Source organism: Melospiza melodia, chromosome 20, assembly GCF_035770615.1.
Source record: "Melospiza melodia melodia isolate bMelMel2 chromosome 20, bMelMel2.pri, whole genome shotgun sequence".
Lineage (NCBI taxonomy): Eukaryota > Metazoa > Chordata > Aves > Passeriformes > Passerellidae > Melospiza > Melospiza melodia.
Window position 1 is genome coordinate 6,885,670 of NC_086213.1, and position 143,103 is coordinate 7,028,772.

At 42.6% G+C, this 143,103-nt stretch overlaps 3 protein-coding genes across 3 annotated transcripts; 1 reads left to right on the top strand and 2 right to left on the bottom strand.

Moving 5' to 3' along the window:
• Positions 1-1,916: 1,916 nt before the first annotated feature.
• On the bottom strand, positions 1,917-10,279 carry SNAP29 (synaptosome associated protein 29). The gene is made up of 5 exons (XM_063172781.1): positions 9,979-10,279; positions 8,395-8,591; positions 8,057-8,142; positions 7,018-7,122; positions 1,917-5,977 (listed from the first exon to the last, which is right to left on the bottom strand). The coding sequence occupies exons 1-5, from the start codon at positions 10,186-10,188 to the stop codon at positions 5,820-5,822; spliced, it is 756 nt and encodes a 251-aa protein (XP_063028851.1). The 5' UTR covers positions 10,189-10,279; the 3' UTR covers positions 1,917-5,819.
• Positions 10,280-10,606: 327 nt separating this feature from the next.
• Positions 10,607-64,787, top strand: PI4KA (phosphatidylinositol 4-kinase alpha). Its single transcript, XM_063173435.1, has 55 exons — positions 10,607-10,825; positions 12,953-13,069; positions 14,200-14,293; positions 14,954-15,042; positions 15,521-15,593; positions 15,901-16,160; positions 16,842-16,911; positions 18,841-18,989; positions 19,559-19,624; positions 20,624-20,720; positions 21,103-21,294; positions 21,999-22,099; positions 22,857-22,986; positions 23,701-23,830; positions 24,550-24,645; positions 25,348-25,531; positions 26,275-26,378; positions 27,321-27,489; positions 29,413-29,463; positions 42,204-42,312; positions 42,885-43,021; positions 43,903-44,036; positions 44,206-44,288; positions 44,561-44,631; positions 44,749-44,873; positions 45,311-45,392; positions 45,994-46,077; positions 46,434-46,523; positions 46,997-47,116; positions 47,617-47,709; positions 48,079-48,235; positions 48,510-48,637; positions 49,865-50,023; positions 50,248-50,399; positions 51,150-51,257; positions 51,979-52,106; positions 52,183-52,302; positions 52,942-53,021; positions 53,159-53,352; positions 54,076-54,166; positions 54,944-55,111; positions 55,667-55,720; positions 56,683-56,803; positions 57,104-57,233; positions 57,351-57,421; positions 58,306-58,378; positions 58,515-58,585; positions 59,147-59,256; positions 59,848-59,952; positions 60,436-60,561; positions 60,871-60,991; positions 61,638-61,797; positions 62,632-62,721; positions 62,922-63,005; positions 64,082-64,787. Exons 1-55 carry the CDS (start codon positions 10,607-10,609, stop codon positions 64,131-64,133), a joined length of 6,372 nt encoding a protein of 2,123 aa, XP_063029505.1. The 3' UTR covers positions 64,134-64,787.
• On the bottom strand, positions 32,109-40,868 carry SERPIND1 (serpin family D member 1). The gene is made up of 5 exons (XM_063172997.1): positions 40,711-40,868; positions 37,849-38,717; positions 34,047-34,320; positions 32,992-33,136; positions 32,109-32,608 (listed from the first exon to the last, which is right to left on the bottom strand). Exons 2-5 carry the CDS (start codon positions 38,699-38,701, stop codon positions 32,417-32,419), a joined length of 1,464 nt encoding a protein of 487 aa, XP_063029067.1. The 5' UTR covers positions 38,702-38,717; positions 40,711-40,868; the 3' UTR covers positions 32,109-32,416.
• Positions 64,788-143,103: the final 78,316 nt, after the last annotated feature.

A 143,103-nucleotide genomic window follows, 5' to 3' on the forward strand; every position in this document is an offset into this window, starting at 1 on the left:
CTCAATGCTGCCTTTAATTGCCTCTTTCCAGCAGATTTATGTATTATCCCTCCCGGCTGTTCACACACAGACTTCCCCTTACTTGGCAACCTTCCAGTCATTCCGTACTACAGAGGTACTAAAACAGCAGAGCAGTTGATGAGAGTTAAAATAAAACTGCATTATGTGGTACTACAGGGCCTACAGCTGACTGAGCAATTGGGCAACAGAGCCTCCGAGACTCAGCAGAAGTTCTCTTCCTTCTCTTGATTTCTCATTTTATGCTTTTGGGCAGGTACCAAAAAAAAAGGTGGTAGAAGCTTAACAAATGTATCTTGAAATGTTATCTAATGCCTTTATTTATCACTACTCCAGGGAAGAGTATGTTGGAATTAATGATTCTCTCAAATAACAAACGAAAATTGTTCTCACAGGAATCAGCTCCATAACCCTGACACTTGAGACACGTGGGGAAGCAGAGACATTCCCTGGAGATCTCCTGGGGCCATCAGCACAGCCAGGCTGACTCAGCAGTGCATCTGCATGCGCCCAACTGCAAAGATACAAGGAAGCTTCATGGTTTTAATGTGGTGCTCAACACAAATACACACCTACTTCCTAAATAAGTACATTCCTAATTTAAGGCTCCAGTGTCTTGCTGTTTAATGCACCCAGACCCCACTGCTCTGTGATTCCCAGTAGCTGCTGGTGTCCAGTAACACATGGAAACCAGCAGTGTGGGGCTGTGTCCCACAGAAGAGCTGCTGTGGTTGTGCTCTTCACGCTGCCTCACTTGGGCACAGGAGAAGCCCTCGGGCTCCTGGCAGGCTGCCACTGTAAACCCAGCACAGCTGGCTTGAGTGGAGAGGAAGGCCTCAATATTGCATTTCAAACACTGATTAGTAAAGCAGATGATTGAAAAAAAAGGTGTTTGTTTAGCTTATGGGGATTGGAAAAGAAAACAGCTCCAGGAATCCAAAGCTGGAAATGCTACAGCAGTTGGGTACATGGGATTCCTCTGAACGAGCTTCCCTCCCTCCACCTGGGCTGCAAGGAGGAAAGTCTCTCAGACAAGTGCTCAACAAGCAGCTGAAATCCAGCTCAACAGAAAGCCATTCAAAAGGGTCAAGAGCAAGGATTCATGGAGTAAAATAAATACCTGGAGATGGAAAAATCTTTCTCCGTTTTTCCTCCCACATGTTTTGAAATTATTGTGCCAGGAAATTATTAAATCACACAAGTTTCAGTAATGAATGTATTGCTTGGATGGCATGGAAAATTGCTGAGGGATATGACTTAAGGAAAATAACTTTCCAAAGTTAGTGATGAAAGATCAGAGATGAGCAGGACCACAGCTTATATGGACTTCTGAAAATAGAACTGGTATGGTACTGAATTAGTACTGGTAAAATTAAACTTGACTGCAAAAAATTCAGAAGCCAAGTTCCTCCCTTCACATCCAAGTAAGAACCTACCTGAAGGTCAAGACATTCACAAGTTTTCTACCATCACCAAGTTTGGGACCACACAAATACCACAAGTTTTCAAAAAGGTTTGTATCTTTTTTTGCCTTACTCCTGTTTCACCTGTCCCATGTTTACACATACATCCACTTACTGATATTCCTGATAATACCAAATACTGTTGCAAGGTTACTTTTTAAGCAACATCTGGAATGATTTTATCATCACAAATTCTTTTGCAAAAATAAATGCTTGTTTACATTCCTCTCTCAGGATCTAAGAGAGTCTACTCAAGAACAACATAGAAATGTCATACCCTCTTTTATTCTCAGAAAACAAAATCCACCAGCTGCAAAATTATGTCCATGCTGGTACAAATTTAATAGAGTAGGTCCTGTGTTTTAATAGATATTAAGGGGGAATAGCATCAATGAAGTTGTAATAAAAAAATCTGGGAAATAAATGCAACAACTCTTCATGAACAATAAGCACCTTTATTGACTGTCTTGCCATTCAACACTCATTCCATTCAATCTCTTCAACTGCTGAACTACAGTCCAGTTTAGCATTTAAATAAAAGATAATGCAATTTGACTTGTACAAAAAGTGTTATACCTGGGTGGCACAGAATTAAAGTTCTAGTTAAAAAAGCCATAGACACAAATAATCACTACCTGTGATTTGAAAATTAAGTCCTATGTGTTTCAAAGTAAAAATTAACACATATCCTCCATATGATGTTATGCTTATAAAAATGCCTACAAAAATGTTCGTTTAGAAGGCAGACTGGTTGGAAAGTATTTTCTATTTCACCATTTAACAAACGACATCACTTCACAAGGACTACTAGGCAGCAAAATATTTCAGGTGAATTTCACACATTAGAAGAATCCCTGACATCATCATGTCCCAATGATTTTGGTAGGGCCCATACAGCTCAGCACAGCAAAAAAAAAATATGTGTAGTACAGTCTAAAATTCAGCTACATATCATTTGTTACAAGATTTAATTCAATGCTCAGGAAATTTAAAAATTAAATACACCTAGGAGTCCAGTAATCAAGATACTGGTTATTCCCATTCCTTTTCCTTGCTGCTTTTAGAATTTTATATCTGAGTTATGAAGGGCATATGCTGCTTCCCAGTGTTTTAGATCTCTTCAAAATTAATTAGCAAACTTTTTGAGAAACTGGAAATTTGCTTTTTATAAAGAATACTTAAAATGTTTTGGTTTTTTTGCCATCTTCTTCTGACCTTATTAAACTTCTACCCAAGCCAATAAAATTTACCAGAGCTATTTTGCTGCAAGAACACCAGCTTATATGCCAACATGAATATGCAGGCAAAATAATTTATTTTATCAAAAATTAGCACATGAGTGCAAATAAAACTTCTTCTGAAAGTCCTGGACTCTACACAGTTAAAGTTTTTCAACAGTATCCAAGAAGAAATAAAAGTCCATCTGAGGAAACAGTAAGAAAAGCTACTGAAGTAAATCCTTCACTATACATGCAAAATGGCATTTCCTGGAAAAGCAAAAATCATGTGGTTATTTTCCTTTAAACTTCTTTTTCCTGTAGGATGGAAAATTATTCCAAGAGATAAAAAACATCATCACTATTATAAAATAGTGGTGTCTCCTCATGTCAGTTGGACTTAAGTTTGTTATCAGCAAAAATTAATATGAAAGCAGAGACAAGCAATTCAGTTTGTAGCAGAAATTCTTTTATGTCCGTGCACCATTTTTTCCTCCTGCAAAAGAAACCCAATGTGGGAAATGATTCTTTAAAACAAGGCCATTAAAACCAAACCAAAATAATCAATAGAGCAAGAAAACCTAAGGAAAGGCAGGCATACATTACTGAGCAGTGGATGGGGTTGTTAGGAGGAGTTACACCTCTGTATAGACTCCACATGGCTGAGATCCTGGGTTTCTACTCTGCTGGGATCAGGGCATTCTCAAAGCACAAACAGGTATTTATTTATTTCCCTTCCCTGCCTGTGTTTTTAAAGGCATCAAAGATATCCAGGATGCACTGATTATTTCATAAGGCCAGTACAATTAACATTTGCTCAAAAACTTGAGTTAATTCTGTGAAGTAACTTAGACTAAAAATGGAACAGCTTACATGAGAAAGGCAGCACAGTTCACCCTTAAATCAAAGATTTTTGCTTGGATTCAAGCTCCAGATTTCTCACTACACGTAACACAACCAGATCCTCCAGTGACATTTTTCCTTCATGTGCCATAACTTAGTCAAGAAAGTCTCACTCAGTGTCCACCCTTGTTATCAGAGCAAACACTGAATTGTGACCCAGTTGCTTACAGGTGAAGGCAGATTTCACACTAAAAGGAGTGTTAATTAAACAAATAAACTAAACCAGGTATAATCAAAATTTTGATCTTCCTTCACTGAGGTACTGAACATATGAACACTAGCAACTATATAATTTACAAAATAAATGTATCAGCTATCTTGAGACATCAAATTATATAATTAATAAATATTCTAACAGAGTAAGATAATTAATCATGGTATAAACCCAAACAGTAAAATGATATATTAATATTAATAGGGTATTTATAATTATTTATGTGCATAAATGATACAAACTGAAAAATTAAAAAGCAATTAAAGGTACTCAATTGCTCTTGAAGTTTTATGACCCTCCAAAAGAGATGTTTTGTGGGGGGGACTGAAATAAATGCCATCAGTAACAAAGGGAACAGAGGCTCACCTTAAATCTAATTCACAACTCAACCCTGCCTTTATGCCAGAAATAGTATTTTTCCCATAATACTATGTCCAATAAGTGTAGCTTTTTTAGTGATTTATTTTTCTACCAGTGAACTTTCTGGAGACACAGTAAAACAAGAAAGGCTCAGTTTCTCTTATCTCCTTAACAACTGGATGCACCTTGTGGCAAGTGAGCTCAAGGAAACACATCCCTTGAAAAAGGAATGAGTGGGGTGTGAATGTGATATCTGTGAGGGGGACAAGCTTGACAGCCCTGAACACCAAAATCTTTCTTTAATTCATAAGGCAATGTGGCACTAGTTCAAAAGAAGTAACAATCTCTTACTGGCCACACGCTGTCACCTGTGATGTTCCAATACTGACACAGGTCCCTTGGCCTCTCCAAACAGGAGTTCCTTGCTTGTTTTCAAGGCAGACAGCAAGCTGTCGCTGTCATGTCTTCAGGCTGGAGCTGAATTGTGATTTTGTTCTAAGTGACCCTTACAAAAGGACAAAACAAAGTGAAAGCCCAAATTCTATCTGGAAGACTCAAAAAATGGTTTTGGGTTTTTCTTCATTTGCAGGAATTATTCATACCTGCTGAGCCAATGCAGATGCACGTGAACCATAGTGGAGTTTCTTAACAATCACATTAATTAGCAAAGCCCAGCATCTGCTCCAGCTGTAGTCACAGCTGAAATAAATGCTAAAGAATAGTCTTCTACAATCTGCTTGTGCTATCAGATCAACTCTCCATTTCTGAAATGGAAGCTGATTTTTCAAATAACCACCTAAATGAATAAGGTGAGAAACAGCAGAAAATTAAAAACAGATGGTGACCATTTCTGCAAAAGAATCTTTGAGAGCACACACATTTAAGTCCTGATTTTGTTACCCAAACATTTTGGGTCACTGTCAATGAACATTTCTTGCAGACCAGAAGATACCCTTAGAGATCTTTACTGACAAGACTGTAAAAGCAAAAGCATTTAGTTACCCAAACATAAAAACCACAATTTGTGGATGCACCATTTGGGCAAAATCATCTTAGGAAAGGGAACACACACAGGATATTACCATTGCTGCATGACACCCTTGATATTTTACAACTTCCACAGAACAGTCCATTCCTTAAGCCCCAGAAATGCTGCAGAACAGTCACTTAAAAATCTTTTTGCAGCTGGAAATCAGCATTTTTTTCTGAATTTAACATATCTGTAGGTAAACAGAATTAGCAACATTTCTTCTGAACAAAGCAGCACATTCTGTTTCCCCTGCCCCCCTCCCCAAAACAGAGGCAAAAGTGCAGTTCCTTTTCTCATCACACTCCCAGCCAAGGACACTACAGCTCTGTGGAGTGTGAATCCCTCCACACACACAACGTGGTTACACAACTGAGGGGGCTCCCTGACCCAGTGCTGGGGGATTCCTCTCCACATGCACTTTCCCCATGTAGACTAAGAGGAAATGTAAAGTATTGTGCTGACTTAAGGCTATGTAATTTTAATGACAACAGAACCAGTAACAGAGCAGAAAAAAAGGAGAAACAGATACTGCCCAAGATGATTTTTAAGAGATTGGGTTGAGATGAGGCATTCAGAATGAACCAACACTGAACAAAAGAAATTCTAAAAATCCTTTAAAGCTGTCGGACTTTCCTATCAGTGTTTTTAATGTTGACATCCAGTGTCTCTACTTTCTTTGTGAGTCGATCCAACATATCATCCTGCTCCTCTATCTCAGTCTGCAGGCCGAGAGCAAGGCTCTTCAGGCGACTCAGCCCAGAGGACATCTCATCTGTCAGGGGAGAGAGGGACCATCAGGAATCAAAGTGCTGAAACACAGATTATCTACATGGACACTATCAGCATTCCTTCTTCTCCAAAAGCCTGGGTTAGAAAACGTTAGATACAATTCCTCAAGTGTGAGTGTTCCTCTGAAATAGAGGAAGCACTGGCATGTTCATAGTTGTACTGTTACGACCAGAAATGGCCACTTCCTCCTTTTTTACACTTTACATTTGGTGTTAAGCAAATGCTTAACACCAGACTGGATCTTTATCACATGACATAGCCTGTAATGTAGTTTTTACCTTTTTTAAAACATGTATCTCATAGAAAATTTGGTACATATATTCTCCGCTCAGCATACACAGTATGCTCACTACACCTCAACTGTTTTTCTTTAAACTTCATGCAGAGATGATACCAGTGCACTGAAAATTTAAGCAGCTGTTTATCATAGATGGAAAAACTCCCATTTCTAGATTTTCTAAGTGACCAAAAGGTGACAATTTCATTGCATGATTGATTGGTATAAATACTAATTGAAGTCAATAAGTTTTCAACAGCTTGTGAACATAAGAAATGGGCTTCCACTAGCTCTTATGACCAACTATTTTTCTTTGATTTATTCCTTTCTGATTTTTTCCCAACCTCTTCTTTCTAGGTCAGCTACACAGTGACATGTAAGCAAACAGGCGCTTTGTCTACATGCTACAGAACAAAGGAAGGCAAACTCAGCTGAATGGCTTTGAGAAGTAATAAAAAAATTGCAGCAAATCCACAAATATTTAGTGCCTTTCAATTCTTGGCAACGTTTAACAAAACATGTACTTCAAAAGCTGTGCATTGCTTTAAATTGAGTCTAAGCCGATGTACCATGCAGATAGTTTTGAAATGCAAGTACAAGCAAATGATTTTTTAAATTATCACCAAATTTTACATGTTAACTAAACAAAAAAGTGTTGGCAACATATCACTTATTAATTCTATCTGGCTTAGGAGTCAAAAATTCCCAGCTGTAGGACATCAAACAGCTTCAGTTTCCTCACTCACCTAAGTTGGTATCAATTTTCTGGTGGTAAGCTCGCAGTTGTTGGTTCTTTGGGTAGGCATCACTTTGCACTGAAGAAACTAACTCTGCTTTGTTGAAGTCATTGTCTGTTAAAAGTACAGAGTACAGAATATTATATAATAAAGCATGTGAGAAGAGGTTTTGAAGTTTTAGTAAGGCTGTTAAAAATTAGTTTGCACACAGCTGCCAGGAAATCACATAACCAGAGTACCAGGAGTAGTGTGAGACCATTGTCTGTAGGCCAAGATGAACACTTAAGCTACAATTACTCTCTTTCGGGCTGCCACCTGTAGCTCTGGCAGGGAGTTGGGAGAGAAAAGCAAACCGAGCCCCAGCGCCCACCCGAGCGGGACCAAGGGCTGGGACCGTGACCGGAGCCGCTCTGCCCTCTGCTGGACAGAGCTCGGCACTGCACGGACCCCGAGCTCCCAAAGCCTTCATTCCCTTATTCACACATCATCATCGGTATCCGGCTGCTTTCCCACTCTTACTGTGTGAAATAACCCAGGCTCACTCGATAAACAAGCAGTTATTTAGTAGGGAAAAGCCCTCACAGAAGTTAACAATTTGAGAGGAGGAGGAATGAGGCCAAACTCCACACACCACCCTCTGAGAATCAAGAAATAGCTTCTGCATGAAGGGTTAGAATCCATGTCTGAAATAACAAGGACAACGTATCTGAAAACTGTGACAAATAATGGTTAAAAGGAGAACCTCTGAGCGTGCAAAATTTTGGCAAACTTAGGGAAACCCTGTCTGTACACCCTGTGCATTCTCTGCAAATACAAGCACTGGGTCCTTTTAGTCTCTAGCAGGTATAACATCTTCACTTTGGAGATAAAGATTTTAATGGAAACAATTCCCTACAATTCAAAGCATGAAGGCTGGGATACAATCTCCAGATGTTAGGCAGCAAGGTAAGTCAGCAGCTGGGCAGGCTGAAGGGTCTCTGCCTTTATCACTCTGCAAATTTGCCCCACATAGATGACAGGCATTCAGTGTAAAATAAAGTTAACAAACCTGAATTATCTAGCTTCCTTAAATTTGGATGGCTTTCCTGGTATTTTGACTCTTGTTCTTTACTAGACATCATTGCTTCTTTTAACCTAGTAAAAAAAAAAAAAAAAAGAAAGCATTACTATTGACCTTGGCATTAAAGAAAAAAGGCAGCTAGACCACCTCAGGAAAAAATGGAAACAATTCCCTAGAACTCAAAAGATGAAGGGTGGGATACAAATCTTCAGGAGATTTGTCAGGAGTTTGAAAGAACCACCAGACGTTTTATTTTCTGATTTTCTGGTGACATTTCAGAGATGCTGTGAGAGACAAGTCCCAAATGAAAAGTTTATGTCACTTACCTGCTGTTAGCATAGTATTCAGGGGCTCCATTCTGCTCTGGCTTGCTCTCTGGGGGTTTGGCTTTGAAGTAGTTTACCAAGCCCCCCCAGACACTCTTGATGCTGTTGATGTGCCTTTGACTCGTTTTCAAGTCCTGGTCCATTTTATCCACCATCTGCTCCGTGCGCTTCAGAGCCTCTCCCTGCCGGACGAGCTCCTGGGGGCAGTGACAGAGGGAACAGATTTGACATTGGACATTGACAGAGAAACAGATCATAGAGCCAGGATAAACTGAGACACCAAGCAACAAACACTGAACAAAAATAACAGCATTCCTTCACTTGTGCAGGTTATTTCTGAAGGCAAACAGCTTTTTCCCTCGTTCCCCTTCCTCCAGGGATTTCAATTAACAGTTGCTTGTCAGCCACGGCATTAGGCAGCTGTAAAATCCTCATCCCTGTGACATGCTGACACCTTGGCACCTACCACAAACAATCCAGGAGTTTTCTCTACTAGCCTCTTGTCAAGCTGCCATTTTCATCTGTGGCTGACCACCAGGTGGGTGATGTGGTGAAAATGCACAGGTTGATGGCAGGGGAATGAGCAAGCAGGAAAATTTTTAATGAATGACACCTTAACTGGGAAGGATTGTATTTTCACCTTACTAAGATGTTTCTGATAATTTAGAAATAGAATAACCAAAGGAAATAAACACAAACAGAATTTCTTCGGACTTCAGGAATATTTTAGTTAATTTGAGCAGAGTAGGATTTAGGAATTTTCCTATACAGAACTACATTATTTTCTAATTCAGTAGCACAAGCACTATTCCAAAGTAATCCAAAGATTAATGCTGGCAGAAAAGTTGCCTGCAGCCACCACCAGTGCAAAACAAAGAACTTGTGTTCATATTCTTGCTAAAGTCTGGGAAATTTTAGTTGAATATTCTCTTTTTCCCCCCTCTCAATAAAGCACAAACATAGACTTTAAGTTTTACCACAGGCCCTGTGTCAAGCCTGAATTCTTGATTCCTCACTTGTGATTTCCTGGGCAAACCAATCACGAGTCTGAAAGTTCACAGAAGTCCCACCAAGAGCCCTCTGAGCATAAGGACTGGCTGCAGCTCGGGGATGCTCTGGGGTTAATACAGTCAACCACATCACCCCAGGAACATCCCATTATAGCAGATGACACAATGGACAGGAGCTGAGCCCGAGCATAAAGTGCTGAAACAGGGCCTGAGGAATGAAGGAAATGATTAATCAGGGTGAACTGAAGCACATCACAAACAACTAACAGGGAAGGTCCTTCATCTAACCAAAGGAACTGCTAAAAACTTTTTAGTCAGCTAAAAATCAGTAAGAACTGCTGAAAGCAGCTGAAAACACGGCCCAGTCCCAGGCTCAGCACTGCCCAGACACACCGGCTGTAACCGGGATCTTTCCCTCAAAACCCTGAACACACAGGGACAGGTTGGCTGGAAAACCCCGACTAAAGAGGCATTTCAGGAAACTATCGAGGGGGCAGGGAGAACAAGACTCCCCTCCCGGAGGGGGAGCGCAGGGCAACGCGCGGGCCCCGCGGCTGCTCCCGGCCCGACCCACCTCGGAGGCGGCCACGCCGATGCGCTCGGACTCGTAGAGCAGCGACAGGGAGCGGGTGGTGCTGTCGGCGGTGGCGGCCGTGCGGCGCAGCACCTCCTGCTGCAGGTACCGCTGCCGCTCCGCGCCGCCCGCCCCGCCGGGGCCCGCCGGCGCCACATCCTCCTCCTCGTCCTCCGCGAACGGGTTGTAGCTCCTCGGGAGCGCCGACATGGCGCCGCCGATCGCGAGAGTGTCAGCGGGCAGTGCTCGCCTCTCACGGAACCCCCCGAGCCCCCGCCTCTGGCCGTGGCCGCGCCGCTGCTTCCGCCCACGGCACCGAACGCCGGGCGGAAGCGCTGGGCGCAGCCACCGAGCGCCTTCCCCCCCGCGGGGCGGGGTGAGCGCGCCGCAGCGCCGCTGGTGGACAGGCGGCTGCTGGGCGGAACCACTGCGGCGGGGAGGGGGGAAATATGCGGAGAGATGGCTGCGCAGGGAGGGGTGCGCGCAGGGAGGGCGGGCTACCGGGCGGAAGTGAAGCCGCGCTGGGCGCTGCCATCTTTGTGGCGTGATTGGTGCGCCGTGCTCTCGCGGGAGCCGCTGATGTCGCGGACGGGGCGGAACGAGCTGGCCGGCGCCGTTCCCGCACAACATGGCGGCCGCGGTGGCGGCGGCAGCGGCGGCTGCGGCCACGGCGGCCACGGCGGCGGCGGCCGGGACGGCGGCTGCCACGGCCGGGACCGCCGCGGCTCCCTCCGCGGGGCCTGCGGGGCGCGGGAGCAGCGCGGCCACCGCGCGCGGCTTCTACTTCAATACGGTGCTGTCGCTGGCGCGGTCGCTGGCGGTGCAGAACCCGGCGCCTCTGGAGAAGGTGAGGGGCGTTTGTGGGGAGCGGTCGTCACGCGTGGGGCGCTGCGTTTGTGCCGGCTGCAGGGCTGTCACGCGTGGGAGCCGCGTGTGGCGGGGGGGCCGTGCCGCGGGAGGAGTGGCCCCTGTGTGCACAGGAGTCCCGAGGAGCCCGGCCGGTGCCGTTCGTGGCCCCTTCTGGGCACTGTTCGTGCCGTGAGGGCTGTCCGGCCGCCCCTTGGAGCTGTCACGCGTGGGGAGCGGGCTGGGGGCAGTGTGCGTGCCCGCGGGCCGGGAGATGCTCCGGGGGCTGTGCCCTGCCTGGGCGGGGCTGTCTGTGCGCTCTGGGGGATTCTGTCAGCCCCGCTTCGTCTGTCCCTGCCTTCGGGGCAGCCGGGCCTCAGGGATGCTCCTGTGGGCCAACTTGACCCAAAAATTCGGGTCAGCGGCGCACCCTCGGGGCAAGGAACTGGATCTTGCTGCGTGTCCCCCAAATCTGTAGAATATAGTCTTGTGGGAATAATTAGTCTCAACCTAATTAGAGCTGGCTTTCCTCCACGTATGTGGTTAAATCCAGACGACGCAATCAGTGCCGGGTGAAATGTGGGTGAGATGAAGCTCTGCTGAGGGGAGAACTGTGGGGATCCATCCGTGTGAGGGCAGTGCCCTCCCCGCGAGGGGCTCCCCGCTCCCGGGCAGGGATGCACAGTCTGCTGTGCTGGGTCTGGCACCAAGTGACAGCATGTCCAAATTGCTGTCGTGACAGCACCAATGACAGCATGTCCAAATTGCTGTCGTGACAGCACCAAGTGACAGCATATCCGAATTGCTGTTGTGGCAGCACCAAGTGACAGCCTGTCTGAATTGCTTCAGGCAGCAGTCGTGACTAAATAGCTGAAAAAATCACCGCTCTGTGCTGATGAAAACTATAGTGCTTGTTCTGGGCCAGCTGTTGCAGCCTTCTTATTTCTTGTTTTGGAAATGTTCCACTGGGGTGGCAGCCAATGGTGAATAATTTTTCTGTGCCCTGCTCTTGGTTCACAAATATCCGGGGATTTTATTTTTTTTTCCAATTTGACAATACAGCAGTTCAATTATAGTAACAGCTCATATCTAACCAGAGTGGCTCACTCATGTTAGTGTAAATGTTACCTGATGTGGAACACATGCATCAGCAGTCATCTTCCAAAGTTCATATTTCCTCCACTGTATTTTAAAGTGAGCAAGAGGATTATCTGTGTTGTACTACAGGTTTTGAAATTAGAACGTCTGGCGGTTAAAGGACCAGAACCTTGAATTCCACTGAGCATCCAGTCAATTTTTTCTAATCCTCTAGGGACGTTGTTTCTTGATTTAGAAGTTTTGAGGTGGGATATTCAGAGACTTATCTAAATAGGAAGTGACTTGGCATTCAAACATAGGTGAGTCAATCATATTTATTATGAAGGGCCTTTCTAGATAGCATTTATTAACATTAAGGAATATTAACATCAAGGAAATTTGTAAAAAGACAACATGCTTGTTGCATTCCCATTTGTTAGCAATTCTGTTGAAGAGCAAAGTATTTGCAAGGTTTGATGTATTCCTTAAATGTGTGTTTGTTAAGTATGGAGTAAAGTAATAGGTGAATAGTGTGAAAATATTAATTCTGAATACTTAATCTGTTATGTTGAAAGGATTTGAGCAGGAGTCATACACAGGTTGGTAACAGTTAATTGTTCAGTGGTGTATATGTAGGAGGCATTGTTACAGCTGTAATTAAAGCTCCATCCACTTATTTTTTGTTTACAAGAATTGAGTAAATAGAATAAAATTGCCTGCTGCACATTTCCTGCACATCTGAAAGTGAAGTAGTGGAATGAAGGCTTTATCATTCTCAGTACTTTGCTCAAGTGTTGAAGAAAACCTTTAAATTGACACATGTTATAGTAGAAATGCTTGACATCTATTTGAGATTTTTCTGTATTTTTCTGGTTTCTGTCTTTCCTCACTCTTTCCTGGCCCTTGGATGTTCTCAGTGAGATTGATGACCGAAGGAGGGTAATGTTGCCAAATGTATTCCAGAAGGTGGAGATACTGCTGTGCACTTCAAACAAGCTTCAATTTGGTTTCCAATCTTGTTCCACTGTTCTTTCCCTCTGCTGTTTTTCAGGTACAAAAGCTGCTCTGTATGTGTCCAGTGGATTTCCATGGGATTTTCCAGTTGGATGAACGTCGCAGGGATGCTGTTATTGCTTTAGGAATCTTCCTAGTTGAATCTGACCTTCAGGTATTTTTCCCACTTAGGCTACCTATTTACTTTCAAAGATCCTGGATTAATTCAAATTTAGTTGTTCAATTAATGAAAAGTTGGTATTTGCTCTTCATAAAAGTAGATAAAAAGATAAGAGATAAGAGATGGATGCTGTCAGGAGAGCAAGGCAATACTGGTAGGTGTGATAGGCAGTAGCCATGGCACTGCCACAGCCAGACTGCTGCTGTGTTTTCTGGTCATCATGGGCTAAAGCAGAGAAAGGAAAGAGTATCCAGCAGGATTTACTCAAACCAGGTGTGTCATGGCATGTTCTTCCCCACATGCTCCTGACTGACAGGGATGCACTCCTGCAGGCCAGGTTTGCAATAGGCCCTTTCATGGCAGGATAAACAGACAGACAGACAGGGCACACAGGCTGCATTGTACACAAGCATCCCTTCTGTCTGCCAGCAGGGCCAGCACAAGCTGCTTCTCTTCCCTTTGACTGCTGGGCCTGGTATTGTTCTGTGTAGAGGAGGGGAGGCATTCACAGGTCCAATGCTCTTAGACCTCACTTTAAATTCTTTCATATTGCTAAGGTTTGCATCAGGCCTGAATTGCCTCCTGTTTAGTACCCATGTGCTATGGTACAGCTTGCATGGATATTATTGACCTTGTTCTTTTTTATTTTTGCATTTGGTTGGGTTTTTTTATATAAGGCAGCTGTGCTGTGCTTTGATTTGCAGGTGAGGGAGCTGAAGTGTTACATGGTTGTGTTAAATGACTTGTGTAAGGCCCTGGGATGCATCACATGTACTGAATTGGCACTGGCACTCTGAATTTCTAGCTGTCTTAAATTTAATTTGGGAGCTTACTGTCAGTTAATAAAGTGTTTAGGGTTAGGTACTTTTCTGGAACTTTCTTCTCCAGCTTTGACAGAGAATGAACTGTTGCCTGGAGTGAAAGGCTCGGATTTAAGACACTGAATTGAGTTACTTTCATTTGCTTGCTTTGAAATCAGTTTTGCAATAGTCAAGAAGCCTGTGTAGTAATCATTAGAAGCAAGTTCTGTGTGTGCTAATGAAATTTTACCATATCTCTAAAGTATCTTGACATTATGTGGTTCAGCTGTTTTCCCCTTTTTAAATAGAATATTTTTTCTTTAGCACAAGGATCATGTGGTTCCTTACCTGCTGCGACTCCTGAAGGGCCTTCCCAAGGTGCAGTGGATAGAAGAAAGCAATGGACGGAAAGGCAGAGGTGATGTTTGGAGGTTTTGATCTTTGTCATGGAATGCCAGCCAGGAGATAGACATAGCAAAGGTTGTTCAGGACATGACTCAAGGGGAGGGGAGAAGTCCTGCTATGTTCTTACTTAGCTCCTGGCTTGGCAGCTTTTAATATTGATTTTCTTTAGAAGTCAAAGGAAGTTGAATAGATCCCTGTTTTCCTGCTTTGCTGCTTTTGATGAATTGCAGTTTCCAAATAGTTCTGTGTTCGATTTATTTTGTTACTAAACTGGAGAAGATTGTGCAGTAGCTAGAGTAGGAGAGTGGAACATGAGATTTGTTGCTCTGCTTTTAGCTTTGATGCTTAGTTGCTGTTTAAACCACTTCATTCTTTGCTCCCTTAATGTAAGAATACTTTCATACAGTATTACATAATTAAGGTTTATTTCTGATAAGTTGAAAACCTGGGAAGGTTTTTAATTCTGATTTTTGTTTTAACATTTATGCTGAAATTATGGTGGTTAGAGTGCTTCTAAATTTTGTATGTAATACCATTTTTGTCTACAATCTGCCTCAGAACTTTATGACATGGGAGTCACTTGTGTCTTCTTGCTTTATTATAGTTTTCTCTTTCTATGTTGGTTCTCTCTAACAAGGCTTAAGTGGCTGATTTTCTCTCCATTACTTTGCAGGTTTGCTTCCAGTGGCAGAAAACTTCAGCTTCTGCTTAGTGACCTTGTTATCTGACGTGGCTTACAGGGATGCATCTTTCCGAGAGGAGGTGGGGTTTGAGTTTGTGCTGTTGTATTACCCAGATCTCCAACACTGCAGTCTTGGCAAATGTCTGGAGAAGAGCACAGCTGCTCCCTGTCAGCAAGGGGCTGATTGCTTTAGTGTGTGCACTGATGCTTTAATTTGCTTGTGTTAATAGTCAAGTGCCTAGAGGATATTCATAGGTCTGCAGTTACTTTTGGGTGTCAGTTGCTGAGCCCAGAGTTTTAAAATTCCAGTTTTGATACTGAGGTTGGGAGTGCTGCAGTTCCATTGTGTAGTACTTGCAGCTCACTGCAGACTTTACAGGAGAAACTCTGTGGCCCGAGTGAGGGCAAGGTAATCTTTTAGTAACACAACATTAAGAAATCTTCACAGAGGTGCTTACGTTAATGTTTACAAGTTTCATTTGTTATAATGATCTGGTGTAAGATAATGATATCTCTTTACCCAAAGATATTTTTGTATGTCTGTTTTGGTGACTTTAGGTCGTGGATACAGTCCTACAAGTAATGCAGTTCCTGTTGGGAATGTGCCAGACACCACAAATGCACGATAAAGGTAGTGATAAAATTGTTACTGTATTTGTAACTCCTGTCCTCTGAACTTCTCCTGTGTGTGTTTGCTGGTTATCAGAATCAATCCTGAAAAGTGAGTTTTGTCTTTCAGCTTCCCTTAGCACTTCTCTGTTCTGTTTGTTGCTGACTGGAAAATACAGAAGCAGGATTGTAGTCATTTGTGATGCTTTCATTGTTTTTCCTCTGCTTGTACAAATCAGTAGTTGTAAAACAGTTTAGTGAAGTGGTAGCAAAAGCGTGAAGAGGAAGTTCTACTGTTAATTGCTGTTATATGTGTTTTCCTTTCCCAGAATATTTATGCAAGTATGCAGTGCCCTGCCTGATAGGAATTTCTCGAGCCTTTGGTCGCTACAGCAATTCAGAGGAGGCTCTCCTTTCAAAGCTTTTTCCTAAAATTCCCCCACATTCCCTGAGAGTTCCAGAAGAACTCGAAGGAATTCGCCGTCGATCCTTTAATGATTTCAGATCAATTCTTCCCAGTTCTCTGCTCACTGTTTGCCAGGAAGGAACACTGAAGAAAAAGGCCGGCAGTGTGTGCAGCATCACCCAGGTTTGTATGACTTGCTCTGTGTTGGAGTCAGCACTGAGATGATTTCTTGGGCTCAGTGGAGTTAACACTTAAGCCTGGATGTCCAGAGAGTCTCTTAACACATTGTTTGAGCAGATACAAATGTCTTTATTGTGGTTCTACAGCTAAGTTTCAAAATAGTTTTGTAGTTTCTAGAATTACAGAACAAGCAGTGACAGTTGAAGTAGAAACTGTACTAGTAAATCTTTACATGGAGCATTTGGCAAATGCCATTCCTTGTGTTATTATCATTAAAAGGCATTGTAATGTATATCTGTAAAATTGGGAAGCTGCACTTAATGGCTGAAGCTTTCAAAGAGGGTACAGGAGTTCTTCCTGGTTTCACCAGGAACTGCAGATGCTCATTGTCTTGGGGGAAGACTGAATTCAGATTGTGGTTTGAAACTACAGTTTGTTACTGGCATAGTTTCATACAGTAGAGGAGTCATCACTGATCTCTTCCCTTTAGCCAAAAGCACTGAACTGGCATTTTTTACCTTCCCTTATTTGGCTGGAATTGAGCTGTTAGACCCAGCAATATGTAGTTCCTCTTAGTTTTGCTTGAAGCTGTGTTTCATTTTAAAATGTACAATCTATTCCCTGACAGGTTTTTTAATGTTTTATAAATATTTCCTAAAATACAGCTTTTATGCAATGTTTCAGGTTAGTCCTGAACGTGGGCTTCCCGCTCCCAGCTCTCCTGGAGGACCTGCTGGAATTCATTACTGTGAAGGTAGATTACCTTAAGGAACAGTCTGTGATTTGGGGTTTTTGTTGCTATTTATAGAAAATTTAAAACAAAAAACCTTTTGACCCCTTCCTCTGCCTTTTAGAATTCTTACAGGAATTCAGTGGCATGTGCTGGGTAGGACTTTTTAAAAAATTATGGTTTAAATACAGTAGGAAGTAATTATTACCAGCAGTAATTTCCAGGCTCAGTTGTTTTTCACTTGTTTCTTGATTCCCTTCCTGCTAGGCAGTGCCTAGTACTGAAGAGCTTAATTCAACTAGGCTAGAAAGATTTCAGGAGATTAGGCTGAATAACTTTGAGGAACAAGAGTTAATATTGTGCTGCAGTAGACAACTACATTGTTGATCTAGGGTCTGGAATTTTGAGGCTTGTGGCACATTGTATAAATCCAAACCCACTTCTCCATTTGGAGTGAGTGTGATGTGGGCCATTGTGGAAGACCCAGTCATTTTCTGAAGCCAGAAATAGTAAAGAAGACACTGGAGTGTTCACTGATGTGCATTGGTTACTGTATCATAAAAGGCCAAAACCTGAGAAAGTTTCGTGAATTAACATGCAAACTCTAAACTCCTGAGCTGTGGTAGTGCTCCATCTGTGAGTTCTAAGTCAAAGGAGGGCTTAAAAATAAACTCTCCTTCATGAACCATGTGGAGGACTAGCTCTGCATCTGAGCTGTTTTGTGTCGCTGGTTTTGTCTGACCCTTTCACATTTTTAACAATTTGGGCTTTCTCTGTTTCTGGGCCATTCTCCTCTCTCAAGCCCTGGCTTAAATGAATTTCTTCCACATTGCTTTTCTTTTTTCTTCATATTGCTATTTCTAGAGACATCTCTTCCTCAATCATACAGAGTAATTCTTAAATTGCCAAGTAGGAGCAGACCTGTTTATCTTCTGTCTACTGTGTTGAAGCAATGTATTCTTTAATGTTGTGGTCTGCATGGTTTGAATTAAAAAAAATAAAACCCAAAGGTTGTGGGTTAGAGAGTTACTATTGTAGTAGAACAGAAATAATCTTAAATCTTTAGGTGGACAACTTTGTAAAATCTTTTGGATTATTTTAGTTGTCTCTGGTAGAGTTATGATTATTCCAGGATTATTAGTCAGGATTTTATTCTCAGTACTAACATCTACCAAATATTTCAGCTGCAGTCAGTTCTTGTATTACTTCTGTTGATATAGTTTATGATAGTCTTGCCTTCTGAAGAAGATGAGTAGTGACCTTGGTTTTATTCTGGCCAAGGCTAACAGCTTAAAAAAAAAGAACTGAGGACCTCTTTTTTTGTTGTCAATAAATAGTCTTGCTTAAAAGCCTGTTAATCACAAGAGCATTGCTCTAGCACAGCCAGCTGAGCACTTCAGAAAGGCATGAGATGTAATTTCTCAAGAGGAAACAGAGCCAAGAGCAGTTTGCTGAGCAAGTTGTTTGCTTAATAGAGTACTTGAATCTGAAAAATAATTTGATTCTCTTTTGCTTTCAAATTGCTGTGGTGAACTGGTGCCTAATCTAAGATGAACACTGTGCCATGTGTTCATTTCATCTCATACAAGGGAAAACCTTGCAAGATAGTTTTGATTTAACCTGTTCTTTGCATCTCTGTGCTTCTGATTTAAGGGGCATTTACAAATGTTTTCAGGTAGATGCACATCAATAGTGTGGAAAGGTTTGTCAGAAGTATCACTGACATGGACACAAGTTATTGTAATGAATTCTCTGTTGTGATAGTAAACATCTAATGACAATTGTTTCATAGTTTTCTGTCTTAATTTACCAGTAGATGAGCTGAAATGCACCTCTGGCAAGGTAAAGACTGTGTTAGAAAGAGCTCTTGTAGTGTCTAAATGTTTCCATTAAAGACAGTTAATATCCTTTCTCTCTTAAAACTTGTATTTCCATTATTTTTTTTCTGATCAGGTTCATATCTTCCTGATGGGAGTGCACTGGATCCTGATTATTACTTCTCCAGAGTCAGCTCCAGCTTTTCAGTTTCTCCTCTCTTCAATGGTATTAACAATAAAGAGTTTAGCATCCCACTGGAAATGCTCCGACAGCTGTTGGACATGGTAGGTGGTGGCTCCTTGTGAGGATTGCAGTGACACTGTTCTCTAGATATTTGCTAGAAATAGATGCAGTTTAAGCTTTTAGAATTGCAAGTAAAACAACAGCCTTTGTCTCTCAAGCTTTGTGTAATTTTATTTTTATGACATTTAATGTCATGCTTGAATAGCATTCTGGAAAACTCTCATAATAACCATGCAGAATTTGTAAACTTAAATAAGTTTATGTCAATTTATTCCTGCTTAGTCTTGCAGACCACTGGTTCTGGTGTAACCTGCATACTGCTAGTGGCTGAAATAGAAGATTGGCTTTTGCTGTGAGACTTCCTGAAGGGTTTGCTGGGAATTCACACAAGTGACAGAAGCTGCAGGCCCTGTCTGCTTCTGGCATCAGCTATTCTGGAACAGCAGAGAGGCTCAAACATTCTTGTTGCAGCCTTAATTTCATCAGAGGCTTCATAGTGAAGTGACTTGTTTTCTGTGCATAAGCAAAATTTTATTAAATTATATTCTGCTCCTATCTAGAGTCACTAACAGGAAACATCCTTTTTTAATTTGGTTTTTTCCCTCCCTAGGTAAAGCAGATAGTTGAGGATTCTCTTCTGAAGACCTTAGATGCAGTTCTAGCTGAAGTTGCAGAGGTATGGTTCTACCTTCTTCCTTTAATGACTTTAATACTTCATTTTTTGCCTTATTACTTGCAAAATTAATATTTCACCTATGTAAGGTATGCCTTCTCTTTGCAAAATGGTACTAATTTCCTTTCTGAACAGTTCTTTCAGTGGTTTAAATCTAGCCTTGGACTGTGTAAAAAGGGTGAAGAGTGGTGATATTTTTCACTAACATAGGAGGAAGTAGTTATTTTCCTACATTGGCTCTGTTATCCTAATAAATTACAGCACTGGCTGCCCAAAGCTGGTTTACTGTAGACAAAGGTCTTGCATATTGCAGTGACACAGTCTTTTTCACATCTATGAAATGCATCTTTTATTTTCAGTTTTTGGCTTGGAAATCACTGCTGCTCTGTTAGGTGCCATTTCTATGAGTTTGTCAGTGCTGCAGCTCATGGACTCTCAGAGGTGGCAGATTTGGTTCTTTAGGCCTGTGAGTCCTCATTTCAGAACAAGGATTGTTTCTTCTTCTCCCCTCCCCTGGGTGCAGTTCTGTCACAGCCTCCACACATTTTATGGAGTTTGCCTCATTTCCTCAGAGCATAAAGCTGTGGTGAGAGGGGTGTGTGCTGAAATGTGTGCAGAAATGACTCTGCTTTGCTCTCAGCCTCCCACCAAGCACTGCCCTGTTCAAAACGTAGGCCTGAGTGGAGACAACTTCAGCCTCTCTTTCTTTTTGCCATCTCAGTAAAGTGAGAGCTTTGAGTCCTCCCTTTTCTTTTTTGTTTTTAGCCCCATTGTTACAGAAACAGACACACTCTTCAAATCAAACAGCACCTGAATTTTGTTAAATGCATTGAATGGCTGTACTTTTATTAAAAGTAGAGAGGGGAGAAGCTATGAGGTTATTTCTTTTATATGCTTGTTTTATATGCTTGTTTACTTTGTGGAGGTGGAGTGAGATTTACTTATTTGTATAATGGAAAGGCTTCCTTTTGAATCTGGGAAATTGCTTCTTTTGTCTTTCAGACCTGTTGTAGTTCAGAGCTCTATTACAAAACCTTCAGTGACCCTCTTTACCTTGCTCAGTTTAAAATGCTGAGAGACACACTATACTATATGAAAGGTATAGTATTTATTTATTTTTATTTATCCTTCATTATATTTAGGATCCCAAGCATCATCTGCTTTGTGTTGAGTGCTTGAGCATTGGGTTTGCATTTCCGGGGAACTCTGCTTAGGGTAATAAATTTTGAAATGTTTCCATTTTAAAAAGGTACTATGGAAGTAGAAAAAATATTTTGGCCACCATTAGAAGGATTAATAGGTGGCATTTAAATTGTCTGTTCAGTGGTGGACTTTGTTATGATATTTATCTTTTAGACAGGACATAAACTTGATTAAATAATATAATTTGTAATGTAGCAATGACTGTTATATATGCTGTTATTCTGATAACACTGACTTTCATCCTTCCAGTATAATATTGTTTCCTTTTCTTTTTTTAGACCTTCCCACCTCATTTGTGAAGGAAATCCATGATTTTGTTCTGGAGCAATTCAACAGCAGCCAGTCAGAACTCCAGAAAATCCTCCACGATGTGGATCGACTGCACAACGAGCTGAGCCCGTTAAAACTGCGCTGCCAGGCCAACGCTGCCTGTGTGGATCTCATGGTGTGGGCTGTGAAGGATGAGCAAAGTAAAAAAATGCTCCTTGGTCTCTGCAGTGTCTGTTTGTTGTGTTCTAAGTTGTAGAAATACTTATGGAGTAGATGGTGCTCAGAGAAATATTAAATTTCAGTGAAATACAAGGGTAAAACTTCCATCGAAAGGTTGTCAGATTAGTTGGCTGCGTAGTTAGACCTCTCTTTATAGAAATGAAGCAGAAACTTCTATTACTTATCTCCAGGGGATGCTATAAATGCTTGATTGGATGCAGCTATTTGTTTTCTAGTTTCTGTTTTATTTATTCCTCTTATCCAGTTATGAGTATTTCTCAGTGGTTCTTTTAAAGAAAATGTTTTTTCTTCATTGCTAGCAGGACTGGGAGACTCTTTCTTACTTTTCCTCTATTTTCTTTCTTGTCTAAATCTTATATCTGCTGAATATGTGGAGGATTTTTTCTCTTTGGACATGGCAATATTTGATTTCTGTTCAGTATGAAGTATGCTCAAAATCAGCTTTAAATGCTGTCATTTTTCAGTCACAGTATTTGACAGAGCTGTTTGGTGCAGGTGCTAAGTTTCTAAAACTGTTTTTGCAGAAGCAGCACTAAATCTTACAGTACAAGATTGAAGCTTATAAATCATCTCCATTATTTTAGAAATTCTAGTCAGGCTTGGGTTGTGTGTGGCTTAATAACAAATAAAAAATATTTTTTTCTGTTGGATTTTTTTATTTAAGGTGCAGAAAACCTGTGCATCAAGTTATCAGAGAAGCTGCAGTCAAAAACCTCAAGCAAAGTCATAATTGCTCACTTGCCATTGCTGATTTGCTGTTTGCAGGTCTGTCTTTACAGTATTTGTCATTAATTACTGCAGTTAGTCACTGTGTCAGTGAATGAGAATTGGGGGATTTTTACAGGTTGCTAGAACACTTGATCTGCTCTTTTTATTACTTTCCATCACTGTGTTCTATATTTGGTTTTCAGAGATCTGCTGTGAGAACTAGGAACTGCTTTTAGAATTTTCTTAGCTCAGCTACTTCTTGAAGAAGAATATTCATGAGGGGTTTTTAGCCAGGATTTAATTTTTGAACTATTTAGCGTCTTAGTCCATTACATAAATAATTAAAATACTGGGACTGGCAGAACACTGAGGTTTTAGATTAAGCCTTGGTTATTCTCATTTTTGTCTTCTTATTGGGCACTTATCCAGTCTTAAAAATGTGGTGTTTCTCACCACATAAGTTGTAAGTTATCAGGTTCCTCTAAATGTTGGCACTTTTACAGTACCTTTATTTTTGGAGAATGCAGTTCATTTCATGGAACTCCTGTGAAAATGCCCATGAAGAGAGCAGCAAGGCTTGAGTGGTATATGACACACTGTGGAATAACCCAAAACAGTTAGAGCCTTAAAGTATCTAAATCTTCTGCTAAAAAATGAACCTCTCAAAACTGTGTAGGATTTGTTTTGTTTTCTGTTTGTTTGTATTGAGCTGAAGTTGCAAGCTTGCAGCTGAAATAAAAATAGTGCTGTTTTATTCTAAAGCTATGTTTTGTTGGTTTTGTCTTAGTTTTTGTTTTTCTCTTTCCCCTTTTAGGGTCTGGGTCGTTTGTGTGAAAGGTTCCCTGTTGTGGTTCATTCTGTCAATCCATCACTGAGAGACTTTCTTGTGATACCTTCCCCAGTGCTTGTGAAACTTTACAAATATCACAGCCAGTATCATTCAGGTAAAGGGAAAAAACCTATGTTCCAGAATCATTGTTTTCCAACTTTTGTGGCTTTTTCATACTTTTTGGTATTTTGTGGTGATGCAGCTGGAGGTGGAAATGGAGATGGAATTGTGTAATTTTTTTTGGAGATGAGGAGGAGGGAAACCAATGAAATTCTGGTAGAAGTGTATCTAAGGGTGAGCAGCAGGACTGCTGTGTCTCTTCTGCTGACACTGAGCACTTGTGTCTTGAGTGCATAATTATCCTCATAATGAGGGAGAAGAATCACATACCCAGTTGGAACCTCCCTTGTTTGGAGTTGAGGCTGTTGTGTCCAGTTCTCCTACAAAGGCTGCTTGTCTGCCCTGTAGCCTACTTTGCAACTTGGGAGGCAGCCACTGGCTCTGTCCAAAGCTGCTTCTTCTGCAGAGTGAACAAGGTCACGTTCCTCACACTCCCCATACCCATCCTCTGCTCCAGCCACGTGACTGTCTTGGCATTTGGCAGGTTTTTGTTGTTGTTTTTAGATTTTAATATTGAGTGATGATTTCCTGAAGAAAAATGTTCAATTCAAATCACTTGCTGATGCAAAAGCAGTATTGTAATGCTAGAGCAAAACAGTAAATTAGTAAGTGGCTAAATTTAGGAATAATAATTTAGGAACAGTCAAATGCAATAATGGCTTGTCTAGCTCATCCAGTGGTGTTGATTTCTGTACTCCTGTGTTCTCAGGTGGGAATGACATTAAGATCAGTGTCACCAATGAGCATTCAGAGTCCACTCTAAATGTAATGTCTTGCAAGAAGGGTCAGCCATCCATGTATGAGCAGCTGCGTGACATTGCCATAGACAACATCTGCAGGTAAGAGGGGGCTGGCGCCATGCTGGGCATGTGCTGGTTCCCTGGCACCATGCTGGACATGTGCTGCTTCCCTGGCACCATGCTGGACATGTGCTGGTTCCCTGGCAGAAAAGGCACAGTGTCCATTTAGAAGGTTCTGCTCTGTGCTGCCATGAAGTCTTCGTGCCTTGTTTGGTTGGGACTTTGTTTTCCTTCAGGCATCTCTTGGTTCTGTTTATGTCCTAACTGGAAAATTATTCAGTCTTACTGTTTTGCTTCCCATGTCTGCTAGTCACCATTTTCAGTAGGTAGGTGTTTTTGCAGATATTCAATAGGTTGGTTTTTTTTGTTTTTAGCTTGGGTTGTCGCATTGACTGAGCCTCATGTAACAGAAGGATTGTCTCACACCCGTGTGGGCAGTGATTATTCTTCCCTTTTAGAGAGCTGCAGAGAGCTGGAGGGAAGACATAGTTGGTGACTAGAGACAAGGAATTAAAGTTTCAAACCAGTGGATTCTGAATTTTCCTTATTGTATATTCCCATCATTATTGTTTTTGGAGAAAGCAGAAGTAGAAACTCAGCTCATTTTTCAAAATGTATCTACAGTGTTCCTTGGCAATCAATTCTTATTCTTCAGTATAAACCTGCTTCCCTAATATATAGATAGCATGAGTTCACAGTAGTTGAAAGTGATAGGATTTGTTGATGCATTGTGTTTTTTCTGTCCATTGTTACTGCAGGTGCTTGAAAGCTGGCCTGACCATAGATTCAGTGATTGTTGAGGCCTTTCTTGCCAGTCTGTCCAACCGTCTGTACATCTCTCAGGAGAATGATAAGTAAGTGGTCAGTCAATCATAAAACTAATTTTTCCTTCACTCAGTGAATCTGAGACTTATTCTAAGATACAAGTACTGGCAGCATTATTTTAGAACTAAATGTCTCTGAGATGAATGGGCTTGTGCATGGGGTCAAGATCTTCCCATGCCAAGTCTTTGCAGAGCTGAGCCCATTTTCATACTGAGATGTATGGATTAAGTTTTAGCTGATTGGATCAGCAAGTCTTTGGTGAATGTTAGCCAATTTTGAGTCCTCAGCTGAGTGATGCTTTCTCTTCAGGCTTCAGCTGTCTTCTTTTTGCTAGACACATCTTGTCATTTTGGTATTTTGCTCTGCTTTTAAGAGCCTCACTAACCAAGAAGTCTCATGGGGGAGGTTCTGTAGTAGCTGGTCTGACTGTCTTAGTATTTTGTCCATCATTTTTGCCTTTTATAATGTTGTTTTTAGAACAGCTTGTTCATGTGTTAGTGTGGACTTCCTCAAGAATGAGTTTGGGAGAGGTTATTTTTTATTTTGAAAATCAGCTTGTGCAAGTATATCCTCTAATGTTTTGGATGTATAGAGTGGCAGTATAAAAGCTGCTGGTGATGTTTAAATTTAGTATAGGAACTGTTACTTACCTGAAATGTAACTGAGGTCTTGATAACTTGTTGAACAGTTCCATTTATCAAGTTGGGATTTTTCTTTGTTTTCCTTAACAGGGAAGCTCATTTGATTCCTGACCACACAATTCGTGCTCTAGGGCACATTGCAGTGGCACTGAGGGACACCCCCAAAATGATGGAACCCATCCTGCAGATCTTACAGCAGAAGTTTTGCCAGCCACCTTCTCATCTTGATGTACTCATCATTGATCAACTTGGCTGTTTGGTCATCACTGGAAATGTAAGGAAAGAAAGGGCCAAGAGAATGCCAGTTCATTATTCCTTCCTTTAGTTAAATGGAAATATATTTTAGAGGTGCATTTGCAGTAGGCTTTTAAGGCTTCTTTTTTCTGCACTACAGGTAGACAGACACTTGTACAGACTTTGTGATATTAGACAACAAAAGCTGTGATAATGTGTAAAGTGCTGTCCCTGTAAAGAAGATGAATCCCCGGCAGAAAATAGAGTCTTTAAAAAAAAAAAAATACTATAAAGCCTACCAAGCTCAATGTTTTCAAAAGTTACTAAGTTTTTAAACTTGGCCTATCACAAATAAGTGGAGGGTATTTTCTTTTTGTATCGGTAATTAACTTTCAAAGTCTTGTAGGTTCATACATTTAAAAGAATGGAGGATTGTCTTCTTTAGTCATATAAAGATTAACTGCCTTTTCCCAAATGTTATTTGCGCATCTGAGCAAGAAATTAATTGCCAGAACTCAGAAGCCTGAAAAAATGGTTTCCATCAGGAGGGCAGAATTAAAAAACATCATAAATTTGGTAAAATTTGATCCATTAAATGCATTCACAAAAGCACTTATGCTATTTACTTCATGGAAGCTGAAACCATTGCTCAGGCTGTGGCTGCACATCTATTTGAAGAGCTTGGGAATACTTGGAGTATTTTACAGGGCTGATCTTTAGAGAGATTGTATTCAGTAAGCTTTACTTAGGGATTTTTTATTTTTTTTTTGTTTTGTTTTGCAGCAATACATTTATGGTGAGGTGTGGAATCTATTTCAGCAAATCAGTGTTAAAGCAAGCTCAGTTGTTTACTCTGCCACAAAAGACTATAAGGACCATGGATACAGGTAACACTTAGCTGTGTCCCTTAATGTGTGAAACCTATATCAAATACCCTTTGGGCTGCTTTGGGGTTTTTCACTTTTTCCCATTATCAAGTTTTATTACAAGGTTGGAATTATACTGTTCTTTGATGTTAAAAAGAAATATGTTAATTTAGAAATAATAGCCCTTCAAAATGCAGAGATTCCTGAAAATGCTTTTCACTACAGGTAGCATTGGTAATTTTTACCTCTGTAAGGAGTCAGTGTTTGTGAAAGATAATTGGCATGGATGACTTATGTTATCTGTAATTACAGTAATTAATTACTAAATTACAGTAATTAATTACTACATCTCTTAGCCCAGAAAAGCTGAGAGTGTTGTTTGTTTTGTTTTTAATGTGATGCTATATTTGTTAGGGATTAAATGCAAACCGTTAACAATTTAATTCTTTGTATGTAAGTTATGCATTGTTGTCCCCACTAGAAGTAAAGGTTGTCACTGACTCTGTTGGTATTTGGGGTGGGCTGGATACCTTTCAATGCAGAATGGGAGCAGCTGAGAGGACTGTTCCTGTCAGTGTGTTTTAACAATGCAGTCTCAGCTTCAGCAACCGATCTGAGCTGTGATTCTTCTGCTCAAGAGCTTTCCCAAAACAGAAACACTGTCTTTGGCTGCTTTTTGTCTGCTACAGGAAAGTACTTAAAAGTCCTTTCCTTGTGGCCATGACAGCATCATAAATGGAACATCCTCCAAAGGCACAACTTAAAAATAGTTTTTCACTTAAATACCAATTGCATTTCAATTGTTAGTAAAGTGATGTGCTGCTCATAAAAAAAGCAAGGAAAAAAACTGGGTGGGAATTTGTCAGTAGCCATATTACAACAGTTACTGTCAGTATTATGAAGAAAACACTGCCAATATAAAACCTGAGGGATTGCTTGTTCATAGCTGTTCTTTCTCCCCAGGCACTGCTCATTAGCAGTCATTAACGCCCTGGCCAACATCGCTGCCAACATCCAGGTGGAGCACCTTGTGGATGAGCTGCTGATGAACTTGCTGGAGCTCTTTGTTCAGCTGGGGCTCGAAGGAAAGAGAGCTAGTGAGAGAGCAAGTGAAAAAGGACCAGCACTGAAGGTCAGAAATGCATTGGTTTTTAATTGTGTGCAGCTGTGCTTTGTGTGGGTGGCACTGCTGAACACACCCTTGCTGTGCTAAGCCTGAGAGTGCATTCTGGTGGTGGGGTGTGAGTGCAGGTCTGGGGTGCCTGACTGACTGTGGAGTGTCCCAGATAAAACAGGGAATAGCTGCAGTTCAGCTGAGACTGCCCAGTGTCAGAGCTGCAAAGGGATGCTCTGGAATCAGTGAGAGAGACAAACTGCTGCCCTGACTGAAAGCTGTGCAACTCTGCACATGAAGAAATGACAGAATGCAGATGGATTGAGCTAGGAGGCAGTGTTTCTTTAGTGTGAAGATCCTGAGAGCTGTTCTCACTAGAACATTCCACTCAATGCAGAGTACAAGTTATGAAAGCTTTTCTGAAGACTTCATTTCAAGAAGAGATAAAGAGGGTAAAGCACTGCTCATGCTGTGGTCCCCAAACAAAAGCAAGTTTTTCTTCATTACTTTGCCTATGTCTCTTCTCAACACACTAAAATTTGCTTGATAACCATTAAAATGTTCAGTGACTTTTTTGTTCTATTTTCAACCATTCAAAAGTGATTTCTGTGAGGAGAAGAAAAAATATCTTATTTTTCTTTTGCTATTGCTGATAGTTGACATGGATGTTCTCTGAGTATGCCCAAGAGTGGAAATCAGTCCATCTTTTTCACCCTCAGTGCCATGTATTATCATAAAGAGGCTGATATGCTGATATTTTCATTTATTAAACAAAAAGGGCTACTGGAAAAATGAATTTTCTACAGAAACTGTGTAGTTCTGCTGGGTTCTGGCTATTGCAGTTAGTTTGTGTCTCTGCTCTGACTCTGAGTGTCCTGAGGCAGTGAGTCAGGTGCAGTGGATTGTCCTGAAGTTAACAAAAAACCATGGTGACTTTTCCCAGTTGTCCCTACCCCTTACAGTATCTTCTGTGCTATTATTTTCTTCCCTTCAAAAATATTTTAAGACCAATCTTTTGTTTGTATTATCTTGACTCTCCAGGAAAGATAACTGAAATTTGTTTTAGTTGGGTTGTACCATTAATGTTTCATCTGAAGACTATTTGGCTTTTCTCTATTGCTCTCTTCTTTCCTTCTTTGTTTTTGCTTTTTTAAATTGTTTCCTCTTGGTTTATTCCACTTCATGCAAAGCTGTGCCCTGTTAGCACGTCTTCCCTGCCTCATCCCTGTGGGGCCAGCACTCCCTCTTGTAAGGAGGGAACTGGAGCATTCCCCCTTTCCCAAATCTAGTGTGGAGGGACATGGGAGTGGGAAATACTTCAGAGAGATGTCTCGGTGTGGTGTCTGTGCCACCACTGTTTGCCTGATCAGAAAAGGTGAGAAATGATGTGCTGTGCTCAGTGAATGTTTTCAATTCTTTAATATTCTACTTGCCAAGAGCAAACACACTTGTATAGCTGCAGTTTAAAAAGTCCTAAACAGCCAAAGGAAATAGGTGTTTTCCTTATGCTTCTTATATTTCAATGGAAAAGGCTGCTCCTCCTGCTTAAATAAATTCTTGGAGATTCTGTCTTTTTACAGGCTTGTTATTTTTGGCTTCATTTTGATAGTAAAATGAAACTTCTGGTAAACATTTGATACTTGTTTGTGGCCACCCATTTAATGAGATCATTTTCCTAGCAGTTATTGAATATCTGTAGACTGTGTGCTAACAGGGGAAAAAATCCCTTCAGTAGTGCATGAGAAAAACCTGAAAAGCTTTGTTAAAAGATTCCAGGATGTGTTCAGTCCTGTGGAGAGACATCTCCTCACCACCTGGTGCACATCTCTTTGCAAGATACAGAGTTGTGATTGCAGTGTTTGATGCTTGAAATATGTCTTTTAGCAAATTCTTTAGAAATGCTTTTGTAGATGTTTTGAGCATTTCCTTTTTTCTTCTCAGGCCTCCAGTAGTGCAGGGAACCTGGGTGTGCTCATTCCTGTCATTGCTGTGGTGAGTATCCAATGGATCAGTTGCTGCAAACAATAATTTTTCTTGCATTTATCAAATACTGCTGCTATTTCAAGCAAAATGCTTTGATTGACTGTAGTGCAGAGGTTACCATCCAGGAGAAATGTAGTACTACTGTAAAGTAATACACCTAGCTCTAAGGGAGGGGAGCATTCATTTAATAATGACAAATCTCTTGAAAATGAGAATTGACTGTCAGGCTGAAAGCATTTTAGGAAATGTGCAAGGACACTGATGTCCGTGCCAGACTCATTTATTCTGAAGCATATCTGTGTTCACTCTTGGATGTCATTTTTTTCTGGGGAAAAAAACATTTCTTTTAACAAAGTACAAGTGCTAATTCAGGAAAAAATTGTAGATCTAGATCTCCAGTGGAAAATTCAATATGTCCAAGGCTCATTACCAGGTCAGTAGGTCTATTTGCCTAACTGCTGTAGCTTTTACAAAAAAGAGTCACATCTGAAAGATCCATAGACAAACTTCCTGGAGGACAAAAGGCATCATGCTGCTTGTTTCCCTTCTGAAGCTGAATTATTCTCTGGAACTTTTCCTGCACAGCTGCTGGGACAAAAGGGAAAAACGTATTCCATGCTTGCAGTGGGGATGTCTGCTTGTAGTTTGTTCATACTGCATATCCATTAACAGGCAGGAAAAAAGCATTCATTTTATACTCTGCCCCTCAAACCCCTTCAGTGAAGTTTGTCAGAGATGAGTCTAAAATTAGCACTAGTTAAAGATCAGAGCACTGTTCCTTTCTTTCCCATTCCTCTCCACTGGTTTGTACATCAGCCCTCCCCAGATTCAGCAGTGATCACAAGGACCAGTTCCTAATTTCAAAGAAATGTGTTTATAAATGTCTTGGGTCACTCTTATTCAATAGTTGCTCAGGTTTTGCACAAGCCAGCTGGTCCTGCATTGAGATGTTCTCATGGGTGGCATTTTTCAGCTGTCAGATTTGAGTGCAAGCAGGACCATTCCTTGCATATTGAGAGAAGATTAGTGCTTATTAGAGACTTCATGTATAAGTTATGGAAGTACTTTTCTGTTGCAATTTTTTTATTGATGGTATATTTGTTCTGAATAGCTGTGGGTAACTGCATTTTTCTTTACCAATGTGACCTTTAAATGCAGTCAGAGAGTGCCAGAATCTGAAGCAAGAGTTAATGGTTACATTATGGTTGTTGAAGCAAATATTTGACTTTCTTGCACAATGTATGAAGATCATGAGTTTTGAGCAGTAGCTGATTTGCTTTTCTGCTTCTGACCTCTTTGCCTTGAATAATTGTCTTTACTTAAGTCCCCCAAAACCCATATTGCAGATGCTCCAGCTCATTCAATCATTGAGAGACTAATTAAACCTAGGGCATGAATATTTAAGCTTTTGCATATGCTTTTCTTTTTTGTATATGCTTTCCTTTTTGAATACAGATAAAACAATAGAATGTGTATATGAATGTTAATTTCTGTTGTGCACTTCCAGTGCTGAAAATTGTCTATCACCTGATGGACTTAAAAGACAGGAATAGGGGGAAACATCTGAGTTTCCTGTTCAATGTCAGCTCTTCATCATTCATCATCAGCTCATACCAGTATTTCCCTGGCTGGCAGATTGAAAAGCTTTGTGTATGGAGCATATAACTGGATTAGATGCAAAATTACAAACAGCAGTATATAGTATCAAAATTAAATCAACAAGTTAAACTTAATATTGGAAAAACACCTTTTTAAGAAAATTCATAATTCTTAAAATAATGGTTTGTTTAAAGGTTACTTGTTTGTTTTTGCTAACATAAGACAAACTTATAATGTACTACATAGATTGATACAGTATTTGATACTAGAGAAAGTCATAAAAATACTCTCACTGGATTATGAGGCACATTTTTTTAAAAGGTATGATGTAAAGTAAGGTGAGTATGTTCATTATCTTTAATAATTTGAATGTATGGTGCAGCTCTGTTCCTTGTATTAGGGAGGCAGTGACATTCTACAAAGTGTGGGTAAATCTTCTCATTTTCAAATGTGGCACATTTGAGCAGAATTTGTGTTGTTACCAGAACGATTCAGAAAGTTTGCAGTGACTTGAAAGGTTTCATCCATTGAATCAAGCATGGAGAGTGCCCTGGAATATTAATAGAGTGATTGCTATAAATGACTTTTTTTTTAGAGAGGATTAGGTGACACTGAGCTAGCAAAAAGAGCATTTTGCTGACTGCTGTCGCTCTAAAGGGTATTCTGAGGATATTTATATCATTTACCAGGCTGGCATAATTCTGATACCTCTTGTACCAATGAAGATCAGAGGAAGTATTGAAGTGATACAAGTTAGATCAGGGAGAAGAAGTGAGTCCCTTAGTATTTCATTCCTCCAAGACATTTCTGTCTCCTCATACTCCTCATACTGGTCCATGAGGCTCATTGTGTGCAGTAACACACATTGTGTATTCACTGAACAGTAAATGATGCCAGCAAAAGAAAGAATGGAGACATTTGATCCGTTTCAAGTTAGATTGTGTAAAATGCCCAGGGGAGACTTAGGTGTCTATTGCTGGTCAGGTATTCAGTATTTCCTTACTTCTATTTATTAACAGACACCCTAGCACAAATTTAGGGCTAGATTTCAAGACTCCAGATAGTCTAAATACTTTATTGATTACATTTTACACACTGTTGCAAAACACAAAGTGTAAGGTACTTTGTGATTTTTTTTTTCTAGTAATACACTTGTATCAGTACATGGCACTAATTGCAGACAAATTATCTGCTGCTGTGAGTCCACTCATGAGAAACTACCTGTAGATAATACATTTTCTTTTTATACCAGTGACTTTTGTATTGGCTAATACAACAATAAATTTTCCTTTATGATACTGGTATTTTAACATATAATTACACAGCCCATGTGTAACAGAGTGTTGGAGGGTGTTCTCTGTTTTTAAGATGTGGCTGGGTTGGCCACTCTGCCCATGAAGAGGAGGCAGCTGGTGCGGTGCTCGTAGATCAGGAACAGGAATGGGCGATCCACCACGAAGCGGATCTGCGTGGAGAGAGGCATGAACCCCACCGTGGTTATTGCTGCAGCCTCTGTGCCCTCCTCATTCACTGTGATTGTGCCTTGGTGGTTGAACTGTTCAGACAAACAAAACAGGAAAACAAATCAGAGAAATTGAGGCTCTCCTAAGTAAATGAATGATCTGCTCACAACCTTCCCTGCCCCATATCCCACACCCCTTCTGGTCACCCTACACAGCACCAAAAACCTTTGGGGTTTGTTCTGTGGAGAAGCCTGTTCCTGACTGACCACAACACTCTTAGTGCCTTTGCATCTGATTAAACATGTGCTTCATTATGTAAGGAGGTAAGACAAACCCACAATCCTCCCTCCTATGTCCTCCAGAAAAGATGAGGAAAAAATCTTGTTTTAGCTTACTGTGTACTATTATTACTGAGCTGCCGTGTTTTTGGGTGATAGAGTTTAATCAGAGAGGAGGTGAAATGAGGAGTAAATACCCTGTCAATGGTGATCTTCTCATCTGATATACCAGAGTAGTCTCCGTTTCCATTGAACAGTTCTTCTATTCCCATGGATCTCAGATAATCAATCAAGTTATAAGTCTTCTCCAGCTTAAATTTAGGCAGAACCACTTCTCTTGTTCTTGTAAAAATAAACACAAAAAGGAAAAATCATTGAGCAGATATTTATGTGCATGACTGGTATGACCTGGTATGGTTTGGATTTTTTGCTGTTTTCAGCAAGCAGGACACAGATATACAGGACTGTACTTTTGCTTTGAAAACTTGAGCTTTTAAAACTGTGCTTTAACAAACTAATTCCCCTGTGTAAACTGTTTGTTTGCCAATTTGATACTTCATTTATAATGATTTGCATTATTTATGTGTATAAGGTGTGTGACTTTGAGCAGTTCAGTGCATGCTTGTAACAAGTGTCGAGCTGTCAGATTTTCTGAAGTACTAAACTGGAGATTTGTCACTTACTGTGTACAACAGAAATAGGTTGAATTCCTGGATAGCACATCAAATCATCTCCTTTTATCAAGTCTGAAGACAGATACACCTAAGTTGTCATCTTTCTTAAGGGAGCCTTTATTATTTTTCCTCTCCCATAATTGTGATGTCCTTTGATTATGGAATGTGTTCCTTTACACCCAGCTCTGTTGAAATGCTCAGTACTGAACAGAATGTAGACTGTTGTGACCAAGATTATTGGTGCAGAATAATGTTATTTTCACAGTCTTGTTTTTCCTTCTTATTGTAAACTTTATCAGTAAGAATGTTTTCTTTAAATCTACATCATTAAGTACTCAATAGAAAGAATTTTGAGGCTTTATTACAATTTTCTACCTCAACCACCCTTGATTTCTTGTCAGTATTTAAATTTTGAGAGATCACCAGTCCTGATTTTTAATTCAATAAATCCATTTTTGGAGATTTTTTTCCATATTTTTTACTAAAATATATTATCCTCTGCATGCTTTACTTTCCATCATCAGTCTCATCAAGAAAATACATAAAGACTTTACCAAGATGTGCTTTTCAGCAGGTACCTGTTTGTCATGCTCTTCTGCCACTTTTCCACCACTTGAGGTGTGATCTGCTTCTCGAGGGCTTTCATGCCAGCCAGTTTGTGTGGGAGCACCACGAGCATGCTGATGTTGCCCACGAAGGGCAGCTGGATGATGCTGCAGTCCAGCTCGGGGTCAGCAGCAGCCAGGAAGGTGCCCTTGGTCTGCATCATGGGCACCTTCACCGTCTGCTTCTCGTTCAGCCGGAAACTTCGCTTCGTGGTCATCTCCACTGGAAACTTGTTCTCCCAGGTTCCTGTTCATGCAAGGCACAAGACAGATAAACCCCTCGGTGGCTGTTTAATGAAATGTTCCCAGAATAGGTTTACACCAAGCTTTAAGTCAGCCGGATTGGGATTTATTGTAGGAGATTGTTGATTTTAGTGAAGCCTGAATTAGAAGACAAGTTTTAAAGTGACTTTGAAATTCCTGGCTTTCAACCTACCATTGGTCTGATTTGAGTGTTCTGAATTACAAAAGCAGGTGAACACAAACCAGAAATAAGAATTTGATTGGTGTGTATTATTTTTCCCTGTGAGGAACCTCGAAATTTAAACAGATGGGTTTGCCTCTAGAAGAACAGCTGACCTGATGGTTGAGTTTTCTGAGTTGTCATGCTTGAATCCATTTCTGAAGGCACCTCTTTGGAGAATGTTAGTGGTGTATCAAGCTAAGCAAGGGCTGTATTTGTTTTGCATACAGATGCTATGCTGAGGGCATTATATTACCTTAGTCCAGTGAGAATGGTTCATTTTCTGTCATAACCTGAAGAATTGGGGTGTTGACTGCTTAATTCTGTGGTCCAGTTTGATGGGATAACAGGCTTCTGTAGATGTGCTGAAATCTGACAAGTGTATGCCCAAATAATGCAGTCCAACACATTTTGCAGCCCAGAAAACTTTGCCCTCCGGGTTTGAAGCTTTTTATGTGGTGATACTCTGGATACCAGAAGTATTTATTAACTGTTGGAAAGAAGGTTTTTTAAATGCAATGTTCTATTGGTCTTTTTATAGAACTGTAGCTCTGGAATAAACATAATTTCTTAAAGGGCAGACAAAGCTGGAAGATTATAGTGGAAGTCGGGTTACCAGTATTTCCTATAAAAACTCAGGAATTTATGTCATCATTGGCAAGCAAGTATGTGAGCAATGTGACTGTGACTGTGTGGAGAGCCTAGAATATAACCTTAATTGGTTCCTTAGTCTGACTTTACCAGATTTACTGTGAATAAGAAAAGAAAGGCCTCAAGTCCATCTTTCATTCTAAAAGTTCCTGCACAGGTCAGGCTGATGGGGACCAGTTTGAGAAGTGATCAGACTGTGGTTAGTAGTCTGAAAGGTATGGGGTATAAAATGGATTATGCTATTCCCAAACAAATAGTCTCACTTCCAAGGAATACCCAGTATCTGGCTGTTTTTCAGGGAGCAGAATTTACAGATGCAGGACTTCAGCTGTCCAATGACATGGGGCTGCTGTGGGCCAGGGGAGCTTCAGCAGCTCTGCCATCCACTGAGGGGTGGGAGACATTATCAGCTCTTCCTAGTGAAAGAGAGGAGCTGGGGAACATCTTTCTTAGATTCACTTTTGCAAATGTGTTTTTCTTGGGGTAGAATACTGATCCCCAGCAGGAGCTGTGTGGCCAGCTGAAACCAGCTCGTGCTTTCACTTCTGTGACTTTCTGTTTTGAGTCTTCCCCCAAGATGTCTTTTGGATCCATCTGTGGTGGCAGATGTCTCCATTGAGATGTTGTGTCCATTGTTGTCTCCATTTGTCAGTTACCAGAACTGTCATGGCTAAAATAACCAGATCCTGCTTGGTAGGAAGCTCAAAAATGATTACTCAGAGCTGTGCAGAATGGGGAGTAGGCTGGACATCTGTACAAGATAAAATGTGCTTCTTACCAACATAAATAGTTTCTTGATGGTCTTTAATATAAAAGGAATTTGAAACCTCACAGTGTTTGTCAGGTATCCCATACTCAGTCTCACTTGTACTGAGCATCTCTATATATCTGGAAATGCTTACAGGTTTCTTAGTTCAGAGGGCTTAACAGAGCTTTTCTGCAGTGGCACAAACAGTGCAAATGGAAAGATGGGGACAAAATTTGGCATGTTAGAAGCAGTATTGTGGAAACTAAGAAACCTAGGTGCAGAACTTGCTTTTAAAAAGTTCAGTTCCACTCAAAGCAGAATTCCCAGGTGACTGTCACTGTAAGACAAAAGAATGAGAGCAGTAGAGAATTGATCTCTGTTTTGAGGGTTAGAAATTACAGCCTTCAGCAGATGGCACGAAGATAATTTGGACTAAGAGGACAGAAGAAAAACCCTGAAGTTTTTTTAATCTTGATGGCTCAAGAGTTCCAATACCATATCTGTGTATTTTTGTGGTGGTTTTGTTATTTTGAGATGGCACAAGTATTTAAAAATTTCAGAATTAAACAAAAGGGTATTTCACATTTCACCTAATTATGAAAAAAAAAAGTATCTGTTTCACTTTGTATAGTCCTTTTCTTAGGATGGTTTAACAGGCAGTAAAACCCTGTATTTAATATGATATGATCACCAGGGATGTAGTCAAGTATACAAGTGAGGGCCTGTTGGATGGTACCTGAGAAAAAGAGATTACTGGATTTAATGCTAATGATTGCTTCAGATTCTTTTAGGGGTAAGTGGCATTATTCAAGGATGTAATTCCTTGCAAGTGAGTGGGAAAAGGTACATTTATAGGAGTGTTGCTTCTATAACCTGCTGAGATGGCAGCTGTAAGAGAGGCCTTTGTTTCCTGGAAGCAGAGACATAACTGGGGAAAAATAAACTCCTTTATGAATTTTGGAAAGGAGTGTGTTGTACTTGCAAACACTGTTACCCTTTTGGGCTGATTTTTCTTTCCTTACCTGTGTTTTTAAGTCACTTGATTTTCATCTTAAACAGTCAGAAACAGATTTCCTTTTTCCTCATTTCTTTTTTCATTGGAACCTCCCACCTCTGCTCATTTAATGTAATTTTAAAAACTTGTTCAAAAACTAACAAACTTTCAACCTGAGGCAGATAACTTAGTGTAAATGTAAAGACATTGAAAATAAGTGTTTATAATAACAATATATTGTAGAGTCTTTACTTCAAGCCTCCTTAACTGTTCAGCCTTTACTAATGCATGAGGGAGCCCATATCAGCAGACCATTCATGCTGAATTCACTGTGATATTCCATGTAGTGAATGTGTTTGGTTTTACTTGTAGAAGAGCAGTGTTTTGGTTATTCTCTTAGGTCCCCTATATGGACTTGATGACAAGGATCACACTCTGATCATGTTAAAAAATTTCTTCCTTCAAGCTGAAATTCTTTGCAGTCATTTGTATGAGTCCCAAATACTTCAGAGATGTTAAGTGCGTTAACTGAAATCGGCCTGTAGCATTTTGGTGACACCAAGACTGAATGTGACTAATGACTTGCATGTGCATCTATACCTCCTCATCTGATACTTCTACCAAGCTTATGCTTTCTGGGGCTATTCCACATTCATATGTTGTTTTTCTGTCTCACTGTGAGTCATGAAGGTTTTGGAGGTAGTAAGCATTTGCTCTATGTATGCAATAACTTCAGTGCATTGTTGTGCTACAGAAACAGGCAAAAATGGGCTAATAATACAGATTCCTAATGAGGGAGTCAGTAGTTTTTTTGTAGGGTACATTAGACTTTAATTCTGTCTGGGATTTCTAATGACATATGGCAGTGCACTGCAAACTGAGAAAATCCATCACTAAGATTGAAATAATAGAGTCTTACCTTTAAAGTAAAGACAATTAAGAATCATCATCAGTGTTGTAGGGTTGATATTCACAAGAGCTTCCTTTATTAATCCCTTGGTCAGCTTTAAGATGCGTTCATTGGTTTTGGCTATGAAGCTGGGATCTGAGAAATCAGCTGCTTGGGCATCAGCAAAGTAGTATGTTTTCATGTTGGTTTTGAAATCATTGAGGACAGAAAAGTCTTTATGGATGTAAAGGTCATTGACAGACCTCAGCGTGAAGCCGAAGTTGCGCCTGAAGAGCCGATGGGTGAGCTTGCGGAAGAGGTTGTGGACGGTCATGAGCTCGTATTTGCTGCTGGCATTAATGAAGTCTTCAAAGCCAAGAACTGATAGCACTTCCTGCTGGGTTTGATCCTTCAGACCCAGGGAAATCATAGCCATTGCAGTGGAAATACCAACAGGAGCCATGATAATGTTGTCTGAGGAGCTGGCCTTGTCTGCCACGCTGCGGTAAAGGTTGAAGCCAAAGTTTGCATTGAGGATATTGAGGCGCTGGATTCTGGTTTTGCCTTGGAATAGCTCAAGAATATTTCCTTGTTGAACTTCAGAAACCATGTGTGGGGCAGCATCAATAACATCACTGTAGTCATCTTCACCCAGTATCTTATCAATGTCTAGGTAGTCCTCTTCCTCCTCCTCTTCAGGAATCAAGTCATTAGTGATGGTGTTTTCTTTGTGAAACTCGAGTGGTAGGTTGGGCATGTAAGTCCCATTTTCGTGTGGCTGTGCACCTTTAAGGCTTTCAAAATGCTCAGTGACGTCCTTGACTCCACAAAATGTGGAGGTTATGATGACAGCAAAGGCAAGCAATTGAAATAGGAACTTCATTCTGACTGGTGAAAGCCTGGAAAACAACATAACAGTTGAGAGAGTTAAGGGTAATTGAATTTTAGTTATCTGTTCCCTGATTTTAGGTTCATGCTGATTTCTGTGGCAGCAGCAGATCTATAGTTACCCTATTTGACAGCACTGTATTTTAGTGGAACAGATGTCAGTTAGATGGGTAAGTCTGTTTTACTGGTAATTGGTTTTGCTTACACAATGCCTCCAGCCTGCCAAAGAGTTGGTTGACCTCCTCCCATACAAATAGTCATTACTGGCATATTTCAACAGTTACAAACTCATTACCCAGAATATGTGGGACCCTTCATTTTAAACTGTTACACTTAAACTGTACACTAACTGTGTGAGTAGTGTGTGCTGAAAATACAATGTGAAGTTAAGTTTGAAGATTTGAGCTTGGTAGGAAGAACAGGGACTCCTGATCCAATCCCCTGCAGAAACATACCAGAAAGCTGAGATGTACTGAAAATTTTGAAAAACAAACATCCTGTAGCTACAACAAAAATGGAAGTTTTGTGGGAGTATTTTGGAAAAGCAAGGCAGCAGTCTGGTGAATAAGGGTGATCTGGGCATGTAGAAATATGTGTATTTGCCCTGAGCCCCATTAGTGGGACTGCAGTTGGGCATAAACGTCTCTCCTGGCCTGCTCATGGCCTTACTTGGGTGTGTTTCTCAATGTCTGTGCACCCTTTCTGCAGCTCTGTGTCCTCATCTGCTACTTTTGTAATGGATTGGCTTGATTCTGCTCTTGGCTTAGTTATGTTTTGTTTCACTTTTCTGCAGAAGTCGTAGTGCTCTCTGTTTTCTTTGTGGTGTGAAGTCTCTGTGGGCTCCCTTCAGAGCTTTGTTTCTCTAGGGTTTCTGTGATCCCAGTTCTAGATTTGTAACCTCACCTTTTTTGTTTGAGATTACATTTAAGTAGAACCTGCATTTTTCTAAGGAAAGCTTAATCAATCTCTTCATCTACAGAGTACTGGACTACTGCATTTTAAAATTATTTTTAAATCAAGAATTTTCTTCAGTATATATTTTAAGAGAATCCATCAGACTTACTCAGCTGTAAAACCCTCCACCAATAAGTAGATCTGAGAGACTTTTCACCATGATATTGAGTGCAGTAAAGTGTTCTTAAAAATATATGAAAAAGTATAGTTGCCTTCTGTGACTGTCAGAGATCAAAATGTAGGTGTTCAATAGATCTGTTACCTGAAACTGAATGGGTGTCTGAATGCCAGGCCTGGGATTTAACTCAGACTTAACTATAAAGTTATTTCACAAATTTATAACGTTAATCTCAATTGATACACTTTCTTGAGTAAAAGGCAGTTATTTACAATATAATACAGGACAAAATACTGAATACAATTAAAACAAAAATCTCACTAAGGTGTTGATTAAAATGCTTTTTAAATTAGGAAAGAGAGTTGTTGTGGCAAGTATAAACATTCACATACCTGTACCTGTTCACTGACCTGTATATCAGTGAATAAAACCTTGAAGGAAAATATTTTCAAACATGTTGTAACAGGATTGAAATAACTGAACTGACGGATGAGTTTTTGAAACTCTCCTCCAGACTAATTTGCTTTAAATCCTAAAACCATTTAAGGATGATCCTCCCATATAAAAGAATACATTGTTTTGCAGAAAGTTTCCAAATAAATATCCAAATAAGAATTTGTTTTACAGTGTGACTGAGCATCTCGAGTCAGTGTTTTTCTTATTGTTTCTCCATAAATTCATTTGTTTTTTCCCCGCCCCCAGAAGTCAGGCCCTTAGGGCTGAGATACTCTGTCCAGTAACCATTGATAAACATTTTCTCTCTTGGCACAGCAGAATTTGCTGTCTGTATTCCCAACTTTACATTCTCATCTTCACCAAACTTCAGTTATTGCTCAGCTGCACTTACACAGGCAAAACTTCTCCCTTCTCTGCAATATATATGTCTTTGCTGAGATCTTCCCAAAATTATAGAAGAGGTAAATGAAGCTTACCTTTATGCCACTGTAGGGGAAGGATGTGTTGAAAAGCTGAAGTAAAGGGAACAGCAGGGTTTAAATCTGAACTTTGACGCTGCTTTTTTGTGTATCTCCCAAAGTAAACATTCTCTAAACCAAACACTGCTAAACTTACTTCGTCAGCCAAATTCCCTCCCTTGCCTAGTGATCTCTGCTGAATTCTCTGTTGTTTGTTGAACTACTTTTATAGCTTTGCAGGTACTTGTTCCCTTTTGAGGAAGGTCTTTGAGCAAAAATCAGTGTGTATGTAAAGTTTCAAAGTCAAGCACGCACATAAACTTGACTGTTAATGACAGGAAAAGCCATGTAGGTGCTGTTTGTGCTGAAATGGGGGACGGGGGAGCATCTTAGTGCAAATGTGTTTGAGGCCTCTGTGGTTGTGGTGGGGTTTCTTCAGCTGGTGTTGTATTGGTGCAAAGATTTCCATTGCACAAACAGCTATTTACCCCATAGTGTTGTCCACCAGCTTAAACTCAGACTGATTTTATTATAGTAGAGAGATTTTTTCATGCTTTTTCTTTTTAAATGACTAATCTCCCTCATGATTTACAAATGCGTCCAAAGTTGGGTTTATGTAAGGTTTCACTGAAGTACTGCTGGCACTCATATCTGGAGAGAATTATTGTGGTTAGAGAAAACTTCTTCAAGCTAGGTTAGAATGTAACATTTTGTTAATAAAGTTTACAGTAGTAAAATACAGTCATATTGAATAAAGCTTGTGGTTTAATGGACAATTTCTCTTACTTTTTATATACTGCCTGTGCTTTAACTCTTTTTAGGATAACACACTATGGTCTTTGTTATATAAATTTATCTAGAATTGTAAGTCATGTTGGCTGGGAGGATATACTGCTCTTCCAATGGTAGCAGCTGTTTGTGCAAAAAGAACCAGAGAATTTTAGTAAGTGTGTTGAAAATAATGCTCTTTTACTTGCTTGTTTAGATAGTAAATTCTTCAGAACTGATGTCATTCTGTGCGTGGGTGCAAACAATGAAAGATCCCCAATTGGTGCCTCAATGTATTTCCACAAAATTGATAAACAACAGCAACCAGAAGTGGTTTTGACTAATGTTTATTTGGTTTGGAGTTCCTTTACAGTGAAGCAAAGCTGCATGGCATTGTTTTCAGGACAGTTTAAAGGACCATGTGGTCTCTTCCTCCCTGCAGTGCATAGTATACTAATATTATGTATTCTCCTCAGAGGTTACTGTATCAGCATGGTGTTATTCCTGTGTAAAACAAAGGAAATTCTTACTTCAGGCATCTCAAAGTTAGCCTTTCCGCTCTCCAAAAAGAACTTAATTTCTATAATATAACAATAGTAATATAATGCTAGTTTTCATAGGTGACAAAGAATATTACCTTTGTAAATCATAGTAAAGAAGGTACATGAGTTGATTCCTTAGTGTGGAATTAATTTATTCTGACTCCCACCATTTTCTGATGTTAATTTTTATTTCTTTGGTAGCTCACTAGACGCTTGCCGCCCATCAAGGAGGCCAAGCCCAGGCTGCAGAAGCTGTTCCGCGATTTCTGGTTGTATTCGGTGCTGATGGGGTTTGCTGTGGAAGGCTCAGGTACCCTGCATTGCTGCTCACATTTCAACTCTTGATGAATCTAAATACAACTCTCTGCAAACCATTCCCAGTAGCTGGAAGAAAAATGACAGGCATATAGAGACTTCAAAAGAAACAGCTTACATGACAGTTCTCTGGTGGGATTTCTTTAAATCTTTGCAGTTTTCTTGTCAGATTCAGCACAATACAGTTTGTACTTAGTTCTATTCCTAATAGCTTTAGTTATGGGTTTTGATAGCTGAAATGTTATGGGTTAATAGCAGTTTTCTTGTCAGATTCAGCACAATACAGTTTGTACTTAGTTCTATTCCTAATAGCTTTAGTTATGGGTTTTGATAGATTCCTGAAATGGAAGATAAGACACATGGGGTACAATGATAACTAAGTAGAAGCTTCACCTAAGTACACTTACTAAGTTTGGAACATGGATCATGCGTGTTGAGTGTCTGTGCTTAAGAGCATGAAAAATCTGCCCTAGAAGTAGTGCAAAACTTGATAATGCAGGTAACTTTGTGAAACTTGATTTTTTTTAAATCCCTCATTCTACCTTCCTCTTTCTACTTCTGTTCCAGGTCTTTGGCCAGAAGAGTGGTATGAAGGTGTGTGTGAAATTGCCACCAAGTCTCCATTACTCACCTTTCCCAGCAAAGAGCCACTCCGATCTGTTCTGCAGTACAATTCTGCCATGAAGAATGACACCGTGACTTCTGTAGGAATTAATTTCTTCTAGTACCTCCTTCCATAGTGTCTGCCAGTGTTAAATGACATGGTACCTGTGATATATTGAAATAGCACACCCCTTCAACCTGCATCCTGTTAATGAAAAGCAGCTATGTTACACTATTCTTCTCACATCAGGGTGCATAAGTGACTTGGGGTCAGTTTTATGGAGTGTTAATACAAATGTTTAGGGGGAGTAGTAACACCACCTTGATTAGGTGTAGAAACCAAGTCTTTGTGGAGATGGAAGTCTCTTAGTGCTTTTTCATCCATTTTGTACCTGACAAAACTTGCACTGATTGAAAAAAGAAAATCAACAAAGTTTGAAAGGAAACAGCACATTCAGGCTTTCAAAGAAATGTTACATCTGCTCTGGCTTGATACTGGTATTCTTCTTTCTCCCTAGAATTTGTAGGGCAGATTTTGCAGGACAGATTTTGCCCAAGGGCTCTTTTTGGCTGATGAAATCTCTTTGGCTCCCAAATAATACAGAAATCTGCATTGTGCCTGGATACATAGTTCTGTGACACCAAAGACTGGCACTAGTCCATGAGGTCTCAGGAGCTGGACAGTGCTGATGTTGGTCAAACTTCATGCATTTAGTGTAGGAATTGTATTTCTTCATTGGAATAACTGCATGGGAAGTACTGATTATTACTGCCAAAAGCTTGATTCCAGATTTAATTCTGTTCTGTATTTGAAGCATTGTAACTTGCTGAGTCAGGGGAGTTTGGTCTGAGTCTGCAGGCAGAAGCATCCTGCCATATTGTTTGTGAAGGTTGAAATATTAATGAACAGGTGGATGAATGTTTGAGGACACAAACTGATACAGGACTCCCACTTCAGATAAGTTCATGTATTCATCTCTAGGCTGAATTAAATGAACTACGGAGCACCATCATCAATCTCTTGGATCCTCCTCCAGAGGTGTCAGCACTGATCAATAAGTTGGATTTTGCCATGTCCACCTATCTCCTCTCTGTTTACCGCCTGGAGTATATGAGGTTTGTGTTTATCTATATTTCATTTTTTCACTTATGAAACAGCAAAAAAAAACCCTAAAACAAAACAATCAGTAAGTTCCTGAAACAAATAAAATCGGAAATAAACAAAACCTGAAACAAACAAACAAAGCCCCAAACATGCCAACTTAAAAAAACTCTCCTTCCCTAGGGTGCTGCATTCAACTGACCAAGATCGCTTCCAAGTCATGTTTTGCTATTTTGAAGATAAAGCGATTCAGAAGGACAAATCTGGTAAGATTTGCCTGTCTAGGTTTCCTCTCAACTTGAGGTATGAGGCAATTATCTCCAGGCCTGCAAAGCAGAAACAAATCAAGCAGCTATATAACAAAATGAATCATGTTCACCAGATTGCTGCTGCTTCATTCTTGCCAAGAACACTGGTTTTGTTTTGAAACAAGTTCAATATTGGCTGAGTAAACACAAACACTTTTAACTGTTAAGCTTGGTTTATAAAACAAATGTAATTTTTACGATGAAACCTGTCACTTCTCTCCATTCCTCAGGCATGATGCAGTGTGTGATAGCTGTTGCTGATAAGGTGTTTGAAGCTTTCCTGACAATGATGGCTGATAAAGTAGGTTATCTGGGAGCTAAAATTTTGAATTTGTATAAATGTTCTCATTTCAGTTTATGAAAGTGATTTTGTCTGTTCCTTTAGGAGCTTCATACTTCTCTTTGGCATGTTTTTTAGCCTAAAACTAAGGAGAATGAGGAAGAGCTGGAGAGACATGCTCAGTTCTTGCTGGTGAATTTCAACCACATTCACAAGAGGATCAGGAGAGTTGCAGACAAATACTTATCTGGGCTGGTAGACAAGTGAGTACAGATTTCACATTTCTCTTTTCACAATGACTGTTCAGCGGTTGCTTAGGCACTTGGTGACACTGGTCAAGTGGATTTCTTGGCTGCTACTTCTGCTGAAACCATGCTGTCTCCTTGAAAAATTACATTCAGTGGTGTTTTTACCCTGAGCTCAGAAACCCCTGGTTAAAATGTGTGTCTGCTCAGTATTGCCATGGGTGGAGCAAAGCAAAGTGCCCATGATAGAAATGCAGTCTGAGCTCCTGTGCAATGGCTCTCCTCAGCTTTTGGCTCTGGATAAAGCCAGGCTGTTGTGAGGCTTTGTGGCTTCTATTGAGTATGAGCTCACCTAGGGATGTATAATCTGGCTCTTTGAGCAGCTCCCTTGATGCAATAAGGGCCTTCCTCAGCTCTCCATGGTTGTTGTATTTCTGAATTCTGTCTTGCTCTAGATTTCCTCACTTGCTGTGGAGTGGAACTGTGCTGAAGACTATGTTAGATATTCTGCAGACATTGTCTCTGTCTCTTAGTGCAGTAAGTGCTTTTCTTTCCTAGAATTTTTTTTGCTTTGTTCTGCATTTATTTGATACTTGAGTTTGTAATATGGTTTTCCTTTTACTAAGATTGATAAAATCTTAATTTTAAATTCTGTGAAGCAAGAATTATCATTGCAACCCTATTTCATAAGTACTAAAACTACTGCTAAGAGGTTGTCAGATGTGGTTTGCAACTGTTGAAATGTCTCATTTGAAGTAAAATTTCGGTGATGTTTTTCTGGTTTGTGGTTTGTTTGGCCTTCTGTGAATTATGGAATTCAGATTATATTCTCTCCAGTCTGTGTGTGTGTATCCATATTTCCTGAATCTGTTACATACTAGAATTTTTGAAGATGGAAATGCTTTTATAGAATTTTATTTTAATACTAAATGTTGAGGAAAGTGCTTTGGATTTTTGAAATTATATATTCTAAAAATCAAACTGGAATGCAAACAGTTTCTTTTAGAGGTGTTCCAATTGAGAGCAAGTGTCAGCAAAAAAGGTTTGGTAATCAGGCTTCTTGTTTGCTACCTGTAGTGTTAATGGCAGGTGGTGATGAATTCTGACTTACTGAGAGTTCATAATTGTTTCTATTTAGGACATTCACAAGGACCAACCATACTATGACATTCCTGATGCTCCCTACAGAATAACAGTCCCTGACACACATGAAGCCAGAGAGGTGAGTGGCCCTCCTTGATTTATCAAAGAATGAAATAATGCCTTGTTTCATAGCTTGGAGATAAATTGGTGAGCGACTCTGAATGGTCATTTTTTAAAAGTACTTCACTAGGTAAGATTTTTATAATAGGATATGACACAGTATTTATGTTTTTCTGAATTTAAATTATTTTACTTTACCTGAAGCGTGACAGTTCTTTGCTAATCAAGGGCACATTCAACTGTTACAGAAAATTTTAACTGTGTCATGTTGCTACAACTGTCTTGCTCCCTATGTTACTTATTACACCCTTAAGACCAGTTCCTCTTGTTAAATGTCCTGTATTTTACTGATTGTGTTGATGCTTTTTATTCTAGAGTATAGTCAAGGACTTTGCTGCACGCTGTGGGATGATTCTGCAAGAGGCAATGAAATGGGCTCCCTCTGTTACAAAATCTCATCTACAGGTAATGGGCCTGCTTCTGTGAAAATTTGATTTTTGCACATCTTGGACACTGCAAATCTACCTGAGGTTTATATTTCCTTCCCTAAAAAGAGAGTCTCAAGGGTTTCCATCCTTGTGTGAAAGGACAACTAATTACTTTCCCTTCTTCCATGTAGTCCAAACCACTTCATTTCATAAGAGTTTTATTGTCAGAAGTGACTCTTTTAAGAGAAGATCACGGCCTTCAAGCATTTATCTCTATAGCTTTATTTATTTTGAGTACAGAAGGTGTCTTACTCTGTGTATTTAGGAGGGCATTCAGAAAATCTTATTGCCAGGGGTACAATGCCTGGAAGGGATGAGTAGAGACAGTCTTTTGTCACAGTTGTGTGTAATCTAGTTTCCTATGGTTTGCAGTGATGCAGCACTTGCTTATCTGTCTTGTTTTGAGGATAATGAAGTATTCTGGAGTTTGATTGGTTTTTTTTTTTTCAGGAGTACCTAAACAAACACCAGAACTGGGTATCAGGGCTGTCCCAGCACACTGGACTGGCCATGGCTACAGAAAGTGTTTTGCACTTTGCAGGCTACAACAGGCAGAACACCACTCTGGGCGTGAGTATTGTTTGTTCCTGTGTGCACTGATCTCCTCTCTGGGGACCAGTGACAGGAGGCAATGTCATGAAGCCGTGGCAGGGGGGATTTAAGGCTGGGTGTTAGGAAAAGGTTCTTTCATTCAGAGGGTGGCTGGGCACGGGCACAGGCTTCCCAGGGAAGTGGTCACAGCACCAAACCTGACAGACTCAGGAGGTGTTTGGACAATGCTCCCAATGGTGTGGTGTGGTTGTTGGGTTTGTCCTGTGCAGGACCAGCAGTTGGGCTCAGTGATCCCTGTCGGTCCCTTCCAACTCAGGTTATTTTATGATCCTGTATCCATGGAAGAAATACACATAATCCTTACTTGGTTTTGATCACTCCTGGTGTATATAACAATCCTGATACTACTACGATTATAAGCATAAGGAAATTTAAAACATATGTGAAGGAATAAAAAGATAAAGAGACAAATGGTTTGATGTGAGCAGTATAAACACCTTGTTATGGTCTGGCCATAGGCAACCCAGCTAACTGAAAGACCAACTTGTGTGAAGAAGGACTACTCCAACTTCATGGCTTCTCTCAACTTGCGCAACCGTTACGCAGGAGAAGTAAGTACAGGGTTTTCCATGACTGTGGGGTGTCCAGAGGCTCTGGCATCACTTCTCAGGGAATGATGTCCTTCCATCCTGTACTGGTGTATGGGTCTATGTTACATGAAACATAGTCTATAAAGCCCTTCAGGATAAAGAGTATAATTTTCCCAGCTTATTAAACAGATCATTCTAGTGTTAGTCTTGCAGATAAAGCTAAAGATTAGATAAGGCTAAAGATTAGATTGCAGTTAAAGCTAAAGATTTGGTAAAGTAGTAACAAAAGATGCCTCTGTTTGTGGAGTTCCCTAATCAGCGTGTGACCAATACTTAACTGGATTCCTAAAAATATTGTTCTTTGTTGAAACCCCCCCCTCAATTTTACAGGTTTCTGGAATGATTCAGTTCTCAAATGCCACAGGACGAACATCTGACCTGAATAAACTTATGGTCAAAGACCTGAATGCTGCTCTTGAATTAAGCAATACTGAGTCCTACACCCAGGCCATGTTTAAGTTGACTGCACTGCTAATAAGCAGCAAAGGTAATGAAAACCAAATGGAGTTCTGCTTTCTGGTGGTGAATGCCAAGAATAATAAACTACAAAAACTATCCATATACCAACCCAGTATGCATCAACTTGCAGCAAAACTGTGTTTTGAATTTTCTCAATTAAGCTAATACTGGGGAAAAGTCTCCTTAAACCAAAAGCTATTTATTATTAGGAACTGATTATTACTTATGATGGACACCAGTTTCATGCTGGTGTGGAAAGCAGTTTTTCTGTTGGAGAAATCTGAGTGAATGTTTGTTTTCAGACTGTGATCCCCAGCTCCTTCATCATCTGTGTTGGGGACCCCTGCGAATGTTCAATGAGCACGGCATGGAAACAGCAATTGCTTGCTGGGAGTGGCTGCTGGCTGCCAAGAATGGAATAGAAGTGCCGGTAGGAAGTGATTTAATTACTCATTCTCTGCCCCTGTGAGAGGGAAGAGAGAAGATTTTGGGAGATTCACAGATACTGTGAATCTGTGTCAAGGATGTTTAAATGCACTGTTAGTCACTTTAGCCTGCCAGGAAGTCTCAGTTCCTGTATTGTTGGAAGTCTGAGCCACCCCCACGAGGTGGACTGTGGGAAGCAGACCTTTCTCAACAACATAAATGTTACAGCAAAAGAAACCTGTTAGAAACCCAGCTGTAGAATTTACTTTACTGATGAGGTGCATGAACTGTTAATTAATTGACTCTATACTATCACAAACTATATAGAATGGTGTTTTGAAACAAAGAGAAATCAGTGTCCCTGCTCATTAATCACCCTCTGGTATCTGGTATTGCACCATTATATAAAAACATAGGCTTTCAAATGTCCTAATTCTGTAACAGGCTAAGCCAGTTGTATTTTGTGAGATGGGATCAATGTAATAAAGCAACTCAGCATGGTGCAGTGAGAAAGCTGCCTCTGGTAATTGCTTTGCTTAGGGAGCACCAAGTGTTTCACTCGCTGGAGACAATCATCCATCTGAATTTACTTAGTTGAGTTTGCTTGCAGGTTTCAGTGGTTGACTTCTTAAGCATCAGTTTCATTTTTTTCCATTGGGCATTTGGGGAAATGTCTTTGTATCTGAGTGAGGAGAAGAGAGAAGCACCCTTGGTTGCTCAGCCCTCTTACTACAGAGGATGCTGCTCCTGAAAGCAGGATCAGCAAAACTGAATTAGGTGCCATCTTTATGTTGTGCTTGATCAGCCAGAGTGTGTTCAATGTGCTCAGGGGCCAAACCAGGTCCTGCAGGTCACAGGAACCTCGTCTGTGCTTGTCCCTGCTGGGCTCGTCTGGGAGGCAGCAACCTTTAGTGGAGCAGGAGGATGGATGTCATGGGCTGATCTAACAGTTCAGTCTCCTCAGCAAAATGCAGTGCCTGGCTGCTGCTGCCTTTAGTCTCTGTTACTAGCTGAGATTCTGGGGGAGTCTCCCTTACTTTTGTAATGTAGTATGTGAAAGAAACATTTTCTTTCAGGTGGAATGTACAGACTTGTCTCTGCCTCTCTGTCAGCACTGCAGTGAATTTGAATTGATGTAGTAGGTTCTTGTGTGTGCTATGGGGAAAGTTTGTGCTTTTCATGTAAGAAGATGCTCTTGAAACAAGAAGCACTGTCACCTTCCTTTTTGCAGTTCATGCGGGAAATGGCAGGAGCCTGGCAAATGACAGTGGAGCAGAAAGTTGGGCTGTTCTCTGCAGAGCAGAAAGAAGCAGATCCATTAGCAGCCTCAGAGGAGAGCCAGCCAAGGCCCTGTCCACCAGAGGTGACCCCACATTACATCTGGATAGAGGTGTGTATTTTTTCTGAATGTCCCACCTGTGGCAGTCTGTATTTCCTGTTGCTGTGATTTGGGGAAGGACTGGAGTCATGTGCTCACAGCCAGGAGAGCCACTCCGTTTAAATGGGCATAATCATTGAGGGGGAGAAAGGTGTTTGAAGCAGAGAAGTCTAGGGCTGGGCTTTGAAATTCAGAAAGGTCAAAGGAGGCATGGTATGTCTGTCTCTTTTCCTCAGTTTTTGGTGCAGAGGTTTGAAATAGCCAAATACTGCAGCTCTGACCAGATCGAGATCTTCTCCAGCCTCCTCCAGCGCTCCCTGTCCCTGAACATCGGGGGCGCCAAAGGCAGCTTGAACCGGCACGTGGCGGCCATTGGGCCCCGATTCAAGTGAGTGCTCTGGGATTTCCTCCTGCAGTCACAGAAGTGAGAAATAAGGTTATAGGGAGATGGAAGAAAACAGCTGAACACTGCATGTTTAACTTGGCTTCAGGTGCTGAGAATTGCTTTAAAAGCCTGCAGTGATGCAGTCTAAGTGTTGTATTCTTGTTGTATTCATATTTCTCAAGTCCCATACTGTACCAAGCTGTTCTTCTCTGCAGCACAGTTCTTCGTGTCTTCTCAGGGGCTCCTCCTGGGCTCTCGACCCACCCCTTTTTATTCCAGTTACCTTCACAAGCTACAGCTGCTGCCCAACTAAGGACTTCGCAGCTGTAGCTCATTTGGAGTAACTAGGACCCACTTATTTGATAATTAGATCTTACAGGGACTCTGTCCATATATAAGCTCTGTTTTCAAAGCAGAAGTTGATCACTTCAGCTTGAAAGTACTTTTTTGGTGTTTCAGGAAATTTCATGGGATGATTTCATATAGTGAATAGCCCACATCATGGATCTAGTAATGAATCTAGTCTTTGCTTCATCAGTTATTTTCACCTTTTGTGACTTGAAGGCTTTCACTTTCTGTGGTTCCGCAGTCACAGCTTTAAAGCAGACTGGTGATAATGTGAACAGGTTGCTAAGAGCTCTGAAACAGACACTTCTCAGGCTACACTTTCAGCTGTAGTTGTGGTTTGCATGGTGGGGTATTGGTCACCATTTTGGGAGAGCCAACATTTCCATTCTCTATTTTGCTTATTAGGTTGCTGACCCTGGGTTTGTCTTTGCTGCATGCTGATGTGGTTCCAAATGCAACTATCCGAAATGTTTTGAGAGAAAAGATTTATTCAACTGCCTTTGATTATTTCAGGTACTCTTTATGTTGAAACAACTCACTGAAAATGTGTATGTGTTTTTCCTGGACCTTCAGTGATACTTCAGAGCAGCAGCTGATTTTATCCTCTAGTCATTTTTCTTCCTTTCCTTTTTTACCCACTTTAACAGAAACTTGTCTTGTGCTTAAGTATGGTTGATGAATTATCTCAAAGAGGCTTAGGTATTAGTTTCAGGTTTTATGTGTGATTTAAAAAGCAGAAATGTTTCTGTTCTTTTCTCTTTTTTTCTTATTTTGAAGTTTATTCAATGCTCAAAATTGTATCTAGATTTATTAGGTTTAAAGAACTGCTGTTATAGTATGTGTGGCTGAAAATGTGGTTTTATTGTTTTCAAAATACAGACACACTGAATCTGATTATTTCAACATTTGACACAGGCACAAAAGAAAATTTAGTTGATAGGAATGTCTGAATGTGAGGAGGTCACTCAATCCTAATAATAACTTTCAAGTGATTCCAGGATGCTGACAGACTGCTGCCCTAATTTTCAGTTATAATTGGAACTTTGTGCTCTTCAGTCAGACATAATAAAGCCACGAGGATAAAATGTAGTGATGTGTGGTCTCATCCTTGTAGATTTCAGTCAGAATAAAAAGTACAACTTGATTAGGCTGGTGAGGGGTTTTGACTGCTGAGAGTTTTTTTACCCCCCCCCCAGTGCATTCAATATTACATTATTTGTGTGATTTCTTCAAGCTGTCCTTCAAAGTTCCCTACACAAGGGGAAAAGAGGCTCCGTGAGGATATCAGCATATTGATCAAGTTTTGGACAGCAATGTTCTCAGACAAGAAATATCTGACTGCCAGCCAACTTGTGCCACCTGGTGAGTTCCTTTAAGTGCTGTTTTAAAAGTGTCTCATTTCTTTGGTTTCTATATCAGATCTGTGCTCTGTTCTTAGATAATCAAGACACCAGGAGCAACCTGGATATCAATGTTGGATCTCGACAACAAGCTACACAAGGATGGATAAATACTTATCCTTTGTCCAGTGGCATGTCAACTATATCTAAAAAATCAGGTATTTTTTGATTGTAACCAGCTCATTACAGCCAATTTTACAGCATAGTTTATGTTCAGATATTTAAAGTCAATATTTATTTTAAACATCAGGCTCATATTCTGGCAGGCTGTTTAACTACCAGTGCCAAACTCTGAAAATCAAAGGCAGAAAAAGTCTCACTGGTGATAAGCAGGAAAGTTCTGATGTCACCTGAGTTTTTTGATAGAATGTTCAGTTCTGTTGTGCAGGAGAAATAAGACTGGAAGAGATCAAGTTGTATTGAAATCCCGTAAGGAAATTTTTTGCTTTATGGAAACATGCCCCTAGTGCTTTTTGGAGACAGCAGAGTGACATTAGATCATGGACTGTATTTTCATACAGTTTTAAAGCTAGTGCTCCATCTTTTTAGAAGACTAAAGTGAATGCACTGCTGGCTACAATAATATCTCTGTAGCCTGTTGTACTTCATATATTCAAAGAGCACCTGCATGATGAGTGGCTGCAGTGCTGACTTCTGCTGCCACTCTGATCTAAGTTACAGGTGCCCTGTGGTTATTCAGTTCTTCTGTGTCCATGTTTCCAGCTGTGGACAGTTTGAAAATACAGTTTCACCTGCTGATCAAAAGCCACTGAAAACTTTTTAATCCTTTTCTCCAGGAATGTCCAAGAAGACAAACAGGGGTACACAGCTGCACAAGTACTACATGAAGCGCAGGACATTACTGCTCTCATTGCTGGTGAGTTTTCAGAAGGATGGGCTAACTGCATGAATTTCTAATACCCTCCTGTTGTTGCAGGATATATAAACTAAAGGATGAGATTGGGAGTGTTTTGCTTCTTCCAGAAAACCCTTTATTTTTCCTGTTTCCTTCAGGCTACTGAGATCGAACGCTTGATCACATGGTACAATCCACTGTCTTCCCCTGAGCTAGAGTTGGATCAAACTGGAGAGAGCAGTGTAGCAAACTGGAGGTCTAAATACATCAGTCTTAGTGAGAAGCAGTGGAAGGATAATGTGAATCTGGCTTGGAGCATTTCTCCTTATCTTGCTGTGCAGCTGCCTACCAGGTGAGATATTTCAAAAGAAACAACTGCAGCAATTACTGCTGCCGTAGAAGTTGATTGTGTATTTACAGTAAATAATGATAGCACTTGCTGCTGGTTGCAGCCTCTTGCATACTGTCACAACTGTTAGAGACCTTTGAAAAGAAGTAGATTACTTAATGGACTCACTTGGCTCAGTCACTAATGAAGTCCACCTGCCTTTCCTACCATCTACTCTTTGCCAGCGCTTAGACAGTGTTTGATTCAGAAGAAATCAGGTTTGTTTTTTAATACCATTCAGCCCATTAGCAAGCATAGCATTTAAGCAGTGCTAAAAGTATCTTGGAATGCAGTGGTTTTGCTAGATATTGGCTTTACTATTATAGGAGAATTAGCATAGTTGGCTCCAGAAGGGAAAGGAAATTCTTTCCCCCTTACGACAGTGATGGTTTTTGCCAAGTAGAGTTCTGTACACTGCTTGCTGTAGAATCCCAGACAGAATATTTCAGCCAAGAATCCACTAGTGGAAGTGGGCTGAAATACAACTGGTTTATACAAAAGCACTGGATGAGGACCAGTTGTTTCAGAGTCCCCTTTCCACAGCGTATTGGGGTATGTTACTTCATAGTTGGACTCTTTGTTTATTGAGCATATAGTTTTCTGCCTTCTGCTGTTCTCATCTTCACTTAAATACAAGAAGCCATCAACATTTTCTAGTAATGTTATTGTGTTCCTGGTTACACCTAGGTTTAAGAATACTGAAGCTATTGGAACAGAAGTGACCCGTCTGGTCCGGTTGGACCCGGGAGCTGTTAGTGATGTTCCTGAGGCAATAAAGGTACCTGTGAATATTTTTACTGTTACAGGGCCCCAGGAGGCCCATTTCACTCAGATATATTGGAAAACACCATCTTGATTTACCACGGTGTATGTTCTAATGCTGCCCATATCTCTGGTAGGAGAGAATGACAGAGCAGCTGTGGAAATAGGATGCTGAGAGGAGAATCACAGCAGTAAGAGGAGGTAGCCAGTTAGTTAGTGGTACACTTTACTTCTGGGTATTCTCACTGTACACAAAAGGGTTCAAAACTCATCACTTGCACTACAACCACCATTTCTGTTCCTTTGACATAATAAGTGAAAAGATCACTGGGCCAAGCCATGATGAGGGCTGCTGTTGAAGTTATTTCAAGCATAACCTTTTCTGTGTATCCAGAGGCCAAGGTCTGGAAGTGAGGAAGGCACATCATGCTGATCTGCTGTAGAGCACTTTACCCTGTGAGGGACAGTCTTGTCAGAGCTGTGTTCTGTACATCACTTGTAAAATAGATGGCAGGAAAATGGAACCATTTTTGACTCTCTCAAAATGACTCATCCTTTATTTTTTCTATCTGTTCAAGAACTCCTGGATTGTGCTTTTAGTAACTTCATTTGGTATTCTGGGAGGTGAGGTGATTCCAACAGGTGATTCCATGAAAAAAAAAATGCATTAGATAAAACAGCCATAGTTTTGTAAAAAAAGAATGTTCTGTATTTCACTTGCCCTGTCTAATGTGTAGTACCCACACATCAGTGAGTGCTACAAACCCCTGATGTGTCTGACCTGCTTTTTCAGTACCTGGTTACCTGGCACACCATCGATGCTGATGCACCTGAGCTCAGCCACGTCCTGTGCTGGGCACCCACAGATCCACCCACTGGCCTGTCCTACTTCTCCAGCATGTACCCACCCCATCCTCTGACAGCCCAGTACGGAGTTAAAGTCCTCAGATCTTTCCCTCCGGTAAGAAGAGTTCCAAGAAAGCTTCAACACTGCAGGGGAAGTTCTGGCCCTAGTCACTGTGGCCACAAGTTTCATTGTAATGTTTCATTGTATTGCCATGCAGAGGCATGTGCTAAATGGGCATAGCACACTGCAGAATGTGCACACAGTGGGATAGAAACTTGGAGCTGATTGTCCCATGTAAACCTGGCTCATGTATTTGCAGCTTTGTTGTAAATGACACCAAGCTGAATTCTTCAGACTGCCCTTCTCAAATCATCTCTTTTGCCTCTTCTTTCAATGACAAAGTTGTTTCTTCTAAGGTGGAAGAAAGCTGTTTTTTAGCACTTGTCAGACTTCTATTAGGATTATGAAGTACATGATTATTAATTATATTTTTGAAGGGAGTAACTAAACAGAGTAATACTTAGATTTGAGAGGGTTGCATACATAGTTTAAAATGAAGAGGCAGTGGGATTTTGTTTATCACTTAACTGAAAGGAGCTTTTCTCTATGTATGTGACTCATCTTCCCTTCTGACAAAACAGTAAAACCCTGCCATCCCTTCTCTTTCAGGATGCCATTTTATTCTACATTCCACAGATTGTTCAGGCACTGCGGTATGACAAGGTGAGAGTATGAATCAGCTACATGTGAAGTAAACAGATTTTTAATGCAGCTTTTAGATTTAAAACAGTAAATCAAAAATTAGGTGTAATCTAATGCTGCTTATTATTATCCTATCTTTAATACATAGAAGAAAAATTATTGTCTCTAGAGGCTGGCTGGTTTTGGATACACCTCTTTTATGAACACAAAAACCTGAGAAAGGCTATGTAGCTCATCTGTCAGAAAAGAGGTTTTGTTATGGGAAACCCCAGGTGAGGACTCTGAATAGAGCTTTTGGAGGTCTGCATGAGACTACCAGAAATTAAGTTAAATCATTACCCTTAATCATTTTGCTGTAGAGTTAACCAGAGAAGACATCCAGGGGTGTCTTGTGCTCTATCACATGTATGAAATCAGATCTCAGCCTTATCTTGCAGAAGCCAAAGTAAAGCTTGACAGCCAAGTTCAGAGTTCATTAATGTGAGATCATTCTACCTGCCAGCGAGGCAGTGAACTCTGCTCAGTGCTTTATTTTCAGGTGAACATGTTCCCATCCCATGGTGTAGGTGACTGTACAGTCCCTGTGACACTGTGTAGATTTCTGGTATTACAGGAGCATGTAGCAATGCCAGGCAACACCTGTGTCCCTGTTACACTGTGCTTTGTACACATAGTAGAAGATGCTCTGAGCTCAAAGAGATTTGAAATCCAAAAAGAACAGATGGAAAATGGCCTAGTGGTGGGGAAAGGCTGATTAGAATAACAGAATAGGTCAATAACAAAGCTGAAAACAATTTAAGATCAGTTTGCTACCTTTAAAAATACACTGTCATTCATGTCTTTTTAGCAAAATGAGAGGGTGCAGAGGTCTTGTTTTCATCCATTTAACACTTTCTGTGTTTGAAGAATAGCTGTTAGAAGCAGTAATATTGAGTCTGAGAGTTGTAGAACTTTGATCCTATCTGGTCTGCCTGTGGTTGCAGATGGGTTATGTTAGGGAATACATCCTGTGGGCAGCTTCCAAATCTCAGCTCCTGGCTCACCAGTTCATCTGGAACATGAAAACCAACATCTACCTGGATGAGGAAGGACATCAAAAAGATCGTGAGTGCTTTAAAATGTAATTTGACTTGACTCCTTTCCTTTTCCCAGTCCAATCTAAATCTTCTTCCTGCTTCTTGCTTGTCAGGAAGAATTATTTTAGCTGGGAAATTCTCTTTTACTTATAGAGGTAGGGCCCATTCTGCATCAGTGCCTGATAGAGTCTGCCAAGAGAGACAGGGTGCTGCTTCCCTCAGTACCTTTTTCTGAATACTATCCAAAGGTGCTGATTTCCATCAGCCATGTAATTTTCCTTTCTGAAATGAGCTTCTGACACAGATGCTTCCTTTTTTTCATATGCAGCTGACATTGGGGAACTTCTGGAGCAGTTAGTGGAGGAGATAACTGGCTCATTGTCTGGCCCAGCCAAGGAGTTCTACCAACGGGAGTTTGATTTCTTCAATAAAATCACCAATGTTTCAGCCATTATCAAGTAAGAATTGTCCTTCAGAAATTGTGCTCTGTTTGTGTAAGTTCGAAACAAACTTGAGGCTAGTGTGTAGAGTAATGTATAATATGCAGGTAATTAAAAGGTAATTCATCTTTCTAGGCCATTCCCTAAAGGAGATGAAAGAAAAAAAGCTTGTTTGAGTGCTCTGTCTGAGGTGAAAGTGCAGCCTGGTAAGATGTCATTTAGTCATATAAAATTGTGGGCTTTTGCATTCAACATGGTTATTTATTTTCTGCAAGCAGATCTTGAAATCCCTATGAGTGGCTGTTTGTAGAGATTTCAGTTTTGGTGCTGGTGGCTGTTCTTGTGTGATTATTTCTTTCTTGAAAAAAATTCAAATATTTTTGTCCATCCAATAATTTCTATATGGTGCATCAAAACTTACCCAAAAGCAAGTTAGGTAATGCATGTAGTGGATAAAAGTAGAAGTGTGTGTCTGAAGAGGAAGGATAAATAAACTCTTTTGCTTTCTACCACCTTCTTTTTTAAAAAGACGTGGTGTTTTTGAGAAGTCTTGTTATCTCAAGAATGAAGCACGTCCAGTTCCTTTAATTCTCCCCTTTCTCCCATTCCCTTGAAATGTCATTATCTGAGGGTACTCACAAATCTTGAACATGCATTTTCCCAGCCTGAATCTTCTCTTTAAAATGGAGTTTAATGGAGGCTTTTCCTGACCTCTAACAGGTCTCAGACCTTGTACCATGTGTTGGTGGCTGAGGGCACGGCCCACTGGGGCTGCTGCCACATCTAATTCAGGACTGTTGTAAGAGATGTCCTCTCTGGACCTTTCTGTGGTACAGCTTCTGCAGTATTAGCTCAAAACCGTATTTTATTAGTTTCTGGAAATCTCTCACTAATGCAAAGGATGCCACATCCTTCATGGCTCACTGTAATCTCCAGTTTCTCTCTGACATTAACTGGAGACTGTAATCTCCAGTTTCTCTCTAACATTAATTCAAAACTATGTACTGAAGTTGTGGGCACTAACATCAGTTATTGTCCAACTTGCATTGTCTCACAGTGGATTTGTCCTCAGCTGTCTGCTGTTTTGCAGGCTGTTACTTGCCCAGCAATCCTGAAGCAATCGTTCTGGATATTGATTACAAATCAGGAACTCCTATGCAGAGGTACTATGCTCTTGTTATATTTATTTACATATATATATATATTTTAAGTTAATTAATGACATTCAAGTATTTTTCTGTAAATTTTTGTTTGGCTAATTGCACTCATCATCATCATCTTGTTTCATCTGTAATTTAGTGCAGCAAAAGCACCCTATCTGGCCAGATTCAAAGTGAAACGATGTGGAGTCAGTGAGCTTGAAAAAGAAGGTAACTGCAACTTAATCATTGATACTACTAATTAATAGTCAGCAATGCCTTTAAAACTGCCTGCTTTTAGTGACCTGTACCACTGCACAAAAAGAATTTCTGTGTTGAACTTTGTCTGCCATGATTCAGCTGAGAAATTAAACTGGATCAAAGGAAGAGAGAAGAAAATGCTGAAAACTTAATTTTTTTTAAAGTCCCAAGAAGCAAGCCACATAGGGCTCTTGAGGAAATTATAACAGTTACTTTAAACTAAAATAGAAATCACTGGCATTTTCTGGGTTTTTAGATAGTAGCAAAATCCAGATTTTTGCATATTTTCTCTCAGGCATTGCAGACATTTATTAGATAAATCACAAACACTGGTTTGAGATGTTCTAATTCCAGTAGACAAAGGGAACTATCGTATGATAATTGCTTTGTAAGGCAGAAATATCTGTGTTGCACCTGCAGTGGAATGCTGTGGGTTTGAGTGCAGAGGGCTTGTCGTGACAGAAGATTTAAATTAAATTCATGGACTGATTCAAGTGCATGTTTGGGTTTGGCTTGGTTCCCTTGTTGCAGGTCTGCGCTGTCGCTCTGACTCCATCAATGAGACTGAAGAGGAGGATGAGGACAGTCAGAAGGTTTGCTGGCAGGCTGCCATCTTTAAAGTGGGCGATGACTGCAGACAGGTACAAAGCTCTTGGGGTTTGCACTTAGAGGAGACAGATTTGTAGGTGATAATGCATAAGAAGGAAATAATTTTAATATAGAAGTATTTTGCTTTGGAACTTTGGTAATCTCAGTTATGTACTGAGAGGGAGAACTGTGTGTACCCCTAGAGAAATTCTGGTTTGGAAGTAAAGGCCATTCTGTCAACACAGGTTTACCAAGCCTTAAAAATTTTTCACAGAATTTATTTTTCAATTGAGCTATTGGTAATATAGCTTTAGTTCCTAAGGTGGGATCTTGTACATTGAAGTTTGATTGATTAAGAGGGAATGCTGGTTATTATCCCTGGAATTATTAATAGCCCTTTTATCAAAGGGTGATAGGCAGTTCATTCTTAGGTCAGCAGTTAAATCATCAGTGTTGCGTGCTGCCCACTCACACAGCATTTATCAGTTCCCTTTTTGATTCCCCCCCTAGTGCATAACACAAGCTCACATCTGCACACCTGCTTAACTTAATGTGCACTTCAGAGTTCTTCAGAGCATGTTTATAATCCAGTTTATGACCTGTAACCCCTGTAATGTTTATGCAATTTTTTTCTTGTCTGACAGGACATGTTAGCTTTACAAATCATTGATCTCTTCAAGAACATATTTCAGCTGGTAGGCCTGGATCTTTTTGTGTTTCCATACAGAGTGGTGGCCACAGCTCCTGGGGTAAGTGAGCAATTAACTGTAGTGCTGTAGAAAATTAAAAAATACTTTCTTCCAGCACAAATAAAAATTCCATTCTACAAGGAAGTACTGCTCACATCACTTATGCCAAATATTTGGAGTACCAGCAATAGAAAGTGTCTTTCCTCTCCTGCTTCCTGCTTTTCTAAAACTTTTGGCTCTGAAATTTTGCTGCTTGCAAAATTTAGTTTGCAAGCAACAGTGGTGCTTGCAAATGTTAGTTGTTTGATTTCTGGGATTATGTTGTCCAAAGCAGTGGAAAGTCACAGAGTTTGTCTTAGTTACATGGAAATCCTAAAAGAGAGGATATACTTTTTTTTTAAAACTAATAAACTAGAAATTCTGTATTTGGTGATCTGTAGGCTTCCCCACATTTCCCAGAGAACCTGTATGACTGCCAAGAGCCATGAACAAAGTATATTTGGGAGCATGCTTTACAAACCTCTTCCTTTTCTTGCCCTGCAGTGTGGTGTTATTGAGTGCATTCCTGACTGCACATCCCGTGACCAGCTGGGCAGGCAGACAGACTTTGGCATGTATGATTATTTTACAAGGCAATATGGAGATGAGTCTACCCTTGCATTCCAGAAGGTAAAATATCAGTGGGCAAGCATAGCAAAATATCAACTGAGAAACATTCTACCTATAAGAAATAATGACAAATAATTGCACAATGACTACTATAATGCTGTATCTAGTTCCTGATGCTGATAATCCATTTTTAGCTATTAGTGAGTTAGCTAGAGAAGTAATTGCAGCTATAGATGTATGGAGAATGTCATTGGACATTGCTTCAAATTAATCAGGAATGGAAGAAAAAAAGCTTTGTCTCATCTCCTGATGGACAGTTATTAAATTCTGTCAGTTGTTCTGATTTGTTTTAACTTGCTGTTTGTACAGGCCCGCTATAATTTCATCCGCAGCATGGCTGCCTATAGTCTGCTCCTGTTCCTGCTCCAGATTAAAGACAGGCACAATGGCAACATCATGCTGGACAAACAGGGACACATCATTCATATTGGTCAGTCATATGCACCTCTGAATGTCAGTTCTTACCTTTGCTTTCTGCTCTTAAGTATTGCTGATAACAGACAACAACCCATTTCCCTTTGAGATCCATCTGTATACTGGTTTCACTGTTTGTAAACATTCATGGAAGGTTTTCATGCCTTCATGCCAAGTGTTGTGTGTTTGTGTTGGCTGCTTCTGTGTCAATTTAGCTCTGCAAGGTTTTGTCAGGTTCAGGAAAGTATATACACACATATGTATGGGTGTCACATGTTTATGTACTCATGCATGGATACTTGTGTGTATGTGTTTAATTATAGAAATGTCTGGGGATTCCCTTCATCACTGCAAGGGTATGAATTAAACTCGACAAGTAAATTTATATAGTTGTGTGAGGCTGTAACCTCTGCTTTAGCTTTGCTTTTCTGGAACTGCACAAATATTTCAGCAGTTTATTTGATATCATCATTCTTACATGTATTCTCATGTCATGGGGATGATGCTTTTGTTGGTATTCTTACACTTCACCAAGTCTATTTTCCAGTTGGAGTTAAAATATTTACATTAATACATGCAATCCACATCTCTTGCTTCTGTCAGCTTTAACAGCACACAATTAACCAACAAAGCTTATGAGGCAGTTTATCTTTTGTGCACAGATTTTGGATTCATGTTTGAGAGCTCACCTGGTGGAAACCTGGGCTGGGAGCCTGACATTAAACTGACTGATGAAATGGTGATGATAATGGGAGGGAAAATGGAGGCAACACCATTCAAATGGTTTATGGAGATGTGTGTCAGAGGCTATCTGGCAGTCAGGTAAGGTGTTCTTAGCTGCTCAAAGTGGAAGTTCTTGCATGCCCAAAGCCAGATGAGAAGAAATTTATAACAAATGTTGATTTGTAGGGAATCGGTGCCCAGTAGTCTTGCAAACTTTGAAACAATGTAATAATCATGCTATTTTACATCTTGTCTTTGTTGTATTTTTTCTGTCCTTATGTTATACTTTAATATTTTATATAGTCAATATATAAATGTGATGTTTCACACATTTCCTCACACAATTTAGTGCCCTGTTAATACAATAAGAAATTACTGTCTTGGAATCAAGATCATTTTGGTTCCTTGAGGGGAAACAGTCTGGACAAGTTCTTGTGGCAAAGCAAATGTGTCACTCAAGTAGCAGAGTAATAGCCTGGTAGATAATAAATGTTCTGAGCAACAGGACAAGAAGGAGAAGGAAAACTGGGCTGATGTAGCAAAGAATTACCCAGAGTAATTAAGATTACAAGACACTATATTCCTGTGTGGTGTTGCTGGTTTCAGCCTTTTGTACTATTTTGGTGCACTGCTTCACCATTCTGATGCCAAAGAAGTGTTGTTTGCTAAAGCATTACTTTGCATAATCCTTCTTGAGACTTCATCTTGCAGCATTCTCAGTATCTGACAGTCCAGCATAATGGAGTGACATTTAATTAAAGTGACAAATTGCAAGCAATGGTGTAGCTTCACCAGCAAATGTAAGAGGATTATTGTGTTGATTTAATTACAGGAAAAGGTGGGATCCACCTCGTTGAACTCCTCAGCTTGTCTGCTTTACCTGCTAAGGCTGCAGGAGTCTGAATGTTCTGGTTTTGTCCTCTTTTTCTCTAGGCCTTACATGGATGCTGTGGTCTCACTGGTTACCCTGATGTTGGACACAGGGCTGCCCTGTTTCCGAGGGCAGACAATCAAGCTGTTGAAGTAAGTCAGCAATATGTGTGAACTGGAAAATGTTTCTTATTAGAATGTTATGTCATTTGTACCAAGTGGTTTCACAAGAAGTAGCTACTTGCAGGAAGTGAAATCACACCTGGCTGAGCTTGTGCAAAGACACATTTGTACCATGTTCAAAGGAAACCTCACTAATTTTCTCTTATTTGATTGTGATTTTCTGCATATAGACACAGGTTCAGTCCCAACATGACTGAAAGGGAGGCTGCAACTTTCATCATCAAGATCATCCAGAATTGTTTCCTCAGCAACAGGTTTGGCTTCTATGCATGTTTTCTCCCTATGGCTAAAGGAAGACCATCAGGCTTTGAGCAGAGCTGAAAAGTAGAGTTCTATCAGTCAGGTGCCAAAAATTTTTGAGTCATTGATAGTGCAGGACAGAAGCTTTGTTTCTGAATGTGCAGCATCTCCTCTGTTTTGTGCTGGGAAGGAAGACTTAAGTCCAGGATGGTAAAATAGCAAGACTGGTTAGGCTAAATAAATGTAATAGTTAAATATCTTAAGGGCATCTTTTATTATGCTAGATAATACAGACTTTGTGGGATATATTGGAGAGTCTAATATAAACTCTTGTGTAGTTCCCTGTGGGGTCAGCTTGAGACCAGTGCCACTCACTGGCTCAGATACAGCCCCACTAGAGTGGAGGTTCCAGTGCTCCCTAGTGCACCTGCTCAGAATCTCAGATTGATACTGGGGGGTGAAGGCAGTGACATTGCTGTGTGAATGGCCAGAACCAGCTTAGTTCTGACAAGCTTGAGCTTTTCTACCTGTGGCATGGTTAATCTGTGACCTGAATAAGCTCTGCCCATGGATAATTGAGTTATCTGTAACAAGCTGGGATTTGTTTGCTCAGTCGCTCATCAGAGATGCTGCTGTTAATGCTCTTATTTCCCCTGCACTTTTGTTTTCATTATTGGCATTCCCCTTAATTAAGATGACTTTTATTTCCATATAATGCTGTCTCCATGCATCCCTGATGATCTTGATTCATTCATTATGCATTTCCTTCTCCTAAACAAACTGCAAATGCCGTGTGATGTGCTTGTGGCTTATCCAAACACAGGATCCAAACTGCTGATGCTGTTGCCACAGTGGGAAGTGTGGAAATACTTTTTTTAAGTAGTTTAAACAAGAGCAGGATGTTTTGTGCTGTCCATAACAGTAACTAGGCCTTCACAATGCCTTCAAAGGATGGAGGGCTAGTTTTGATTAGCGGCTGATTTCCTTCACCCATGTTTTGTCTCTGTGGGATCCTGATGAATGTTTCTTGACAATTGGTGCAGGGTTTTTTTAAACTTTTCCTTACCTCTGGTTTGCTTTTCTTCTTTAGGAGTAGAACATATGACATGATCCAGTACTACCAGAATGACATCCCCTACTAGACACTAGAGATCCACTGCCCAAGTGAAATGTGCAACCCTGTGCCCTCACTCCAAACTCATGACAAACAGGAGATGCTCGTCACACCTGGCTCTCTACCCTCTGTGTATGTGTGTGTACATGTTGGGTACATCCTGACCATTGCAACAATCAGTTCTGATTCATTCCTTTCTCTATACCAGGTTATATATATTACTGTTATTCCCTGGATTTTTGGAGTTGGGTTGCAATCACAATAAAAATTGTATTACAGTTGTGAATGTGTGAAAGTAGTAAAGCTTGAGGAGTTGGATAATTTTTCATGCAATGCAAGGATTTTATAATGTCTTTAAAAAGTAAATTAAACCCTTTCCTGCACAATCGCACAAAATGCCATGGAAGGGAAGGGTATGGATTTCTCTTTGGAAACAGAAATGTTAACTTGTTCCAATTTTACTGTAGAAAGAGCTTGATAATCATCCAGGGTGGTGATGTCTGTGTAGCTGTATTCATATTTTGCACTGTACATGGTCCCTGCTACATGGTCAGTATTTCATATGTACATGAAGAATGTATTTTTTCCTTTTGTGTGTTTTAAAAAGAGACTCTACTGAAGATATATTTAATCTATAAAATATAATAAAATACCTTAGACTTCGTGTCTGTTGCAAATGTTTCACCCTGTACTGTTTTTATTGTATATACATCACTCTGCACACTTGTGTACTGTTCATTATATTATGCCTTTTCTTTCTAATAGAGAAATCTGATTTATTCTTCAGCTGTTTTTCAGTCTCAAGTGACATTTTTTTATTCGTAAAATAAATGTTTGGTGCAAGAGCTGGAATGTAGGATCAAGGTAAAGCTCCCCAGTGTTGCTAAGGGCCTCTATCCTGGGCTGGGACATAGGTCTTTTGGGGTTTTTTTCCTTATCTACATGCTTGTCCTTCTACATGGGCTCTTCAACACAGGGGCTGTCCCCTCTTTAGGGGATTTTTTTCCCCTCTTTAGGGGGATTTTTTCCCTTTTGGGTGCTTTTCCCGCCTGCCCGGATCGTGCCCTCAGGGAAGGAAGGGGGTGCCTGGCCTAGGCAGGGCCCCGGCGCGCCCCCTGGCGGCTGCTGCGCGAGGGCGAGCACCGGCGCGCGGGGCACGGGGGCCGGCCTCAGCCCTGAGCGGGGCACAGCCCTGAGGGACAGCCAGACCTGGGGGACACCCGCCCTGAGGGACAGCCGCCCTGAGGAGCGCACAGCTCTGAGGGAGAGCCAGCCCGGAGGGACACAGCTCTGAGGGACTCCCAGCCCGGAGGGACACCCGCCCTGAGGAGCGCACAGCCCTGAGGGACAGCCAGCCTAGAGGGGTACGCAGCCCCGAGGGGCAGCCAGCCCTGAGGGACAGCCCGCCCTAATGGGCACTCATACCTGAGGGGCTTCCGGCCCTGAGGGACAGCCAGCCCTGAGGGGTACACGGCCCTGAGGGACAGCCAGCCCTGAGGAGCACCCAGCCCTGAGGGGTACCCGGCCCTAAGGGACAGCCAGCCCTGAGGGGTACACGGCCCTGAGGGACAGCCAGCCCTGAGGGGCACTCGCCCTTATGGGCACTCATCCCTGAGGAGCACCCAGCCCTGAGGGGCGAGGGCGACACGGGGTTATGGCCCCGAGGGCTGAGGGAGACACAGCTTCCAGGGGTGAAGGATGAAGACGTCGCGAGGGAGAACGAGCCCTGAGGGCTGAAGGGGACGCGACACACGGTCCCGAAGCATAAACGGTGAGCGGGTCATGGGTCAGCGCTCCGAAGACGGCTCAGCGCTGAGGGGCGGAGGTATCGTGAGGGAGACCCAGCCCCGAGGCGGGGCCTTGCCGTGGGGTGGGCCCGGCCCTGAGGCGGGGCTCCGTCCTGCGGTGGGCGCAGCCCTGAGGTGGGGCTCTGTGGTGTGAGGAACGCCCAGCTCTATTCGTCTGAGGGTCACGCTGCTGGGACGCCGCTGTGACTTCGAGGAGCATGGTTTGGGGCTGTAGTTGCCCAGTCCGGGGGGTTCCTCAGAAGCTGGGCTGTTGCGGCAGATCAGGGTGGTCTCTGTCTGAGGGGATGGTAGGTTGATGATATGGCTGTGTCCTCGGCTTCCCCTTGGGAGTGTGCATTTCTGAGCACCTCTTAAGTGAGGTTTTAGTCTCCCGGTGTGTCCCTGGGGCCCCGGCAGCAGGAGTTGCTCAGGGGGAACTCCTCAGTCCGAAGCCAGGGTGACTGAGGAGGTCCCTGCAGAGAAGGGAGCGTCACTGAGCTCACAGCTTAGGGAGCCTCAGAGGGGGCAGCCAGGGCAGCGTGTTTTGGCTCTGCCTTCAGGGTGCGTCCTGTGCATGGTGCAGTGGAGGGCCTGTCCCTTTTCCATTGTGGGCTGCATTCAGAATTTACACCTGCTTTTGCCATGGGTGTTAAAGTGGGTCTTGTCTCTTGCCCGTGCAGTGGGTGGCTCACAGTGAAGCGGGCTCTGAGCCCCTTTTCTCATTATGGGGAAGTGCCACTGGCTTTCTAAAAAGGTTTGGAGGCTCATCAGGGAGAAGTAGTATGCAAGGACTGCTTTAATTATTGATTTAATTCAGATTTATTATATAACCAATTTGGACATGGAGTAATTTTGGTGCTCTGTGCCTGCGGCTACTTGAACCTATTTATGCTCCATAGGAAAGGAGCTGATTGACACTACAAATGTGGTGAACTTTCTCACACCTTTCCTTTAACGAGGAACAGGTGGAGTGAGGAGATGTGAAGGCTTCTTCTCAGGGGAGGTGGTGAGGAGTTCTAATATTTTGTTAATTCAAGTCAGTGCTTATGTGCATGTGCTTTCCTGTACCTCCAAATCAATGTACCATGTTAAAAATATCTAGGGCTAGAAGTGAGTAGTTAGCTGGTGAATAATAACATTAGAAATAATAAATGGACCTTTGGTAATCAGAAAGTCACTCCTAGTTGCAAATCTCAAACCACATAGCAATTTGTGTGTATTCTAGCATAGAATGCCCAGAATTTGCCAGAATGCAATTAAGGCTATCCAGGGTTTTGGATCAGGAAGTGAATGAGTTTGAGTGTTCTTCACAGTGCTTGCTTGCTTTAGTCAGGCTGTCTGGAGAGCTGATGTGATCTTAGTTTCTTTTAAGTTTGTTCAGAGAAATGAAAGCTGCTGAAGACAACTGAGTATAGTTACTCTTAAGAGCAAACTTGTTTGCAGTATGGTCCTAAATACTCAAATGGCTGCATTTGAGATCTGGATGCATCATTTTGTACTGCTATGAACCTTGCAGAATGTTGTGAATGTGTTAAATCTCCATGTTAGCAGAAATTATAGGCTCCTGTGACTTCTGTTCTCACTGCAGTGTGAGGTGCACACCTGACATCTGCAGATTTCATTTTCTCAAGTTGACTGCACCTTCTTCCCTTCCCTTCCCCTCAGGGTTCCTTCCTGCAGCACAGACATGGGAGAACTCCCTGTAATTGAGTGTCCACTGAGATTTGGAGGAGTTTTGGCTGTTTACATTTAATCATGCAAGGCAGTACCCTGAAGATTCCTCCTAAGTGGGTTGTGTGCTGTATCTTCCTCCAGGGAGACTGAGGAGGCGAGAATACTGAGACCCCCCCCCAATACTGCAAGTGCTTCTGAGACACTGAATCAGTGCAGTTGGAGACTCCCCAGACTTACCTCACCTTCATCCTCCCACCAGGGAAGGACATGTCCTCAGCACATGGAGGCTGCCAGGACTTCCAGAAGTTACTCAGGTAATTAAACCAGATAGCATTAAGACCTACATGAAGGTACTGTGAAGGATTTTGTCTCTGAACTTTGTGCCAGAATATGTCCTGATGCCTGCGCAGCCTTGGGAGAAAAGACATATTAAAAAAAAAGCGGGGGGGGGGGGGGGGGGGGGGAGAACTGCTCATTAAAAAAAAAAAAAAAAATTAAAAATCTAGGGAAAGATGCTCCTGTGGTTTGTCCACTCTCAGAAATTCCCAGTCATGGTGAGAGACATTTCCTGGGCCAATACCCGCTGCAGTTCTTTCTGCATTGGCCACACATATAAAGAGCTTTTAGGAAAGGAGCAAAATTTATAGTGATTCATTTGCATCTGATGGACCCGGGGTTCAGAGCCACTGGTAACCTGATCAGCACTATTCAAATGCTAATCTCATGATGTGTGTGAGAGACAGAAGCGCAGCAATGCACCTCCGTTAGCACAACGCGCCTGTGTGATCTGGCTGGTAGCGGGGTCGCGGTACCCCCTGCAGGCACCCAGCGCACGCTGCAAAGCATCAGGGCTGATGTGGGCAGGGATGGGAGCGGTGGAGGAGCCGATGCAATGAGTCAACAGAGGAAGAGAAGCCACAGTTCCTTTTGGAAAATGCTGGAGAAGGGGGAAGGGATTGTGGCCAATGGAATGGTTTGCATGACACGTTTTTTTCCCTTTGTATCATAAATATGTCCACCTTTTCCCTTTGCTTCCACATGAATGCTATCCAAAACAAACAAAGAAACAAAAACCAAAAAAAACCAAACCCCACCAAAAAACAAACAAACAAAAAACCCAACAGAAACCAAACCAATCAAACAAAAAAACACGGCAGCAAACAAAACAATTTGTCCTGAATGTACATACAGATTCATGCATGACTAATTTTTTGAGTTTTTGAAAAATATTTTGCCTGTGCTGTTTGGTGTTAAGACCTGGCAGTTTTGCTTGTTTCATGTAACAAGGACTAGAATCTGCTGAAATGAGAGCATGCACAGATACCCTTTCTAAATGAAGGCTCTCTGATAGAACCTTCTTACTGACATGTGCAAAGGATGCAAAGGATCTCTGCCTCACACTGTTACCTAGAGTTTGTGGGTTGGTTTGTTTGAGTTTTTTGGTGCCTCATCTGTTTTTGTGAGGATTCTGCATTTGGGAGGCCACAGGGGTTCTGCTCCCAAAGAAGCAAGATGGGTAGGGTGACATGGTGTGATTATTAGATAAGCTGCTTAGCTGGCAGGAGCAGATGAGCTCTGGTAACCTGCAGCCCTGGCACAGCTGGTTTAGTAGCTAGTACAGCTTCCCTAGAAGAACTGGGTTTCTGCTGGGCCCTTGCCACTGCAGCAGCCCTGTGTCTAAAGCTTTGTAGTTGTAGGTGATGCCTTTGTGTTTATTTCTGGTACAATATCAGTGGCCTAACAGCAGTGATAGTGTTGCTGGGAGTCATTTTACTCCAACACAGACATCTCCAGGGTCAGCAGAGCCATGGGAGCCTCAGTGCTTACTGTGGCACTGAGAAATGTTCCACGTCGCTCTGCTGTCTGACAGGAGAGCAGAACAGGAGGGTGACACAGTGACACAGATAAGTAATCACAGTAATCACACAGGCAAACAGCAAAGGCTGGCAGTTCACTGAAGGGAGAAGTTACCTGACTGTATTCAGGTATCTCTTCTCAAGGAAAGCATGGCAGACAAAAGGGGAAGAGAATTGGAAGTTAGAATAATAAGTGCCCACACAAAGACTGCTACATACCCTGATGCTCCATATACACCTATTGGAATTAAAAACCCTTCCTGGCAGAGCTAGGATTGTGTCTTAGTCTGTTCTTAAGCAAGTAGTCCCAGCTTTGCAGTGACAAGCCTGACAAAATAAATTGTGCTCTGCCTTAGAAAGGAGAAAATGTCTGAATTGTAGCAAATCTAGGAGACAATTCTAGCTGTATGTATTGATTAGGAGTAAGCACTTGAAGTGGTAACTTCTGTCCAGATGTAAGAAGGGAAGAGTCATGGAATTCTACTCTTGTATATGAGCAGCATCTCACAGAAGAATCTGAGTCTGGATGACAAAAAGAAGAGGTAAAATCATATATTACTCTCATGTAGTTCTCTTCCTCAATGCAAGTTACATTTTGATGCAACATCTCAAAAGTTTTAAGATGCTTGCTGTTAGCACACAGGTGAAGGCTGTATGTGTGCATCCTGGCATGCACACCTGCAAACCATTTCCTTGCTGAGAGCTTCACAGGACTCTGGAGCACAGACCAAACGCTTTGCAGTACCTGAGCTCACTGCACAGAGCATCCTGTACATGCTGCAAGGTTATTCCTTGAGCCTGTGTGGGAGCTGATTGGACATGAGTGAGTGATCTAATAAAGATACTTAGGGGTGTTGTGCTAAAAAGAACTTTACTGGAAGAATTGTATTAACCTAGGTAAGTAGGAAATCACATTATGTTCTGGCATTGGGAGTCAGAAACTTCAGTCTTGGTGTCAGGTTTGGCTGCCTGCACCAGCTTGAACAGAAAGGGGTAAGGGTAGGATCAGGATTTTTGCAATTGTGAAGATGATGGAGTGACTAAAGAAATTTGCCTGGTATATTGATTGTAAGTTAATAGAACCTTCTAGAATACCTGATATCTTACCACCTAAATAGAAACTCCTTCGGTGCAGTTTTCAGAGGCCTGCTGACCCCCAAATGCATTTCTGGCTCCCCAGATCTTGGACTAGTCAGCTTTCCTATTTTCCTTTGGAGACAGGAGTTACCCATCACTTGGATGAGGTGGGCTGGGTGGAAGTGAAGAGTAAGCTGCCTCCCATGGCTGCAAAGGAAGAGTCCCAGCAGTTCCAGTGCAAGGGGCACATGCTGCTTTTTCTGCCTCAGATCCCAGATGAGAAGGACTGGGCAAGAGCTTTGTGAAGTGTGGGAGATGAGCTGAGGTAGAGTTGACCTGAAAAATCAATTGTCTCGGCAGCCCGGGTGGGTGGCAGTGCTTTGCAGTCAGACCCAGGTGCTGAACGCAGGGCCCGGCTCTGGCGAGGGCCTCTGACAGGCGCGTGAAGCTGAATGGCGCCGGCTGCAGCCCGTCCTTAGCCGAGATCGCGCTCACGGGCCCGGCCTCGCTCCCTGCGGGCTCGCGGGGCTGCGGGCCGGGCGGCAGAGGGCGCTCCCAAACAAGGCACCGTGCCTGGAGCACAGGACAGAGCAACCGAGCAGGCACAAAGCTGCCGCTCCTGTGAAGCGGGCAAGTCTGGCAGGAAAAACCTTGCCGTGACCTTTCCTTGTGACACATCTGTCACGGCACGCACTGAGTGGTAGAGCTAGCGAGTGCCTGAATATCAGATATGAAATTGCTCAAGAGCCTCACTGTTTGTATTCCAGCGTGTTCTGCTGGGGAGGTTTTTGACCTTCCAAGGGACAAAAAGGAAATGTGTTTTGCTGGCTCTGTCAGGTGAAGCCTTTAAATATATGGGTGTCCTCTGGTATAACAAACGTGCAGAAATCCATAGTGCATTTACCAAAAACCCAGAGGTTTATTGTGGTGGCTCTCCTTGTTGCTACCACACTGTATTGGACAAGCAGCAGCTGTAATCAGCTCCAGAGGTGGCTGCATTTCTGTGTTGCTGTGCATGCACAATTTTGGAAAGCTCTGGAGTGAAAGGTACTCCATATGCAGGCTCTGATGTAAGTTATCTGTTATTTCTAGGTTGGTGTACTTACTAAAAATTAAAACCTGCCACACATAACAGTAGCTGAGCATTCTCTCTTACCTTTGAGAAACTTGCCTTGGGCTTCACCTTCATGTTAGACCTAGTGGATAGATGGCATAATGAAGTCTTCCAGCTTCATAGATTAAGTGGAACACAGGTAATAGGATGGGGGAAGAAAACAGATCCAAGAGAAGAAAGCACTTTGGTGCAGCTATAAAGAGTTCATTGGTTTTGGATAATTCCTGTGGTCATTTTGAGTCCAGGCATGTAGTAGTTAAATCTCTTCCCAGTGCTGTCTGTGACCAAGGTGGAATAGGGTGTGTGGAGTCCTCTGCCATGAGGATAGCCCTCGTCTGTGCTGGTACCAAGCTTAAAATTCAGTGTCTCAGGATAGATCCCAAAAGAAACCAGGGTTCTGAAAAGTGCTTTCTCCCTCTTAGCCCACATGTGAACTGCCATTTGAATGTCATTGTTTTTTGCATCAAGCCTGTCCTTTAGGCTGCAACTCTAGACAACAAAGAAAGAAGCAAATCCAGCTGTAGCTATGGTTGTGTCACAGATCAGAGCTCAGAGGGACACATGAATATACAGTAATTTCAAGCTCATTAGCTTGCAGACAGAAAGACCAGATCAGAGGGAAGGATTAAGCTCTAGGTAAGAAGACAAACATGCCAAGGAAGTACTTGAGCTGGATCCATGATGAAACCTCAGATAGACCTCAGGAACCTGAAAACCCACTTCATTTCCAGGATAGTGCTGAAATTGGCAATTTTTTCTTGCCTCTCTGCTGACACTGTGATCCTTCTTCCAATTTGAACAGAGCTTTCTTTCCTTTGAGATGCAGCTCTTATCAGCTTGTGGGACAAGTGACTCAGTGCAGTGCCTGAGGTTATGGGAACTCAGGGGCTCATGGTGTCTCTGTTCCTACTCATCAGCTGAGCCTGGAAAACCAATCCTGTTTGTGTTCCTACTTTGTTTTAGCTGAAAGGTAAAACTCCTAGGCTTAAATTTCATTGAATTAAAACGAGACAAGGTTTAAGAGCAGGTACATCAGTTCCAAGCTTCACCGAGGAGAAGGAACTCATGTTGCCAGAACTCTGACACAGAATATATGGTGGGTCAAATCCCTCTAGAAATGCTTGAAGTGAGACCTAAGGCACTTGACCTCTTGAAAAAGATGTTCTGTGACTTTGGGAGCTGCTTCAGCTGCACTGTTCTTGAACTTGCCCCCTGTATGACATAAACTTGGAGCCCAAAAATCAGCTGCCCTTTCTTGATACCTGGGTATGGCTGCCTGTGCAAGAGAGCTCTCAAAGTACAAATTGAAATTGGAGCCTTTTTTCCTCTTGAATCTATTACTATGATTTTTGAGCATTCTTGCAATGTAGGTAAAAGGGACATTTCAAGAGATGCAAGTTCTATACTGAAAATTACTTTTGAATATCAAACATATTCACAACTGAATTTGCTGCTGGCTGTTGTCCCTCAAAGTTACTGTGGCTTGACCTTTCCCCAGGAGGTTGTCTTCTAGTTGTGTAGAACTGATGCAAAGTTTGCCTTTCACTTTATTTGGGAGCCTTTGCAAAAAAGCTCTCCTCGAGGTGCTTTTACTGAAATGATGGAGCTGTTCTGCCTTTGGAAAAGGTGGTGTACTTTGGAAGACATTTACCGGACTGCAATTGCACTACTCTCCGTGGGGATGTTTGTGGAGGTGGGTACAGTGTGTGTGCCCATACAAGCTGTCACCACTAGATGACACCATGACGCTGGCAACAAGGTCCAGATGAACCCAAAGCCAAGGCGATTTTGCTTGTTTTGGGGGTTACAAACCCAGAACACGGACTGGATTTGCGACCCTTTCTGTGAACTGAAGTCAGCTTTTCCCTGCAAGCTGAGGTTTGAGCGGAATGGGCTCATTTCCAGATGACAGAGTGGGATTTATGATTTGGGATGGAAACCATCTAAACATTTGACTTGCAACCAGGCTGATTTTGGCCATAGTTACACTTGGTGCACCTGTGTGTATTTGAAACAAAATCTCAGAGCAAGATTTGGGCAATAGGAGCCTCCTTGAGTCAAAACCAGAAGGGGTTTGCCTAACCCTGTGCAGAACTGCTATAAGAAGGTTTCACATGACTTGAGAGCTTACACCAAGTGGATCTGGGCATGAACTCCAGAACAGTATCCAGACCTGGTCAGCAGCAGCCCCACTTCTCTTTTAACCCATTTTCTCTGTGGCTGGTAGGTAACTAAAGAGCTGCCAGGGAGTTGGCTGGCACACATTGCCGTGCTGCTGTCATACCTGGCTTAACAGTCACCAGAGGGTAATGGTGGCTCAGCCACTATTTGGGCAGCCTTCTTTCCAGGAGCATGTGGCTTTCTAACCATTGACTGACTGCTCTTACCCACCAGCAGAAGGGACCTGTTTCTCCCTGGGTCATCTTTCTGGGCTCTCACCCTAAATTGCACAGGGTCTAGCAGGTAAATCTCTGCAGCTGGTCATTGAGCTGTGGCTCTTCCTTGCTACCTCATTCTCTATTTTGGTAGAGGAAATGCTTTTTTGTTCCACAGCCTGAAAACATTTCATTCTGCTGTAATTACTTTCTATGCACACCTACTGAGGTTATCCTTCTGTTGCTCTTTTTTGTCCCTTTCCATGAGACTCAGAGTATGTTCACATGAAGCATGTTAATAAACCAACCTGCTTGTCTTATGCTCTTGCAAGGGCATTTCTGCATACTGAAACATGGCAACTATCATGTAATTATGTGGCTCCGAGCATAGATTGAGGGAATTGATAATCTAAGAGATGTTTGTACAATGCTTTGTCTCCTTTGAAATTCACGTCTTTCCACTACCACTTCAGGACAATCCTCACATGCAAACCTCTTAAATACCTTATAGCAAGGAGTCAGCAAGACTCAGGACATTTACCTAATGAGCACATTGTGTGCAAGCTACCCCTAAATCTGGTTGTCATTGTGTCTCTCACTAGTCCTGGCCTAGAGGTGTCCCAGCAGTTTGAGAGATGGGTGCTCTTGTTATAACTGTGGCTCCCAATAGTGCTTGTGATTTGGATTCTGTTTTAGTGAACTTGTGGTGCATAGACGTTTCCTTATTCACTTCATAAAATTATTTTCTCACAGAGTGCTCACATATCTAGCTCAAACAAACTAGCTGTGTTAATAAGGTTGTCTTATGCTAATTTATTATGTGTGTAGAAAACATTTTCAAAATACCATTTGTTAAAGCTTCCTTATTATTGTAAGGTTAAGCACCACAGAAAATTCTACTCCACATGTTTTGGTTTACTGTTTGTTTTTTATAGACAGATAGTGGAGTGTTTACCTTGAATCATCCCAAACCTTTGCTGTGATTGGGATATATTTTTTATGGTTATCAGTTTTTATGGAAGACTGGAATTAATATTTTTGGTGCTTGATAATACTGTCTTTTGATATATTCACTGATGCAGTCAGAGAATTCTAAAGGTTTTGCTAAGCCTTGGCATTTCATCTGAAGGACTCTCAGACCCCTAGCATTGCTTCTGTTTGTTAGGCCTGCTGGGATGCCAGTAGGGAATGATCTTCATCTTCTCTTCTACAGCTGGGAAAACAGAGGCCTATAAAGACTTGAGTCAGTGATGCAGACTCCTACATGCCCAGCTGTAGCCCAAGAGCTGCTGGCCCCTTCTTGAAGGGTTTCAAAGCTGAAGAGCATAAGCAAGGTGCTACTGAAGCTTTTCCTAAACTTTAATCACAAGGTTGTGTGGTCATTCAGTGGGGCCCCAACCAGTGAGCAGTCAGTAGGTAATGGCAGTGTCAGTTGCACAAACTTGCCTGATTCTTCATGGGATGAGAGTGTAAGCACAGAGGATGAAGAAGTAGGCACAACTTGAAGTACTGCCTGTAGAAAAAGAGCTCCAGCAAAAGCTGTCACTCTCCCATTTGGTTTTTCTTTCTGTCTCTCATTCTTTCATCTCCCTGTCTGGCCATTTGTGCTGCCTGCCTGTTTGTTTGTTGGCTGAGTGCTTGCTGAATTATTTACCAACCTGACTGAATTAAGCAGCAGCAAAAGCAGGCGAGTGAATCCCACCTGAGACTCTTTCAGCAAGAGGGGGGGTTGAGAAGTGGGGTGTGCATATGTGGGTGTTGCTTAATTAAATGTATCAGGAAAAACCTTGTGGGAGTAGAAACTCCTCTATTGCCCTGGGACAGGGCTGAAGGGAGCAGAGCACATGGCTGACGCACCAGCTCAGGTGGCAGCGTGCCCCATCTCCAGGCTGGCTGGGGGTCCTGCCTCTGGGAGTTGCCTTCAGCCCTTGCCAGTGTCATCTCATCGTGCTGGGATGTGGCAGGGCTGTCAAGCAGCCATTCCCCTTCACTGCATCAGTTGTGTTGTTTGTGATGGTTGTTGTGCTGTGTGGGGTTAATTGGGTTAATGGGCACATTGTACATTATTAGAGGCTGAATTGACAATTATGCTAATTATTGTGTCTTCGTTACTGAGGATGTTTAAAAGTACAGGGATTCTTATACTGTACACACTAAATCAAACCTGAGTACCTGGACTCACTTTACCAACAGAGGTGTTCCATATATTTGATGTCAGGAAACGCCTCCTGGTTGGCCTATCCCTTCCAGCAAGAATGTGCAAGCTTAACACACAATCCTTAGCTCATGCAATTCCTTGCCTGACTACGTGTCTGGGCTGTTTAGTTTTACAGATGGGGAAAATGAGACATAGACCTTTCTGTGACAAATCAGATCTGGGTACTCTCTCACTAAAGCATGCATGCTCCAGTGTGGTTGCTTGCTCCAAGCCAGTGCTCCTTACTCCATAGTGGACACAGCCTTTTGATTCTGAAACGTGCTCTCATGACAGTTCTTCAAACCACAGCAGTTGGTTCAGATGCCAGAGATCTTTCCATGACTCTGTTCTTCCTATCAAGTTCTGTTTGTGCTGAAAAGCAGCAATCTTCCCAGAGGTCACTATTTGCTGAGGTGAAGAAGCAGACTGTGATTTGTAGATATGCTGGTTTGGGCTGCTCTCTAGGTTGCATCACTTTGTCATGCAACTGTTACTGTCATGCCACTGTAGCAATGCCATCCTGACTATTCCTACTGTGCAGTTGTCCCAGTAAAAATAACCCAGGGATGCGTTTGTGCCCTAAAACCAGCTATGGAACATTATTTCTGGATACTGAGCAATTCCAAACTCTAAAGCAGTATTTGGCTTGAATAGAGTTATCTTCCCTGCTTCCATGGAGCTCACATGTAATGTTCACCAGAATTACTGCTGGCTTCAGTGGGAGCAGATCTAAGGCTGAGAATGGGGAATGCCCCAGTGTGCTCTTAATCATCTTTAATATTGATCCAAAGGTGTCGATTCAAAGCAGTACAGTACCAGTATGTGGGCTGCACAACCTTTCCAAAGTCTGGTTGGTATCTGATGGCCCACCTGTGCAGGACGCCATGGCTGCAGTGCCTTAGGTGTAGTCATATTTATTCAGAGTAATCATGAACTGGGAATGAATGTAGACTGAAGAATTTATGACATCTGAGGCTTAAACAAGAGCTTTTAAATCTATAGACTTCTATCGACTTCTCTCTTTCAATAAAGAGTTCATCTCTCCCAGTTTAGCAGGGAAGGTCATCTGCCCATGAAGTGCCTTGTGAAGCTGGGAGTACTTTTGTGCATGTCGAGTACAGAGCACCTTTGACTAAAGCCAGCTGATTGAAAACTTGTCCCCATCAGCTCTTTTTTCCTTATATGAATGTGCATGCTTGAGCATGTTAGGAGAGATTTAGCCCCTCCAAGCAGCCTACTTGCACTTACATCTCCTGGCCTTCTGACTTCTTAAAGTACCTCTTCCCTTCCAGAATGTGACATTTCAGCAGAGGCAACCAATGCAGACTAGTCCTTATTGTCCGTAGCACTAGTTCACCACATGAGGTAGAATAATGTCTCCAGAAGGTGAATATAGAGGGAGCTGAAAATGGCAGTGAGAAGAGCATGGCATGATCAAAAGCACATGCCTCATGAATTTATCATGAACTAGTTCTGTTGCACTTGCTATAGAAATCAACTGATAACTCACCATGTAAAAGATCATATACAACTATTCAGCACTTCCCTCCCATTTCTGCTATAACCCTCTTTCTGAAATTCACTGTACAATTGCTGCGAGCGTGCTCACACATTCTGCTCTGTGGCAGAGATGTGTATGTGGCACATCAAGGTAATGGATTTTTCTTGAATACCCTAGCAAGTACTGTCATGTTTTGCATCAACAAAAAGTGATTTCATATAGCATAAAGCAAGGAGTTCAAAAGAGCTGATGACCCTTTTTGGCCTAGTTCCAGATGGGAGTCGTGTCTGGGTTAGTGCCCAACCTTTTCCAGTAAGTTGATTCCCACTCTTCAAATTGTAATGGCTACAGTGAGTTGTGCTCCTCTCCATAATGATTACTTATAGAAAAGAAAAAGTGCTTTTTCACTGAACTCCAGCATTCTTCCTCATGCCTTGCCAGAATTTTGTGTAGGTGCCTACACTTTTTCACTTGCTGTGAAAACTGAGGCATCATATCCAAAACTGCTGCTGGCATGAGCATACATGTTGTGTTCTAAGACTCTACAGCAACATTTGAGTCTACCAGTTCTATACTGTTCACAGGTCTACAATTGATTTAATGTATTTCTTTAATAAGAAAACTAAACTGTCTTGATTTATCAGCAGACATCATCTAGCTAGATTTTAGCAAAGCACTTTGTAAGGTATCACATAGGAATACTGTGCTCAGAAAAAACAGGGATTAGCACAAGGCTTGTGCTGTAGAAGAGAGGCTAATGACAGGAGGCTGCACAGGAAAGAAAGTCCTGAGAGTGGAATTCTTCCAGTAAAAGGTTGATGTATTTGCAAATGTTAGTTCTACTAAAGTACAGGTTCACCAGGCAACATTGGGATTCTGCAGAAGCATCTGTACGTACAAGTGTATCAGAGGAGCCGGGGGCCCCTTTCCTTTGCCTTTATCCCCACTGAACAGCACTTGCCTGCTCTAGTCTCTGCAAGAGGAAATGACCCTTTCTGGTGCTGCCATCCCCTGCTGTGTTTCAGAGAGATTTACTGCTCTCTGCTCACTGACTGTACTCGGGAGCTGGTATAAGAGCAAATACCTAAGGGATGCATACGTCAGCAAAACTTGTTCTTCCTGATTACTCCAGTCAGGCCAAGGATGGCCCTTCTGTTAAAGAAAGGTTTGTGAGTCTGGATCTGCTTATTCAGATGAGGTCAGAATTGTCCCCTAAGTCTACTCCTGCCCACATGTCTGAGCATGGAAGGAGAAGGGGATAGACCTACCCAGCATGTCAAAGGAGGGACAGAGTTCCTGACTGACGCCAAAGTGGAATGGAAAGCTTCTTTCTGTGACATGTGTGATTGCTGTATGAAAGCATCAGAGTCAGCCTGCCTCAGACTCACAATAATCAGTGCAGCTGCCACTGCTGTACAATGGTGAAGTGAGCCATTTCCCTGTTTGCCAGACTTGGCAGGGAGGTGATGGAAGAGACGCACCTGGGGAAGCAAGTACTTGGGCTGAATGACTGATGGAGTCCTAGATAATACAAGAGGGAGAGATTCAGAGATTACAAGGAGGAAAATACTGTGTGGGACTGGAAGAGAGGAGGGAACATATCCAGAATAAAATGAAAACAAGGGGTGAAATATTGTTGGAAGATAGAGAAAGGGACTCACGTCCCCAGAAATCTGGAGGGCATGGTGGTTTTTTCTCTTTGTCTGTCTCAACCTCTACCCCTTCTCATCCTTCCCACACAGATACCTTAACCATCTTTCACTGTGGCAAGTCAGTCCAGCACACATTCTATACTGCTCAGCTCACAGTGACTGGTCAGTCTGTGCTGGCTGTTTTTGTTGAGATGCTCTTCTCCCTTTTCCCATTTTCCTGTGCAGGGATTTGAAACCAAGAATGAACCTTTCACATCTGTCTCAGTGACAGGAGGTGATGTGTTAACAGGGAGAAGTGAAGGGAGCCATCCATGCCGAGCATTTCGGAGCCTTTCCTGTCCCACTTACAGACGTTTGCTAAAGAGGTGTTTTGGTTTAACTGTAGCTTATTGGATTATGTGATTATAGCATTTGAATTCTTTATTAGATCTTTTCTGTCTTGGTCCCTGGGGTTGAGAGGGGCTTGTTTTCTGGCCTTTGATGTGTTTGAAAAAGTCAGACTATTTGTATCACTGCTTCTTTGCTTTGATTCTTTGACTCCTTCTCTGGGGAGCGTTCTGATGTGCAGAGCTCAGCTTTGTGTGTCTGCTGCATGGGATGTCTTTGTGGTTTATTTTTGTACTGGGCACAAATCACCCCTCCTGCTCCCTTCTTTGCACATTGTCATGAAAGCAGATTATTGCTGACCAGTTCATTTGGAAAACTTGTGCTTGCTGACAGCTGTACAGAAAATTCAGTATTTTAATGAGAGACATACTACCTTGGTTTGGAGGGATGGATGGCATTGCAGCAATTGTCCATTTTCCCCTCAGGCCCTTTCTCCTGGAAAAAAAAATCTTATCATTATAATTCATTTATCAAAAGAATATTCTTCACATTCTGCTGTATCTGCTTTCTTGATGATTTTAACTGAGGTGCTAGAAGAGGACTCCTCTGAACCCTGTAGTGGGAAGTGAGTAGCTTATACTCTGGTTCTTTGCCACAAAGCAGCACCCTGTGAGCAGAATTTCAGAGAAGGGAAATTTGCTTAGCTGGCAAGAAAAGGTCAGGCCCAGCTGGGTAAATGCTGCCAAGAAGGGTCAGTGTGGTGAACCAGCTTAGGCTTCATTTGTCACCTGTCAGTGCTGAGCACGATACACTTAATAGCACGGCAGTGGAAAGGACAAAGGGGATTTCTGAGGGGAGAAGTGAGGTAAGCCATAATTAACTTGAATTCTGAAGGAGAAACTCCATCTTGGACCTGCTGAGTTTCTCTTGTGAGAAACTCTCATCTCTTAGATGTTTTCACATACACTTCTAACCCACAGCACAGCTCCTCCTGCATGCTCTAACCCCTGTCCATGGCCGTGTTCTCCACAGTGTGTCATGTCAGGAAATGGGACCAAATGAAAGAAGACTCAGTCTCTGTCACTGGTCTTTTGCCCATTGCCTGGGCACAAACACTGAATGCAGTACTAAGATCAGTGCAGTGCAGAGCTCAGGCTCAGGCTGACTTGTTGACCAAGGAAGCAGAGAGAACTCTCCCATGCTTGTGTTAATTCTGGGATTAATGTCCCCACCCAGCATGGGTAAAATCAGAACTTATTTACCCCAAGGAGAACAGTTTTGTTAATTGTCCCTCCAGCAACAAGAGACAAGGGGTTCCCCCACACTCTCTCTCTAGGATGAGCTATTGCCTATACCTGTAGTACCTGGTTTATCTATCACCTCTCCTGCATTAAATGTTACTACCATATTCTTGCTTTTCCCAAGAGAAAACAGGCATGTTTTGTTCTTTTGTTCCTGAGTGCTTTCCAGCCAGTATTTTATCCCTGTAGATGTATCCTCATGTACCCCACAGCACAGTGCTTCAATGGTGAAGCATAAGCTGATTGGAAACAAGCTATTTGGTGGCCTCTTCTTCTCGCCAGGCATAGCTTGGAAATATCTTTGCAAGGGCTGCCAGTGCCCAAGCAGTGATTTGGTTCCCACATCCTGCTCATCCTATGTGAGAGCTGCTTTTGTTTTGCATGGCAACAATTGGCAGAGCAGGCTTGGAACACTGAGCCTGCATTCTGCTTCACCCCCAGAGCTGGAGTGTAAGTGGGCCTGAACTATTTTTAAAGGAAACCATTCAAGTGTCATTAACAACAAAGTCATAATGGTAGCCTCTGACACAGCTGGAAAACATCTGCAAACACTTGGAACAGGTAACAGTTTGATGAGGGCAAAGTTGTATCAGACTGCACACGGCTTGTGAGGATTAAAAGCCTTAGCTAGTGGGGTCAGCATGACCTCTGGTTTGGCTTGGAAGCTCCTTTTGTTCAGGAAATATTGGTAAAACATGGCAGCTCCTTGCTTCTGGAGAGTGTCAGGATGTAGAATACCAAACAAAAAGATAATTTACCTGACAAATGTAGCTCTACTCCATCCATGTAAATTTCTTGAATCTGCTCATTTTTCAAAAGCTGAATTTCTATACCATTTTGAAGGGTAGGGAATGATTTTTTGTTTTGTTGTAGGTTGTCTTTTAAACAGCTGCCTGCACTTGGTAAACTGCAGTCACTGTGGTTAAATGACTAATGTTGTACATTCCCTAACACTGAAAATAGTTGTGGTGCAGATTTTGCTGGGATTAGTTTTGTTGTTCTGTTTCTGTAAAAATCTTAGGCAAGTGGCTTTTTGCTGATGTAGACAAGCATGGAAAGCATGAAGCTTCATTATTCCCAGAAATTATGGCAAAAGCACAGCAATGACAAAAGGAGCCAAATAAATATTCCTGATGTTTCTTTTGTTGCATTTGCTTGGAGCAGTGTGTGTATGGCCAGGATGTCATGGTTTTTGTGTTTCTGCTCTTTTCCCTTGAGGTCTGTACAGTGATAAACTGTAAGTGAGGACCACACTGTGTTATGAATAGAGCAAAAAAACAGTTGTGTTTTGTATCCTCTCCACCTGCCACCTTAGGATTACCTTTGTCTCAACAGCTTCTATTTTAAAACAATTTTATTTGAGATGCCAGGTGAACAAGATTTGGAAATCTAGGCAGTTTTCTGATTGCTATGGAGCCAGTAAACAGAACTGCAATTGCCCCATACATGATGCTACTGTTTTTGATGTCAGGAATGCCACAGATAATGCCACAGATGTCTTTTTTTTTTTTTTTTTTTTTTTTTTTTTGTCTTCTGTTTTCTGTCCTGCTTTTCACCTGAAGCAGGCACACTCTGAGCATTGAGCACCTCCTAAATAGAAAAAAACCCCAAACTGAGCTGTTCTAGTAAAAGATAATACCTCACCCACTGATGTTACTCCCTACACTGGTCACTGGAAGAGCCCCAGGCTAAGCTGAGTGTCTGTTCAAACAGTTTCAGTTGTTGGCCACAGCAAAATTGTTGGTGTTGGAGAAAACTGGGGAATGCTCACAAGAAGTGTTCCTTTTGCAAACTGGTGGAAACACAGCCCCAGTAAAGACAGAAGAGATGGGAGGAGTCAGTAGCAGGTGTGGGAGGTGAGTGCTGCCTCTGGGTGATAATGGCCACTGTGTCCTCTGCAGTACCTCTGCAGTGACAGCAGAAAACTGACTGCAGGTACACACATCTCTTGTCATTGCTAATAAAGGAAAGTTTCAGCAGATCTTGGATTACTTCTTTACCTCTCATAAAGGAGAAAGGTTGGGTAGATGCCACTTTTATAGAACTTTTTAAGGTACCTGCCCAGGGCTATGGGAAATCAGTGACAGTGACAGACCTAGAAACAGAGCATAGGAGTCCTGGCTCTTTAGCTCTCTTCACTAGCCATTAGATGATACTTCCTCCAGATGTTTCCATAATGGGTGCTATAAAAAGTTCTTTGTATTGCTGTTGCAATTCCTTATTTCCAAAGGGCTGCCTGCCTTTATGTTTTTAATATCATTGCTTTGAAGCACCATAGCTGGAAGTGACAGTGCCAGAAATAATAATAACAATAATAATCTGCATAGCACAACGGGCATTTTACCAGCATGCAGGAAGACAAAGGTCTCTATGTGTTTTATATTAGCACAGTGAAAAACTCTTATTGAGTCTATCTGGAATGCATAGGTGGGAACCTTAACCCCTCATATGCTGAGAAGAAAATTATATGCAGACCTGAGAGCTGAAGTAAATTAAAAGGGCAGAGCTTCATTCCTTTGGCAGTGGGAGGTCTTTCTGGACCATATGCCTTGACAGCTTTGTTCAACCTTATGTATTTAACATCCATGTGACACCAGTGTAGTTAATTTACAAGTTTTTTTTTTCCATTTTCTTCAGTTGTATATAATTGCTCTTTAATATATACCAGAAAAGACAGAAAAAAAGGCAAAACCCCAAATCTTTTTTTTTCTCTGCCAATTCAATTCTTATTTCTGCCATGGCCCGTGTTCAAAACGCAAACAATAAAACATACAGCTGTGACATAGGGGGATTGTCCAAAAAGGACGATGTCTGAAGGTTTATGATTAGGTTTTATATTCCCTCTGTCTACAGAGCAGCACTTCCTGAATGTTTCTGTGGTGGGAAAAGCATCCCAGCCATTTCCCCTTGTGGATGATGGTGTAATTAGAGCTGTAAAGAAAGAACCCATGACACTAAAAGGCTATAAGTGCTGCAGATTTAGGACAACAGGTTTCTATGGAAACTGAAGTGAAAATAGGACCTTAAATGGGTGAATAACAATAATACAGAGTTCTCAGTTTGGATCAATCTGTAAGTTGCAGGAAAATACAGCCTGCCTTTCTGGCAGTTATTTGCATAATCTTTTCCATGGTGCTTTCAATGAAACATTGCCCCTCCAACTCTTAATTTCTATAGAGAAACATTCTTCCCTTAAAAAAGAAAGATGAGGATTTCCCAATGGATGGTATGCATCCATTTATAGATGTTATCAAAATAATTCGAGCTCAATGTAGGCAAATAAGCAACATAAGTGATGGCATCTCTTCTCATCACTGGTACTACTCATTGCAGTCCTTGGTAGTAGCTGAAATGTTTCCTGCACAGATGGAATAGGAATTCTTCTTGTATTCTTGCTGATGCACTGGAAAGATGAGGCAGCACCAATGGTACTTTTGTACATGATGCATCTGTCATTCACTGTGTGCTGTAGTAGCCAGTTCTTGATAACCAATTGTCTCTGAAATTCTGCTGAGTGTTTTGCAGTCCAAGACTGGGTTTCATGTTTGCAGTGGGAGATCCTTTCCCTCAGCTCTTCAGTTTCTGAGGAAATATGGAACAGTCTCTGACTGGCAGGAAGTCTTTCCAGGACTTTTGGTAGAATATACTGTCTTGCATTTGCTGTGCCATGCTTTAAGCAACATCTGAAAATGCCACCGTTAGAAATGCCCAAGGAAAGAACAAAAGGGGACTTGGCATTCTTTGCAGTGTTATGTTTTCTTGTTGAGCATTTAACCACAGTAGAAGAAATGAAACTGCAGTGAGGGAAAGATTGAACTGCTAGTGACAGAAATACCCATATGGTCCTGTTTGTTTCTGTAGAAACAGCCATGCAAACTTTGTATAATAAATATACAAACTTGGAAATATTTGGGTCATAGATTACAGCTTTCTCTGCAATGAATCTGTATAGGCTAAATATATAGGAATATATATGTAGCATTATTACTAAAATGAGAGACAGCCAAACTGGGGCACATCTGTGCAGTAATTGACCTAAGAGCTTATCATCCCCATGGCACTCTGAGTGGTTCATGGTGCTCTGCAGCCTGAAACATGAATTAATTTTGCAAGCTGTGGCTAAAAGTCACATAAGCTGCAGTTTAACTCTTTGCAAACTGTCCCAGAAGAAAAGTCAGCCTCATCATGTGCTGGGTCTCTTCTCCTGCCCTCTTTGGTACCAAAACACTATTCCAAATGGGAACCACTTTGAGCAGTCTATTGCCAGTCATTGAGCCTGAGCCAAGATCCTGGGTTGTGGGAGTGTCATCTACAGCACTACCAATGATTTCTGGTCTGCAACTTGTGTTCTACCATTTGAGTTTTAATTAAATAATACAGGCTTCTCTGACTCTCCAGCTTTATGTTGCCATAAATGAGGGAGAAGCTGTTTCTCTGTGCATGTGTCCAGAATCTCTCTCTGCATGTCAAGCCAGGCAGATCCATGATTCTGGCTGCTCTGCTTGTGCAGGCTCAGGGCATCATCCAGATGCTGACACACTGGCTCCAGACAGGCTCCCCACAGAATAAATCGTGTTAAATTCTTGATCTGATTGGCAGCCCTGGGAATTCAATTCAAGTCCCTGGGGAGAGGCAAGAGAGCATTTCTTTTCTCTATGGCTATTGTCATGAAAATGAATAAATCCTTCTCCCTCCCCCCCATCCTCAGGTTGTCACTGGCCTGGATTAATTTTGTGTACGTTTTTCATATTCTTTCCCGTGCTGTTTCTTGAGGAGGGCATGGCCTAATTCTCTGCTCAAGTTTAAAGCAAAACTGAGCAGCCTGGTCGGTGTTAAACCAGGAAGGGAAGATGAGTGACCTGGCTGAAGCCTCTGCAGCCTGCCGGCTCTGTGGCTGCCTGGTGCCCCAGCTGTGCTGCCCCAATAAACACAGAGGCTCCTTGGGGCCGATGGGGGCAAGGCTGGTCACACTCTCCACTGCCTTTAGCACATCCATCTCATCATCATTCTCTTCTTGTTAGGATATTACTTGGTGATTTGTCCATGGATTTACTGATCCTTTTAGGCAAATCGAAGTTATCTGCAGCTGGGCTGGGCCTGGTGTGCCCCCGTTATCCGTGTGATACCCAGCACGGGGCATCGGCTCCGGCACAGCCCGGTGAAGGGAGCGAGCCCCGAGCCCAGCGCGGGTTCGGTCAGGCACGAATGGATCGGGGCAGCAGCCGGGACCCCGCGCAGGGGCCGGGCTGCAGCTCCCGGCAGTGCCCGAGTGCCCCGGGGATGCTGGGCTGCAGAGCGGGACCGCGGGGAGCTGCCCGAACGCGCCCATCTGAGGAAACCCATCCAGCCTTTGTTTCAGCACGGCCTTTCAGCATGGTTAAGCTTCACGTTTACTGCAGTGCTTGCAGGGGGAAAATGGAAAAAGTATAATTTTGTATTGTATTTTTATTAGCTGAAACTTTCTGATCTGTCTCTTCCCTTTTGAAGGCAAAAAATGAAAAGAAAATTTCCTTTTGTGGGAAAGAAATTTGATCGTTTTGAAAATTCTTTGTTTAAATATCTGATTTATCATTAGTGAAATAAAGTTTTTTCTTGGAAATTAAAAACTTCCCCAAAATTTTCTTTAGAAAAGGAACCAGTATTTCTCAGTTTTATTTATATGTTTAAAAATGTAGGACGTGTAAGTATAACAGTTATATGCTCTCTCTTCTATCTCATGATTATAGGTCTTTAAAAACCTCTTTTAAAAGTGTATGTAATTATTATATAGAGCAGAGTTTTTTACCTTTAAATGTCATGTATTTGCATAAAAATTTACATATATTAATGCTAATCAGGGACATAGGAAGAGAAACAGAATTTCGCTAAACTTTTTGCTTTGAATTAGGACACCAGTGTCAGAGGTTGGGCTGAAAAATACAGATGTTGATACCAGCTGTGATCCTCAAATCCTTGCACAAAGGCAAAATTATCTAATGTCTCTGTTGGTGATCATTGTGTCAGGCAGTTTGGGAGTGCTGACACCTGGGTTGCTGTTGCTGCACCGTGCTGTTAACACCTTGTTGAGCTGAATGAGAAATTTGCACCTCTTTTTAAGACAATTGATTTAATGATTTATAATCTGCGGTCTGGAGGCTCCCAGAGGTTCTGAAAGCGCCAAAAGGAAAGTGAGCCTGTTGACAGTGTGCTTAGATTTGCTAAAAAAGCCTGGGATAGCCAATGGGAATTTTTTGCATCTGCAACCTGGAAAAGGTTGATAACTGCTGATTTAGAGTGTCAGCAGTCTCGGCAGCCAGAGCTGCTCCTGGTTAAGGTCTGCACATTTCCTCTCCAGCCTTCACAGGGGGTTCTGGGTCTGTTCTCAGGCATTCTGTGTTCACAAAACATTATAAAAATAAAAATGTTCAGGGAGAAATGATTATTCTTAGAAACATGAGGCAGCTTACACAAAAAACGATTATTTAAGTTGGAGAGGGGGGCAATAATGGAGAATTATTTCAATTGCAGAGAATATAAAAAAAAATCCAGAAGCATGTGAAATGAAGGACTAGCATGATGATGGTAAGGAACCCCCCTCTCTGCATTTTACAGTAGAAGAGGAAGGAGATAATGGATTTTAAATGTTGATTATAAACCTATATTTGATAGGTAACATCTTTAAAACAGCTAAAGAAAATATTCCAGAGTCATGTGTTGCAGAACATCTTGACAAAATGTAGCACTTGGCAAGGAATTCAGCAGAATCCAAAGTAAAGAGAAGTTTCTAAGGCAGGAAAACCAAGGTGGGCATCAAATTCCCTGTGTAAGTCAATTGAATGTTGAAGCTGCAGTACTTGATACCTGCTCATTGTCTTTAAATGCTGGGAACATCAAGAGCTGGATAAAAAAGGATGAAGTGAAAAATAATGATAAAGCTACAAGAACCGTGAATGTCAAGTCATCAACCTCTGCCTTGTGCCTGCTAGGAAGGAGTTTGTAATTTGCCCACTGTGAAGCTCCACACGTCTACATCTTTGCAAGGGATTGTTTAGCAAAAAGGAAAACAAACAAACAAACAAAAATCCAGTTTATGAGGCACTGAAATCTCGGAATGAATGAAATCCTGAGCTGCTGAGCAGAACTTCACTCATTCAGAAGTGTGGCAAAGGCACCACTGTGCACACAGGTGGAGCTGTGCTGCACTGTCTGTGGCACTCTGACTTGGATTTGGAATGGGAAGGAAAGCTGAGAGTACTTGAAGGAGAAATTATTTTTCTGAACTTGTTAGAATGTTGATGTTAATTTTTTATGTTTTGTGATAAATACTTGAATATCTGGAAGCTTTTCTTCTCCAATAATTAGCGAAACAGATCTGCACTGACCCAGAGCAGCCTTTTCCAGTACCTAAATATCTTAGAGAAGGATTCTTTCAAAGCACAAGTCTCTTGCATACAAACTAAACAAACATATTCTCATTTAGGGAGTAATTTATGATGAGTAAGGGCTGAAAAGGTAACTGCCACAATGGAGGCACTGCAGCCAAGTAGTGACAGCATTTAGGTACAGCAGTGGTATCTGTAGATAAATGACAAGAGCATTGTTCAGTCCATCTGTGTAACATGAGAATGGCATATACACAGCTGACTGCAGGAAAGGAAACAGTGCTATTTTCTTTGAGATCTGCCTTTGTGCTATTTTAAGATGGCATCAGTTTTGAATAGTGATAGTGGCAAGCTTGCTGTGGCTTATAAACCTTTAACTCAGCAGAGGTCCAGGATGAAAAAGGAGCCCACCTACCTGCATAAAAGTCATCCCCCTGCATTTTGCCTGCAGTTTGAATACTAGGAAAGCAAGGGTTTTAGCCAAATTAATATGTAATAGCTGAGCTATATCCAGTTGTGAGACATCTGAGGCAATCTCAGCATCAGTCTTTGGGATTATGATTTACATCATGTATTCCTTTTTACTGTGGCACAGAATGGCTTTAAAGTATGCTCTGGTTGAACACGTGTTGCTGCCATCTTTGTACTGGTATGGGGACAATCAGAAGCCATAGGTATCTAAAGTAGAACTTAGTGTCTTTATTAGAATGTACTTTTTTTCTTTGTGGCTTTGATTTACAATTTTTTCTCTCTGGAGTCACAGTGAAAAGACTGGAGGTTTTGATAATTTGTTTTTAGAAAAAGGCAAGAAAGTGTTATGTTTCAAAATCTATAGTCATTGTGAAAAAAAGAAGTTTTGGTACAGATGAAGCCTATGTACATTCAAGGAACATTTCAGAAAGTTTGGTAAATGACATTACTAGAAAGGGACACAAAAGGTGTCACAAAAGGATGAATGCATTTCACAATTTTCATTTGTGTGCATGATTCCACAGCCGTGGGTAGCAGTGTGTTCCAGGACAGCTCTGATTGTCCAGCTGGAGAGAAGTGAGTGCATCATCATGCCCATACCTTAGATGAGACAGGCAGAATCAGGCCCAGTGAATGCTGGGAGGCAGAATAAAGCCAGTGGTATTGCAGGGACAGGATCTTGCTTTTGATGCTTCTATTGATATACAGCTGGTTTGTGCAATGTACTGCAGAGGATCTGGGCATGTTCTACTGCTCTAGAGAACAGTGCATGCCTTGGCTTAATTGTTGTTAGTGCTCAGTGTTAGATCATTATCCTAATTTGTTGGATGCAGAGCAGTTGCTACAGATTACATTGAGGGCATCTGAACAGATTACTAGGACCTGCAGTTTGCTGCAGGGCAGCAACCCATGTGAGAGAGATTAAGTGTCAAATTCGGCTCCCCAGTATAGCATTGTAAACATCAATAATCCAATTGATTTTATCAAAGTAACTCTGGATTTAAACTGGTGTAATTAAGGGCATCTGACCTCGTTGTTCTGTTGTGTTTGTTAATATACACGATACTTTACAGCTGAAGTCTTTGTAGTGGGTAGGACAGGAATCTATAAAAGAGATTCCAATACATTGCTAAGATTTTTGCAGGAGTCCAAATAACCAATGTGAGCCTTTCCTTCACTTTACTTATCCCATGTTAAAGTGTCTGAACATCTCAGCCATAAAGTAAAAATGATGTTATAATTCAGTTTTATCCAACAATTGAAAGATAATGCCCCCATTTCTGACTGGGGTGTGAACATGATGCATGATTGCAGAGACAGAATGATGCACAAGATATATAATGCTGATTATTCAAGATGAATAGGCTGTAGTGAATACAACTAACATCAGTTGTTACTCATGGATTTAGTACTTGATCTTACTACCACCAAAGCCTGTGACAAATCTTCCCCCAGCTCTAGGGGAGAGCTGATTGCTGGGAGAGCGCAGCCAGGCTGTGTGTGCTGCAGAGAGAGCAGTGCACTGGAATGCACATTACACTGCTGTGCTGCAGCGCCAGGGAATCTCCCGGTGCTGTGTGCTCTGCAATAGAAATGTCGCTCAGCCTGCCTGCTTTGATAAATAAGTGAGGCTATTTTAATACTACTCTTGTTAAATTTGCAGCTGCTAAAGCAGCTCTGAGTGACAGGGGTATGCCAGCTTCACCTGCAGCCACTCTGGATGGCTGCAGGAATTTCATGCTTGTTCATTCAAGGAGGAATGCCAATTTTCTTCTCACACCTTCCACCTGACCTTGCAGTTCTCTTGCATAGCCAATGTTGCAGAGAGGCTCCTGGTAAGGATGTGGAACAGACAGATGTCTCATTGCAAGGGGGAGCAACCTTTGCCCTGTTGTCCTCCAGCTCTGCTAAGTGCTTTGCCTCCCTGAGTGGAAGGAGCCAGGAACGAGTGCCTCTCCTGGCACCCCCTGGCAGCGTGGCTGGCAGTGTGGGAAGCTGGGGCTCACAGAGGAACAAGTAAAGGCCCTGCTAAACCTGTGTCCAGGGTCTAAACCTGTGTCCAGGGTCCTGTCACCTCCCCAGAAGCACTTTTGCACATGGATTTTGTACCTCTGGCTGCATCCTGCCTTGGGCTTTTTGCACTGTGGTAGGCCAGGTTGGCCAACAGACACTAACTAATGATTCCATAATGAATGTACCAGAATTTACCTGGATGGCTACTGGGCCCTGTATCTGACCCCTTCAGGAGACAGTCTTTCTTTGAGCCTTGTGATCTTTTGGTCTTTGAATTTCAGTGTTGTATAAGTTGCTGATTCATCCTGAGAACTTGGTCCTCCCATAGGTGACCAGCTATTGAAACAACAGTCACAGACCTGATAATTAATGCTTAATGTTCCCTGGTGCTTCATAAAGGACAGGACTTGCCTCCTTTTCCATTTGCTAGAGGCACTCGATGCCAAAACACTGGACTGATTGGAGAAAGCAGTGCAGGCAAGCACAGTATGATCTTCCCCTTGTGTGGTGTCTTGGCAAAACCCTGAGCTAGAACACAGGAGTCTCAAGCTCTTTCCCAGACATATTTCATCTGTTCTATTGCCTTAACTCCTCAATTGAATGCCTTGTTCCCTACCTGTCTGGTGAAATTTTAAGATTTCAGAGCCAAAGCCAGTGACAGGATAGTGTGACATCTAATAGGGTAGGTAGGGCTTTAGTCTTTGGACTTTTTAGGTCAGGTGCAAATGGGACCAGTGTTTGGTGCCCTCTCTGGTTTGTTTTAAAATACCATATCCTGTGAATCCATATCTCTTACAGTGCCAAATGTTGCAGCAAGCAGTTCTCTAACATGTCTGCAGGTGTTGCCATACAAATGATGAACAGGTCTCAGAGGAGCACTGCAGAAAGGATGCCTTAACTCTTGAGATGTAGAGAAATGTGGTAACTGCTTAGAATGCAAAATGTTCTTATTTTATTCATTGTTTGTCTCCTTCTGTTCCACCCACCTGTTGTGCCTGTCATTAACTGAGAGTACATCACTTCAGAGCAGTTGTTGTTTAAAAAGCAGACATAAATGTTCATAGAATTTCTGGCATAACAGACAGCATATTACTACTTTTATTGACAATACCAGCTAAAAGAAGCAACAGAAGTTTTTACTCTTCTCATCTCTGCATTATCTATGAATCTGGGCTGTGCTCTGCTTTAAAATTATGAGCAGATAGATTATAGGGTCTGTGCTCTCTGGCCTGAGTCCCACTGAGAGTGATGGGGTCACACACTTGTGGTACCTTAGACTGAAGGATCTTTTATTAATGCAGTTAAAGCACCAGTCAGACTCAGAGATGTCCATGTGGCTGAGTTTGCCTCACTGACTTGGTCTGCAAACTAATTGTGATCACACTCTGGTTCTGGAGGACAGCAATGTGGAGCCCAATGCTATTGATTTTAACTGAAAAGAAGGAGCCCCCCAAGGAAGTGTAAAGGCTTTAACATCATAGAGAGGAAAGCTGTTGTGCAGTGGCAGTGGTGAGGGTACCAAGGCTGACTTTGCTTGCAGATCTGAGAAGTTTCTGTTACCAGATTCTGCATTCATGAAAAGAAAATCACATTCATCTTACTCATTCTCATTTCTACACTCTGTAGGCCACAGGAATTTAACCCACAGCATTCAGAGTGGGATTTGGAAGCAGACTCGTTTTCTCCCTTGACTGACCCATTGTTTCACCCTGACTAGCAGCTGTGCACTAGGACTGCTAACCTTCAGTGCATTCATTTCTCTCCCGATTTTCTGCTCTCAAGAACTGGGCTCTGCAACAGGCCAGGGAGGTTAGAATATCTGTGTGAGCATTACATGGATTTATGCAGCTTTGACACAGCTAGAATGACTGCTGCTCAGCCCTGTCATTGTTACTATAATAACTTAATTATTAGATTTCCGGTTGCTACTGTGTTGTTGTAGGCACTGTATAAACATACAAAAAGTGATGATGGCCTCTGCCCTGAAGCTCTTGCAGTCTTGCATACATGAGACAGCAGGCTGTTGCAATGAATGCATATTGTTGGACAATTAAAAGTATAAAGCAAGAGATGGGTTTTAGCCTCAGGTCCTCACAGCTCTCAAGTCTTGTGGTTATGTTCAGGGTTGCCTTCTCCAGGATGCAGGGGCAGAGCTGCTTTTGTATCACTTAAACAAGTGTATAAATGTTGGTTTGTGTTTAGACAATGTAAAACATAGTTTTAGTGCAGAGCTTGAATCAGACAAGGAGCCTAAGATAACTGGTGGGACACTGCCCTGTGCCAGATAGAGCTTAAATGGCTGCTGACAGTAGCCACTGATGGCTAATTGATGGTTTCACTGCCCTGACCCAGATTCATTACATAATCTGGTATGAATTATCACAATATCATCCCTGTGATATTGCTGGCTTCCTCTGCTGGCTTTCTGTGGTTATTCTGACCAACATAGTTCAGTTCATGGAGATGCTGGGAAAAGGAGACTTGCAGGTGCTTCCAAGAGTTATAGACATACAGAAATATTCACACTGAACTGGTGAACAGCTACTATGAAGACTGATTTTGTTTCTGAGAGGTTACTAGTCAAGCAGGAACTCCAGAAACATGGTGTACAGATTAGTCATGCTGGGCAGATAATAAATTCAACAAAAACCACTCAAAGTTGTGGCAAGTTGTTGGCAAATATTCCAGATAAGTAAGGTATTTCAGGAAGTATTGCAAGTATTCTGGTGTGAATTGTGTTTGCATAAATCATCTATCTGATAAGGGTATGTTACACTGTTAAAATGATGATTGGAAGTATCTGTTTCTGGTTATTTTTTGGGGTTTTTAAAATGGTTTTGACTTGAAGGGCTTGCAGTTTTAATGATTTAACTAATTGTGGTTAGGCAATATGACTTTTAGTTGGTACAACTGCAGTGCTAAGAAGTCACAGCACAAAAGCAGGTGCAGTGATTGTTACAATGGTTATTAACAGGATGCATTCCAAGCCAGGCAGAAGGAGGTGAGGATCCTGCCCGAGCTCAAGAAGAGCCAGGAAGAATTGCCCTGCAGGGAGGCAGGATTTTGCCATCAGCTGCTTCCAATGAGCAGCTGCTCAGCTCCTGCCTCTGGGCTTTCACTTCCTGAAGCTGATGGGTGGTGCTTTGCTTCTGTGTGAAACTGCAGCCCCTGTGAGGTCCTTCCAGGCATTTCACGTGCAGCTGTCTGACTAAAAAGAGGGGAGGGCTGGCATAGCAGTGTTGCAAAGGGGGAAAAAGGAAGGGGAACCTGCCTCTGCATATTGCTGTGCTTTAGGCAGTGCTGCAAGAGGTGACTGCCCCATGTTCCCTAAAGGAATAGGGAAATCTGCATAGAATGCCTTTAGCCAAGGTCTGCTTGGCTGGGGAGGTTTGTGTGTACCTTGGTAGAACAAAGCAGTGCAGCTCTGCAGCACAGACTGAGCCCCAGGCACAGCTCCAGACAGGAGCTGTCGTGTTCCTGTTTGCTTTAGAGATATGGGAACCACAAGCTGCTGGGGCATTTGCTTCCTTCATGATCCCTGATGTGCTCTGCATGACACCAGTGAACAGGGTTCATCATTTCCATGTATATCAGTACCTCAAGGCACTAAAATCTGGTGAGAAGTGTTAGTACCAGTACCAAGCTCTGATGCTGGTGTTAGTACCAGTGCTGGAGTCCAGCGTGTCACGGTTTTATAAACTGGCCTCTCTTATTTTCATGACTTCTTGAAAAATCAGCTTTTCTTCCCTTTGTTGCTTTGTTTCATTGCTGATGAAAGCATGGTCTCTTCAAATGCATCATCCTACACTGCATCCAGTGGTTTTGGCTGTTCTTGATTTCAACAGACTTTGCAGAAGACGTTCTTTGTATCGCTGAAGTTTGCAGGATCTGACTTGTCTTCATCCATATGTAACTGGTTACTCTTTGATAAATAAAGTTCTACCCAAGTAAGTATATAGAATCCCATCACATTTGGAGTATGTGTTCCTGCTCCCTGGCTTTGAGATATCAGCAAGAAACAGGGTTTTATTGGTACTTTATTTAACAGACAAAGGAAAAAAGCCATAGCACCAATCTCTGATTTAACTTAGCCATAAAAGTGTTTGTGAGTTTTGTGTTTGTTGTGTGGAGTTGGAAACAATCAAAAAAGTAGTTTTCTCCAATATTAGAGATCTTTTCTGACACACCAGCCTTTTTGTATTTACAGACTTTTTTGTGATCTTGCTGCTTTCATGTTATTTTCATAAGCCCTCTTTGCTGACCCTAAACTTTTTTATATATTCAGCTCTTGAAGTACTAGCTATTCTTTCCCATTTTGTTTTGGCTTCTCTGCTTGTTGTTTTCTTATTGATGTTCTCACAGACTTCGGTCCACTGGCTTTTTATGAACCTTCTCTCTTTCTGAAGATCCTTCAGAAATGATGCATTATATATTGTGAGATTGCATGTAATGAGGAACCTTTGCCTGCCTAGAGGTTTCTATCTCCATGGGAGAAATTTGTGGCTGGGGTTTGCAGGAATGTTATGGATAAGGAGGTAGTCAAGAATCCTGGATGTTTGTGCTGCAGTTGCAGGCTTTGGTGGGGAAAACATGAAAGGTGAGTACCATGGCAAAGGAGTGTGTATGTCAAAGCAGGCAGTAGGGTTTTTCTTGTCTTGAGTTGCATGTAACAGTATTTCTAGTAGAAATCAGTGCAGTAGCAAGTGAATTTATACATGGCATGGGAAAGATGGCAGAACTGGCACCATAATTTTGACAGTAATGGGCTCAAAAAAACCAGCACTGAGCCAAACAGGCCCTAATGGCCATATCAGGTGAGCCTGTGCAGGAGAGACCACACTTCTCAGAAAAGCTAATTGGCCCAGGCAGAATGCCATGCTAACACAGCTGCATTGCTCCTAGCTCCTTGCTAGTGCTGAGCAAGCTTGGCCAGAATGATCTGCCTGACTCTCTGGGGCAGAGATTCATCCTCCTCACTCCCCACTGCTTTGGTTACTCCTCCTTTCAGGAAGAGATGAAATGAGTGTGGCTTTGTGCCAGCACAGGTTGCTGGGACATCCATACTGCTCTGCATTGCTGAGCCACCCCTGTTTGTGAGCCTGGTGACAATGACAGTCAGAACCTTGGGGCTGCAGCATGTCTTAGGGAACACTGCTGCTAATACTGAGCACATATCTCATCAGCTTGCTAGGAAGGTGAGACTTGGGCTCTGAAAACTTGGGTGGGGTCTCAAGAAACACCCTAGCAAATAAATGGTTAACCAATAAGGCAAAGCATAGAAATAGGATGGAGGAGTGTAATTATCATGGGATAAGCAAATGATTAGAGTGTTATGATGCTCTAAGTATAGCCCTAGAGTCAGGTGCTTAATTATTAATATTATTATTCATGGATGGGTCTTTATGATGTGGGAAATGAATATTTCTGGCACTGGAAGGAGATGTAGACACCAGTTTAATATGCCAAGCAGAGCTTATGAGAGAGTGGTGTGCTTCATATAAATGAAATCTGCCCGTTAGCCACGTGTTTTCCACTGGGGATGGATTCTTCATCTCCTTGCCTCCTAGAGCTGCTCATAAAATGTGAAATTAAAAAAAACCCTCTCCTTTTAATATTTTTTTAAGTAAATCAAAATGTTCAAAATGGAGCAGAAATGTGAGAGAAGACATGGGTGGCAGCTTTGGGCTCAGGGGAGGCAGGGCTGAGATGAGTCCAGGTCTTGGTGATGAGTCCAGGACTGTTTTTCAGGTAGCACTGGCTGTATTCTCCTTTCTCTTAGGTACCTATAGCCTCACAAATCCAGGGCACAAGTGTGGTTAGGAGCAAATGTTGGAACAGACACTAAACAACACTAATACAGCTTTTGTGCTCACATGGCCATGAGCTGCAGCAACCCCAAGGCCAGGCACACTAATATTTATTTTGGGACTATCGTCAAATTGGATGTTTTGGTGTCTTTATGTTGCATTCCTGTGCTGAACTCCATTGCACAGGCTTGTTTGTCTGGGACTCAGCTGTTCATGATGGTGATTTGGCTGCTGTGTCTGTGGACCACTTTGGAGGTGGCTGTGTAAAGGTCTGGATTAGTACAGATTGTTATTTGTACAATAGAATACACTGGATTCTAATGGGCACCTCAAACACATCCAGAAAAAACAACAAATGAGATTACTGTAGTCAGATAAAGGGAGAATGTTGCTTAGCTTGGCCTCCAGTCACTGAGGAACAGTGTCAGCCTTTGCAAACTCTAGGGTCAGGCATTAGCTGTTATTAGAGCAAGGAGTTGTGTCACCAGGCAAATAGTGCAGAATTTAGCAGAGAGAGAAAAAGTGGTATACAAAATGTTGTAGGGAATGGAGGCTGTGTGCATGCTGAGCATTCTGCCAACCTTCTAAATGGCTTCTCCCCTGTCGGTATCTGGCTTTTTGGCAGTGTGGCTGTTGAAACTGTATTCATCTTTCTCTCTAGTCCTAAAATGATGGACTCTTGCAAAGTGCCCCTGTGTGTGGTAGAGCAGAAGAAGAGTGGAAAGATACCGTTGTCTTCTTTCCCTCTCTCTCTTTTTTTTTCTTTTCTTTTTTTCTATATTACAATCCTGCCTTTTTGATCTTGCCTCCTGCAATATTATGAGGCCTGCAATGGATTGCTATGGCAACTGGCCAACCAGGCCTGCATACTAAAGGAAAACACCTCCATGAGGGCTCACAGGGGAAGGAGATAAAAGTGTAAATGATGCAAACAAACAGAAGAAACTCCAAACAACAGCAGTAGTACCATGTGGATGTGTTATACTGTGAGATGGGATGGAAGAACATAAGGAATAAAGCACAGGATTGCTGGCCAGCCTCAGAGCCAGAGCATTTTGTTATGCACCAGCAGGATAGAAAACTCTCATTCTTCTGCTCCCCCATCTCTGCAGCCCTCAGCACAGGCAGATATCCAGCAGACACGTGTGTCTGTAAATATGGGTGGACTGATTTGCAGGGACATGGGGAGATGGCTGTGGGAAATTGGGGATGCAAATGTTCAATTATTGCAGCTTGACAGTGATAAATGGAGAAGGGAAGAGGGGCTGCATGGCTGGGTTCATCCTCTGGGTACTTCTGTTCTGCTTGGTCTGAGCTGCACCCCTGTGCCGATGGCTCTGGGGAGTGCTGGGCACAAGAGGGGAACGTAACAGAAGAAAAATGCCTGTCTGGCATGGGGCAGGGCCAGCTGGCAATAGGATAGGTCTCTTCTGTTCAGTAAAACAGAGCAGAGATGTTGGTTCCTAAATATCTGGCAGAGGAGGCAGGGAGGTGGGGAGGATATATAAATTTTCCCCAGCATACTTGGCTTTATCTCCACCTTCATCTCTGCTGTATTGAATGTCCCTCCAGTCTCCCAGCTCATATGGCATTTCCCCCTCCCCACAACTGCAAGGAGCAGGCCTTTTTGCCAGAGGAGGAGGAGGGGGGTGTATGGGGGGAGGTTGGTGCTGCTGTTAGGGCCAGATGGCCCTCACCCTACACTACCCTCTGCCACAGACCCTTTCAGCTCCTTTATCTCTGTTTTTCTGCTCCCAGCAAATGGCCAATATCTGATTTATCAAGGACCACTTGAACCTGGACCTGCCAGGTGGGATGGTCTGTGGGATGAACTGGGTGAGCCCAGATGTGCCATGTACAGAGGAGTCTCATGGGGGTGTGTACCTAGCTGCAGTCCCAGGCTGAGGCCCCTTGGAGCTGAGAGAGTAGGACAGCCAGGGCCCTCTGAAGAGCTCCAGGAGCTTTCCCCAGTTTGCCTGTCCTCTGTCTGTGAGCACAGACTCCCACAGGATTGCTTTGGTGCACGAGCAATGAGAATTTCCCCTTCACCCAGAAGAGAGACCACTGTGTTAAGCCAACACATTTTTATAGGCAGGAGAAAGTGCTCAATCACCAGGCAGCATCTTAGAATCGGGTGCAGAGACACAAAGCTGGTAAAGGAGCAAGTTTCCATGGAGTGGAACAGGTGCCAGTGGATGCTGGAGAAGGAGGCAGACCTGCTCTGCAATGAAACACAGCTCTCTGTATAAATTAATTAACCCTGCTGCTCCTCCCACCATCATGTAACCAGGTACTCTTTCACATGGGTATGAGAACACTTTGAATATTTACAGAAATGCATCAGAGGAGTGGCATGTAGGGGCTAAAGCAGGTGATGGGGTCAGCCTCCTGTTTGTTTCAGAGATGGTATAGGTAACACTGTGATAGCAGGAAACATCTCAAATACACAGATTAGTAACAACTACATAAATTTATAACCAGAGTTTCTAACAGTTTCTAACATGTACTGAGGAGGGCAGACCTGTAACAAGTGTTCTGAATTAACCTTACTGCTGCACACAAGCCCCTTTCAGTGTGGTAGCTATGTAAAATACTAGATTAGTCTCTAAACCTCTGCAGAGACTGGGGATTGCTGATCCCGAGGCTCGAGTCTGAGGAACTCTGCAGGAGTCAGTCTTTGATTGCCAACTTCATGTTCCCATGAAATTCTGCATCCTCCAGAAGTGGGCTTCAACTCTGTGGCCCTTCTACAAAGTATTTTCAGTTGACTTTTCTTTGCTAGTTTCAATGTGTTATCCCATTTGTGAGGCTGTACCAGGCTCCCTGTGGTTGGTAATTAAACATGCTGGAAACTCTTGTGCTTTCATTTTTGACCAAAGACCCTAGGCTGGCTGGCACAAAGGGATAAGGTTTGCTGACTTTGGTGTAGGAGGCCCTGAGTTCAGCTTCTCATCCCTTTCTCAGCACTTTTCTCTTTTCAAAGAAAACAATAAAAAGAAGAGAGATGTGATCAGAAAGCACTTTACAAGTACAAAAATACTGGAAATGGGATGTTTGCTGCAAAAAATGGAATGAAGTTAGAACAGGCTGAGCCTTGAAATGGGCCAAGTTAAATAAACAGCAAGTCCTGATAACTTGGCCCTTTTTTTCCAAGGTTCATACACCCACATATGGGATCTCAAAAGGGTGAGCCAATGTAACCCTAATTGTATCTTATTTATCTTGGCTGTTTAAACAGCTCACCATGCTGTAACTCGGCCCCTCCACAGTGATTGCATCTTTATACAGTTGACCTTTTCTTCCCCCTCCAGTTTTCTGTATGTGCTACAAGTTTTCATGTCAGATATAATTATCTGAACCCCCGTAGGCTGTGGGGATAAGGTTTCAGCCATTTTTGGCAATGGGGTTCTTTCCCAGGGCTGCAGATGGGTTAGGTGAACCAGATGTACTCAGATAAGTTTGTTGCAATTTCTTTCTGGTTTTTGAGTTGTGCTTCAAAGGATGGCCTCTGAGCTTAGGGGTTAGTTGCCTTATAAATTGTAACTTACATTTTTGCCTTTGTGATGAAGGTACTTTTCATTTCATTGAAACCTGGCTTAAACTATCATGTTCTTGTAGATTCCTTTCTAGAACTTGGGATGTAATAGTTGCATGTGTTTGCTGGTATGTACTTGGACTGAGGATGAAAAAGAAAATATTAAAATATTTTGGAAATCAGAGGCAGCTCTGCTGCTGCTGTACTGTATTACCTGCTGTAAGGGTCTGCCCTGTAAGGGGACCTAGTTCACTTGGGAGATGAAGCCTGGGTGTCAGAGCTGTGTGTGTACCTCTGCACAGCCAGGCTTTGCCTCCCCCTGGGCCCCCACTGCCACCCAGCCACTCCTGCAGCTGCATCATAGGCAGATTCTTACAGATTACTGGTGGGCTGGAAAGTAGGCAGATTGGTGAGCTGGTTAATGAATTCTGTTTAATATTATTATTTATACTGAGAGACTACAAAGAGCTGTCAGAGGTCACGCTGCCCCATTCACTAGGCTCTAGAAAAGCACTTGGGCAGGACTTTGATTTGGTTTCTATCTCGCTAGACCAGGGTAGGGAAGAAGGGCATATTGTGACTGTGATTTTGCAGAGAGGGAATGAGGCAGATGGAAAGTAAGCAATTTGGCCAAGGCTGTGCAGTGACTCTGGCTGAGCCAGGATGTAATACCAGCTTTTCCCTACCCCTGTGCAGGCCATCCTTGGCTCTCACTGAAGCTTTTGATTTTAAATTTTCTCTATCTTAGTGTTTCCATGCTGAATTACAACCTCTTTTCTCCACCCATGTCCGCACCTTTCCTGCTCTCTCACTCTCTCACCCCATCTCCTTAGACTCAGAGTCACAATTCTGGTATTTGCTGCGAGCAGCATCATTTTGGAAACAGCACAAAATACATTTTGGTGCAGCTGAACAGAATGATAGCTCTGTTCAGCTGCACCATTTCTAAGGAGTGGAAGGGAATTGGAAAGAGCTCCCTGGCCTCTTTGTGCCAGCAGGTTGGTGGGGTCATTTCTCCTCTCTGTAGATGCCACACAGAAGCGAGCACCTCCTGACTTCTGTTAGAGCCCCATTCCCTGGCAGGGCCACGGGCCATGTGCTGAACTCAGCTGAGCCCCAGCTGCTCTGGGTAAAGGCTGTCAGAGCCCCATAGTGCTCATACCCCCCAGGAATTGGCTGCAATTTTTTTTTAATTTCATGTTTTTGTCTGTTTGGGAGGTGACCAGTGGCACTTAATGTGGGTCAAGCCTGGCAAACTGATCTCCATGGCAACCCTTAATGAATGCCATTGGCTCAGTGGTTCCATCCCTGCATCTCATTAAATTTCAATGACTTTCATGGGGCTCGGACATGTAATTAATATCAAACACATGGTATTCAGCAGGATAAGGTTTAACAGCAGGCAACTTGTGCAGGAGCGGGAGAGTGACGTGGGGGGAGAATGTTTGGGCTCTGTCCCCAAACATGACAGGAATAGACAGCCCGTGAAAAAGAAGTGAAAGGCAGAGCCTGGCAGTTGCTGCTCATGGCCCAGCACAGGCACTGATGGCTCTTTAGCCTGTGTGCTCTGCTGGGACTGGGAGGCAGCTCTGTGATCAGAGCTCAGGCCACCTCTCACGTCCCAGAGTGGCTCTCACTTGCTCTGTGACCAGTGGCCATCTTACTGAAGGCAACATAGAGCCACTGCAGAAAATGGGGTCCTTTGTGCTGGCTAAAGGAAACTCCTCAAAGGCCAGGGAGATCAGGGGAAGCAGCACAAGGCAAGAAGAAAACTGCAGTTGCATTTCTTGGTTTTCTCTTCTCTGTGTACTGGTACAACCTCTGAGGCACATCACAACTCTCCCCATCCCCAGCACAGCAGCATTACAGAATAGCTTCCAAAGCCATCATAAGGAGCCACCATGGACTGGGAAGAATCTTGTGCTTATCATTAGGGTTGGGTGAATTATATGACCTCTCTTCAAAAACAAATGAGAAACTTGAACTGGAGATGCAGCAGCAGGAGCAGCAGCCACAGTGTTTGCAGAGAGACCACCTGAGCTTTGCTCCATCCAACTGCACAGCAGGGCCAGGGGAGGCTTGTTCTCAAGTGGAAGGGACAGATGCTGAAATACAGGAGGGAGTGGTGAAGAGTGTTTTGTTGTTTGCCAAAATGAATTTGAATTTCTTAGGGTTTGCCTGCCTCCAGTGAAGATCTCAGTCATTTCAGTTGTATTAAAATCTTGCTGCATCTTATCTCACATGGATTAATGTTACCAGACATGAAATGAAACAAAAAGGTGGGGGGAATGGAGGAAATAACTTCTGCTAATTATTGATATGCAAAGTGAGTAACAAGATGAAGAAATAATGTGCTATCAGATACAATCCTGGGGTTTTAAAAACAAATTATTTCATCTTCAACTGCGTTGCTGCTATTCCCCAAGGAATAATATACAATTCCCACAAGGATATGAGGGTACAATTCAATGGCAGCTCTGGTGAAGTTATATTCAGTTTAATGAATGTCGGTGGGAAGCTAAGATTGAATTATTGCCCGAGTGCTCTGTCAGATTGCCTTGCGTTGTTATGCAAGATATAAAGAAAATTATTATTGACAATATTAAGGAGATTCATTTTGTCTGAGTGAAGGAGGCAAAGGAGGTGTATTGAATCTGTGACGTAGTGGGAGAAGGTTAATCATGACTGTAATGTGGGATGGGGAGATCGATCATGTGTGGATCACAGGGATGGATATTTAATGTGTGTGTGACACGGCAGTGGAAGTTTTACTGGCCAGGATGCATGGAAGGGACAGAGCTGGAGGCAGGAACTTACTGTGTGACAAATAAGTGATAGTGTTGGAAGGCCGGTATTCGAAGATCCTTGTGCTCGCTAGAAGGCGCAGCAGTGGGGTAAAAGTGCGCGGCATTTCCGGCAGTGTTTGGGTACATTGAAGGCATCTTCTGCGTGTGCCAAGAGAAGCCCGGAGAGCCTTTGCCAGCCTGCAAATGGCAGTCGGCGATTTAGGCGGGCGCCGCTCGCCCTCTCTGGCCGGGGGGTGGCAGCATCTCGATGTGCAAAATGAGAATCTGCAGCGCCCTCGCTGCCGGAGCCTCGGAGGTACCCGCGCAGGGCTGAGAGTTCGGGCTCACTCCCATCGCAGCAAGAAACACGGGGCCCACTGTGTTCCCGTTACAGCGTGCTTCTGGCCTCAGGTTGTGCCAGGGGAGGTTTCAATTGGATATCAGGGTAAATTTCTTTATTGTAAGGGTTGTCATACTCTGGAACAGGCTTCCCAGGGCAGTGGTGGAATCACCGTCCCCAGAGGTATTTAAAGATTTGAAGATCAGGGCTTGGGGATGTGGTTTAGTGGTGGACTTGGCAGTGCTCTGCTAATGGTTGGGCTTAAAGATCTTTTCCAACCTAAATGATTCTGTGCATCTGTGGTGCTGCAAGTGAAATGTAGCAGAAATGAAAACTAAATTGGATGCTCCAGTCACACACTCTGGGGGGGTTTGCTCATAGCTCACTGGGAAAACAGCTTGGGGACAGACCCATCCCTTGGTATTTTCATGGACAATATGGTCTTGAATCAGAAATGAGAAATGTATGAACAATGCTAAGTAATTATGTGCAAAACTATGCAGAATTGGCAAAACCAGTTTTTGCTAAAACCAAATGTAAGTATGTTTGAGATCTCCATATCTGTCAAATTTAGTTGACATTGGCCAATGACTTATAACTACTCAACAAAGTGTTGGGTATGATATCGTGCTAAATATTAATAAATCACACAATTATTAATGGGGAGACATGGACAAACACATACTTAAACATACAGCAAGATTGTGTAAGATTTGTTTTCTCAGGAAACCAGCTGATAAGTAATGGATAGTTGGAAAGAAGGAACTGAACATTCTCGAACTTCCAAGAAATGTTTGCTTAAAGCTAGACACTAGAAATGGTTTAAAAAAATAAAAATCAAATATCTTTCTTATCTTGCCCTTCCTACACAGGAAATTCATGATTTATTCTTCAGGATTCCAGGTCACACAATTCTAATCAAAATTTCATTATACTCACTGAGAAGGCAGCAGTCATTGATTTGAAGAATTATTTGATTCATCAAACTTTCCATATTGAAAAATGTAACTTCTAATTTGGAGTACCATTAGGGTAAAGGGTTGTTTGCATCTGGAGCACTGGAAAAGGCCCATCTTCAGTATGGATTCGTGTCAGCACCTATTAGAAGGAAATGAATATATTGAAATCTATTGCAAACTATTATAAGCAAAGCAGCTGGTGGTCTTGTTTCAGCAAATTCCTTTAGCCTGCAAAATGGAAGGAGATCCATCCAAAAATCCCTTTCACATTTTTTCTTGTTATCCACAAAAAAACTTCAAAAGCGGATTAAATTCAATCTCCTTGGACCTGTCCACCACATTTCCCTTCATATTTTCTTAGAAAAAGAATCCTACACCAAAATATGGAGATGATTGTTCCATTTGCTCAACCTGTCACTCACTGTGTTTGATGTGCACGCTCACAGTGCAGCAGTTGCAGCATGTGCAGCATGTTTCCATCACAGACAGGACAAGTGCCCAGGCCACACCATCTACAGCTTCTCCAGTGCTGCCATTCTGAGCAACATGGGACATTTGATTGGTTTCCATCTGCTGAGGTAACAGGACTGATAGGCAGAGAAATACATAAATCAGAATTATTTAATGGCCAAAATAAAAGATATTCTCATTAATCATTGAATACTTTGAGTTAGAGGAAACCATGAAGGTGGTTTGTCCAGTTTTGTCCTCAAATTCCTCATCAAATGTATTTGAATTTTGATATCCTAGACCTCCCTGTCACATTTCTACACTTCTTTTTTTTGTCAACATTTACCAAAATCCCATGAGTAGCTTTCTTCTTTTCTTCTTTCTAAGTGCAGTTTTGCTTAGAGAGTCTCACATTCTTGACATTTCTCTTTATTGCATATAGTAAGATATAGCCTTCAAATGCAAAATATGAATCTACATTCAGAATCATAATCACAGGACAGGTCTGTGCTAAGATGGAGCCAAAGTTCACATTGTATGTCAGTAATTTAAAACACTGCAATGTATATCATCCCAGAAATGTGCATTAATATATCAAGGGAATTCAGAATTGAGGAGAAACTCTAAAGGAACACAGATAAAGAAAGGAACAGAAAACCAACCAAAAATACCTAAATCTGCCTTGTAGAGATACAGATTTGTTCTTATCACAGAGATCTGACCTAAGCTTCCAGCAGGCAGTTGGTGTAGAGCCCTGAGCTGAGTGTCTCTATTGCCTTGGCTATGGCATTCCCATTCAGGGGCCCAATGGCTTGGCAAGGGGAGGGGGAGCTGTGGTCATTGGAACAACTCAGGAGGTTTGGTTCCCACTTTCTGCTTGCAGCTCCCTGCCAGGGACTCCAGCTGAGCTGCTGGGAGTGTGGAATGAAAAGCTGGAAGCTCAAGGTTTCCCAAGGCTCCTGCCCAGTAGCTGTTCTGGCAAATGAAGCCTTGTCACAGAAATACAGCCTGGTGTCTGGAAAGCTGGTAAGGCCCTTTTGCTACATGTGGATCTCTCTCTCTCTCATATTATCCAGTCAGTGTGTTTGGAAGGTCTATGTATTAAATAGATTTATGTGTTTAATAATTATTAGTTTCAAAGATTTACAGTGCCCTGCTGCTGTTTCTGTGACTCTGCCTTCCCAGGAGGTTAAGAAAGTGAAAATCCTTCATCGAGGAAAAGGAAAAAATTAGAAACTTTAAATTTTCCATCATTTGGAAAATAGGTTGTGGAGAAAATCAAAACACATTCTCTGGATGTTGTGGATTAGGTGAGAGCATGCATATGTCTTGGGGTTGCACATTACACACGTGTTTAGGGAAGATGTAAAGATCTGGATATGTTTATCTCCTCCTCCTTTGCTTCAAAAAAACCTTCAGACAAGTCAGGGGGAACCAGAGGAAGCTTCAGAGCTGCTCTGTCACTGTTTGGTTGTGCAGTGACAATTTGATAGAAAGAAGCAGCCTTCATTTATCAAGAAAAAAGGAGTGGGATTTACCAATAAGAAGCTACAGCCACTTCTAATACAGCCTCACTTTTTTGTTATCTTCACAGCTGACTCTTGCTCTGTGCTCATATAATTTCCAAAGCTGTCTCATGCCAGAGCAAGTCCCACTGTGTGAACTGGCCATTTTAATCTTCTTTTCATGTAGAGTGAATTATAGTCACTATAAAAGCTAAAAGGAACACAAAGGGCAATTTAAGAACTGAAATTCTTGTGTGTGAAATTTATTAACATATTCCTGTCTGGGTTTGGTGCAAAACCAATGCAGTTTTATTAGATAACAATGCTAGAGGCATGAGGAACTTGGAATGCAGCTTACAGAAATTGGATTTGAATGATTCATTTTCAAATGAGAGATTTGGAAAGGAAAAGAGAACCATTCTGTATTACATATTTATTATAGTGAAAGTCTTAATGAATTTCATGTTAATCCTAATTACCTACAAAAATTGGAGGTTCACAATAGAACCTGAGGAGAAGTAGCATGAAACTGGAAAGTTTGTGAAAGTTGAGAATCATACAGCAAGGAATTATGTTTCCAGAGTTTTCTTAGTTCCTGGGCATTTCCAGGGTCCCAGAAGGATGAACAGATGTGTAGAGAACACCTAAGCTCCTGCCATAAAACAAGCACTAAATCACAGGTGTAATGGGGTTGTGTGGAAAACCTGAGTAAAGTAGAAGGGCATATCCCCCTGTTTGTCCCTCTGATAAAGGGAGCTCTTCATTGTACAGAACACAACAAAATGCTCTTGAATTTGAAACCAGCACTAGTGAGTGTAAAGGACAAGAACTGCCTGGTGAAATAGCAGAGCTCTGAGAGGCAACCAAGCTTCCTGACACCTGAATGCTGAACTCTGGACATCTACATACCCCAGCTCTGCAGCCTCTATGGAATCACCAGAAGTCTCTGTCTTCTTCTGAGCCCTGGCCTGAGTGGTTCCTTCATAGGAGAACCTGAGCTATCTGACCTGCTTTGCACACTGCACATTTACTACCAAGCTTGTACTGAAATTAAGGAGCCCATGGAAAAAAAGTTTATCTTCCAATTTGGCAGCACAGAGAGGTAGATAGTATTTGAATGAAGTTGCCAAAATGCCCTCAGGGCCTTAGCAAATTGCAGCTTTTGAAGCACTAAGCTGCATTTTTTTCTTGTGATCTAATTTTAAGAATCCTTGTGGAAAAAAATCCCTTTGTATGTGGCCTTGCAACCTTAGGTTGCTAATTCAGATCTGATCAGCATGGTAAGGCAGGCTCCCAAATTTTGGTTCATGAACAGCTGTCTGAAGGACAGGATAAGAGCCTCCAAAGCAGGCCCTTTATGTGGAAGGCTGTTCCTAAACTTGGAGTAAACTGTATTCTCAAAGTTTGCTTTCCTTCTGCAGCAGTAGCAACCAGGTCTTTCACTCAGATAACCAAGTCAAGGCAAGCTGTTGTGAGTGCCTGTTGTTCTGTGGAAGCAGGAGTCATGTTTCCTCAGATGTGGCTGGAAGATGACCAGGACTGTCTGTGTCTCTGGCTCAGCTGTGTGTGATGTGTACAGGACCCAATCTTGATAAGATCTGGATCAAAATTTGACACTGTTGAAATCAGTGGGAGTGCTTTATTTGAGTTCATTTCTTAAACTCATCTCTGCCAAATGCTGAAGATTTATAGTTTTTCAGAATATTCTCAATGCATTTGCAACACACTTCTAATATGACTACTGTTTCATTATTGACTGTCTATGGTCAGTGCAATTATTCCACTTTTAAGATAACACAATGTAATGATATAACACTTTAAAATTTTGAATACTTTTTAATTGATTCAATTAAAATGGGAGAGTCACAATATTGGCATTATGTCTAATGCTAGGTATGCTCAAAAGCAGGTGGTTGCATTTAAACATTTCTACAGATGAAATGGAACTTCATTCTTTCAAATAGGGACGTGTAAGGAATATAATGAACAATAACATCCCCTTGTAAGAATGGAGCTCTGTAGGATGTTTTTCAGCAGGCTGTGCTCACTGAGAACCAAGACAGTTGCTGTTTATACAGAAAGTTCATTCATGGAAACACACAATGAATAGCAAAGGAGAAGAACAGTGATAAACTCTCTGTCCCTCTTAGGTGATGCTGAGTGAGTTTCTGCATCCTCTGCTGATCTGAGCGCCTGGGATCTCTGGCACTTGCATTTTTCAGCACCATCTTGTGTGGTGACCTGGTGACTCCATGCTGGAAAAAAGCACTCAGAGGATTTTAAAGGTCTTCTTTGTACCATTCTTTGCTAGCTTTGCCTAGAAAAATGTAGGTATAGCTAGAGGATTAGCTGCTATGTATCTGCACGTGTTAGTCTTCCATCACTCCAAAGGGAGAGTTGCATGCCAGCAGTTAACTGAATTCTTCTGCCGGGCAGTTGTGACAGTGTTAAAAGTAGGTCATTTGAATGCATTGCTGATAACAGTAATGGATTCACACATCAGCCGGCTGCTCCATACACATGTAACCCCTGCCCAATGTCACCTCCACAGTGGTTCACTCCCAGGCACTGCAATGTGCCATTTTGCTAATGCACATACGCAGAGTTTGCATTACAAACTAAGGAAAGCAGAGAGCTTAGAAAATGCCAACAATAACTGTTCTCCGAAAAAAGTGTTTCCGGTCTGGGCTCTACATGCTGGGTTATATGAAGTGGCAGCAGGATGAAAACTTCCTTTAAAAATTTCAAGTTGCTGGGAGGATATTTTATTGAAAAACAAACAAAATAACCGTCTAGCTCTTTCTGGAGTGCACCAGAGGATGCACGTTCAGTAATGTCTGTGAGCTGCTCGGTCTCTGCAGCGCCTTTCTGCCTCCCCGCTGCTGCAGCGTGCGCTGCTGAGCCGGGCAGGGCGGCTCACACGGAGCCAGCCCCGCGCTCCGTGCCCAGCGGCTGCGGGCTCTGGAATCAACTCTGCATCGCTTTGCATGAAGAGTTGCTTCTTCCTACTTTCGGGATAGCTTGAAACTAAATTCTGAAGATTGAAATCTTTAATACTATACGTACTTCATTTTGCTGTCCCCCAAACAGCTTAAAGCGATGGCAACAAGCAAAAGCAGGCAGGAGCTGTGGGTTACATTTGCATGTCTTGCTGTAGCTGTTGGTAAGCCCCTGGAAGCTGCAGTGGAGCCTCTGCTGTCCCCAGACCAGCTCCTCAACAAGCAGCACCGAGCTAGGGAACAGCTGCAGTCAGGCTTACAGATCAGAAAGGCAGTGGCAGGGTCTGGGCAAGAGAATAAGCATCACCGTTTGAACAGAGCAAGAGCTGTGAGCAGAGAGAAGTGGAGACGTTTCTAGCCACTGTAACCAGCCTCTGGTGAAGCAGTTTTAGTTCCCATGGAGAAGGTAGCTCACTTGTGAAGCAAAATCCATAACCTCTACTTGATGCCACCTAAGACAGCCGCAAGAATTTTGTACTTGCTGTCCAAAATGACATTAACTGTGGAGACATTGAGGAAATAGTTTGCTTTTAAACTGGAAGATGCAAAAGCAAGTCTAATCTCAGAACCCACTCTTTCATATAAACCAGGGCTGGGGTATGTGTACATACAAGTGCAATTTAGGAAAATTAAAGAGATAAACTAAAAACCTACCAAAGTATAACAGAGGCACAAGTTAACTATTTGATAATTGACTGTGCCAAGAAAGGAAGAGAGGATTACTCAGACTGTAGAGTATCTCTTTCAGTAGCAGTACTGGACAGTACAAAATCTTACTTGATTTGTAAAAGTAGCTTGGTTAAGATCACACACAGCCTTTCCCTTCTCCGCTAGATCTGCTATGATCAAGAATCATATGTGTCTTTTTGCTACTTAAAAATACTGTACTGTGGGATTTGCTTTTCCTGTCTAAAGATCCAGGAATTGCTGATGAGACCAAAACCTGCAGCTTTAGAGAGAATGTATCTGAAGAGTCAGCAGTGATGTGCTACCGCAGGCTGTTTCTGTGCATGCCTGTGGTAGGAGGTTTGCTTTTCCAGCGCAGCATAATGCAGCAAGTTGATGGAAAGCTGAGTGTGATGCAGGCTTGGCTAATTGGAGCACTCCTGGGAGGATGTGAATTGCAGTTTCCATAATGAGTAGACAGAAAAGATAGTTTACATCCCCTAATGTAACAGCATCAGGACAAGATTAATAGCAGAACCAGAGCAGCGGTGTCTATCAGACGCTTCATTATTAAAGGAACTGGGTTTCACTAATGGTATTGTGCTGGTGATGGCTGCTGTGAGTCAGTGGGCAAAATCCCTTCCCTGTGTCTCCCTTAACTTTCTTATCACCAAAGCCTAAGATTATAATGGACACAGGAACACAGAGATTTTGCTGTTAGGCGATGCAATTAAATTGTGGTTCACCTTCCAAACTACACAGGAAATGGAGTAATCTGAATGCACAATTGTCCATGGATCTTTTAATTCTGCTGCTGCTTTATAAAAGGTCATATCAGGAATGTTAATGAAGAGTCATTAATTTGAGGTTGAGGAGGTGGACTAGATTTATGTAAACATGCAATTTTTCTTTCATATTTTGAGCACACTATATACTGGCAAGGTTCTTGGTGATATTAAACTGCACCTCAGCCTAGAAACTTGGGCAGCACAAATTTGGAAAACAGTCCCCTTTGCTGGCAATTATTGACCTGGAATGGGATGGCAGAGAGTGTTACATGTACACACCAGACTTGATTGGGAGGGGGAGGCTTTTGCTCTGAGAGGCACTGTAGGGTTAGAAACCAAAAGAGGTCACTTTGCTGTCATTTCAGATATTTATTAGAATACAAGCTATGGTGTTGTTTACAACCAGAGAGGGAAAAGACCTTTAAGTCCCCACTGCTCTAGGTGAAATATATGCCTTTTACTGCTGGTTTTGAGGAAAATCAAAATCAGCAACTTTTTATGATCTGTGCTGGCAAAAAGGCTGTGCATTTTTCAGATGCCCTGTTTGGGGGAGGTGCCTTTTTCAGACAAATACTGTTTGGGTTAACACTAGATAAATCTCTAACCCCAGAGCATGTTTGATAAAACCTAATCCCAGACTGGTGAAGTGAAGGTTTTAGTGCAACATCAGATCAGTTTTGTATGTTAATCTGAATCTCCTTCCCCTTCATATGTTAATCCTTCCCCTTTGCTGGACAGATTTGTGTGTCTGTTAGCACAGCTCCCTCAGCTCTCACAGGACATGTTACTGACTGCCCAGACTCAAGACCCTCAATGATGCCAGAAAAAAGTCTACCAATTCCAGTGTTTGGTATGGTGATACCTCTGATAAACTTGGAGGCCCCAGTTTGCTCTCTCCTATCCTGGTGTAGAGGCTTGGCATGCTCCAGCCTTGGCTTGGAATGATGCAGAAGGTGAATTTGAAGTGCAGTTATTATTTCAGAACAAATCCCTGTAGTCAATATCCTGTGTTTACCCAGAGAATGCAATGGCAGTTCAATGTTCTGTCTGGTAACTGAGAGGGGAAACTTTTAATGTCAAAATTACAAAAAGCCCTGAGTCTGCCATAAACAAATGTAAGTGCAGTCATCTGAAGAACTTTTCTCTGCAGTTACCATGATTTCACACCTGAGGAGCAAAGAAGCTGAGAGTCTGGGGGTACTCCAGGCATGCACACCTCCTTTGTTGTGACATGTGTGCATCCAAAGGTGGTCACTTAACCACTTGCTTGGCCAGCTCTTCTGAGCTCATTTGCTTCTTACTGTGATTGCCCGGGTCATCTTGGAGTGCTTGTAAACAGAGCATGTTTCCCTCTCTCTCTCTCACTCTCTCTCTTTTTTTTTTTTTTTTTTTTTTAATGGAGTTAACCACTGCTCAATATTTGTATCATTCAAGCTCAATTAAAAGCACACACAAAAAGTTCATGAATAGTCTGCTTCTAATGGAGAGGCTTACTTTCATACCAGCCGCTTTTCAAAGATACTTTTAACAACGAGACAGAAGGATTTACGATGTAAGTGTTTTAGTCATTAGAAAATTGGAATTGTTTCTTTGGAGAAAACAAACAGACTCTGGGCTCTTCCTAAGAGCAGAACGAGCTCAGTGGCTGGCAGCGAGTTAGCCCCCCTGCAGAATGAATTAATGATAAAACTGCTTTCGTTCAGAAGGGAATTTTATTGGGCAGGATGCCGGGTACCAACACAATGAGGTCTCCAGGCACCCCTCCCTCTAGGGGTCTTCAATTACACTTCGTAATGAGCACTGTTTCATTAGTGAGGAAAGCAAAAGTCTGCACTAATTAAAATTAAATTAGGACACACTCAAGTTGTGTCACACAGTGTGCTGAGATATTAATGAAAAGGAAGCTGCCTTGAACAAGCATGGACCAAAGGGTCAAGTGATAACAATTAAAATATTGGATATGATGTCAATGCTGAATTTTAGCACTCTAGTTTTGGCTTTGTGTATGGAAAGATGATGTCTGGATTGGTTTCTGTAAACTGGAAGATGCATTGCATCTACATCTGTCAACATAATGTCTGACAGAACATTTTCCTAAAGCTTGCATACTTGCCAGAGTATTTCACAAGAACACATGCATACGCACATGTGCCTGCAATCTGGTGTTCATGCATGCTGTTGAGCTGACGTGTGAAAATAAGATGTACATTCCACGTGAAAAGCTGCATAGGCTCCTGCTGACATGCAAAAGGTGTCTGCCTGAGCACTCGTGTAGCAAAGCAGAGCATCTGCACTGTTACATATGTATGCCATGAGATGAGCATACATTTTCTAGGTATCTATCTCACATGAAGGTGGTTTCTTGTAAGTGGAACAACTGAGCTCCAGTCCCAGTCCTTGGCTCCCTTCCTGGAAGCACTAATAGTTCATTTACCTTCATGTGTGATGCTCTTGACAGGGATCCTCAGAGATTTTGTAGATGAGCTTCCCTTAGGTTTAAAGCATAGCTGAGCTTCCTTGCTTGTACACTTTTTAAAATCTGCAGTTTTTACTTCTTTTGCTGTGCCCTGCCTTGGTGCCTTGTGCTGCTCTCCTTGTCCCCAGTGTGTGGTGTGCTGCCAGGAGTGCAGTGCAGGCACCCACACGGATCTCGCTCAGAGCCAGCGCAGGTCTGGCACAGCACAGCCAGCCCAGATCCACATCTCCAGCTGCATCCATCTCAGCCTGCAGCTAATTGTTCAGACTAGTTGTTGTAAGCATTTTTGAGGAAAACTTACTGCCCAATTTAACTGTGTTTAATTAAGTTGGTTCCAAAGGCATTTGCCAAAATATTAAAATATATTTGACCTTCAAAACTGATTAAATAGGCATGATGTTCAGCAAGGCAAATTACAGTGAACATCTGTACATTCTGTGTTTAAATCTACACACGTGGAGTTTGCTGAGCTGATGAATGGATATGGATTATTCAGCACATACATGTTCTAATCTAGAAAAGAATCATTCTTCTTAGTGAATATATTCTTGTACATGAGTAAAATTGTGGCCAAAGCACCTCACACAGTGTGAATCTATTTGCTTTGTCATAATTATTTATGCTTGCAATGGTACAGCAATAGATTTGCATGAGGCTTCTTGGGTTGAAAACTGAAGCAATAGCATCCTGGTGTTACCTAAGGTAATACCTATCCTTGGAGATTCAGGCACCTGAGCACCAGCCCACCAAATGTCCATGTCTGTATAGCTGTATATCAGTGGAGTAGGCCTCATCACTGGAACATCTCTCTTTTTGTGCTTTAAGTCCTCTTTCCTAAGTGTTAAGAGAGTTGGTTCCTTGAAACTTGCTGCTTGCCTATATACTTGCTGGGTGTTTTCCTTTCTGAGTGTTTCCCATTGTGACAGCTACAAAGAAAGCTCTCCATCCTCTGAGACTGTCCCTGTGCATCCAAGGTAAAACTCACAAAATACTCAAGCCCAGCTCTGAAAGCTCACTACGTACATCTCCTTAATATGAATTTACAAGAGAGATCATGAAGCCTGTAAATATGTGTTACAATAAAAGCACCCCTAATGTGTTACTGAATGCTCTGCCATAACAATTCCACATGGGCTGTTAGTCACTGAGAGGGCAGCAACCTGTGTTGTAATAATTTCTTAATGTCTGCCTTAATAAGGGCCCTGACTTCTCTAGGTCATTTATTTATAATTCTATAGATGCTCTACCTTTTTAGTGCAGTCAAAACATGCACTGGTTTATGTTATTGGGGTTTTGTCTCTTTTCTTGTTGTATTTGATTATAATGACACACATTTATACTGCATTTTCCGTCCAGGAGACAGAGATACGGCTCAGATAAAAATGTGTATGACTTCACCATCAACACAGAAGTGGAGCAGAGCATCTGATGAATACTGCACACATACCTGTTCAAAGAATTTTAAGAGATGTTTTAATCCCATGCCCTGCACAGAAAATCTGAGCAAACAATCAAGGGCTGTTGAAAGCTGTGAAATATTAAGTCCACTAAGCAGAGACTTGGTCATCTAGGGAAAGATGCAAAGAGGAAAAGAAATCAAATCACCAAAACCCATCCCTTAGCACTTCCAGCTTTCCTAGATGCCTTCCACCCTATGAGACATCATTCTGCTTAGCTTTGAGGCAGGACAGCCTGTGTCTAGTGGATTTGCTCAGTACTTCAAAGTATTAAAATCTGTATATGCTCAGACTCAGGTACCAGCTTCAGTGCTACTCTGCTGAGTCCTGGGATGCAGACAACATCCTGGGGGGAGAGTGCACTCTTCTGGAATACATTTCCAGTCAGTGCAATTCCTTGTCCTTCCAATCTGCTCAGAAAGGTACAAGAGGCAGCTGGGGATGAGTGAGCGGGCAGCACACCAACATGCACACACAGCACTATTATGCTGCCATGCCTTGTGCAGGCATTTTCTTGCTAGTTCCTCTTGCTTTTCACTTCAGTTGCTGGAGATTGCAAAGGAACACGCTTCTGTGTTTGCTTATATTGAATCACTGGATGATATAGATCTTTGTTACCTAAGCCTGCCTGGTCCCATTCAGGAGCAGAGATGTTTCTTTTTGTTGTACAGAGGTACTTGCTTTTGCCTGCTGCAGTCCTTTCTTAATGGTGAATGGAGAGCGAGTGAGTGTGGGTGTGCATGTGTGTGAGCAAGCTTTACAAATCCCCTCATAGACACCCCTTTGGCAACCTCTTTTATGAAATTTTTATTAGTATGTTCAGCAATGTGCATGTCCTCAGGAATAACAAACAGCACAAAGAGAATATATAGCCTCTCAGATGGTCCAGGGGCTTCAGAAGGGAGGTGAACAATGCTACTTTAAATATTGCAGGATGGTTTACAACCCTGAGGGAGGAGGTGTGGGGGAGGAGGGGGAAGAGCAGATGGGCACAGTGTCCATTTAAGGTGGTCTGGCACAGTTGGTCAGCAACAATGATTTATATTTGGAGGCTCATTCCAGCCCGTTTTTGAGTTTGCATATGTGTCTGTCTCTGAAAACATTACCATGGATTTCAGGGGGTTCAGCAGCTAAGCTGTGCCAGTCAGTATGTTTAAAAGATTGACAGAACGTTTCAGTGACCATTTCTGGAGACCAGATGGGTGCCTGACATGGCTGATGTGCCCTGCGTTAGGGGCTGACACGGCAGATACTGCTGCCTGCCTCAGCTGCAGTAAGCCAGTCTCAAGTCACAAGAAGATGTCATGAGGATCTGCTGAGCTCAAAACCTCTGTCAGGACCTGAAAAACATTCAGAAACATTACTGGCCATTATCCCAGACACCAGACTGGCTCCAGGCTGTGCGACATGGGGAATGAAAAAACTGTTATTTTGGGCTTTTGGCTCCAGCAACTTTGAAACTGCACGAGATCCTTGAATTGACAGAAGGTCCTGGTGTCAGAGTAATCCTTAACATACCCATACTCATATGCCTTGTACTGCAGGGCTCTTAGTATGTGCAGTTTTCCCTCTGGGCATTGGGAGCTGAGGGTGCTCTTTCATCAGGATTTAAGCTGGGAAGGTTATGTGGATTCTGGCAGACTTGGCTATAAAAGAAATCACCAGACTGTGCTGCTTTTATATTCCCAAATATAATATTTGTGTGTTTCTTGCTCCTTTTTGAGTGCAGGAGCTCTGAGGCTTGTGAGCCCTGAGCTGTTTCCTTGGGAGAAAAGGCACCTGGCATCTGCAGCAGTGTAGCTGTCTGTCTGTCTGCAATTAGGGCCTAGTTCATCTGCTAAATTTCTTTGAATTGGATTGTTTTTATGTTTGCCGATTCTCCTCCCCAAGTGACCCATTAAATCATGTTCATCCCTCCACTCCAGTCTGTTCTTCTACTAAAATCCATGTCTTCTTGTAACTTGCTTCTCATAATCAGCCCATACACCTGTGAGGTGGAAAACATTTAGGCTGGTGGTCAGTAAATGGAGTTTATAGACTAGAAACAGGTAGGTGTTCATGCCTTCCTTTTCACTCACTATGTGATCCCCTGAGAGACATATGGCTTTTGTCTCAGTTTCCCATCTGAGTAATTGTTTATTGCATTGCAAGGTTTAATGCAGTAAGGCCATCAAGACAGCTGATACAGAAAGGCTAAGGAAGAGCATTTGTACTCACATGAACTTTGATAGTGCCAACAAAATTAGCCTCACTCCCTTGGTTTCCTACCAACAGTAGTATCAGACTCCATCATAAACTAAAGCTGTCTGCAAGAGTTCTGGTTTATCTGTTTGCACTGGAATTATTCTGTTAATCATCATGCCAGCATGGTGCAATATCATCTAAGAGCATTACAGGTGAAATTCAGGCATGTGTTTTGTGTATGGAGAGAGAGGCAGTGATCTTTTAGTGGCATATGGAAGGAACAGGATTTGTGTTTCCTTGAGTGAAAGATGATAATACATGATCATGTATTCAGCTTGTCGTGATGCCACAGGAACAATATGAAAGAAACAGGGCATCATGCTGAACAGAGATTGAAGTCTTTGGGGCAAGAACCATCACTCTTTAAATGCAGACACTGTCTCCAGCATGGTAAGTGATGTGTCCCTGAGATTATTAAGCAATCCATTAGAAATATGTAATTATCATCACCAAGGCCCTGTGATGAGATTTGCAAAGAAAAGTCTGATTTTTTAGGATTATACATGCAAAATATCCAACAGTTGGCTGTCTGCTGCTTGGAAACCCATTTTGGTCCTTGTGCATTGACTTGCTTCAGTTTTTCAGGGTCCTGAGGCCCATGATAATAAGGGCTTCATGAAAACCTTACTTGTTTTTCTGATGTGTGGAGCGCACAGACACAATTAATCCAATGGAGTTCAGGGATGCAGCAAGGCATGTACAGTATCCATCCACTAGAGTAGTCAAAATGGGTGTGACCCAGCAGGAGGCTGGAAAACCGCCTGACACACTTGGCAAGTGATGTAATTCTCCATTCTCAGGAGGAAATTCTTTATTGAACCCCTCTAGCAATGAACTTTTGGCCTGAAGCTGGAGTTAAGATTGCACAAGCTCAATAAATGTGTAATTATAAATACCAGAGACACATCAAGCCCCACACCACCCCCCTACAAGTAGGACCTGTTTTAGAAATTGAGAAGGAGCAAACATCCAGCCAGTAAACCCATAGCAGGAGCCAGCTGCTGGGATGGAGAGCAGCCTCTGCTCAGGGTGTGGGCCCTGCAGGAGATGGCTCCTGCCCAAGAAAGTGTCATCGGTCATCTTGGGCATTGTGGCAGCCAATCAAGCCAGCAAATCCATCAAACATTCAGCCTCCTCCTCAGGTCTTGCTGCTTTGAATTGGCTGCTTGACAAGTGTGTGGTAATTCTGCTTTTACCTGAAGTCATTGCCTAATTTAGAGTTTGTTTGCAGCTTTGCCATTTAGGAGCCAGAGATGGATGGGAAGCCCACGGCTATTGGGCTTCCTCTGATGTGGGAGATGGTATCGTGCAGAAGGGGAGAATCTCAGCTTTCATAAAACTTCAGTCTCCAATCATGGTTTTTTCTTCCTCTCTTCTTAATTTAGAATGACTGCAATGTAATGCAGAGATAGAGGATCCACTTTGATGGTAGAAATATACCTGCAGCAGCTTGAAGCTCAGCACTGGTAGACCCTAGCTTGCTCCTCTCACTCCAAAGGAAGGATGCAGAGCCCATGGTCCACCTGTAATACAGTGCTTTGAGTGGAAAGCAATGGCAAGGTCACTTACAAGGTGATTTCAGGGCAAACTGTGCTTATGATATTCCAGGCTAAGTGTGTATTGTGCCCACCAGGTCGAGAATGAACATCCCAATTTCAGTCCTATGGCTCGAACCATTGGTGTTTCTCATACATCTGTGCTGAATGGGGTGAGGCTGGGATGGATGAAAATTGTTCATGTCTTCATTTCAGCTATGACAGTGTGGAGTGGTACAGGAAGAGTCATTGCTCTTGGTTTTGTGGGGTTACCCCAAACCATGTGAACTGTAGCTCTGCCTGCTTATAAGGTTTTTTTTTGAAAACCTCTGCTGGTTTGCATGATGGCTTGCTAAGCTTTTTATGTATAGGGTGGATCCAGCACTGAAATAAGCAAATGAAAAGGCTGCTGAAGGAAGGGTTAGGAGTGGAACTCAGAGATGGCATATTTAGTTATTTCTGAAGTCCAGGAAGACCTGTCCAGCCTGCTCACTGCAATTATTGGATAACTAGAAGAACTCAGCACCATTTTAAAAAATCTGATTTACATCTAACTGCAAATATTAGAATTGACTGTCATTGAACAAAATCAGGCAGGAGCAAAATATTGTTAATCTTAAACTGGAGAGTGGAAAAACCAATCCTTGTCCTAAAGCATTCAGAGTAGTTACCCCTAAGCTGTGATGCACTGTGCAGCAAGTTTGTGTTTGGAAAGCATTATGATAAAGGGGGGAGGGGGTGTATGAGTGTGTTTGTACACACACGTGTGCTTTAGGGTGAGCAAATGGAAATGTTTTCATTTCTACCTGAATACAAATTTATCCTCCTGCTTTAACACACCTACCACCTGTTTAAAAACTACACAACTCGTGAGGGTGATGAAGCACTGCTAGCAATGACTGTTAACCAGAGCACCTGAGTGATGATCCAGGTGTGAACAGCTTTGTCATGGTTCTGTCAGTTTTCTCACTGTTCCTAAAAGCCCCAAAGGGCATTAGAGGAGGTGTAGAATAGCCAGAATGTTTCTCTGCAGGACACAGCAGATCACAGCATGGCTCCAATAGTTCTTGCTCTTACAGCAGGGACAGCAGTGAGGTTCCCTCTCAGAGGTTTATTTAGTTAGAGTGTTCTTCAGGTGTGTGTGTATTAAACAAGAGTGACCAAAGACCTTGTCACTGCACATGTGCAGTTTGCTGATCCTATACAGGAAAGGCAATTCAAACATTCTTGTGACCATTTCAACCACATTGTTTTATAACACTTGTAACATTATTTTCCTTCAGATTCTGCTAGGTCATTCCCTTTGCTCATCTTTTTTTTTTTTTTTCCTCTTTCAAGACTGCTGGTTGCATAACCTGCTGGTTCCTTTTGTTTTGCCTATGGATTTCAAATTGGTTTGGCACCTTCTGCAATTGTGAAACCTGAAATTAGGCTAAGATTTTTATATGTGCTAAATTAGTTACATTAGCTCAGCAAAATATTTTATTTAGCTGTAATCATAGTAGAGTATTCTAATATAAAGGTAGGTTATCATTTATTATGGTGCATTATTGCAGTTAGTAAACAACACTGTCTGGTGTAATTACTACATCAATACAGCCGTTTCAAGGATCTACCATGTTTGTACTAGAAAACTGGATTTCAAGGGTTTATAATTCATCCATTATATATTTCCTGAAGGTGGAATATGTACCAGTATTGGGGAAATCCCTGTTCCCTTTGTACTATCCACTGGATTGAGGCTTATCATGCTTGGAGAAAGATCTAACCTCCTAGAACTACAGCTGTGGAGGCTTATCTTTATGGGCAGGAATCCGTGCCAATCCCCACAACTGAAGGTAGATAGCTACTCTCTCCAGCTTCTAATGAATGTTTCATCTTTTTCTTTCTTGATTTGCTATGCAATTGACTCATTTTACACTTTCAGAGGAAGGGAGTGATAGAGAAAGCAAACCAGAAATGCTTAAGAGAGAAATTTGTTTCTTTGTCAGCAAAGAGATGAGAGAAGAAACATCCTGGAGATGAAGTCTCAGTCCCAGGCTGCTAGCTGCTCCCTGACAGTCAGTGTTTATTCTTTATTTTCCAGAGGTAGGGAGGTATGATGGACTGGACTTAGTCATACTTCAATTTCTCTAATCTATGGGGGTGTTTTAGGCTGCCTTCTCTCTCCATAACCCAAAGAATCCTAAATGGGATGTCTGGAGGGGAATTTTGAGATTTCTTTATAAATACTGCCCCCCAGGATCTATGTAGGGGCTCTTTCTCCTCCTTCTTGCCTGTTCCCATTTCAGTTCAGGATGACACATTGTCTATATCAACATCAATCTTCACCTCATCATAAGGGGCTCCAAACCCACTGTTCTTTCCTTAATCCTTGTTGGCATGATAGTATCAGATACAGGTTTGGGTATTTGCCTATGGATGCAGATATAGATTTATTTATTCCTGATGAAATGCTTGCAAAGAACCAGATGTGAATGCAAGAAGAGATGGTGAGTCACAAAGGACAGGAGTGAGCAATGAGATGCAAGGTGCTGATGCTGGACCAAAGGCAGAGTGCTGCACACACCGAGGAGCTCCTGCTGGAAGGTCCTGCTGCTCCAGGGAGGTGCTAAAGGAGCTACTGTCCATTTGTGCAGAGGCACCAGAGCTGAGGGCTGGGATCCACTGGATCCATGAGTCAGCAGTGGCGTGTCCTGCAAACCTGCTAAGATAGTTGTGGTAATAACAATAAAGATGATGGTGATACCTGGCAGAGTTCAAAGTGGGAGAATTTCAGGGAGATGAGCTGTGAATCTCTTACTCTTGCTATATGTTGTGTCTGTGTGTTGACATGAAGGTGTGGATTAGCCTAGAGAGCAAATCCAGGCACAAACAATAGAGTCATACTTCCCCCCCCCCTCCAAAGTGGAACACAACAAGGATGAGGTTCCAGAATGGAAGCAAAATGAAGGAGCTTTCTGGCCTGCAAGTGGACCGTGATCGACTTCAACTCTTTGATGCAGGAGTAGTGATGGGCAGTATGAGCAGGGTGAGCTGGAACCAGCTCTTCCCAGGCTGATTCAAAGGAATCTTCTCACGACTCTCCTTTCACGCATCCTCCCCTCCCACAGATTCCACGTTGTCCGCAATCAGCCCGTGTCCCGTCAGCGGCAATCGGCAATCCCAGGAACGCTCTGCAATAACGGGAACGGGTGGCAGGGGGCGCGGGAGAGCCGCTGGTAGCGCTCCCATCCCCAGCCCGGAGCTACCTGGAACAGTCCTGCAGTTCATACAATGTACAACCAAATGCACTTTAAACCGACATTAATGTGTTTTACAGCTTCCTGGGTGATTGACCATATCTCCTGGAGTCCCACCTAATGAGCTGCACTTACCTTCAATTATTTGAGGCAACGTTCTTGTGCAGCGCTGCTCTCTCTGTAGGAAGCCACGCAGTGTAATGGGTTAACTCAGTTATTCACTCCCTAGACTAATTCAGCTGCCTCGGGGATGAAATACAAAAGTTAGTTAACCACTAAGACTTCACAGCTGAGTTTGAGAGGGACAAAAAATGCTGAGATTTTATATCGGTTGTTCTAGTGAAATCTGAAATAATTCTGTCAGCTGTCAATGGAATGGTTTATACCCCTGTACAAAATCTGTTCTCTAAAATGTCTCTAGCAGAAAGTACATCAAAATATTAGCAACAATTTGGCCAGAAAATGGAAACTAAGGCGATTTCTGCTGGGAATGCAGGTCACAGATGTATTTAAACCAGCTGCATACTGGCTTAAATGCATCACATATCACATATACATCTCTGTGTTGCACTCACAGGACAGAGGATAGTATGCATGTAAGCTATATTACTACACTGGAAAGCATTATGGAACACAAAACCAGAAGGACAAAGCCTTCCTATCTCATCCCAACATCATGTGAGACTGGCATGTACTCACCCAAGAGGCATTTGCCTTTGCTGGTCTGTCTGGTTTTACCACAAAAGGTTATGGTACCAGCAATTTGATTATGGTGCAAGTGGGGGATTATTAAGGGTTTATGTTTCCTGTGGTAAAATTCTATGACTCCAATTGCGTTATTGTTCTGCTATTACTAGAACCATCTACAGAAAATACACTGAAATATTAAAAATTTGGCAACACTTATTTTTTCCTCTTCTGTAGGAGAAGTTCATCAATTTGTTGCCTAGGGGCTTGCTGAAGAGCAGTACTCAATGTCTCAATTTCTTTGGAAGTTAATTCTTCATTCTGCCAAGTGCCTTTTCTCTTTCAAACAACGGTAGCTGAGACAGTACCATCCACCTTATTCTTCTCTTGCCTTCAGTGTGCTAATATCTACCCCTTGCTTCAATAATTACCATGTTGATAGCACTTTGTAGATTTGTCTTCATGTGGATATTTATTCTGTTGCAAAGCACTCTGCACAGCAATAGAGGATTCATTGCTTTCATGAAGCTGTAAGGTACCTCTTCAGCAATGTGCTAAAAGGACAATGCTGATCTGAAAACAAAGCTGCCTCATTCAAATATTGAAGCTGGACAAATACAGACCAATGTATGGCAAAAGCAAATGTAAAACCCATTGCATTAATCTGCCCTCAATAAAACTTTAATCTGGTGCAGTGAAGGCTGAGAGAAATTCTATAAATACACAGAAAAGGAGAAAAAGGAGAGGTAAATGCCAGGGAGGAAGACAACTGCTTAGACTAAAGGCAATATTGGCACATGAACAGATGGGCATCATCAAGCCAGTAGTAACTTTAGCTGGTAATTAGAAGGTTCCTAACCTCAGAAGGGAGAGATTTGGAGCAAATTTGCTACTGGGGCTTTTTTCCCCTACTTCTTGCTGTGAGGTAGAAGCCAGTAAGCTGGCATGAGGGGTTATATTTTCTGATGTACTGGCTCTGCTTGCATATGTTCTTCCTCCTGTACCCCTACAGCTCTCAGTGAGCAGAAGAGGCAAGGGAGAGAACAGCCTGGTAGTAGGAATTAATCTGGAATATTTTCATCCTTCCCATCCTTGGACTGTGGGAGAAGAAATTGCCAAGAGCTCTCTTTTTGTCACTGTGACACAACCAGTCAGTCTCAGAACAGGGATTCCTGTTGTAAAGGCCTGAAGATCTGAGGTGGCAGCAAAATTCACCCTGGAGAGTCTGTGCCTCTACAAAAGATTGTGGAGAGGTCCTCCCTCATGCTGGATGAGAGAGGCATGGGCCAGAAGGTCAGACTGAAACAGCTCCAGGTCCTCTGAACCTGTATGAGCCTATCTCCAGTGACATCTCATTCAATCTGAATCATTTCTCCAGCTGCTAATGTATAACAGGCAGATGTGTATTCTCACACCTACTGCTCACCTGTGATTCTGTTTTTCTCTTCAGTAATTGTGCAAGTCACCTGATAATTCAGCTAAAAGCCCTTACGAGACATTACATAATGTCCTTGGAGAAACACTGTCTGCTGTAACATTGGAGAGATTATTATGTAAAGCTTTCTCTTTTTTTCTCACTTGTTTGGTTTTGGGTGGGGAGTCAGGCTGGATTTCCACTTGGCTGAATCTAAAAGATTTCAGGTTTACACTGGGTTGTTCCCCTGTTTTATTCATCTCTGGAGACTGTGCTGGAGCTGGCCTGAGCATCACAAGTGAAATGAGATTGGCAGGGCTCTCTGGATCCAGGGAGCACACCTGGCTGTGATCTGAGCTCCAATTCAGCTCAAGTGCTAACACTTACTCAAGAAAGCCCCCAGCTCTAATGTGATGATTTAATTAGCATCACTGGACCAGATCCATTGGATAAAACCTTCCCCCAGTACTCCCTCTGGACTGCAGAGCTTTCTGTTTGCACAAGTATTGCTGAAGGGATCACGCATTGCTTGCACACGTGGCCAGGAGAGCTGTGGGCAGGCCTCTCTTGAGGAGGATGAGCACAGAGAGATCCCAGCTCCCACTGAAGCCTCTCCCCTGTGTGGCTGTTGAAGGCTTAAGCAGAAGGAATGGCTCATTCACTCTCTCCTTTTTGCTGAAGCCCCTGTGGCCCTGCCTGCTCTAATGAACGGTCTGTGGGTGACACTGAGCTCCCACAAAGGTCTGAAGAAAGGTTAGAAGTGAACACCCAGAGCAGTGTGATTCACCCAGATGTCCCTCAGCATCTTGGAAAGTCTCCATCCCCAGCTGGAGGGTGGAGGGGAGCAAGCAGAGCTCTGCTGGCAGTGTCCCCCAGCTGAAGGGTAACCAGCCATTCCCAGCAGCAGCCTCCCATCCTGTCTGTGTCCTGCCTGGCATCCAGCACAGCTCATCATCTGCCCAAGCACAGAGCCCAGGAGCTCCTCAGGGCTGTGCTTTAGGCAGCACTTTGTAAAAGGAGTGGGTGGGAGAGCAGGATGAGAGCCTTGAGGTGATGTCCTGGGCAGAGGACCTGTGCAGGGGCTCTGTTCCCTGAGCACCCCCTGCCCCAGAAGCAGAAGGGGGAACTGCACCAAAGCTCAGGTCTGTTGATCTTATCAAGATCTGTTTTTCTTCCTGTCCAGAGTTGATCTTATCAAGAACTATTTTCCTTCCTGTCCAGAAGTTCTGAATGGAAATGCATTTTCTGAAATACTGCTTTTGGCTGCATATTTCAAAGCAGCATCAAAAATTTCATTTCAGCTAAAAGTGTTCTCTTCAAATTGAGGTTTTGAGAGAAGTTTTTCTTCTTGAAAACTGAGATTAAAGAAAGTCATCGGCTGCAGAATTTCAGTTAGGAAATCTATCCAAAAGTGCAAAATATTAGGGTTTTTTTAACTGCCCTATTGAGGGAGAGAAAAAACCCAATGATTTGTAACAGCTATGTTTTTCAAAAGGAATTTTTTTCCATTGAGAAAAATATCAAACAGCTCCATCAAAATTGCATTTCCTTCTGTTTGTTCACATCTCCCTTTCTTTTTTTTTTATTTTATTTTTTCCCTCTTACTTGGGACACCAACAACTGAGAATCCAGAAAGCCTTTTTTTCCCCATTGGTTTGCAAACCTTCTTGATGAACAAGCTTCAGGCTTGTCATGAAACCTGAACCCAAGGAAGGTTTCCTGGCTTCAGCTTTCAGTCTGATCTTGCACATGGCCCTGGCTCAGAGGATTGCTTTAGTATTGCAGCAGGGATGGGAAATCCACTTGTGCAGAGGAAAAGAAGATGGAAAGTGGATGGGCTGCAATGTGGAAAATCCAGCTGCAGGGCAGGCTCTCTGCCCCTGCTCCTAAAGCCCAGGCTGGTGCTGTGCTGCAGTTCTCACCAGCTTTGGCAGCTGAACTGGATTGCTGTGGACCACCTTAAATGTTTTCCATGCCAGCTGAGCACAGAAAGCTGCTGAAATGGGTCTCTGCTGTGTAGTGCACTCTCTCTTAGCAATGCCCTCATGGTGACTCAGTCCCATTCCCTGCTTCTTTTAACCCACAGCAGGTCAAGAGTTTAACAAAGTGACTGGGGCTGGGAGCCAAGTCCCCAGAGTTGCAATCTGCAGCCAGCATGCCAGCATCTGGAAAGCGTTTGTGACCAATAAAAAATGAATGTGCAGACTCCGCCAAAGCAGCAATCATTTGGCATCTCAAGCCCAGATCTTTACAAGATGATTCTTCTGAGGCTTGGAAAGGCTTTCCTTAGTGTTTTCTAATAAAAACAGTTCTGGGCTGGGCCAATGGTCGGGTGAATAGTGCTGTGCGTCGCCACATGGGAGACAGCCAGCCGGGAACGGGAAGGCATTGCTGGAGTGAACCTCTGAGGCTGGGCCTGGCTGCCTCATGGCAGTGATGCTGGCACTGAGGCTGGGGCCAGGGCACTGCCAGTGCTCCAGCAGCTGCACTGAGAGCACACCCTGACCCGGGCTGTTTAACCTGCTGCGGGTACAGAATACCCCGCTGTTGGGACACAAAGCTCCTGGTCAGTTTGGCAAGAGCTGCCTTAGACCAACCCCGTGGATAAAGCACTTTCCAGTATTCAGCAGTCACTTCTCCAGCTGGTGTAGGTTAAACGTGCCAGCCTGTCTCTGCAGGGTACATTTGCCACGTCTTTGTCAGTTCCTGACTGCAGAGATCAGGGGTTGTCAGCAGCTGCTCCCAGGCCTTCCCAAATACAGGTAACAGCACAGGTCCATGGCCAGCCTTGAGGAGGCTGAAGAGAAGAGGCTCAGTGTACATGGGGTCTTGGTATTTTGGAGTGGTACAAGCCTGATAGGGGGCATTCAAAATGGGAAAAAGCAGCATCATGTGAACGCTGCCATCGACAGCCCTTGCCAGCAGCCAGCTCATACTGCTGTTGTTGACTGCATCCAAGAGACCTTCTCATTGCTTCCAAGCTCTGTCCCTCAGGATGTGTTGAACTCAGCATGCTGCTCCTCCTTGCAATCCTCAGTGGGATGGGATTGTCTGCATGCATGTTCCTTCCCTCAGCTGGATTCCTTCCTTTCTGTTGTCTCTGGAGTGACCATGACTGGCAGTCCCTCCCATACAAGCCTCTAGGGCTGTTTGGACTCCAACCACCACATACCCTGAATTCCACTGTGAGGAAAAAACCAAAAATGAGTGGAAGTTTAGTAATTATCTTGCAAGTTGCCAGAATACTTTTGCTGGAGCTAGATGGATGTTGTTCCTCTGGTGTCATCCTTTCTACCATAGAATCAGGACAGTGCTATGGCTAAAGCAGTGCAGCTGGCATGCAAGAAACCCCACAGCTAATCCCCTCTCTTAATTCTGAAGATCGTGAAAACAAGCACACATTTGGTTGTTCCCTGATTCTGAGCATGATTTGCAGAGGCACTGGCACCACAGAAGAGGAAGCTGACATCTAAACTGCAGGATTCAAGCACAGATACATTCCAGATGCTCCATCATCTTGAATTTGATCTTGTCCTTGAGGGCATCAAATCTGATGATCCTGAGGAAGCCAGGAGGACGAGGAATCCTGTCAGTGAAGGAATTTTCTTTTATTCATTTGCACTTCAAACTGCAGATATTTGAAGTGGGTCCTCTGGGACTATCAAGGCTGTGCATAATTCTACCATTTTACAAAGTCTGGGTTTGACTCAGCACTGTTTGATCTCACCTTAGTCCTGCTTACAGTAGAAAAATGAGCCAGAGTTAGCCAGTGTCAGCTGCTGTATGTGCTTTTCCATATATTCACAAAGGATGGGTTAGGGTGGCTGACCCAGGGTACGTAACAACAGAATAACTTGAAGAGATGTTACTGGTCTGGGTCAACCCAAAGTTTTGCTACAATCCCCCCTTGTTTTGCCAGTCTTGTTGGGATTAACAAAACAAAACCCACCCTCCCCCCACACAACACCTTTTGCTTTGAATTTGTGTCATGCATGCAAAATTCCTCCAAAGAATCTACTTTATTTCCCTTGGTTTAGAAACTTTAAACTGGTCAAAGTTTGCTTTAAAAGCTGAGTGACTCTTGGCCCAAATAATCCTGATTTAAATTTTAGAACAAAGAGAAATCCAGAAACATATTTAGTTTTGCTTTGGGACATTTCTTGGAATCCTAAAATTATTGTCACTTACTCCTGTAGTCAGTTTAAAATTAGTACTTGTAAGATGGCTGATTCATATTAGCCATGTTCTTTAGAAGTGCCAGTTCTTTTTCCTTTTGTTACTTTTAATGATTTTTTTGGTTGTTGTTGGTTTTTGTTTGTTTGCTTGGGGTTTTTTTTTTGGGTTTTTTTTTTTTGGGGGGTTTTTTTGGGTTTTTTTTTTGGGGGGGGGGGGTTTGTTTTTGTTGGTTTTTTGGTTTTTTTTTTTTTTTTTTTTTTTTTTTTTTTTGTGAGAGATGCCCTATTAGCCCTAGTAAGAGATTATTTAGAGATTGAAAAATACTATGTAGCAGTTTTTGTGCATCCCGGAATGCTGCTCCTGTTTCCTCTAGATGGAGATGGCCTGGTCTGTTTGCTTCTTCACAGATTAAAACTGTTCCCATCCTACAGATGCTTAGATATGCTGGACAGGGGTTGTGTTAACCCCAGCAGTGCTGCTCCATCGATGGGGCCTGTTGAGCCTCTCAGGGATAAAAAGCTGCTTTGTTACTGCCCTGGGCACCCCTGGGAGGTAGTGGGGTGCCAGGCAGGCAGATCCATAATAAAGGGTAAGGAGTTATAGGGCCATGGCATGTCCTGGGCAGTGCAGCTAGCACAGGCTTGGCTGCTGCACCTGTGGGGTGGCAGCTGAAGGCTGGAGCAGATGACAGTGCAGCCAGCAGTGGGATACAGGAGAGCTGCATGGGAATGCTGAACATGCATCCAGGAGGTGGGTACTGGGCATGCTGGTGAGCAACAAGCAGGAACTGTGCACATCACAAGGTGACAATGACATGTGAATGAGGTGGCTCTTCTTGTGATGATTCTGCAGCTAGAACTGTTTCACCATTTTGATTTCTGTTGGCTTGTGATCATTAACCCTTCTGCACACAGCTGTCCAAGTGATCACAAAATACTTCATTAAACATGTTCCAGTAAAGGCTGCTGCATTGTATCTAAGCATTCTCCATGGTTATTGCACTGTTTTTCTGTTTTTCTCTGTCCTCTCTCTCTGACAGGGAAGGGTTAAATCCCCCTTCTTTCCACGTGCCTGCTGATGAACTCTAAATATGCAGCCAGGACCTGTTTTCACGCATATGTCCCTTTCCATAATCCAATCTTCTCCACTGGAGGCTCTTCTGCAGGCAGCTCTGCTGCCATGGGATAAGAAGCAGTAGGTTGATTTACATAATCACATATGCAAATAAGCTAAATCGTGGTCCTTTCATTCAGCTTTGGTTTTAAGGGGACTCTTTCCATGGGTTGAGAGCCAAAAGGTTTGAAATGATGGTTTTCTTCTCTGGAGCTCCTGTGATACAGAGCAAACCCTCAGAACAGTTGTGCTGTTGCCAGCCCTGTGCAGCCCAATGGGTGCAAGTGATTAATTGTGCAAACGCACCTGATAGCCCACCCCATGCAAATGCACCCCTGCCCTCCAGGCTACATCATCTGTTCCCTCTACTGGAGGTGTGCACTGCATCCTTATGCAGGAAATGAAAGAAACTCCATCTCCAGGGAACAAAGGGAATTCATCTTTTCATCTGGTGGAACACTTAAAAGATGTTAAGAGCAGCAACAGCCTCACACCTGTGGCATACCAGATGAGACACGTGGGGAGGTCATTTCAATGTGTGCCCTTAGAAAGGCTCCAGAGAATAAATCAGAGCACGGCACTGTCTGTCAGCACTTGGAGCCAGGACTCCAAACATTGCTGCTTCTACTTGGTTCAGTTTTCCTTGGTCCTGCCATGCTGGCTAGCCTGGTGTGGGCTTCTGGAAAGCTCCAGGAATTGGTGTGAGCCATCCATGACAAAGTCATTGATCAGTTCAGTGATTCTGTTTCCAGCAGTGTCTCTTGCAGGGGTCCAAAGAGAATGAGGCAAATGAGGCACCTGGTAGGGGAGCACCTGTTCTGGACTTGTGAGGCTCAGACAGGAACCAGCAGCATCACAGATTTGAGCCTGGCTGATGGAGTGCTCTAAAGATCTAACAGTCAAGAGATGAAATGTTTAATCAAATTTCTTTAATCCTTAAAAAAACACCTAAAATTAGTAAGCTATTAATCTCTCTTGCAACAGTGGGAGTAGAGGTAAATTGAATGTGTTAATTAAACATTGAATGAAAAATGATGACGTTTTGTCAATTTTAAGTGCTTTGCCTCTGGAATTCCACTGACTTTAAGAGAATGTGTTTCTTGCTGTCCTGTTCTGCTTGAGTGATCAGCTTCTACTTGAACATACATGGAACATTCCAATTTGTTTTAAAGCTTTAGATGAGAGAAAATATGGTCAGGTGCTCTAGTTAAATGCCACAGATTAAGGGAAAAGATCAAACGCAAGAGATACAGTAGCTGGGTGCTGTTGACTCTTGTCCATTACAAATTCTGGTGGTGGGAAGCTTAACAGTGGACATTCAGAGGTAGGTAAAGTTGTGTCTTCAGCTCTAGGCAATCTCCTCAGTGCGGAAAATTATTTTTGATCAAAGTCTGTGAAGCAGCTTCATCATCCTGGAGTTCAGAGCTGCAGACTCCAGGCTGTTCTAGGGGTGCAGTGAGCCATGTCATACCCTGCTACCCAGAAGTTGGCTGAGCTCTGTAAACCACTACTGGAACATCCACTATGCCAAGGGCAGGCAGAGGGAATGAAAAAATACAGACTTGGATTGCTTAGGTGGCATTAGGAGATTCCCTCTGACATCTAGGTAAGTCACCTCTGCAGTCTCTTTACCCCTGGAGCAACACAAAGCTGCCACAGATAGGATCAGAGTTGGCTCATTTGGGGTGTGGAAGCTGTCCCTGCCTGGCTCTGCCTGCTGTGCACACTCCTGCACCCAGCATCCCTCTCAGCTCTCCTCATCCAGTGTCCACTGCCAACAGCATCACCTACACTAGCAGGACATCTCAGAAGAGCAAAGATATTGTGGTTCTTCTAAGAATTAGCTAGCACTGAAGAGAAATACAGCTTCTCTGCAATTTTGAGAACTGTTGACCCAGTGTCCATCTCTTGCAATTATAATGCTCATAGAGTAGTTGTGCAGAAGCTGAACACAGTGCTTCTGCTAGGAAATAGTGCTACTGTTAGAACCTGATCTGAGTTCATCCTCTGATGCCCAAGAGGTTGGTCCTTACTGCTGGGATAAGTTGTATTTGTAGAGCATTTTGAAGCACCAGTGCACTCTGGGTAGAACTAATTAAGTCAGGCAGTGCTTTGCTTGAATTTGTGCATCACAGACAAGAAACTATTACAGTTTCTTGTTGACTCCCTGTGGATAAACTCAGGTGGTAGCTGGCACCTGAGGCGGGAAGAGTAGGGGATTAAGGGAGGACCCAGTGGCTTTTTTTTCTTGAAAGGTGAGCTTTTGAAAGTTAAGCTGAGTTTGCATATCAGACAGAAACTGGGTGTGCCTGACACTGTGGTCTCACAGAGAGTATGGGTCTGGAAGGCAGGGGCTGCAGCAGCTTTTGAAAGTGCTCATCCATGTAATTTGATTCTGTGTTTTGCTTCTACAGCCAGCAAGGAAGGATGTCTTTGCCATCTCTTGATCCTGATACTGACAATAGGCCTGACCGGGACTGCAGGTGTCACCCAGCATCCAGTTTCTTAGTTCTGACCAAATCTCCTTTGGGTGGATGGGAGGAACACTGACCAGCTCTGCTTTTACATGCACAAGTATTTGCCATAGCAGAGAATCTTGCAAGTGTGTGTGTATTTATAGGGAGGCAGATGTAAACCACATTTGTCCTGTGTTTCTGGCAAAGAGAGAGCGTGAAATATTTGTGACCCGAGTCATTGGCTTTCCTGCCATTTGTATAAAAATTTCCAGATGTGATTGTTGATGCCTCACCTGGGACCAATTAAAGAAAGAAGGGATATCCAGAACCAACTGTGTTCATGTGGATACTTGACTTGTTTGTGTGTGTGTATGCGCATCTCTGTTGCGATGTGTGTGTTTTAAAGTAAAGCAGAATTTCAGTTCAAAGAACTTGTGTTCTCTCCTAGGACCTTCCTTTTGTCTGGTATCATTTCCTCTTCAGATTTTCCCTGTCCCACAAACCAGCATCAATTTGTATTTCTTAGATACTTTCTCTCCTCATCCTCACCCTTACACCTTCTCTGTTCTACCTCCCACTAACTGCCTGTGGCTCACCTTGGTCACTGTGCTCTTCCATTCAGCAAGTTCCCTGGGGGAGATTCCTGAATACTATAGACTTCCAGGAAGCCAATGTGAAATCTCCAGTTACACAACAGCAACTAACCAAAACAGGGTCCAGCACAGCATTTGGACCACTCACCTCCATGTGAGCTTTATTCTCTGGTCTGTCTCTCTGCCCTTGCTTTTCTCACCTATTACTTCAGTCTGTCAGTCTGCTGGCTCCATATTAATAGGCTGTGCCTGGAGATGCCTGGAGATTAAACTCCTGGCTCTCCTCCCTTCTAGGCTGTGTCCACAAAAACTGCCTCCTAATCACCTGTTTGGTCTCCATTTTCTTCACTCTGCTAATGACTGGAAACTTCTATCTATCTTGTTTATTTTCTATTGAGTTTCTCTGTATGTTTTTGTCCCACCCCAAAGTCCTGAGTCTATTTACCAGGCTGCCTCCCTGCCTTAGTCATACTCTGCTGGAAAGTAAATCTCAAGCCATCCAATGTTTTTCCCTTCTTTTATTGTTGTTTTTGCAAGGTGAGGTCAAACAAACAAATACACCCTACCTACCCCCAATATCTGGTGCCTTTCAGGAGCCTTAAACTCATGGCCTGAATGAGTGAGTGGAAAGAAATGCAGGATGGTAATCCAGCTAACTTGCAAAAACTAGGCAGGGACCAAACTTTTTGTAATTTGAAGTATCCAAGAACAAAGTTTGTACTTCTATGCTTAGCAGTCATCCTCTTTAGCTATGATTAAAAATCCATTCCTGTGCTTCCCTCCATACCTGCTGCTGTCACCTACTTTGCTATGTGGGCACAAGGCCTTCCCTGTGCAAGCATTTATTCTAAAAGGGAAAGAATGCAGGTCCTGTCTGCAGCAGGATTCATTGGACACAAGGTCTGGAACCAGTTCTGTGTGACTTCAAACCCAGTGTGGTAAGTATCAGGTCCAAAGTGAATTTTCTTCTGTCTCAGTTTTTAGCACTGACCAAGTGGAAGTGGATTTGGATATGTTTATGTTTCTTGTCAACACAGAGGATAATTAAAATACAATTGTACAAAATACAATTGTCAATGCAATGTTTTACACAGTCATTTGTTCATTAACAAATGTTTCCAGGATAGTTATTGTTTTAGCTCAAGACTTTCAGCTAGGATTTTATTTCCCCAGCAACAGATTTTCATAGCTAGAAATTGACAGTCTTAGTAGATGACATGTTAAAACAGGACTACAACTCAAGTGTAGATTTATGTTTCTGTGTTTGTTGGGAAGAGAGATATGCACATTCTAACCAGCTGATTATAGCCTTTTTAAAAGGGTCATTTTTGTTTCTATGGATTATAGCAAAGGGAAATTATTTGGTGTATGGCTATGCCCTGAAAAGTCTCTAACAGTTAAAACTGTTCTGCTTCATTTTTTTAAAGTAGAAAAGGGGCAAACATGCTCAGAAACCAAGGACATGACTATCAGTTGCTAGTGAAGCTTTTAGATGTCTGTATGTATTTGAAGTGGCACTGCTGTTTCAAAGTTCTGGCTGGCATGGGTGTAAACCTCTCAGACTTTGCCCATCAGTGTAAGCTGGCAGCACCAACCCTTGCAGACAACTTTCTGCACTGTGGAAAGGTGCATTTTTAATTGTGATACTGTGTCAGGTGCTACAGCTGCCTAATATTGAGCCTCTCACTCTCTTTTTGTGGTGCAAGCAAGAAAATAAATGCAGTGACAGAATATTCCTCTGTCTGCTCTGTCTCCTGCAGACATTCTGGCTACCCAGGGCTTTATGCCACACTGCACCATGCAGTGAGCTACATGCAGCTAGTTCAGAGAGGAAGGGTAAAGATAAACTGAAGCAGTGAGTTTAGCAATGCATCAGCCAGGTTATCTCAGCTTCCTGCAGGTGCCAAAAGTTCCCTGAGTTGGCTCTTTGATACTTGGCCTCTTTGTCTTTAACCCTAGGGAGGCCAGAGTGGTGCTTTTCACCCTTCCATGTGCTATGAGACTCTCAAAGGAGAGGGTGGGACAACAGTGCCCAAAGGGCAAGTGAGGAAGGAATGAGGCTGGGTAGCTGGGAGCCAGGGGGATGGGGCACCCATGGCTCTGGGAGAATGCTGTGATGGCCCCAGGGCAGTGAAGGAAGAAGGGCTGGAGAGAAGCTGTGTAAAACTGATCAAATGGAAGATAGAAGTGCATGAAGAAGATTCATGACTATATTAGAGCAGGGGAGTGGAGTGCTAATATACTGGTGGCACGATCAGGTATCTGGCAGCTTTTCTTTGCAGTGAGGCCAAGCTGAATATTCTGCTGCATAAATGATTCCTGGCTCTGCGGGGGAATTTCTGCCAAGTCCCTTCCTCTTCTGGCTCCCAGGTCTGGGTCTCTTGCTCAAGTCATGGGGCTTCCAACCATTTTCCTGGCCACTGCAGACAAAGGTGGTGCCAGTACTTCTAAAAACAGCCTCTGCTCTCTCCTCCTCCTCTTCACTTTGGTGAATTCCTGCCTCCTCCCTTTCAAGCAATGCTTATTCAGCTTTCCTTGCTAGACTCTCGCCCACTCTGGAGCATACTGAGTCCTGACCTGAGGAATGGTGTAGATAATGCAGGAGGGACAATTTTAGGAAATATTCAGCCTTCTCTGCTATTAGGAGACAGGTCTGGCTGCTTTGAGCTGCTTTCTACCTTCAGCAGTTACTTGATTGTCCCAGCAATGCTTAAAGGCATTATTATGAAGCTTTGGGGGTTTTTTCACCTATCTGAAGGACCACTTGTATTATTGAGGATCTGGCCCAGTTCCTGTGTACTTTAATCAACACTCAGCTGTGCTTTAAGCTGTAAGGGCTGGGGGGCAAAGACTCCTCCAGGTACGTGGGGGCAGTTAAGGAGGTTCTAAGGCAAAGGGAGCCTCAGCAGTGGCTGCAAGCAGGCGATGCTCGTGCCCCACTACAGCAGGGTCGGGGCTGCCTTTCCCCACACATGGGCAGAGCCGCTCCATCAGGCGCTCCCCTCACCCTCCGGGGGCGCGGGGCTGTGGGGTGGTGCCTGCCCGAGCGGAGGGGGCGATGGAGGCAGGGATGGGGCCTGGGCTGGCCTCAGCTCTTCAAGCAAGGAAGCGCCCTGTGCGTCGGGGGGAGATGTGTGGGTGAGGAGCAGATGAGGGGGCTGCCTAAGGCAAGTGTCCGTCCGTGTTGTCTTGTGTGTCAGACTTGATTAGATTTGGCTGGGGCAAGGCCTGCACGCCGCGAGGGGTGGGGTCTGGCCGGAGGGGCAGAGCCAGATCCTCCTTTCATGTGCTGCTGAAAAGTGTCCTTTGTTGTGGGGTTGGCTGGCTTTGTCCCTTTCTGGAAGCAGTGCCCCTTTCTCCGGGCTTCAGCCCCCGAGAGAGGTGAGCAACCCAGTTCTTTGTGTCAAATCTGAGCTCTGCCTTGTGCCAGTGCTTGGGTGTTGCACTGACCCCCCAGGGGTCGAGAGAAGCATTTTTCCTGCTGGAGTTGTTAATTTGAAACTGCATTCAGCGAGGATCCAGCAAGGCGTTAAGCTACTTTAAATCGGGACTTTCCCCCCAGGACCCTCCCCTGTTTCTTCAGCCCTTTGTGAAAGGTTTAGAACACCTGGAAACAGAAACTCAAATAAAATCTGTTCTTCCAGGCCTTTCTGCAGACATGTCCCCCACAGACTGAACAATCTGCACTCAGCGATTTCCCATAGGGAAATTCAGCCTTTGTTATTATGGTATTAATTCTGAGGAACATAACAGACTGGGAGTAAACACCCCTTGGTTGACTTTATGAACCCCTGATGTCAGAGTCTGGTAATTGTCCACCCCCTACAAACTGCATACTCAAATCTTCCTGTATGGGAGAGCTGCAAGCTGTATACCCCACAAACCAGAGAGCTCAATGGGTGCGAAGGCAAAAGTGGGTGTTCCAGAGAGCAATTTTCAGACCATAGATCCCAGGGCTCCTGTCTCTCTACCATGGGACAGACCTGGCCTGAGCGTGCAGCTGTGTCCCAGGACTGCGCTGGCAGTGCTGCATCACTTCCCTGTCCTGAAGGCTTGGCTTGTCCACTGTCTGTTTGCCACCTTCTTGCCCATTGCATCTGCAGCATATTTATCCCTATACTGTGCTGTTCAAAGGGTTATCATGCATCATTTTAGCTTGTCCAAAGCCAGGTGACAGGACAATGAAACAATTTTCAGATAACAGCTGAGTTTATATTTACTGTGTATATTTATTGCTTTGATTAAAATAATTTTAAGAGTACAGTAGCTGGAGGGCTGGCTATCTTTCTCTCAATATGACCTATCCCTCCTGCATTGCCTTTGGCAATATGAGAATGATGACTGATCTACAAATGCCTCCTCTGCAGACTAATGCTGTTATTGTCCTGGGCGTGCATAAAGGTTTGGCACTGCAGGGGTTAAATAGCTCGAGAAGGGTGGAGGATTCTTCAGCCAAACCCAAACTGATTGCACCTGGTTTGCTCAACCTGTGTGTAAATGACACCGTGGTCTTCCCACCCCCACCCCAGCAAATGCCACAGGGGCTGCCAAGGTCTACGTGCAGGCAGGGCTGTGCGAGCAGGTGTGGGGCCTGCAGCGCTGGGAGGCTCCTGGCCCTGCCGCGGGAGCAGCCCGGCCGTGCCAGTCACACGCACACGGCAGCCTCGGAGCTGCAATCACCCGCAGCCACCTGAAGTTTGTAACCTCCTGTCAAACACACGCACCAGCTACTGACAGACCTCGGCACCGTCTGGCCTCCTTTTGAGCAGGGAAAGCGCAGGTTTTGGTCAGCGTGCGTCAGGCAGCCTGCTCAGTCCGTGGGAGCTCTGAGTGCTCTGTCTGTGCAGCGATGTGGCTCAGAGTCCCAAGGCTGGGCAAGGCCCGCTCCTGTCTTTGCTCAGCCGTGCCTCTGGGACAGCGCTGGCTGAGTGTACGGAGAACTGAAAGCAAGGAGGTTGCTCACACATGTGAATATTGCTTAGCTGTCCTCAGGGAACTAATGAAGGGTTTAGGTCCGTAGACTTGGGACTTGGAATTTAGTCTTTGGGAATTTAAAGGAATTCAGAGTCTTAGGGAATTGCTAATGAGGCAATTAATTTCTTATAGGAAACTAGTCTGGAAATGTGTTCAGGGAAATTATGCTTCTTTAAGTATGGGTGCCTTGTGCAGCAGTGAAAATGATCACTATCATGGATTAGAGGGGCTGAAATTATTCACATTTATTCTCTCTTCCCCCACCCTGACTCCAGGTGGAGCCAGTCCTTCCTTTTCCAGTTCATGTTTACAAAGACAATTGGCACTGGGTCATCCTGCTCTGCAGATCCCGTGCTTTTTTACGTGTCAACCAAGATATCATTCATTTCTTACTCTGTGTCCACGATTTAGACCAAGCATATATCTGTGGGTGTAAACAAGTCTGTTCTGCTGAATGTAAAGTTCTGCTCAGCTTTAGAGGAGGGAGTTTGGCCCAGAGCTCCCACAGGCTGACCTGCATATGGGTTTTCTTTGGCATTGTATGAAGACTCTGAGGTGAGTGGTAAGGGCTGGGGAGATTCCATGTTGTGGCCCAGCTGGCGTGTGCAGCCACAAATAATAATTAATTGGCTCTTTAAGAAGTCTTGCAAACTCTTTTTTTTGTCTGTCTGTCTTAAGCTCCTTTTAATTAACTTCAGTCATGTCCCAACACATCATCTTGGCTGAATCATAGACCTCACTGTGCCAGTTTTTTGCATTCCTGAAATACACAGGCCGCCAGTGTTGCGAATGCAGCTTGGAGGCAGCGGCTCAGAGGAAGTCGGGCAGCTCTCCTGGAACTCTGAAATTTTCAGGAACTGTTGTGACATCGAGAGACAAAGCAGACCAGCCTCTGCTTCAAACTCCTGAGCTGCCCAATTCCCAACAGTGTTGCTGGCTTGCACTTTACCCGCTGACTGAAGGAGCAGGCACCTGTGTACAAGCAGCTTTGTTCCTTCAGAAAGGCCCTTATTCGGGTTACAGTGCTTGGGGCATAGAGCCTTTTTTCCCCATTCAAGAGCTTGTTTCTTTGTCACACTTCTTATTGCAAAGGGTCAGCTTTCAAGATTGTAGGGCATGTTAACAAGATACTCAGGCATACTTAGTCACCAAACAAAGTCTGTGTGGCAGCAGGACAAACTTTTATGTCTCTTCCCTGGAAAGCTTCAGGCCTGGTCCAAGGACCATTTCCTTCTTTTAGGAAATTTGGGGTTCAGGAATGTCTATTGTATTGTAACCTATCTGTGCTCTCACCGATGCTGGTAGAAATAATGCCAATGTTTCCATTGACTCAAAGCTCTAGCAATAGCTTTTGTCCATTGATCTATGTGTTTGAAACTGGGAGCTTCTGCATTTGATAACTCAGACTCAATCTTAGCACTCTGTTTAACACTATGTTTAATTTACTGAAAATAAGGGGGTCTTTTTGTGGTCTCTTGGTACATGTTTAATGAGTGTAGTTTTGATCATGGAGTTGTCCAGCTAGGGCAAAAAAAGAATGTTAACATTCAGTGGTTAACAGCAACTTTTAAAGAACGGGGGTGCAGCATTACAGTGGTGAGGATCTTTATCCATTTGAATAATGTATACTACTGTATTCTTCATTCCAAAGCATTTCTTGAACCGAGATTGGAAGCAGTCTCCAAATAAAATTATCATATAAAAAGAGAAAAGGGGAGTTTATTCAGGATGCTTCTCTGATCTGTGCTGAGGAATAAAGAATCACAATTTAACTTCTGCCCTAATGAGATATGAGACAAGGCATTATGATAGCAGCTTCAGGTGGTGTGCCCCAGGCTGCAGGTGGGGAGCCTGAGTTGCCAGAAAACTCTTTTCCAGCAATTCTTCTGTTTCCATAGCAGCTCCAGGAATGACTGCTCAAAGATTGTTGTTATGTTGCACACTGGACTGTTTTGGTGGCAAATTTTTAAAAGGTGTGAGGGAAAACACATATGATAGCTGAGAAAAAGCAAAGAGCAAAAAGTGCCTCAGTCTTTGGGAAAAGCATAGGAGAATTTCCAGCAAGCATCAGGTTGGAGCAGGGGAACAACATGTGGGTTGCTGAGGGCTATACAGAAGCACTAAAGACACAGGCACATTGCAAATGGATAAGAAGCAGGAGCAGCATTCAATAATGAGCAAGAAAGTAAAACAAAACTGAAAATGCTGAAAAATGCCTCATCAGTCCCATGGAACTCGAGCTAATTCCCTCTGCAATTGATGCATGACGTGTCACTGTGTGTACAGCCTCTGATCCACCTGCACGAGCTCTAAGGTGATGTAGAAGTTGCTTCTGTTGAAAAGAAAACTTGTTAGAAGTCAAATAGCAAAATACACTGACAGCAAAATACAGAGAGAGAACTTCATCAGCTGTTAGGGGGGACACTCAATTTTATTGCCTGTTCAGGAATTGAGAGTCTGCTGAGACACAAAGGATTTGGGTCTTTTCAGTTGCAGCCTTAAGGAAAGACCAGCTGTGCTGCAGTGGGGAGGTTCAGGAATATATTTCCTCTGACATACTTCAGAACTAACAACTTGTTTTTAAGGAGCACGTTAGTCACTGCTTCCCAGGGAGAACATTGCCATGGATCTGGATCCTACCAGACCTGAGGGAATGTTCCAGGCACACAGAAAATTGCAGCTCTAGAACGGGTTGAACCCCAAAAGAGATGCATTTCAGAAGGCTGCCATACCAAAAGCATGACTTTAACAAGAGGGTTATAAAAAACTCCTGTCATGGATGTTAGGATAGTATTTTTCCTGAAATTCTTCCTCTTGTGAATAGTAAACACTGGTTTCTAAAGCACTTACTGGGCACCTGTCCCACAAGAAGTGCTGGAACAGCAAAATTGAAGTGTGCTGTCAGAGAGAGAGGGCTGGACTTGGCCTTGAGCCACTGACAGCCTGTTTAATTCACTCAGTGAGGTGCAGGAAGAGAAAAGGAAAACTGAGTCACTGGTTGTTAGAAATGATGAAAACAACTACCAGGACCTGCTCACAAAGATCCTTTGGTAGGTAATGAGCCTTTTCTCTGTGTAGGGGCAAGGCTACAAATCATCACCAAGTGTCATTAAACAAATCATACTGTGATTTGTTGGTTTTTTTGGTTTTTTAAAAATATTTTCACATATTTTCAGCTATGATTTTCTTCCAACAGACCACTTAAGCCTAGGAAAGCTATCACTCAAATGTTGTTTATCCTGAGGATCTGGTGTCATACATGTGTTTAGAACCAAAAATATGTGCATTTTTGGAAGTGAAGGAGTTAAAATAGCTCTCTTTCATACCAGGTGAAGAAGTGAAGAACCTGTGCCACTCACTGACCCAGGAAGATAAGAAGATCCTTGTACTAAAGTTTGGGATTGCATAATGCAAAAAGTAACCAGTGGCAGGGGAGAAAAGAAAGCAGATAGCTCTCAGAACAGCGTGTGCTGCCTTCAGAGAGCTGACCAGGCAGCTCCAGGCTTGCTGACTTCTTCCAGCATGGCTCTTCCATAAAATAGTTACTGGCTCTGCTTCCTTGTGCTCCCATGGATCCCCTGTGTGTACATGATGTGACTCACAGTACAGAAAAGGCTGCTTCCCTATGTTTTTCTGTCTGCTTCCACCTGGGAAGGGTTCTCAGATGTTCTGCCTGGTTGTGTACCAGGCAGTTTCAGCCTATGTTTCCATTTCTAAGGGACTTCAAAAGAGGAAGATACTTCCATTAATGTTTTGCATGATAACAAGTTAGGCAAGCATCATTTTTGGATGCAGTTGATGGAAGACTGGTTACTGCCACTGCCAGCTGGGAGTCTGAGCTGAGACTATCAAATGATGTCTGTTGTATTAAATGCTTTGTTATATTTCCGGCTTGGAAAATTATGCATGTGTCAGACAGAGCTTTCTGTTCTGGCATTAAAGCAATCTTGGCACCCAGTGGAAAGTGTTTACTTTAAAAGCTTAATTTTAAATGTAGTTTTGGAACACACTTGGAAATGTCTGCAAATCAACAGTACCAGACAGGAGACTAAAGCACTGTTTCCTTAATTCCTGTGTCCTTTGAAATACCTTAATCTGCTTTGCTTTGTGTGAGCCGCTTCTGGTTTGTGCGTGATTTATTCACACATTGTTTCCTCCTGAATTGGACAGGTAGGCTGAAAGACAGGTAGGAGCCAACAGCACTGAAGAACATAATGCACAGAACCATTTAAAGTCTTGTCAGTATTATTTAACCCTTTTTTGTGATATATGACTGGTGCAAGGAGAACTTGTTCCACCTTGCTGAGCAGTCAACAGAGACAGCCTGTGTTGGGATCCTGCAGAGCACTCTCCAGCCTGCTGCAGGCCAGTGGACATGCCAACATGCAGTGCTATTAATTTCCAGCGAGCAGAAAAGTTCTTTAGAGTGCCAAGCATGACGCCAGAATACAAAACACTTCATTCATCAAAGCCATAAGTAAGGAATTCTGTGTTTTTGGTTTTAGAAGTAACTTTTGTACATTTATGACTTTTTCCACATTAAACATCATTTATGGTTTGGAAATTGTTCAGGCAAGAGGCATGTGGTTTCTGCTCCTGAATATCAGCAGCAGTTTTGCTAGGTTCAGTCTCTATTTTTTGTTGACATTTTTTTGGCTTTTCATTTGTCTTTTGGGTGGACCTTTTTGGAGCAAACTGCCTCGAGGAGAACCCATAACCTTATTTCTAAATGAAGACTAAGTGATCTGTGTAAGGTGAAGAAGATTACTTTGGTATAGGGAATTTGGGTTCAGAGCCATACTTTTGCTAAGTACCTGGTGAAGAAATACTTTTTCTGGGATGTTCCCTCATCAGAGCAGTTGCTGGAACACATTGAGAAGTAGGAATTTTACACCTGCACTTTGAGACATAAGTTGATAGGTTTTTCCATAGGCAATGTGAGAAGTTATGGAGTAGCTGTTAAATTTTCAGTTAATTCTATTTGTGCTGAATGAATGGTAAAGGGCTAACTCAAGATCTTGGTTTGTGATTTAGGAAATTTATAAATTACAAACTCTACAGAGATTTCAAGACCCTCCTTTTTCTGGCCTTTCTATGCATAATTGCCACATTTCAAGGGGGAGTGAATGAAAGTACATAAATATGTTCTCTGTGTGCATCATAAAGAGGTGACTGCGTAGATTAGATGTGCTTTTATTCCTGCAACAATTTGGATTCTGGTGCTAATTCTTTCTTTAGCTGGCCAGGAAGGACAAAATTCAGATACCAATGCTGGTTTTTGTCTTTCTGTATTCAAAGCTCTGTCCAAAAGGACAATGTGTAAATGCTCTGTGGGGGTCCAGTTCTGCTCCTTGCTGAGTCCAGTTACTCCAGTGAGTCATGACAAACAAATGCTGTGGGGTGTCTGGATGCAGTGACAGGTACTACAGTGCACAGACTGCCAGAGCTGCTGCAAGCTCTAAATCAATGCCTTTGTGATTCTGGGGTTTACAAGAATCTAAAAATTGCCCTGCTGGGCCACACCACTGGGCTGCTTCCATTTAAAGGGTAGCAGGAGATGCTATTTAGAGGCAGCTTTCAAACCTGGCCCCTGTGTGGGCTGCACTCACACTCCTCAGGTGCTGATTTGTGTCTGTCCAGAGAAGCTCCTGTTGTCCTCTTCCCAGAATCTCTGCTCTGGAGCTTTGTGTTCCAATTGCCCCTGAGGATTAGAGACTCCTTTTATGCCATCATGTGGGATAGCAGTCAGAGGGACTCCCTGCTGTCTTTCCTGAGGTGTACTACAAAAAAAAGGGCCCTGAATAGAGGTCTTATTTTCTTTCCCTGCTCCTGCCTGAATGAGGAATGAATAAAGACATCCCCTATGATATATTAGGGGAGCTTTCTTCACTCTTCAGCCCTTTGCATCATGGCCCAGTGACTTCTAGTGCTGAGTGCCTCTATCTCTGTTCTGTGCAGTGATCTTTGAGACTGAGGTTTGTGAAAGCTCCCTCTAGCAATAACCCATGTGAAGTTGTCTGGAGCATACAGTAAATGATGCTTAGAACTTCTGGCATCTGGGATAGAAACCTGCTTGGAGGGAAAGAATGT

Coding starts and splice junctions, on each gene's coding strand:
- SERPIND1 (XM_063172997.1), bottom strand. CDS start 38,701: ATGAAGTTCCTATTTCAATTGCTTGCCTTTGCTGTCATCATAACCTCC. Junction 34,321..37,848: donor TAATTGTCTTTACTTTAAAG/GTAAGACTCTAT, acceptor TTGCATGAACAG/GAACCTGGGAGAACAAGTTT. Junction 32,609..32,991: donor AGAAGATCACCATTGACAGG/GTATTTACTCCT, acceptor TTGTCTGAACAG/TTCAACCACCAAGGCACAAT.
- SNAP29 (XM_063172781.1), bottom strand. CDS start 10,188: ATGTCGGCGCTCCCGAGGAGCTACAACCCGTTCGCGGAGGACGAGGAG. Junction 8,592..9,978: donor TCGGCGTGGCCGCCTCCGAG/GTGGGTCGGGCC, acceptor CACTGCCCCCAG/GAGCTCGTCCGGCAGGGAGA. Junction 8,143..8,394: donor GAATACTATGCTAACAGCAG/GTAAGTGACATA, acceptor TTTTTTTACTAG/GTTAAAAGAAGCAATGATGT.
- PI4KA (XM_063173435.1), top strand. CDS start 10,607: ATGGCGGCCGCGGTGGCGGCGGCAGCGGCGGCTGCGGCCACGGCGGCC. Junction 42,313..42,884: donor GTTTGCTGTGGAAGGCTCAG/GTACCCTGCATT, acceptor CTTCTGTTCCAG/GTCTTTGGCCAGAAGAGTGG. Junction 57,234..57,350: donor AATGTTTCAGCCATTATCAA/GTAAGAATTGTC, acceptor TCATCTTTCTAG/GCCATTCCCTAAAGGAGATG.